The sequence below is a fragment of the Meles meles genome, chromosome 3, assembly GCF_922984935.1.
Source record: "Meles meles chromosome 3, mMelMel3.1 paternal haplotype, whole genome shotgun sequence".
NCBI lineage: Eukaryota > Metazoa > Chordata > Mammalia > Carnivora > Mustelidae > Meles > Meles meles.
This window is the reverse complement of record NC_060068.1, coordinates 99,956,482-100,095,747: the sequence shown is the minus strand read 5'-3', so window position 1 is coordinate 100,095,747 and position 139,266 is coordinate 99,956,482. Positions and strand designations below refer to the sequence as shown.

The 139,266-nt window shown below is 40.4% G+C and overlaps 2 protein-coding genes across 5 annotated transcripts; one reads left to right on the top strand and one right to left on the bottom strand.

Annotated features, from left to right (window-relative positions):
- The first annotated feature begins 68,722 nt into the window (after positions 1 to 68,722).
- TCERG1 (transcription elongation regulator 1) lies at positions 68,723 to 133,549 on the top strand. 4 transcript variants are annotated; one of them, XR_006817695.1, is made up of 23 exons: positions 68,723 to 68,839; positions 75,457 to 75,682; positions 78,347 to 78,499; positions 79,401 to 79,842; positions 84,151 to 84,393; positions 89,229 to 89,291; positions 90,444 to 90,644; positions 91,359 to 91,471; positions 92,229 to 92,317; positions 100,456 to 100,616; positions 102,417 to 102,473; positions 102,841 to 102,907; positions 105,400 to 105,535; positions 106,352 to 106,441; positions 115,714 to 115,832; positions 119,962 to 120,112; positions 124,454 to 124,618; positions 124,938 to 125,120; positions 127,334 to 127,513; positions 128,278 to 128,361; positions 129,682 to 129,782; positions 130,592 to 130,685; positions 130,973 to 131,112. XR_006817695.1 is itself a non-coding variant. In XM_045999425.1 (22 exons), the coding sequence occupies exons 1-22, from the start codon at positions 68,781 to 68,783 to the stop codon at positions 131,172 to 131,174; spliced, it is 3,201 nt and encodes a 1,066-aa protein (XP_045855381.1). In that variant the 5' UTR covers positions 68,723 to 68,780; the 3' UTR covers positions 131,175 to 133,549. The 4 variants fall into 4 exon arrangements, 3 of the variants coding, with proteins under 3 accessions (XP_045855381.1, XP_045855379.1, XP_045855380.1); XM_045999425.1 differs by lacking the exon at positions 130,592 to 130,685 and having other exon boundaries at positions 84,235 to 84,393; positions 130,973 to 133,549; XM_045999423.1 differs by lacking the exon at positions 130,592 to 130,685 and having other exon boundaries at positions 130,973 to 133,549.
- A 1,485-nt stretch (positions 133,550 to 135,034) lies between these two features.
- On the bottom strand, positions 135,035 to 136,291 carry GPR151 (G protein-coupled receptor 151). Its single transcript, XM_045999035.1, has one exon. It carries the CDS (start codon positions 136,289 to 136,291, stop codon positions 135,035 to 135,037), a length of 1,257 nt encoding a protein of 418 aa, XP_045854991.1.
- Between the last annotated feature and the right edge of the window lie 2,975 nt (positions 136,292 to 139,266).

Sequence of the window (139,266 nt, the reverse complement as noted above, 5' to 3'; positions counted from 1 at the left end):
ATCTTGCTCGAGTGCATCTACTCTATGAAACCTCTCTCACATCTAGAACCCTAGCTGCAAGGGAGTCTGGAAATGACCTATTAACTTTCCAGCCTCTTAAAAGCTTAAGGGTACCGCAAAGAAGATGGAGATTGACGTTGAGTACTGACTTACCAAATCCAAGCCAAAAAATAATTGTAGTAATGATGTTATGGAGTTATTTATGGGCATTAAATAAGGCAATAAAATGATTTTAAGGCTATGTAACAAAAAAGTAGGCAATCAAAAAATTAATGATTTCCAACACTGCTACTATAATAGGATTCATTGCTACATCTTTTAAAAAGACCCAAAGGGAATCATTGTTTCTTCAGATGCCAGGCTGAATTTCCTGGGAGGATGGGAGAATTCTCCACCACATTGGCTCCTTCCCAGTGACCTGAGGTCATAGCACAGGTGTCTACAGAAGCCCTCCTTGCCCATCTGTCAGTGCTTCAGGGTAACTTCCCAGACCATTCCTCCTGTTTCCCATTCAATAGCCCCCCGGCCCCCCCACCTTCCAGATTCTACAGTTCCCATCCTGCTCCTTCAGGCCAAATTTCAAGTCCTTTGATTGCCCATCTCATGGTGAGACCTGAATAGAATAATTTGCTTGGCTTGGTCTCAGTTTCATCTCTGACTAATACTGTACCCACTTCACACTCAGCCCAGGCTTAGAACCTTGTACTAAGGATGGAGCCTAAGACCGCACACTTGTCAGAAGCTGGAAGACAAGATAAAGATAAGCCAGAATTCCAAGATAAAGCTCCAACCAGACAGCTTGTTCTTTTTTTTTTTTTTAAAGAGTTTATTTATTTGTTTGACAGAGAAATCACAAGTAGGCAGAGAGGCAGGCAGAGAGAGAGGAGGAAGCAGGCTCCCTGCTGAGCAGAGAGCCCGAATCGGGGCTCCATCCCAGGACCCTGAGATCATGACCTGAGCCCAAGGCAGAGGCTTTAACCCACTGAGCCACCCAGGCACCCCCAAACAGGTTGTTCTAAGGCAAATACAGAGAGAAAATTTATCTTCAGTGTCTTCCAACCCACATTTTGTTGTTGCCAGGTATTTCCTACTTAAATATTGAACACCCGTTGCTCTTTTACTTGGGATCATAACAGACATTCTCTACAAACCTTGCTTGTTCTACATCTCATTTTTTTCAGTGTCTTGTAAAACAACTAGCTAGCTCAGGGATTCTCAAGCTTGTTCGGGCCTCCGCTCAGCTCACATGAATCTGAATCTTAGGGGCTCTGGGTGAGGTCTTGGCAGCTGTAGTTTTTAAAGGTCTCCAGAAACAGCAGCTATACTGTGCAGCCAGGGTTGAGAACCATAGCATTGTCTAACTTGAGTCGCTATGTCAGTGGGTACAAATGTCTTAATATATCATCCCAAATAGGGCAGTCCTATTTTTCTTTAATTATGACTGTTCACAGGCAATGCCATAACTCAAAAAGAAAATTCATAGCTGCATCTTTGGGCCCCGTGGCAGGATAAAGTGATAGTTAAAGTTTTGGGGTCAGGACACCATTTTAATAGCCCTCAGGCTGTACCAGTCAAGCAGGTGACCTTTCCACCCATGCATAAAACCAGTTGTAGCAGTTTAATATTTCATTCTTGATAAAAAAAATTTTATTCTATGAAATGGAATTATATTTTATCTCTGTTCTTCTGTGCAATCTTGGGCAAACTACTTAACCTCTCTGAATATCCATTTCTTCCTTTAGTCAATAGGGATAATAGTAGTACTCACCTGAGAGAATTGTTCTGTGACTGTCATATGTGGTTGATGACACGTGTAAAGTACCTGGTACATTAGAGGTGAAAAATAAATTCTGCTGTTACTATCATTGAATTATCTTTTATTCATTGGTGTAGTGTTTATAAGCTGTTTGAAAAGTAGGTGATGGCAGCAGGTAAATAAATTGGACATGCTCAGGTCTGTGACCAGTGGAAGGAATTAAAATGTGCCTCTCCCTTGGAGTACTACTTAGCATGGAATAACCTTAATGGAAATTTCCAATAAGGATGGTTAAGTTTAGTGTTACCTGCCTGGCTTGTTTCTCTACATTGAACTCCTGCTTGTAAGCTGCAGGGCCATTGAAATAGGTAACATTTGCTTCACAACTTTTCATCTGAAAAGGATTGCCAGAGTTTGTTATAGGAATAAGGCCACCATAGATGCAGGGAGAGAAGAGGTAATGGAAAATCCAATCCAAAATGTTCTAAATACCATATGTTCACAATCTCATGAACAACAATCTTGGAAATTTGCAAATGATTCACATGCAACCATACAAAAATGCCAAAGTAGTCTATAGTGTGTCGTCTCATCAATTTAATGAGCCTTAATGAACGCTTAACATGAGCCAGGCACTGAGCCAATGCTATGAAGAAGATAAGCAAGACATAGACCCAGCCTGTCAAGAGGTCAGAAAACCCTGGGGAGACTGACAAATAGAGATCACTATTAAATAGTACTATTGAAAGTAATGGCTTTAGGACTATTTGGTAAAATTGAATAAATAAAGAGATATGAAGTTGAAAGTATAAGATACAAAGTGGCAAATAGAGTATAATTCTCTTATTGTTAAAATATGCCCAAAAAAGGACTAAGAAGCAATACAGTATATATAAAAATGACAGCTATAATTTTTTTCCATTTTATTTGAAATAATATACAAGAATATAGTGTGCAAAATTTAGGGGCAACATCATGAAGAAGTATAATGAACTGAAATCAATTTTACAGCTGTGATTCCTAACCAGAAACACCACTTGGTAAGTAACATGAAAAGCCATGATTGTAGCTCAGAGCAAAAGCGTGTGCGCTCTCACCTCGGACAGCTGGAGGGAAAGTAAAGTGCACGTGTATTCATTCTTTTTGCACAACACCCAGTGCTCCATGCAAAACGTGCCCTCCCCATTACCCACCACCTGTTCCCCCAACCTCCCACCCCTGACCCTTCAAAACCCTCAGGTTGCCCCAACCTCCCACCCCTGACCCTTCAAAACCCTCAGGTTGTTTTTCAGAGTCCATAGTCTCTTATGGTTCGCCTCCCCTCCCCAATGTCCATAGCCCGCTCCCCCTCTCCCAATCCCACCTCCCTCCAGCAACCCCCAGTTTGTTTTGTGAGATTAAGAGTCATTTATGGTTTGTCTCCCTCCCAATCCCATCTTGTTTCATTTATTCTTCTCCTATCCCCCTACCCCCCCATGTTGCTTCTCCATGTCCTCATATCAGGGAGATCATATGATAGTTGTCTTTCTCCGATTGACTTATTTCACTAAGCATGATACGCTCTAGTTCCATCCACGTCGTCGCAAATGGCAAGATTTCATTTCTTTTGATGACTGCATAGTATTCCATTGTGTATATATACCACATCTTCTTTATCCATTCATCTGTTGATGGACATCTAGGTTCTTTCCATAGTTTGGCTATTGTAGACATTGCTGCTATAAACATTCGGGTACACGTGCCCCTTCGGATCACTATGTTTGTATCTTTAGGGTAAATACCCAGTAGTGCAATTGCTGGGTCATAGGGTAGTTCTATTTTCAACATTTTGAGGAACCTCCATGCTGTTTTCCAGAGTGGTCCAATGGAAAAAAGACAGCCTCTTCAATAAATGGTGCTGGGAAAATTGGACAGCCACATGCAGAAAAATGAAATTGGACCACTTCCTTACACCACACATGAAAATAGACTCCAAATGGATGAAGGACCTCAATGTGAGAAAGGAATCCATCAAAATCCTTGAGGAGAATGCAGGCAGCAACCTCTTCGACCTCAGCCGTAGCAACATCTTCCTAGGAACAACGGCAAAGGCAAGGGAAGCAAGGGCAAAAATGAACTATTGGGATTTCATCAAGATCAAAAGCTTTTGCACAGCAAAGGAAACAGTTAACAAAACCAAAAGACAACTGACAGAATGGGAGAAGATATTTGCAAACGACACATCAGATAAAGGGCTAGTATCCAAAATCTATAAGGAACTTAGCAAACTCAACACCCAAAGAACAAACAATCCAATCAAGAAATGGGCAGAGGACATGAACAGACATTTCTGCAAAGAAGACATCCAGATGGCCAACAGACACATGAAAAAGTGCTCCACGTCACTCGGCATCAGGGAAATACAAATCAAAACCACAATGAGATATCACCTCACACCAGTCAGAATGGCTAAAATTAACAAGTCAGGAAATGACAGATGCTGGAGAGGATGTGGAGAAAGGGGAACCCTCCTCCACTGTTGGTGGGAATGACAGCTATAATTTTATGAAGATGGGGTATTATGGCTAGATTTTTCCCCCTTCTGTTCTCATTTTTTAAAATTTTTTGAAGAAATTTAAAAAATATTTATTTATCTGAGAAAGAGAGAACACACCTGCACTCATGAGCAGGGAATGGGCAGAGAGAGAGAGAGAATGAGGGAGAGAGAGAATCTCAAACAGGTTCCCTGCTGAGCATGGAGCCCAATGCAGGGCTTGAGCTCACAACCCTGAGATCAGGACTCGAGCTGAAATCAAGAGTCAGACACTTAACCAACTGAGCCACCCAGATGCCCCTCTGTTTTTTTTTGATACATTATTTTCTTAATGAAAAATTTAAACATAAAACACCTTAAAATCGGGGCGCCTGGGTGGCTCAGTGAGTTAAAGCCTCTGCCTTCAGCTCAGGTCATGATCCCAGGGTCCTGGGATAGAGCCCCGTGTCGGGCTCTCTGCTCAGCAGGGAGCCTGTTTCCTCCACTCTCTCTGCCTGCCTCTCTGCCTACTTGTGATCTCTGTCAAATAAATAAATAAAATCTTTCAAACAAATAAACAAACAAACAAAAAAACGCCTTAAAATGTATCCTGAAGTACAACAGGAATGACCCATCTTTAATCTCTTTGCTATCTCGAGCTCCAGTATCTGTCTCAGTTCAGGCTTCCTGAAAGCAACAACCGAGACTTGAGCTTGGGTGCAGGTTTTTTCTTTGGGAGGAGACCCTAGGAAGGCCGGCTGAAAGAATGAGGAAGATGAGATGCTGGGAAGAAAAGCTGATGCACCTGGGGTGCCCTTTTGAGCTGCTCACCACCGAGTGACTGGAGCACAGCCTCACTGGGCAGCCTCTGCAGAACCACGTGATCTGTGTCTCTGCTGAGCTGTCCCTCTGAAAGATGGGAGGCCAGTTGGCCCCTTAGCCACTGGCTCCTATCCCCAGTAATTGAGGATTGCTCTTGGAAGTGTGGACTCTCCCCAGCATCCCAGCTGGGCTGTGCCTGGGTTAAGTGGCTGTCCTCAGCCTTGGAGAAGGTCTGGAGGCAGAATAGCAGAGAGATGGCACAGGGGTCGCTAGACGCTGCTTGTGAGCGTGGAGCGATCCAGCACTGCATTGATAGCAGGCGTGCAGAAGTCACGGGCTGGGCACGCAAGGCCGCTAAAGTTTTCAAACATGTCTCAACTTCCAGGCTCCCTCCCCGCTTCCGTTCAGAGTGTACCAACAACTCAGAAACCTGGAAGGCAGGTCTCTCACAATTGGAAACAACATGGAATTAGGAATTGAGGACAAATGCAGTGAGTATAAGTTCTTACAGATCTCAAGAGGTTGGAATGACAGATCACATTCAAAGACGGAATTTAAATAATGAGAAATGAAAGTTAAAAATGTATACATTGCTCCAAACAAACAAATGCAAAGGCAAAAGACTGGAAACCGTGACTTAACCAGAGAAAATTTCATGCGATAGAATACACTTGGGTTTGAGTTAACTCTAAACCTGAAATATGAACCAATGGAAATTTTATTCCATCTTGCACTGCAACGTGTGCACTGATAAAAGGCCCACGTACTCTGAACTAGCCAGGGGTGCGGGGCTAGGTGGTGGGCACCCCCTCCAAGTGGTGGAACGTGGTGGAACGTGGGTGCAGGAGAATCACCAGGGCTGGCCCCAGTGGGGAGGAGGCAGAAATCATGTACTTTGGGCTAGAGCGACAGAGGGTGTTTAGCCAAGAAGGAGGCAGGGGATAGGGGGAACATGAGTGCTTACTTCAAATGTCTCAAAGGCTCCTGAGGGGAAGCAGTGGGAGGCGGTGTGGCATGTGGTGGAGAGAAGATGGTATAGAGAGGGTCAGACACACCTGCCTTGGTTGGACTCCCCTTCTGATGTTAACTTGCTGCATAGGCTCAGTCAGATTATCTGTGAAATGAAAATGCTAATGATCCTTACATCACATGGTTGTGTGTATAGCAAATGAGATGTGTACGTCAGTTGCTTAACACGGTACCTACCCATACATAAGAGCTCAAATTATGATGATAATTAGAAAGTTACAGAAAAGAGGAATTAAATTTGGTCTCTGTGGCTGCAAATTACTGAGCTAAGGCCACTAGTTCAGTACTAGTTTGATCCTAGTCTGGGTCAGATATCTGTTACCATCAGAATGCCCCCCAAATTGTAGAGGCTGCCTTTGGAATCGTGAGGTCCCTGACCCGGGGTGTGTATAGTCAGCCAGATGGTTTCTGACCAAACCCTTGGAGGAGATTCAAGAGCTTTGTAAGTCCTCCACGTCTGGGGTCTTCACTGGGCCTTTGCTGGTCCCTGTGTGGGGCTGGGAGTCACCAGTGGTGAGGGTTTCCATGGAAACCACGAGGGGCTCAGAATTCTGTGTCTGTGCACTGCATCCCAGAGGAAAGAGACAAGCAGTGAAGCAGTATCCCCAGTAATAGTGTGCACTTTTTAAAACTGTCTAATTAAATATTAACCCCAGAGACAGAGCATTAACGGGTCTCTTATGTAAACTTTGTGCATCTCATAACCATCCGGGAAAGGGGCTTAGGTAGAGCACTCCAACGAAATTAAATCTATACGCCTGTCTCCTTCCTCCCTGCCCTCACTGACAAATGGCACAGAGGGCTGCCCTGGGGCCACCGCCCTCTCATTAAGGCCCTTCCTCGGCTACTGGCCAGGGAGGATGGGGCAGGGCCCAGGGCCGAACCTGGACACCATCTTTGACCCTTTCCTCCTTACCTCCTACTGTTTCTTTGGTCTCTGGAATCCCCAAGTATTGGATTCTCAGGAGTGGGTACAGACAAGAGGCAGAAGAAGTAGTGGGGTGCTTTAGAGAGAACAGAGGTGGGTGGGAGGCAGGAGCATGTAGTGAAGCCGCTGGGGCTCAGAGGCACGGGTTTGTGCCTTTAGTTCTGTGATCTTGGGTAAATCCATTGATCTCTCTGGCTCTGGGGGGGGGGGGGGGGGGAAATAAGGATTTGTACTATAGCTCACGGACCTCTCCAGCAACCATTTTTGTGTAGCACCTGTGTGTGATGCTGTGAGAGAAGAGGCCCAGTTCCTGCCTGGGAGGAGTTCACCGTGGAGCCCAGAGGGTCTTCGCCTGGGGCCCGTGTGTCCCTTCAAGGTCAAGGAGCAGAGTACCTAAAAAACCCTTGCCTTTGCACTTAACTTTGTGAGGCTGTGTATGTGCGTGAGTGGAGTGAGTCCTTTGCTTTCACCAAGTTCATACAGGGATCCGTGGTCCTCCCGCCAACCAAGAATCCCTCCCTGCCTCTTGCATCTCCTCCCCAACCTCAGACACTTGTATGCCCTTTGTCCTGTTTGCCATATCTGCATTTCACCTGTGCACAATTTTTCTCTAAAATAAAACTGGATGTAAGAGGATACATGCTTCAGCAACAGTCTCCATGAAGTGTGAGTGTGGGTTTGAGGAGCGAGATTCTCTCTAGCATATCTCTCTACTTACCTATCTACTTAAACAACAACAACCCAAAAAACCCAAAAATAAACCCAAAGCCATTAAATAAAAAGTTCTCCCTCGCATACCACCCCACATACTCTCCACTACCACGCTACACATCTCCCCTGTGGTGTCTCTGGGAAAACACTGGTCCAGTGGTCCTCCCCCCCACCCCCCCACCCCCACAAAACCCTTCCAGCTGTCATTCCTTAGGAGCCTGCCACCCTCCTTCCCTCACCTGCTCTGCAGCCTCTTCCATACCCAGTCAAGGGGCAGACACGAAGGCCCCTCTCCACATTGTCTGCCTTTGTGATCAGAGATGGTCCGAGGCTGCTGCCAACCCCCGGAGATATCCCCAGACCCAGGTGGCTGTGGGGGGACGCCGAGCTTCCCGCCCCCCCACCCAACCCGGAGTGTTCCCTCTCCGCAGCCCAGACGAGCGCGCCGCTGGCCTTGCGGGCCCCCTGGCTGACTTTGCGGTGAGTGACAGGGGCTGGCGGCGGGCTGGCAGTGAGTGGAAGCGGTCCTGACACCCGAGCTGTGTGCGGCGCGCTAATTACACTGATGTGGGGTCTGGGCCGCGCGGTCCTTCGCTCAGAGGAAGGATGCGATGCAGGCGCGGGGAGCGAGCGGCACTACAGAGGAAACGGGGGACCATCAGCACCTAGGCGCATCCATAATTTATAAAATGCCAGCAGCAACAAAGGCAAAGAGGGACCAGAACCAGGAGAACAGAATAGCATAAAGCTTTTTAATGGTCTTTTTCTATTAATGTCAGATGGGCGACCGTTTTTCAAGTGGGTGGAAGGGTTCCAAGGCCCCCACAGTTCAGTCACAAAAGCTAAATGCTGCCATTTACCCCTCCTTTCCCGGCTTTATGGAGGAGCTGAGCTGTCCTCCAGCCAAGTGTGCTGTTTGAGGTTCAAGTGGGCATCTCATCCTTCCCGAGAAGCCGCCTCTCTTTTGAAGGAGTTTCCTGCAGAAGAATGAAAGCCTCTCCGTTCTCGTTTCGTGGGCAGGCAGTTCAGACTCTGTGACTTTTGTCCAGGGCCTGGCAGTGCAGAGTTCAAGAGCACGGGCTCCGGAGTTGGGACTCAGCCGCCGTGAGATCCTGGACACCTACTTACTACTTGCTTGGTGTCTCTGTTTCTTCCCTTGTAAAACAGAGATGATAATCTTATCTCCCTCTTGAGATTATTAAGATATTCAGGAATAACGGACATAAATTTACCCAACAGAGTGTGTGGTTGTTGGTCAGCACAGAGTCTTTAACCCTTTCCGGATGCCTCCAAATTCCGCCTTCACGGTCCGCTCTTGGGGTTCCTCAGAAGTGGCCCTTATGCTGCGGTTACCTGAAATGTACAGGTGAGCACTACAAACACGTTTTTTGTGGTGTACTGTTAAGTATCTGGGAACGACTTTATGTTTTTGAGATCTGTCCGTGTTGCTTCATGCCAGGCTGGCTCACTTATGAGCTGCCCTGCAGAATCCCATAGCCGATTTTCCCAATCTTCTGTAGCTATTCAAAATATATGATAATTAGGCCTTTCTAATTCGCTGTTTTGTATGGCCCTACTCTGTCTGAACTTGCCTCCACTCTTCCTTTTTTTTGTTTTAAGTTTTTTATCTTAATTCCACTAGTTAACATACAGTGTAATGCTAGTTTCAGGTGTATCATATAGTGATTCAACACTTCCGTGCCCCAGGTGCTCATCACAAGTGCCCTCTTTAGTCCCCACCACCTATTTCCCCATCCCTCCAGCAGCCCTCCCCTCTGAGAACCATCAATTTGTTCTCCCCTCCACTCTTTTTTTAAAATTCTTTTCTTTTAAAAGATTTTTATTTATTTGATAGACAGAGATCACAAGTAGGCAGAAAGGCAGGCAGAGAGAGATAGGGGGAAGCAGGCTCCCTGCCGAGCAGAGAGCCCAATGCGGGGCTCGATCCCAGGACCCTGAGACCAGACCTGAGCTGAAGGTAGAGGCTTTAACCCACTGAGCCACCCAGGTGCCCCTCTTTTATGGACTTTTCAATCAAATTTCTAGTAAGGAGCCCACACCACACCCCCAGAAGTATCTTTCTCACTGGATCAACATGTCTTTGGCATGGTAAGTTAAAAAAAAATTCTTGACCAAAACTTTCTTCCTGCACACATTCTGTAGGAAAGTTTTCTCTTAATAGTCTCCCCTTGAACCCAGGGGCACCTTGGAATCAGGGTGTCTTTTAAGCCTACTATATCTTCCTTATAAGCAACATAAATCATTGAGTACCAAAACTGGAAAAACAGTCTTACACATTAAGCAGGGAAAAGGAAAGTACTCTCAGTTATATTGAATATTAGCTAATCACAAAAGAGCTGTACCAATGTTTTAAGATCAAAGGAAATTCAAGGGCTCGATGTGTGGCATTAGCCTCAAGAACAAAAATTACCATAGGAAAGAGCTAAAAAAGATAAAGCAAAACAAAAATCAGAAAGCAACCATCTAGGGTGACAAGAAGAAGAGAAATTGATGTCAAAGCAGATATCTGCTAACCGGGCATCACTGATACCTAGTTTGGATGCCAAGATGGCTCATTCCCATGTATACTAGTTTCCCAGACCTGCTATAATGAACTACCAGACAATGGGTGTTTTGAACAACAGAAATTCATTGTCTCCCAGTTCCAGAGGTTAGAAGTCCTACATCAAGGTGCCAGCAGGGTTGATTCCTCCTGAAGCCTGGGAGGGAGAATGTGTTTTAGGCCCCTCTCCTAGATTCTGGTGATTTCCTGGCAATCTGTGGTGTTCCTTGGCTTGGACACACATCACTCCCATCTCTGCCTTCAGGTATTCTTCTTGTGTCTATGTCTCTGTGTGCAGACTTTCCCTTGTAGTGAGAACACAGTCATCTTAACCTGATCATCTGCAAAGCTCTTACTTCCATATAAGGTCACATTCACAGGATTAAGGGCTTAGCACTTCAGCATCTTTCTGGAGGACACAAATCAACCCATAACAGTGTCAACTGTGTTCTTTCTATACTTTCCCACAATACGCAAACCAGTTTTGCCCATTCAGTGTGTTAAAGACTGCATGGGCCCTGCAGTCAAGGAGTTTACAATCCATGTAAACAACACTGACACAGCCAGACCATATACAAGTGTGCCTCGAATCCCAAAAAGAAGACTTTGAGAGCGATTTGGCAAAATCAGTTGAGGTTGAAGGAGTGCCTGTCCTACAATCTAGCCAGTTCATGTCTAGAGTCGCTAGCAGACATGCACAGCACGTTCACTGCATCATCATTTATGTTAACAAACCCAGGGAACAGCCTAAAACTCCAGCAATAGGAGAATGGATAGATCTATTATAGGTTCTGGACAGCAGATTAAATAAATGCACCACAGCAACCTGTAGCAACACAGGTAAATTTTAAAAAGACAGCACTGAGGATCCTTTTATAGAAAAACTACCTTCTAAATTTAGTTCAGTGATTACTTCAGGGGGCCTGAAAGGAAAGGGGATGTAAGGTGAGCTCAAAGGTCATAGCCAGTGTAATATTCAGGTCGGGCACAAGTCTGTTAAAATAGTACAATTTACTGATTTGTGTGGTAGATCCTTGGTTTTACTATATTATTCTCTGTGCTTTTCTCTGTGATCAAAGTTTTTAAAAAAGATTTATTTGTTCATTTTAGAGAGAGAGGGGGCAGGTGCAGTAGGGAGAGTCCCAAGCAGACTCTGTACTGAGTGCTGAGCCCGACTTGGGGCTTGATCTCGTGACGCTGAGATCACGACCTGAGCCAAAACCAGGAGTTGGTGGTTCAACTGACTGCACCACCTAGACACCTCTGAAATATTTAATAATAAATTTAAGTTGCTCTCTAGAAAGCATTTTAGAGATCTAGATTTTTTAAAGTTTTTATTCTCAAAAATATTCTTTACATATTTAGACAATAACTTGTACATAAATGTTCACAGCAGCTTTATTTGTAATAGTCAAAAAGTGAAATCAACCCAAAGGTCCATCAACTAACAAATGAATAAACAAATTATATTATACCCATACAATGGAATATTATTCAGTCATAAAAAGGAACGAAGTACTGATACATGCTTCAGCATGGATAAACCTTGAAAATACTTTGCTAAGTGAAAGAAGCTGGACACGAAAGGTCGTATATTGTCTGATTTCATTATATAAAATGTCTAGAGTAGACAAATCTCTATACAGAAAGTAGGTTGGTGACTGCCGAGAGCTGGAGGGAGTGAAGTGTAGGGAATGACTACTAATAGGTATGGGGTTTCTTTTGGAGGTGAGGTCTGAATGGTCTGAATTTGGATAGTGGTAATTACCGCACAATTTGGCAAATGTGCTAAAAACCAGTGAAGAGTACACTTTGAAGGGGTGGATTTTATGGTGTGTGAATTACATCCCAATCTAAAAAAAGATACACACTTATGAGCAGGGTCCCTTTAATTGATGGTCCTTTTAGTACTTTGAAGAACTGAGTACAAGAAAAGGCATTTGTATGCATAGATAACATCAGAATATTAGGGATGGTTATCTATGAGAAGTGGGACTAGGTTTTTGTTTGTTTGTTTTTTTGTTTTGTTTTTTGTTTTTTTAAGTAGGCTCCATGCCAGTGTGGAGCTCAACGCAGGGCTTGAACTCACAACCCTGAGATCATGACCTGAGCTGAGACCAAGAGTCGGATGCTTAACCTACTGAGCCACCCAGGCACCTTCAAGGTCATTTTTTGTGCATATGTTTTTCTTTATTTTTATTCTACATTTTTCAAATTTTCTACAACAAACATTTTCTAATTTTGCAGTAGAAAATTTCTAAAAAAGAATTGTTTTCAAGTGGGGTTTAACAGAAATTTAAAGAAGAGCTCAAAGTAATAATAACTGCTACAATTTATTGGGTTTTTACTTTGTGCCAAACACCATGTGTTGCCTTGCATTACTCACTGAGAGAAGGACAGACTCCATTGTAACAGTTATAAAAAATGGAATTTGAAAACATTAAGTTTGAATCCAAACTCAGGCTGGTTTCTTCACAAGCCAAGAACACTGAACTGCCACATTGCCGTACTTCTAAAGACTAAAGCTTAGCTGGAAATGAAGCCATTCTGAACTCATTTGCCAGTGGGAAAAATGGTTATTAATCAGTCTAACAACAATAAAACAGAACAAATTCCCAAGTCATTTACATGTATCTTTCCAAAAAACACATCTGTTTTGCAAAATAAGACTCTTATTCAGGGGGCTGCCTGGGTGGCTCAGTCATTAAGGGTCTCCCTTCAGTTCAGGTCATGATCCCAGGGTCCTGGGATCAAGCCCCGCATTGGGCTCCCTGCTCAGTGGGAAGACTGCTTCTTCCTGCCTCTCTGCCTACTTGTGCTTTCTCTCTGTTGAGTAAATAAATAAAATCTTAAAACAAACAAACAAACAACCTTTTATTCAGGAAGAGTCACATTTCCCTATAACCTTTTTGGTCAGCAACTATTTCTCCATGATTGTGTTAAAAAGAAAAAGATCTTGACTTTTTTTTCATACATGATAAAGTGGTGCCGGGATGCATGAAGGAAAATTGTAGCCTGGGATAAGGATGAAGGGTGTGAGGTTACTTAATGTAAAGGCATCAGGATTCTCAGCCTGCTACATGTGCCCAGCACAAAGGAAAGTGGGTATTTGATAGCTCTCCAGTTCCTGTCTGGGGACTCAGCCAAATGGAATCATCCAGACTCAAAACATACTTCGGGGTCTGAATTTTCTATTTGAGCTGTTGCCACTAATCAAATGGGCAGGTGTAGAACTCAGATGCCCCATCCATCAATGTCATAGGCTGAATTTTGGGATTTGAAACTCTATTGGAGGAAGAAGGAAGATTGGCCAATGGCAACGCATGGTCTATTGTAGTGCACGAAGCTTTGTCTATATGGTTAAGCCTACGAAGGGGAAAGAGAAAGAGCCAGATAGAAATCATAGCCAAAGAAGGAATGTTGCTGGTGGGGAAAGCTACACTGTAGTGAATCTCAGGTTGAATTATTCAGGGCTCAACTATAGGTCTTGCATACAGCTAGGCACTCCAGGGGGCCTGGAATGCATACATACATACATACATACATACATACATACATACATACATACATATAGTAAATGTCCAGTTTTCCTTGGGGTTGGGCATCCATTCTCCCATGGGACTGTCAGTCAAGTATTCTTCCTCCTCCTGGCCAAAAGTGGGCCACACTGCACACTGGAAGTGCTACCCTTGAGAGATAGTTGTTCTTCTTTTTTTTTAAATTAACATATAATGTGTTATTAGCCCCAGGGGTGCAGGTCTGTGAATCGTCAGGCTTATACACTTCCCAGCACTCTCCATAGCACATACCCTCCCCAATGTCCATAACCCAACCACCTCTCCCTACCCCCCAGCAACACTCAGTTGAGAGATAGTTCTTATCACTTCCTGCTACATAGACATACCAAGCTGCTTTGGTTTCTGTCCTTCTTGGTTCTTTAGCTTTGTGTATTTATATGGGCTCCTCCATAGCCTTCTGATAAAACCTCCCCATTTTTTTTCTTAAGTTAACCGTCAGTTTCTTTCACCTAGCTGATGACTCCCTGCTGTTTAAATTTCCCATTTCATGATGTTTCCATGACTGAAGAGAAATTTGAAGAATTTGGAGGGCATTGTGAGGATAGTCCTAAGAATGATTAGCAGGTGATGGATATGTGGGGCCTTCTTAAAGAAGTACAGTTCTGTTCCAAGAAAGGAATGTGAGCTGAGTTAGTTGTCTTTGACTGAGTCTGTGCTTTTAAACAAGATGACACCTCGGACCAGTGTGTCTTTTGAGATAATTCATGTGAAGATTTGCACCCGTTGCTCCATTTTATTTTTTTGCATGTAGACATAACAAAGTTTTGCAAAGAATTGTCTCTGTTTGTCATCTACAGTTCTTCATTTCCTACTCAATTCACTTTTCCATTCCCTGCAGTCTGGGATCATGGCTGCCAGAGTCAAATCCTCTGGGCCTTTTTCCGATCTTATTTTACACTGCCTCTTAGCCGTGTTGGACACTGTTGGCCACTCCTTCCTTCTTTTTTTTTTTTTTTAAGATTTTATTTATTTATTTGACAGAGAGAGATCACAAGCAGGCAGAGAGGCAGGCAGAGAGAGAGGAGGAAGCGGGCTCCCTGCTGAACAGAGAGCCCGATGCGGGGCTCGATCCCAGGACCCTAGGATCATGACCTGAGCCGAAGGCAGAGGCTTTAACCCACTGAGCCACCCAGGCACCCCTTCTTCCTTCTTAAAGTACTTTCTTGCTATGGCTTCTGTGACTCCCCATTCTTCTCTCTTACTTCTCTGGCTGATTATTCTCCGCTTCTTTCGGAGACCCTTCCCGGGCCCGTTCCTTAAACGTGCTTGTCTTCAGGGGTTTGAATTAGGTGTTCATTTCTTCATGTTCCACAGAGGTGATTGTTATTTTATCTACTCCCATGGCTTCAATTACTGTCTGTTGGCAGATGATTCTTAAAAGTGCATCTCTCTCTCTCTCTTTCAGCACTCCCTCAGTGCCAGATCCTTCTATATAACATCCCTCAAGAATATTCTTCTGGCTATGTCATGGGCACGTCAAACCCAGCACTTCCAAAACTGATTTATTCCCTTGTGTGCCATAATTCAGCAAATGGCAACACCACCCACCCAGTGTTCAAATCAGAACCTGGAGTATCTTCCGTGATTCTTCCCTTTCATTGATTCTCCAAAGCCAATAAATCACCAGGACCTATTAGCTCAAACAACTAAAACATCTCTTAAATCCATCCATTTCTCTCCCATTCCATTGTCATGTCTCTAGTCTAGTCCACCATCATTTCTCACTCTTTGACTACCATAGTCTTCTGGATAGCTATGTTATCCTGAAGCCCTTTACCCATACCAGGCAGCCAGAACCAACCTTTGGAAGTACAAATTGATGATCTCTCTCCTCTGTTTAAAACCCATCAATGCTGGGGCGCCTGGGTGGCTCAGTGTGTTAAGCCTCTGCCTTCAGCTCAGGTCATGATTCCAGGATCCTGGGTTCCAGTCCCGCATCGGGCACTCTGCTTGGCAGGGAGCCTGCTTCCTCCTCTCTCTCTGTCTGCCTCTCTGCCTGCTTGTGATCTCTGTCTGTCAAATAAATAAATAAAATCTTTAAAAAAAATAAAATAAATAAAAATAAAACCCATCAATGCTTCCACTTCCCTTAGGATAGTGCCCCAATTCTTGGTACAAATGGTTAGCCCTTTCTTATAGTCTCTTGTCAGCCTCTCCAACTTTATTTGTTGTCTCCTGCCTCCGTATGCTCCTGGCACAGTGAACTTCCTGCATTCTGTTCCTTCTCTCCATCAGCCTCCGTACATGTTCGCATTGCCTGGAATACTTTTTATCTCTCCTACTTTCACTTGACACCCGTGCAACTTCCACATCTCTTCTTCTTGAAAGGCTTCCATGAGCTTCTTCTCTCCTCCTTCTTCCCATTGACTGGATTAGTGCCTCTAACTCGGTGCTATATGTTCATGTAAGTCTCTGTTTCTCTTCCATCATATCCCCTATTACAACGTATTGAAATCACCTGTTTTTAGCCCGTGACTGTGTCTTTGAGAGATAAAATACCATGGTTTCCCACCATTCTACAGCCAGCATCTACTTCTTAGTCAGTACTCATTAGACATTTCTTGAATGAATGAATGAAGTAATAACATAAAAGAGAATAAGAAAAGTGGGCAAATCATTCTTTATTATTACCAAGAATGCAAGAAGAGAAATATTTAAATGGGAGCAAGGAGGGTCTAATTAAGCTATTTGGGAAATATTTCTGTAAGCTTGAGTTAGTAAACATTAGTGTTGCTTCCTCTGTGGGAAAGGTGACATCTCCTTGGGAGATAGAAAATAGAAAATTTTCTCACCTGCTAAGAAAAGCAGGCAGAAAAAGGGATTCGATGGTGTCTCTAGACATTCAAGTTCATTAAAAAAGCTTGCCAAATTTGGAATCTGGCTGACTCAACAAAGTATTACAGGATTATACCTACATTACAAAAACATATTATTAAAAGGTGAATAGCTTAAATTCTGAGAGGAATTATTGTAATTACTCCTTTTCATATATCCTCAACTCCCTTACTCTTCTTCCACTACAACATACTCGGTGAAAACCATAGTTTTGGTTCCTTCTAATGCCAACCTACTCTGAGCCCATATCCATGTAGCAGAATGTGCTAGTGAAAACCCCATAACCACGCTTTAAAGTCTCACTTCCAAAGGGTGACTTTGAAACTCAAGTGGCCCCCAGGCAACCACATTGCTTGTCTTTGGTCCATTCATCCTCTTATAACCTAGACAATTCATTCACACCTGTCCTCTCCAAGTCTCTAATACCCCCTCTACAACCCCCCATTTTCAACTGGTAAGTCCGTAGGAAAACTGAAGTCATCTGCAACCAAACTTAAACCTTCCACCTCTTTCACCCAACTCATGTACTTTCCTTTTGTTTTCATAGGTGAACTTTATACCCTCTTACCTAAAGCCAACACCTTTGCTTCTGGACTAAATCCTTTCTTGTCTCACTTACTTCAAGATATGACTCCAGCAAATTTGTCCTGTCTCCTTACAAAATCAGTTTTTGCTCTCTGTAACAGATTGTTCCCATCTTACAAAAATCTTCTCTTGACCCCTTTCCCCTCACCAGCTACTAAGGCCCCCTTTCTTTGCTTCCCTTTTCATCAAAACTTCTCAAGGGTTGTCTGTGCTTCCTGTCTTCAATTCCTTTTCTCTCAGGTTCTCTAGAACCCTAGAACCCAGTTCAGTCAAGCTCTACACTGATTGCTCTGTCATATTTGTCAGTGACCGCCACTTGGCTAAGTTCTGTGGTTACTAAGCAGTCCTCAGCATCTTTTTTTTTTTTAAAGATTTTATTTATTTATTTGACAAACAGAGATCACAAGTAGGCAGAGAGTCAGGCAGAGAGAGAGGGGGAAGCAGGCTCCCTGCTGAGCAGAGAGCCCGATGCCGACCCGATCCCAGGACCCTGAGATCATTGAGATCATGACCGGAGCTGAAGGCAGAGGCTTTAACCCGCTGAGCCACCCAGGTGCCCAGCAGTTCTCAGCATCATAAAACCCGCTGGTGGTGTTTGACCAGTTGATTGCTCCCTTCTCTTTGATACACTTCTCCACTTTGCTTTCAGGATGGCACATTCTCTTGTTTTTCTCCTATACATTGGCTAATCCTTCACAGTGCCCTTTGCAGATTTCTCCTTTCCTCTCTGAGCTCTTCATTGCAGTGCCTTGGGCCTTTTCTCCATCGACATGCACTCTCCTGGTGATCGCATCAAAGCCAACCCAGTTCTGTGATGCACAGGGGTACATTTCCAGGCTTCATCTCTCTCCTGAGCTTCTATAAGACTTCTATGCCCAGCTGCTGATTGACATCCCCACTCAGATGTCAGATAGACACCTGAAACTTAATCTGTGCAAGGCTGAACTCCTGACCTTCCTCCCTAAATCTGCTCTAGCAGCTTTCCCCATCCCAGTATATTGTAATTACATCCTTCCAGTTGCTCAGGCCAAAAACCTCAGAGCCATTCTTCAGTTTAATTCATCAGCAAATCCGGTTCGCTCTTCCCTCAGAATCTATCTGCCCACTTCTCACTGCTTCCGCGGCTACCGCCCTAATCCAGGCTGTCATTGTGCCTTACAACAGCCTCCTGACAAATGGGTGTCCCTAGGTGGTATAAAAGGGACAAAAAGGTGGGACAAAAGGGTGTCCACCCTCTCCCCTCAGTCATCCACTCCAACCAAACTGCTAGTATAAGTCAGCTCACGTCACATTTGTGCTCAAAACTGTTCCCTCGGGGTAAATATCAGTGTTCATAGTGGCCCACAGGGCCCTGCATGATCTAGATTCCTGCTGCCTCCCTGACCTCATCCTCTACTACTGTTCCATGGCTCACTGTTCCATAGTAAGGCAAACATGCCAGGCCACTCCGAATTAGGGTCTTTGCTGTAACTAATCCCTCTGCTTGGAATGCTTTTTCCATGATTATTTGTTTGCCTGTCTTCCTCCCCTCCCTGAAATTTACTCAAATTCCACCCATTCACCTTCTGACCATCCTATACAAGACTTCTCTACGCATTGTTCTTGATTCTCCTTACCTCTCTCAACTTGGTCTTTTTTGCAACGGTATCAATAATTTTCTAACTTATTTATTATTTTTATACTCTATTTTCTAATTCCTTGTGGAATTTACATTCTAAAGGGCAAGGATCATTGTCTGGTTTGGGGATGTAACTTTCCCAAACCTCTGGAGCAGCGTTTCTCATCCTCAGCACTAAGACCTTTGAGCTGCAGAACTTTGGGATGCGGGCTGTTCTGTGCTCTGTAGGATGCTTAGCAGGATCCGTGGCCTCCACCCACTAGCTGTCAGTAGTAGCGCCTTGTTGTGAAAACCAAAAATGTCCCCAGCCATTGCCAAATATCCCCTGGGGGGCAATCTAGTCCCCAGCAGAGAACCACCGTTCTAGAAGAATGCCTGCCACTCTTAATGATTAGTTTTTGAAAGAAAGGAAGAAAAGGTGAGGAATTTTAGGTCCGTCTATTTCTCCTGGATTCTCCTAGCATTTATAGTTCACCATAGGCATCACCAGGACGTGCTTTCACCCTAGAGCAGGAAAAGCTAAATCTTGGGCACGTGAAGGACTCCATGGCTGACACTATTATTGTTTTTGTGCAAGATGGCATGTGGCGGAGAAAGGTATAAAGTTAAGGGTAGTAAAATAAAATGACGTATCAGAACAAAGACACACTGAGAGGCTTGGTGCCGAGGAAAGTACTGCCTGTGAGAGTTGTGTGGATATTCTCAGTGGGATATCTAGATCTTGGGACACTTAGCACTTTCCCACACTGCTTCCGTTTCCTTTTTACAGCCATCTTTATTTCTCAGTATACCTAGGAACCAGTTTCAACAGCTGGTTCTCTCTAAAATACTAGTAATAAAGAAAATATTAATAATAAAAATAATGTTTGCTGAGCACTTACGTGCCAGGCCTAATATGCTATCATTTAATTCATGACAACCTTGGGAGGCAGGTCCTATTGTTAGCCCCCATTCTCCATATGAAGAAACTGAGGCTCAGAGAGGTTAAGTAATTTGTCCAGTGAGACACAGCTGGGATTGAGAATGAGCTGAAACGATATAGTAAGTATAGTAATTTAAGTATATTACAAGTATATTACACATAACATGACTTAGAAATAATAGGGATAGTAAGATAGTATGATCACAGACCCATGCAAAAGTCAGTCTCCTTAGTTGAGAGCTATCAATTTTTTCCCCATAGTCAGAAAATATAGAATACACCAAATCATAAATAAAGACAACAATAATTAGACTTTTTGCTGATTCTTTGATTTGAGTATTGTTTTCTATTTTCTTTTTTTAATATTTTATTTATTTGACAGAGAGAAATCACAACTAGGCAGAGAGGCAGGCAGAGAGAGAGGAGGAAGCTGGCTCCCTGCGGAGTAGAGAGCCCGACGTGGGGCTCGATCCCAGGACCCTGGGATCATGACCTGAGCCGAAGGCAGAGGCTTTAACCCACTGAGCCACCCAGATGCCCGTTTTCTATTTTCAAAGGAAGACTACTCTGTAGGAAGGAATGAGGCCTTCAGTTCTGTTCAGTGAAAACACTTTGTGGGCTTTAGCATAATTTCATAGAGAAGGAAAGACTGGCCTTACCAACGAGTACTTTTGCTCATAGATGGGTCCCAAGAACCAAGATGCCTTTGAGTCTGTCATTCTGTTTCTGATGGCGAAAGGCAAATCAGGTACATGATACAAAATTTTAAAGGGTGGGGGGAGTAGATCTAGAGTGAAAAGTAAGTTTCCATCCCTCTCTAGTCTCCCCGTTCCTCTTTCTAGAGGTACCTCCGCTCTTGAGTTCTCTGAGTGCTTGCACTCAGTTCTCTGCTTAAAATGGCACCGAGGTTGATTTAAGTCTCCATCCGTAGAGGATTTTCTTGTTTCCAGAGCACAGCACCCTGCACTTCTCTTCTGATCTCTCAGCAAACAGCCCAACTGTGGGAAAAAATCTACTGATCGGCTCCACGCGAGTCCCCTTCACGGCATTCCGCCGGGGCCCTGAGACAGTGAACAAAGTCTGGCATTTGCCCCACAAGTCATTGCTCCTTCTCCACTTTCTTGGAAAAATCATTAAATGTCTCACAGGTATTTAGTCCTGAAAACCAAATAAAGTGGAGAAGCACGTGCCAAGATTGGCTTTTAAAAAGTAGTGAGCCTTGAATTTCCCTTCATAGGCACGTTTCTCCCCTCCTCTGCTGGGCTCAGATGCCAGCTGTAGGTTGCCATGGTCCGAAGAAGGACCTGTGGGTCTCCCTTGGCAGATGCTGCCACTGTTTTAGCCTGAGGGCCCTGCAGGCAGCCCCTGGCAACATTTTTAATTCAACATCAAACTTCAACTTGAAATTTGAAAAAGAGGGGGAAAATGACAAGATGTCAATGTCTCAGAACCTAGCAAGTAGGGCTTGTAAATGTACCAATCCGGATTGCTTTGAGCAAGGGGGAAGTTTTTTCACTTTCTCGTTTTTTGTGAAAGTGACTCTACCGCATGAAAGGGGCCCTCAGGGACGCTGAAGGAGCTCAAAGGGATGTTATGTCTCCAGAAGAGACCTCCAGAGAGCCTTCTAAACAAAGGCAGGTGGACAACTGTCCAGTTCTGTTCAGTGCAAAGCTCAGTGACAGAAAGGCAGTTTGTGAAACTATGTATCTAAAAGATGCTATCTTTGGAAAAAAGGATGTGTGTGAATGCACAGGAAAAATTTGGAAGGCTATACCCCTAAAATTCATAGTTGTAAGATTATATCATATTAAAATGTTTCCTTTATGTCTTTCTCTGTTGTCTGACTTTCTTTTTGCAAAGACCCTATAATTTGATAAACCGAAAAATGTTATTTAAGTAGAATTCAAAAATTTTTAAAAGGTAGCACAGCTGGGTTCCTGTCCCCTCAGAGCCTCAATTCTTAGAATTGAAATTAACAAGTCCTCAAATGCCTGGGCAGCTGGGCTGATTGCTCAAATGCCCAGCTGTCTGAGGCTCAGGGGCGAGCTCACTTAGCAGCATGCTGGGCACATCGTGAGGGAGAGCTCAGTAACCGTAGCTTCCCTCTGAATAGAGCTGCACAGTTCACCAGTGATCTCACAGCATGTGAGATCTCACAGCAACTTGGGCAGGTATACGGAGCAGCCACAGTTTTTTTTTTGTTTGTTTGTTTTGTTTTTTTCTCGATTTGCATGTAACGATACTGAGACTCAGAGAGCTTAGGAGGTAGGTGGTGGCCTTGGACTGAAAGCTCGTCTTCAGACCTGAAATCCACCACACCTAACGCCCCATACTTTAAGATACGTGTGCATTTGGGAACCATCTTGTGAAAACCTGAACATGCCCTGCTCATTTGGTGAAAAAGAAACTTTCCTCCAGGACTAGGACCAGAAGTGTAAACTCGGGGATCATTTGGGGTGAAGGATTCTGAAGGTCATGCCTTATCGACCCCTGTTAGATGCACTCTGGGGGAAAAGTTGACGTTCACCGAACTGTGCTGTCCTGTTGGACCTCCAGGGAGGATTCCGCAGGATTCTAAGGGACTGAAATTTTGGCATCGGCCAGCTGTCTCTTGTTCTGGGTATGGCTATGGCACTGAGTGTGTGTATGGCACTGCCTGATACACTGTGACTTTTTTTTTTTTTTTTTTTTTTGAGGAACAAAAGAATGAATGAACTCAGATCAGCTCTAGGGGAGCTTTAGGGAACAACCTTCTTCCCTTTGCCCATGCTGAGTCTGGTTGTCTGCAAGGCTCACCTCTTGTCCCCTCTTCCTCTCTGCTCCTCATCTCCCACCAGACTGACATCCTGCCTGCTGGTTCAAACTTCGGCTCAGAAATCAGTGGGGTGGAAAGTAGAACTGAGGGAAGTGTGTGTGTGTGTGTGTGTGTGTGTGTGTGTGTGTGTAAAAGCTATGTTAAGAAGAGGCATGAGTAGCAAAATTGAAGCTGTAAAAAAAAAAAATGTCTCTTTGCTCCCTCATCTCCCAGAAAAGGAGCACAATTTCCTCTCAACTCTAGCTGCTCTGAGTACTAACTATAAAAATAAAAAAGTGAGAAATGGAGCTGGTTGTTGTCGTTTCAAATACAAATGGGTGTGTACATTCAGCCTTTATGATAACTCCCACCTCCCGGGCTCTGGGTTTATTGGCTTTGACTTATTGATGGCGCATCCTGGGGCCTCAAGTCCTCCTTCCCACAGAGCAAAGACACTATCAGCAACCGCTTTCTTCTCTCGACCCATGAATAATAATGTGGAGGATGATGCCGGTGTTATTATTATCATTTGGTATTTAGCCAACGTCTTTCCCCGAAGTACTTAAAGCACTTTATAGGCATTGCCTTATTATTCCTCACAATACCTCCCTGGAGAGAGAGCGAGAAGAGAGATTTGATTTCCATTTCACTGAGAGAAGCTGAGACCCAGAGCAAGGAGAGGGCTGCTCCAAGGTCACCTGGAGGAACCGGGCTGAGGTCAGAAGAAGAACCAAGGGCTTGTAATGGCTGTTTAAGGGCGCCTTCCCACCCACCCCAAGGGAGAATGAGTCATTAGCTCATTCACTGAGTTGTAAGTGTAATGAGACATTAAAAGGAAACTTTTGGCTAAGGCAAATTCTAAAGTGAGGCGCTGGAACCAGATACAAACAATTTCAAAGTAGGTGCTTGAGAAACTCCCCACTTACCTCAAGGGGATACGAACACCATTAGTTGAGGATTAGAGGATTCTTTTTTTTTTTTTTTTACTTTATTTATTTATTTGACAGAGAGAGATCACAAGTAGGCAGAGAGGCAGGCAGAGGGGTAGAGGGGGAAGCAGGCTTCCTGCCAAACAGAGAGCCAGATGCGGGGCTTGATCCCAGGACCCTGAGATCATGACCTGAACTGAAGGCAGAGGCTTAACCCACTGAGCCACCCAGGCACCCCAGATTAGAGGATTTTTGAAGAGGATTTCTTCACCCCAAGGGGAGGGCTGGGGCTACACTTGATCTGAGCACGAGGAAAAAGACTATGAGGAGACCACTCAAAAAGTTTAAAATGAGTTCTTTGCTGCTTCTGATGTATAGTGGATGGGTAGGAGCCATATCCAAGAAATCTAAAAGCCTGAGGTTGGCTGAAGTGGCCTCTGGTGCTGAATGGAGGGCTGAAACGTGGGAAGTAATCTCTCTCCCAGAATGCAGTGGAGTGTGTGAGTGTTTCGTGATCGGATATAGACCACATTTGAAAGAGCCTCAGTGTGGGACCATCTTGGACTTTTGGCCAAGAGGACCAGCAAAATAAGCAACGAGAGCTTGGTGCAGGAAGTGGAATCCAGGATACCCAGGGCTATGGAGGGAGCTATAAGCAATCAATCAGAATAGGAATACATTCATTCACGTCAAGGAAACCGAAGGAGCAGCCTACATTGATGGTCTCTGAAGAACACATGAAAGTCCCTCAAGAGAGTCAGCCTTACGCTTCTGCCAAGTCTAACATTAGCACTGTAGAGTGCGGACGTTACTTCTGTTACCTCTTCTTCCTCAGCCTGCTGGGCCCTGCAGGAGCTGGGGTGGGGAGTGGAGAATGAGAGGTACTTACAGAAGTCTATCACATCCTATTCCCCAGCTCCAGGACAAGGGGGCAGCAACACTTAACTTTAAGTCATATTAGACACATTTATTAAAACACGAGGGCTGGCCATTTTAATTACCAACTTGGGGCACAGTGTTGTTTCTTTTTTCAGATTTTATATATTTATTTATTTATTTGTCAGAGAGAGAAAGAGAGAGAGAGAGAGCACAAGCAGGCAGAGTGGCAGGCAGAGGCAGAGGGGGAAGCAGGCTCCCTGCTGAGCAAGGAGCCGGATGCAAGATTCCATCCCAGGACCTTGGGGTCATGACTGGAGTCGAAGGCAGTGTGGCTTAACTGACTGAGCCACCCAAGTGTCCCGGGGCACTCTTTTAGAAATTAAAGTGGCCAAAGCTACTGAGGAGTAAACAGAAGTCATGAGACCTGCCTCAAGTTTCATACAGCGAAGAGGCTCTTTTGTGCCTCTTCAATGGGCAGTGCCCCTCCTAGCCACGGCGGCACACGCTTTGCACAGGCTATAAGCAGTCTGCAGCCAGTCCAAATCGAGTCCGTTTGAACTCAGCACAGTGGCTCGGGACCCTGCTAGCATTTAAGAGGTAGCTCTGGACTGGCTGATGATACTTACGAGTAAGAGTGGGCTACGGAGCCCACACAGTACATCTGTAACTTACTGGCTGTGTGACCTTAGGCAAATGACCTACTCTCCCTGAGCTTGGTTTCTTCATCGGTGAAATAGATGGATAATGCCTTCCTGGGAGGGCATCTGGGGGATTGAGTCAGTCTCCTATCACTCTGTGTGTCTTCAAAAATGATCTCTTGTATGAATCACTAACTCAAATGCTGTCTTGTCTTGTGCTTTATTCACACACTTGTGCCTTATCTTTCCTATCAGATCAGAGACTCCAACGGTGTGGGTCTGCTCTCATGTTCCATACAAGTGTTAGGCAGACAGTGTCGAGGGGACACTAGGGGCTGATTACCGTTGTCTTTGCCATGGAAGAGTGCACCATCTGGAAGCCCTCCCATGGATGAAGAGAGGTGTACAGTCAGGGAAGTGTGTTTCAGGGAAGAGAAGTAATACAGGTGCTCGATTAAGTTGTTGCATGATAGAAAATATATGTTAGGAGCCGGTCGATATCCTAAGTGCCTTACATACAATCTCTGGGTCCTCGCACACCCCTATGCAGTAGACTTCATTGTTGCATCCCTTTTTAAAATGCTTTGTTTGATTTTGTCTTTTTGTGGCTGGAGGAAATTGAGGCTTAGACAAGTGAAGTAACTCTTGCAAGGTCACGTGACTATTATGGAAATGATGGTATTGAAATGCATTAACCAGTACCTGGCCTACAGAGTTGACTTTTACATATTCCTATTTCTCATCTCCCTTACCCACGATTCCAGTGCGAACCTAGTGTGACATTAATTGCTTACCCGTCTTTTCTTATCTATTCTTTTGCAAGCATTTTGAGTGCAGAGATGGTGTCCTCCTCATCTTTGTGTCTTTCCAGGGCCTTCCTCAGAGCATGTACTCAATAGATACTTGTTAGGTAGGTAGTCTGTCGGCCTGGTCTACACCCTAACAATGTATCACACCTGTTCCCTTCCCTCCACTGCCTACAACTCCTATTCAGGCTGCTAACACTGGCCTGGAGAACTGCATACTGGCTTCTGGTTTCTGAGGGTCTCTGTCTCTATCCTTGGCCCCTTGGATTTCTATACTGCAACTGCTGTGATCTTTTTATACCACTTATAACAGGAATAATAATGTGAAAATATGAAACCAAGGTATCATTCTTTTCCCCATGGAGAGCAGTCTCCAAGAACTAATCTGTTACTGCAGCCTCTGGTAAGAGTGACTGGTGATGTCAATTCTGGAGGAAAGAAAAAGTGAGGCAGGAAATCCACACTGGAGGAATTAGGGGGCAGAGAGGGAAAAACATGTGAGCTCGATCTCCCCTGTTAGGTAGCTTGATGGGACATTTTCATCCGTGGCTTCCAGATTCTGATTTGGACCCTGGGAGGGCCCTTACTTTGCAGGGTTCCATCCAGGGAGACTGCCACATCAGAGTAAACTGATGCCATGGCATGCAAAGAGCTAAATCACAAAAAATCTAGCATTGGTCCCTTACAGCATGGAAGGTGTCCAGAAGCTTCCATGGACGCTGTGGAGGGATGTGGCAGAGATGTTGGAAAGGTGACTGACCTCGGAAAAGCTGACCCCCAAATCCAGGGATGAAGGGGAGTCAAGGGTAGGCTGTGGTCTGCGGTATGAGCAAGATCAAGGCTGGGGTGTTAAGAGGATGGAGAACATAACTAGGGATAAAATAGGAATGCTCAGCATTTATGGCCTTCTGCAGCAGGGCAGTCCTATGAGGAGAGCAAGCACTGTGCTACAGGGGCTAGAAAAGACTTTGAGACCCACAGAAGGACCCACGTTAGGTCCAAGGCCCTCCCCCGCCATCACGAGGATCCGTGTGTAAGTTCATGGCCCAGAGACCCTCTTCGGAAGGAAGAGGACAAATGCATTCTGGCATTTTCTGAGCATGGGATACAAATATTGAAAAGTCAGCTTTTTACTGGAGTTAAGAGAAGTTTAAAGTTGGATCCATGAGAGGAAGTAAAGAGACTATTTTTTCCTTGCACATCTGAAGACAGCTGAGTTAGGTTTCCAACTGCAAATAAGTCACTTCTGGTCCTCTTCCTATGGCCTACAAGATGGGGCATCATCTGGATCAAGTCGCACTCCCCCAGGTCCTCTCCGGCCTTGGGTCAGGTCTTAGAGCATGCGGACCTCCTTCCTGTGGACGTGCATCGCTGCCTGCCCTCCCTGGAGCCCCCTTGGCCCCTTGTTCTCACTACTGGGCCCTCCTCCAACTTCAGGGCTCAGCTTACAAGTCATCTACTCAGAGAAGCCTTCTTGACTACCTAACCCAAAAGGGGTCTCTCCCTGCCTTGTCTGTTATCCTCTCTCCCGCTACTCTATTTCCTTCAGAGCAGTGATCTTAGTTTGGAATTCTTTTGTGTATTTATTCATTTGCTTGTCCACTGCCTGTCTCCTTACGGAGACTATAAGCTCCCTGAGGACTGGTTCACTGATAAGTATCTGTTGGAGGGAGGGAGAAGGAGGGAAGGGCGAGGGGGGAAGAGGTAGAGGAGAGGAGGAAGGGTAGTCGGGAAGGAAGGAGGGGAGGAAGAAAGGAAACTAGAAAGGGAAGAGGGAAGGAGGGAGGAGGGAAGAAAGAAGGAGGGAGGAGGAAGGGGAGAGGGAGCCCAGGTATCTCCAGTGTGAATGGAACTGCTCAGTCATCCTCACATCATTAGAAAGGAATTCTTGAGCCCTGGAGCCGCTGCTGGTGGTACCCAGCCTGGGGCCCTTTACCGGCCCTGCACACACCACCCCAGCTGCGGCACTGTTGGTGGCTACTGTCCCACATATCTGGACTTGTCGCCAAAGGGCTGTTTTTGGTTGCAGAGAGCCTCTTGGTGGGGCACGCCTGGAAGTTCATACCCATCCCAAGGGCAGGTGTGGCATTTGGCTGACTGATGCGGGGACTGTCACAGCCCAGCCCCTTTACCTGGGCAGGACCACCTGTGAGATACAGCTTATCCTGCAGTGCTCCTGGAGGTGGGGGAATGGGGTGGGGGGTGAGTGGGGCTGGGGGTATGGGGGATGGGATCAGGTCTAGGCTAGACTTTTCCCAAGTCCCATCTTTGTCCAGCACTTCCTCCCTGCCCCACTTCTCTCTTCCCCTTGTCCCTCCACGACAGGTTTCTTCTGAAAGTGGCCCCTCAAGAAGTCAATTGCATAAGAATCCCCATCTCGGCCTCTGCGTCTAGACCCCCTGATCTGAGTGGACTCTCTTCGGGGACGCCGCTGGGCACGGGAGCTGGAGGAGGAGTGCGGAGCCGGGGCCACAGCAGAGCCACCTTCCTCCTCCCCATCCTGCCCAGCCCGACCCAGCCATGCAGATGCCACGGCTGTGCCACTCAGAACGCCATCAATTATTGAAGAAGCTCGAAAGGAGGGGATGGAAACGAAGATGAAAGATTCCAGCGGAAGACAGACAGGTCCCACGGCTTGGGAAGAACCTCGGCTATCATGTCTGGGAAAAAAGCATTTTAGTTTCCTGCCGTGGGAAACCTCCAAATGCTTTGGAGGCTAAAGAAGCAGTTCTGACAGAGACAGAAGCGGGCGGGCGGGGCTGACGGGTCTTTTCATCTCCAGCTTTTTGCTCATTGAGAGGCAGGCGCTGTAAATCTGATCCGAGGCCGGAGATGGTAGCAGCCCCCCTCCTTCTCTCCCCTCTTGTTTTTTTTTTTGAAGGGGTGGGACACCACTCAGGCCCCTGGAAGGTGGCAGCCTCAGAAGGGGAGGGATCTGGCCAGAGGGAGGGAAGACTTGGTCCTCAGAAAGGATGGAGAGGCTCCTGTGTGGCACTGTGAGAGGTCCCTGCCTTCTGGCAGGCACTTGCAAGGGAAGGCAGAAGGAGAGCAAATTCAGGTCAGCATGAAAATCAAAGCGGGAGCCCTTTTAAAGGGATATTCAAATGAAGTGTTTTCCTCTGAAGCAACTCTCCCTGTCCCTCTTTCCGAGGCCCCAAATGTCCAACAGCAACTACAAATATTTATTAAGAACTTGGATTGATGTAGACACCAAACTAGCATCGAAATAAATCCCCGCCCCAAACTGAGACAGGCTCAGCGGTGGGTTCAGACCGGCCGGGGGCAGACAGGTATGCTGGGGACGTGGTCCTTGTACCACACGTGCAGGTGGAAGTCCACATTTATGATTCGGCCTTGATCGGGATGCTGGGGAGCCTGCAAGCCGTCATCAGGAAGCTCTGTCTGCGCTCCTCCCCACTGTCTCTGCAGGATTGAGAATGGTGGCTGGGAGCTGGAAGAGGCTCAGGTGTGTGAGGAGCCAGAGAACCAGTGGGCAGGAGAAGTGTGCCAGCTTCTCGGATAATCCAGGTCCTTTTCTCATAAACAGGGTTTTTAAGGCAAGACATCTTGAACTTTTGGAGCTGCAGTTTCCCCAGCTCTAATGTGAAAAGAAAATGGGATCCTGCTCCCCAGGTTGTTCCGAGGAGTGGACAAGCTGTGACAGACAGGGCACAGTGAAGAGCATGGAGGAAGCTCGAGCAGATGGCCGTTAGTGTCGTTCTGGAGACTTGTATATTTCTTGCAAACAGTAAAATGAACAATAAAATTGGGATTTCATAGGTGTAAAAACTGAATTGCAAGGAGATCTGTGAATACATAAAATAAAATGAAACAGGGCAGTGAAATCCCAGTCACCCTGGCCAATCATTGGAAAAACTGCCAGAAAGAAATAAGGCCGTTCTTAGTTGTCAAGAAACCTAAAATAGCAGTTTTGAAATCAAGGAGGCAGTAACGTGTTACAAAATCCAGGGTGTCTATTCGCATCAATTTCAAAAGATTCAAAATTAAATGATCATAAAGAGTTCTGTGAGAAATACCACGAAGGGAAGAAAGCGAGTTGTCTAATTATGCATTGTGTGAATTACTCCTAACTCGAATCCAAATTTAATATAAATGCATTCACTTATAATAGGAACCTAATGATGATTTAAAAGCATCCTATTCGGCTTTGATTTTAAAGTGAAATACTTTTTCCCTTGCACAGATTTGATGTGATATGTCTAGGAAAGCCTGTGCCTATTCATAGCCTGTGTATGAAGTCCTTGTCCACTATCCATATAATAAACACTTCTCACCCAAGTGGAAGGATCCATCTTGTTTCTTTGGGAAAGAAAATTGTTACAGTGTAGTTGAAAGTGGCAAAGCCAACAGTCCCTTCAATAAAAGTTGCAACATCCAGAGGGGCTGCCATTCTAATAAATTGTTTGTTTAACTGGTTTGGGATGATGAGGCTGACAAGCCAACATGAAGCTTAAAAAGGAAATCTGCCAAGGTGGCCGATATGCCTGGGGCTCCGGCTGCCTCCGGTGCCTCCATCAGGCACAGTGAAACTCTCCAAAGCCCTACATGCTCCGCCGGAAGCAAAGACACCATGGGCTGACCGGTGGCAGTCAGGAGTCCCGCTTCACCCTTCCAACCGCAGGCGGTCCCGATCCTGGGGCCCAGGGAGTTCCTCTCCGCTTAGTGCTGCATCTGGCTGCCCCACCTCTCAGAGGACCGCCAGGCAGAGACATCTCAAGTGAGAATTTGGGATCTTGAGCAAATGTGCCCATGCACAGGTGCACCTCATTTTACTCACTCGCTGGGGTTCTCAAAATAACATGGGGGAAAACAAGGTTTGTCTGCACGGACTACCTCTTTTCATGTACAATAATATAAAATAATCTTACAGCAAATTCTGTTGTAAAATAGGGAATGATTTTGGAAAGCTCTTGTATAATTATGGGTTGGGAGGAGCCTGGCGGGCACATACTGAGTGGGTTGACAATAGAGTGCATGGCCTTCGGGGTGGGGTGGGGGTGGCGACCGTCCACATGTAAGTTTGGGTTCTACTGCGGCATTGACTAAGGCTGTTCACCCGAGCTAAGCCCCTTAAGAAAGGAAACTTTGTCGCTAAAATAGAGATTCTATCTGCCCTAGAAAGCAACTGGATGATGACACAGGCACGGTGGCGCAGGAAGCCCTCGCTCAGCATTAGCATTCCATAGAGCTGATGCTCCTTGAGTGGGAGACATGCCCTGCAAGACTGGGCTGAGTCACGGTTGTGACTAGTACAGGACAGAGGAGGGAGAACCTCTGAACGGATTTCACCGTTCCTCTCCTGCTCCGCAGCCTTTGCGTGCACCTCTATGAAAGCTCTCATCCCACTCTCCTCTGGTTGTTCACATGTCTGTCCGCCTCTCTACACGGAAGGTCTTTTAGTAGATGTACCCTGGCCCAGCCCACTGCCTGGCATGCACTGACTGTGGAACTTAATTAATTCAACTGCAATTAAAAATACCCCCGAATGTGGCTTTGGGTAGCAAGATGAGAGGAAAGAAAACCCTGTAAGTTAGAATGCTTTTATTTGTAAGCACAGAAAACCCAGTCTAACCTGGCTTAAAAACAGCGAGCTAGAAAGGGCAGGAATGGGGTTGGTTCGAACGATGCAGAGAGGAAATGATTTCTCTTCTTCTCTTGGCCCCGCTTTCCCAGCTTGGCCCCGTTTCAAACAGGCTGTTTGCCTCCAGCTAGCAAAATGGCTGCATAGCTCCAGACCTAAAGCTTTCCCAGTTTCTAATCCAGCAGGAAAAAAAAAAAAATCAAGAGTTTTTGTCCTAGCAAAACGCTCGTTGCAACTTTAATGTGGTCGTGTGTTCATCTCTGAGACTATCTTGATGCAAAGAGTTAGTTGGCTCAGACGTGAGCCGTGAGCCATATGCTCCTCCTTGAGCTGTATGCTCCTCCCTGAGTGGCAGGAGAGAATAATTTCCCTTTAACCATGAATTGAGACTGGAGTGTTCTCAAGGTTGATCTTTGTTTTGAAATGTATCTGGAGGGCGCCTGGGTGGCTCAGTCAGTTAAGTGTCTACCTTTGGCTCAGAGTCCTGGCATCGAGTTCTGCCTCAAGTTCCCTGTTCAACGGGGAGCCTGCTTCTCCCTCTCCTCCACACTCCTGCTCTCTCTCACTCTGTCTTGCAAATAAATAAATAAAATCTTAAAAAAAATAAAGTGTACCCGGAGTTGGTTATTCTGATGAGGCCAGGCCAACACAGCAAGAGAGGATGGCTACTGAAAAGATAGTTTGTTACCCACAGTTCCCAAGAGGAGGGGGCCAGCCACACCAAGGGGAGCCACATGGAGGAAATGCCTTGGAGCAGAGGCAAGAGTAAAGAAAAGAAATCGGGCCAAAGCCTTGGTTGTGGTTTTCATGTGAAGGAATGGGCAGGAAAGGGTCAAGAGCTGGCCAGGTTTGGGACTGGGTAGTTGGAATAATGGAATTATTTTGGTGGGCTCTGGGCTACAGGGGTGGTCCCTAGCTATCTCATACCTGGCCTTAGGGTAACATAGGGCAGGGAGATGGTGTCCACTGAAGAAGCCTGGTAAAAAGAGGTCGAGGGGGTATATGGATTCGTCTGCATATTAAAGGGGTGCTCACAGGCAAGTTGTTCATTAATTCTAGGAATTAGCTACCCCTGGGAGGGGCAGTCCCTTGCTGGGTCTGCAAGGTCCCAAGATGGCAAAGCAACATAAAATACAGAAAATTAAAACATGATTAATGTCCCGCTGGGTGGCAAAAAGCCATAGATATCTACTGCGAAGACCGAAGTGTCACATAGGGATGTTATCTCATCCATGCACTCACCAGGTACTGAGTGTTCGGGACGTGCCCCACACTGAACGAGGTGCAAGGGACATAGAAGTGAAAGAAATAGGCCTGGTCCCTGCCCTCCTGATTCGAGCCACAGAGCAAGTCATCAGAATTCCTAAGAATGCTTAGTTCAGTCCTACTGGTGACTATCCCACATCATACAGGATCCAGTATCTCATTTTTAAAGGCTCTAATCCACTTACTTCTTTTAGGCTATAGTGACATGTTTAGCCTGGAAATGTATTCTGGGCCTCCGGAGAAAAGATTCGATTCCCATAAATAAAAATGCTCTCAATCCTCCATGATGTATAGCATTTTAGAGATTACAGAATGCTTTATTCTTGAGATATCCCTGATGGCGATGATTATTATCATCTCATTTTACAGCTGGGAAAGCTGAGGTTTTAAGAAGAGTTGGCATGATTGACCTGAGGATTTAGAGTCCACAAACAGCCAGGCCAGGGCTCAAAACCAAGTCTGGTTCTCTTTCTCCTTCACTGGTACTTTCCGAACTGTGGGACCCCTACTAGTGTCACACAGAGTATCCATGAATACATGACCTTGTGTAGTGAGGAGTTTATTTCCATTCCAGTTCTCCTTCAATGCTTGTACTTGTGCCAAGGGCCAAGTCTTATATCTGTGCTAACTTATCCTTAACACCTTTCACATGCTAGTCAATCTCTCTCTTTTTTCATTGCTTTCTCTCTTTTGAAACCAAGAAGGTATAGGACTCAATGTCAGAATCTTTGGCAGGTCAATTAATTAGATCTAGAATCTAATAACATCATTTCACTTTATTGAAGACAAATGATATTGGTGTTAACGTTCGTGAAGTTTCTTTATCCAAAAATTTATTTTTCAAGCTAAAAAAGTATTGATTTAAAACAAATGCTAAATAAGTAACAACATAGGTGGTTTGTGGAGATGTGGAAGCTATGAAAATGATACCCAAATTAATGCCACATAGACCAAGCGAGGAGGAAGAGACTCCTGGAAGGAAGAGAGGGTTCCTCGCCCTTCTCTCTTGTCCAGGGAGGAAGAGGACTGGGTCAGACCCCACTCTGTGTAGCAGACATGGTCACCAGGTTCTCAAGCCAGGGTCCACAGACTGATGCAAGTCCAAAAGGCTGTCTCCAGATCCTCGGTGAGAAGAAAAATAAGGACCATGTGAGTATCAGTGCAAGAATGCCATTTGCTCAGTTCTAGGGAAGAATGCACTTTATCCTGGAATTCCTTCCTCCTCCTCCTTTTTTTTTTTGGTTCAAGAGCCTGGGTGTTGAATGCTCATTCTTTAGCGATTACTTGATGATAGTAAATGGCCATTGTTTATCGTTAATATCTTAATTTGGCCAAACAAAAAGGTGGCAATTTTATTTTAACAACTCCTTCGACTCTTTTCTACATATCGCTGAACCTCTGCTCTGGGAGACTTCAATTGCAGGAAACAGCGTGCTTTCTGTTGTTAGAGGAAAAAGATGTTGATGGACCCAGCATAATAACTGTGCTTGACAGTAATGCAGAACAGCCAGCCATAACTCCTTGCTAGGCCCAGCTGTATCACTGAAGAGATCCTTCTTTCTTTCCAGTGTCACTAAATAAAGATGGGAGATTAGCGAAACACGATAGCTGTTGAATTAAAGAGGAAAAAAGTTCAGGTTTCAAGGAGGCTGTTACAAAGACAAACAAATGTAAAAACCAACTGACCCCCAAACTCCTGGACCAATTCGTAGCTCTCAGTGACCTCACAGACCATCCCGCTTTGAGAGAGGTGAGCTGACAGCCCCGTGAAAGAGCCAGCCCCACCCCTCTCACACTCTGATCTTGGAAGCGTCCACTGGCATTACAGACTCACTCTTTGACATGGCAATTCCTTTTCCACTCATTTGCCTGCGAAAACATCATCACTGGGTACAAATAATTAATTAGAAGGATGTTCAGCAAAACCAGCCCTTCCATAGCAGAAAGCAGGATACAACTTAAATAGCCAACCCCAACAAGTTGGGTGGGTTAATCATGGTACATTCATACACTAGATTATTGTATAAATATATAAAAGCATGCCATAGAAAAGCACTCAATGTCCTGCAAAGATGTTGAGAATCTATTGTTAAACGAGAAAAGTGGAACAGTGACAGGGTTTCAAACACTGGTTACAGTATCATTTGTTTCATTTAAAAGACGGGCACAAGACTTTTGGATGGTGAAGCTTTGGGTGAGTTCTCTTTTCTTCTTATGATGTCAAGGTATTCTGTAAAGACGGTGACAGTGAAGATATACCACTTTCACTTTAAGAAAAAAACAGTGATTTCTTTAAGTGGGGCTTCATGTCACTTGGTTAAAATGGGTCAGCCACGGTCAGTGCAGGCTTAAAGTTGTGTGTTTGTGGGTTTGCATTCGGCGGTGCTGACGTGCTTCCCCGAGAATTGAAGGGAGACACTAAACCTCTCTGCAAACTCTTTGTAGATTCCCATCTGTGACTTGATAAATATTTGATGCAGTGGCCAGTCAACATCCCTACATTAGTGAAACTTCTGCCCAGGAGCAACTGCACAGCTCTCAGCAATGAGATCGGAGTAAGTTAAAAAGAGTGTATTCATTAGCCACTACAAAGGGTTTGGTTTTTTTTAGCTGGCAATTTTGCAGGCTGGATTATTGGCTTGGCTGTCTGCTGCGTGATGACCAAAAACCGTACTATTAGAAGGAGAAGCTTGCTTCTTCTGTGAACGATACTCTCTTTCCTTCGTGTTCACAGGAGGCAGATGCAGCCTGAATCACCCCTCTCTTTCCCTAGTTAAACAGCTATTTTCCATAGTTAAAGAGCTATGAATGGCTAAAGCGAGTTTACGATCTGCCCAGTAACCTTGATGCCCAAAACCTGGAATCTGGTCCCCCTTTCTCATGTAGTTTTGTGTAACAGGATGGGCTCTTTATTCTCTCTTCACCTCGGTGGTTACAACTGATAATTAAAAAGTTAGCACTTTTGTTCCCAGATATCCAGCTGACCAGCAGAATGGATAAACAGAATGCAGCAGGCAGAGAAGGGACCCGAAACTCCCGGAAACGGATCCCAGCTCCAGGGCCTTTCAGAAGGACCTGGGCAAACTTCTGCTCATTCTTCAAACCTCTTGGAACCTCTTCCAAGAAGACTGCTGGGTTCCATCTCCGCTGTTCCGGGCTTGGTGGCCTTCCTCTGAGCTTCCAGAGCTTCCGTGCTTCTCTTGTGAGAGCTGTGTTATAGTTACCTGGTTGTTCATATCTTTCCTAGGAAACTGAGTTTCAAGAAGACTGCCCTGTTCATCACTGCCTCGCATAGTATCTGGCCCTTTAAAAGGAGCTGAGTAAGTGTTTACTGATTTGGGTATGTTTTTCTTGAAATTGGATGCTGTAGAAGACTTAGAAAATTACAGGATCATAGCATATCAAATTTGAAAGTTTCCTTCATTCATTGTTCAATGCCTTACCCGCTAGAGCTTTCCAAGCAAGCAGGCTGGACAACTGTAAGGGCAGGGAGTTCACTTTTCCCTCAAAGCTGCCAGAGGTAGACTAGGAGGATGATTAAAGTAAAAGACAGACAGGACAGGTCCTGAACTAAACTGGGAAGGAGTTAATCTAGCTTCCCCTTTTTGCAGGGTGATGAGCTCACCTAACAGTCAAGTAAACCCTACTGAGGTAGCCACTGATAGCAGCTGAGGGTTCTGCCTTTCAAACTGGAGGAGCAGACAGAATGCCGGAGTCCTTGAGCTCTAAGACAAATGTAGAATCCCTTCTAAAGCCTCATTTTTACTTGACGATCTGGAAGAAGAACATTATACATGCACACACATACACAGAGTGGAGAAAAATCTATGTATGATTGTAAGGAGACAGCACAAGAAATTGATCAGAAATTGATCAGATCTTTTGGGCTGAACCCAAAGAGTTAAGAATTCCCTCTTGGTCTGATGGGCTATTTTGGTGGAAAAAGTACGAGAAATACTACTGGATTTACCTGCTATCATCTTAGGCCCCCTGGAAATATTTCTAGTTTCACTGGTTTCTTTTGTAGACTGGGAAGTCTTTGAAACAAAAAGCCATCAGTGCCTAATGATGGCCTTTCAGGGGGAGAGAGAGAGAGAGAGAGAGAGAGATTTCCCAGGAGAGGCCCTGCATTCCCTGGTGTTCCATCAGCCCTTAGCAGCCAGTCCCCGTCAGGGTGGGCACAGTGACTGTGCACTTGACTCAGCTTTGACAGCAACTGGGCAAGCAACTGTACTTCTCCAAGCCTCAGTTTACAGCCCTAGCTGTAAAGTGAAATTGGAACGTCTATCTCATGGAGGTGTTGTGAGCCATCCTGTAAGCGGTAACCAGCTCAGTGCCTAGCTCATAATAAGCACTTAATAAATACTAGTTATTATTGGCATTAATTATAAAATTAATAAGTGCCCACTCATATCCACCCCTGAAATTTGTGGACCTGGTGCAAGCATATAAATGGGGAAGTATCTAAATCTTTAAAGTTATAAATAAGCTAACAAAGTTAAATATAATAAAATATGTTCTATCCCTCTACTTTTATAACACAATTGAATACAGCTCTTTTTTGTCCTTTTTTTTAAACAAAAATTATTTTATTGTGGTAAGAACACTGAACCTGAGATCTACAAAATATTTTTGTATGACTGAAAATCAGCAACCTTGAAAGCTGACCAATCTTTACTTTTTTACACCTATCTGGGAGTTCTGCTGTCTGCCTGATGTTTGAATGCATTGTAATAAACACATGCATAATCCATACATTACTATGACTTATAACCTAAATTCAATTTTTTCACATCTTTTATTTCAGCTAAATTACTAATTACATTGTTATAAAGGATTTTTACATTACTTGCGATCTAACAGTGGTAATGCCAAATTAGTCGCCAGTTCTTAAATCATTGCATTCTCATGTTTTACTTAATTTAAATATTGAGGAGAGTTGCTGCTAGGCCAATAACAACTGAAGTTATCAATAAAGTTATTGCAGTAACATTTACATTCAGAATTCAACAATGGATTTTACATACAAAGTTCAAATAGTGTGATGGGGTCTCACGATAAATTACCACCATCAAAAATGGCATAGAATACGCTGACTTCATCATGTAAGTCACTGTGACTTCTACTACAATTTGCAACTTCTCTAAAAGCAGTTTTTAGATCTAGAAAATATTTAAGTTCTTTTTTCCAAAAAATTTAAGGTTGGAATATAAGGAGAACCAAAAAAAAAAAAAAAAAATGGCACTGTGTGCTGTGATTTATTCAAATCTTTCTTGAATTGACATGATATGTTGATTTAGAATAACCTTGAAAATAGTCTCACTAGAAATTAGTTGGGGATTATTTGTATCTGAATATTCTCTTTTATAGTGCTACAAATATTTTTGTTGACTTGTTCTGCCTTTTTTTTTTTTAAAGATTTATTTATTTATTTATTTGACAGACAGAGATCACAAGTAGGAAGAGAGGCAGGCAGAGAGAGAGGAGGAAGCAGGCTCCCTGCTGAGCAGAGAGCCCGATGTGGGGGCTCAATCCCAGGACCCTGAGATCATGACCTGAGCCGAAGGCAGAGGCTTTAACCCACTGAGCCACCCAGGGGCCCCTTGTTCTGATTTTCTAATATTTTATAGGAATGTCAAATTTATTATATGTTTCATATACAGTTTATTTCAATTTGGAGAAATGATTTTCTCTAAATTAAAAACAAATGAGTCTTAGGCAAAATAGCCAAAGTCCCATCCGTGCATGTGTTGGAGTTTCTGCAAGCTTTGGCTAACATTACTACCAGTAGGAATAGTTCACACCTGGGAACTGTTTGGATAGTGCAAAATCAAAAACCACTATTTTTTTTAACTTAAGGATCATTTTTTATTTCTTGTACAATTATAATCCATCTTGTTGTCATGTATAAATTAAATCTTACTGCTTTAATTGGTGTTTCATCAGTATTGCCTTTGCATGTCCAAAGTGGTTGTAATGGCAGATCTGACATGGTTTTCATCATGGTGACTCCTCTTTGGGCAGATACAGAAAATATCTATGCCATCATGAATTGTTCAAAGATGCCATCACTTATTGGTACAGCTGAGAACTTGTTTCTTTTTTTTTCTTTTTCTTTTTTTTTTTTTTTTTAATCTATTTGACAGACAGATCACAAGTAGGCAGAGAGGCAGGCAGAGAGAGAGGGAAGAAGCAGGCTCCCCACCGAGCAGAGAGCCCAATGGGGGTGTGTAAACCTGGCGATTCACAGACCTGTACCCCGGGGATAAAAATACATTATATGTTTATAAAAAAAATAAGAAATAAATTTAAAAATAAATAAATAAATAAAATTAAAATAATATAATCTGCCCTAATATAAGCTAAAGTAGTTATTTTTAGAATTGTATGTGTAATTTTTGTACTCACTTTTAATGTTATTTTGCATTCTCTTCCTTTTATGTAATTTTCAAGAGTTTAGATTTTATCTAACGTACTTGATTATTCTGGCATCAAATTTTGAAGTTTTTTCTTTTCTACTAAACTAGAAACTTTCCATTGTTTCCTGCGACTATTGTGCTGCTGTTGTCACACAAGGTTGGTTAAATACACAACAGCTATTCTTTTTTTTTAAATATTTTATTCATTCATTTGACAGACAGAGATCATAAGTAGGCAGAGAAGCAGGCAGAGAGAAGGAAGCAGGCTCCCCACCGAGCATAGTCCGATGTGGGGCTTGATCCCAGGACCCTGAGATCATGACCTGAGCCAAAGGCAGAGGCTTAACCCACTGAGCCACCCAGGCACCCCACAATACATCTATTCTGAGTAATATCACAACAATATTTTATACCCCTGTTTACTGGTTGACGAGTTTCCTTGTTGATTACTCTTGTTTAGTTACTGTCATTTTAGACTTTTTTACAGTTCTTGTATTTGCATAGGCAGCTTTTTGTGTTGTTTTTTTTTTATGTATTTTTGGTTGTAGGTAATAGTGTGTGTTCTTTTAATTGAGAACCTAAATATTTCCATTCACAAATACTTTCCTTGGCCAGAGCTGCTTGTGAGGACTGGCTGGGAAATGTGTAGTAAAGCTAACAAATACTTTGTCTTTCAACTTAAAATATAACAAAGATTCTGTAGTTTCTCCATTTGAAAAAATATTTTATTATAATATGAAATACTACATTTCCCCTCATCTTTATCCAATGGAAAATTATTAACGAATCATTTGAATCAACTTATGTTGTTCTGGAAACATTCTCATGATTTAAAAAGTTCATGACAGACTTTTTGTAGGGTCACTTTCCCATAAATGATAAAGATTCAAAGTTTTTATTTGTCTCATCCAATTTCCCAAATTTCTTTGTTAATTTCTTTATTATTGTCTAATAGGCAGGCCAGAATTGCGTTTATTTCTTCTAAGTTGTGAATTTTATAGAAAAAAAATTATCTTTTTCATTGTCATCTTTTGATCAGAAAAAAAGACTTTTAGTAAAGAGCAATAAAGACACAGTTGTTTCGTCTGACCTGTTTGGATTATGATTTGCTAAGAGTACTTTTTTTGCTTATTTTGTTGTTTTGCTCAGTCCGTAAGTCTTCGTTCAGTAAACAGTTGTTAATGTTTGTAAATTGTATGTGGGTCATGCTTAGCAAAAATCTGTTTACTTTCACTCTCTGCAATTTTAAAAACATTGACTTTTTACAAAAAACAAAAACTTTTCAGCCCCTTCTCTTCTGAGCTCCACTTTCATTATGTGTGGTTGTATCCCAGTGCCAGCTTGTTCTTATTCTCTGTGATCTATAGGATTAAGAGATTAAATGTAATCATAATCAAAATATTCCAAGTTCGCCTGTACTTCATCAAAAATATAATTAAAGTAAATGTTAAAATACTGAAAAATTTAATTATTTTTCCTGTATGGTCTCAAAAATAATTAAAGAGCAAAAAAATAATTAATGAAGAGTAAAATCTGAAAAAAATTATTCAAGTAAAGCTTAGTTACTTGTTTTAGAATTTAATTATCTCTTGGGGTGCCTGGGTGGCTCAGTTGGTTAAGCCTCTGACTCCTGATTTCAGCTCACGTCATGATCTCGGGGTTGTGAGATTGAGCTCCTTCTGGGGGTGGAAGGTGGTGGTGGGGGGTGGTCTGCGCTCAGCGGGAAGTCTGCTTGAGATTTTCTCCCTCTGCCCCTTCCTGGCTCTCTCTTTCTCTCTCAGAAATAAATAAATCTTTAAAAATGTTTACTTATATCTTATAAAATATATATATTTTTAAATTTTATTTATTTATTTGACAGAGAGAGAGAAAGTGAGAGCGAGCATGAGAAGGAGAAAGTCAGAGGGAGAAGTAAACCTCTTGCTGAGCAGGGAGCCCGATGCGGGACTCAGTCCTGGGACTCCAGGATCATGACCTGAGCTGAAGGCATTTGCTCAACCAACTGAGCCACCCAGGCGCCCTTATAAAATATTTTTATTAATATAAAATTGTATGCAATTCCTGTGTGCATGACCATCAGTTGCTAATGCAAAAAATTGGGATTATGCTTCATGCTTCAAGCTTGCCGTATCTAGACTCTGCATAAAAAAGAATTAGGAATGGTATTATTTAATATTGCAAACTGTTCTTTGCTGCTGTATGTAGCGACTGCAAAGACTGCAGTAATGTATGAGTACTTCTAGGTCTGTAAACCGGAACTTAAAGAAAGCAAGAAAATACCTGCTAAGCACTCCTGGGAAAAGATACTTTATTATGCAAGAATCTATAACATTGATGATATGCTAGAAGAAGGATTTGACAAGCTAATTAATTTGTCTCTTCTCTTACCTAAGTGCTTCCACAGCTCAAGTTTTCCTCACACTCCTATGCAGTGTCCTTCCAGGATGCTGGCAGAACAATGCATGCTTCCTCACGACATTGGAGAAAGTCACCAGTTGTTTTTAGAACAGAGGGCAAGAGATGCAGAGAAACATGTCCTGTGGCCTGCGTGGTGGAAGTCCCCGTGTGGACTCTAGTGTGGCTGCTCTGTGTCAGCAGTGAGTACATGATCCCTTAGGGTCTTGAATATATTTACGTTTGCATTGTGTGCCTGTGACTTTCACACTCTTACCCATGAGGTCTGAGGTTGGAGCTTCTCTTGACGAGGCCTAAGGGCTGTCCTGAGCTCAGTAAAATACTCAACACGACTTATATGTACAACCCACATATATAAAACAGACGTAGCTTTCCCCAAGCAGTACCTGAATAAACTACCAGGTAAACAATTTGGTGTTTAATTTTCTAGGCATCTTGGGGTGCCTGGGTGGGTTAAGTGGGTTAAGCCTCTGCCTTTGGCTCAGGTCATGATCTTAGGGTCCTGGGATCGAGTCCCACATTGGGCTCTCTGCTCAGCAGGGAGCCTGCTTCCTCCTCTCTTTCTCTCTGCCTGCCTTTCTGCCTACTTGTGATCTCTCTGTCCGTCAAATAAATAAATAAAATTAAAAAAAAATTTCTAGGCATCTTTTATACTAATCTACACAGATATATCTTTTTTTTTTAATTTTTTTTTCATTTTATTTATTTTTTTCTATTTTTTTTTTTTTTATATTTTATTGATTTGACAGACAGAAATCACAAGTAGGCAGAGAGGCAAGCAGAGAGAGAGGAGGAAGCAGGCTCCCTGCGGAGCAGAGAGCCCGATGTGGGGCTCGATCCCAGGACCCTGAGACCATGACCCGAGCCGAAGGCAGAGGCTTTAACCCACCGAGCCACCCAGGCGCCCCCAGATATATCTATTTTTTACATAAAATAAAAAATACATATATACAAAAATACATATATACACAAATGAGATCATAATATAAAAGCTTTAGTAAGCTTCTTTTCCTACTTAACAATATATTATGCACTGCTTTCCATGTTGTTACATAAAACTCGCCATCGACTTTATCTGATTAATAACTACATGATACATACTAATTGGTTTTTTTGCTAATTACTTCTTTAATGGTTTTTACCCCAATTTTTAAAAAGGTTTTACTTATTTATTTCAGAGCGAGTGAGTACACACACAAGCAGGGAGAGGAGCAGAGGCAGAGGGCAACGGAGACTGCCCACTGAGCAGGAAGTCCGATGCAGGCCTTGATCCCAGGACTCCAGGGTCATGACCTGAGTCAAAGGCAGATGCCTTAACCCACTGAGCTACCCAGGTGCCCCTGGTTTTTACCCCAGTTTTTACCATTATAAAAATCATACAGCAAATACCCTTGTGTGGGTGATTTGGTTTTCATTTTAAAAATAATAACCTTTTTCCTTTGGAATAATTTTATACTTACAGAAACATTGCAAAGACAGTGCAGGAAATTACTGTAGTCCCTTCAGCTAACTTCCCTGAATGGTAACATCTTCCATAACCAGCATCCATTAGTCAAAACTAAGAAATTAATGTTAATTCAGTATTACTGGATAAATTACAGATTTCATCAAATTTTCCACCAACACCTCCTTTTTTTATTATTGTGGTAAGAACACATAACTTGAGATCGACCCTCTTTTTAAAAAATATTTTATTTATCTATTTGACAGAGAGAGACACAGCAAGAAGGAACACAAGCAGGGAGAGTGAGAGAGGGGAAGCAGGCTTCCTGCCAAGCAGGGAGCCCGATGCGGGGCTTCATCCCAGGACCCTGGAATCGTGACTTGAGCTGAAGGCAGACTCTTTTTTGAAAAAAATTATTTTTATTAACATATAATGTATTATTTGCCCAGGGGTACAAGTCTGTGAATCATTAGGCTTACACAATTCACAGCACTCACCATACATAGCACATACACTCTCCAATGTCCATCACCCAGCCACCCTCTCCCTACTGAAGCCAGACTCTTAACGACTGAACCACCCAGGCGCCCAAAGAGATCTGCCTTCTTAACAACTCTTCAAATACATAGTTAAGTATTCTCAACTCTAAGCACAATGTCGTACAGCACATCTAGAACTTTTTCATCCTGCATGACTGAGACATTATCCCTGTTGAACGGCACCTCCCTCAGGTTCCCCTCCCTCCAGCCCCTGGCACACTCACTGTTCTGGTTTTTACTACTTTTAAACTTATGACTGCATTTGGTCAGTTACAGCTAATTTATGAATGTTAGAAACAGGCTGTAGGGAGCCCCTGCTCCTGTTTTTCATCTTCAGGCTTTCCTGCAGACTTTTCTGGGCAACAAGGTTCCAGATGAATATTTCATACTAATGTGTCTTGTTCAGGATCCAAGAAAGTCTGACAAATTAATGTGTTAACATTTACTGTCCAGAAATGGCAGAAGAATTAGAAATCTATATTAATTAGGAATGGCAAAGGGAAACTCAAGTATGTATATAATGTATATTTAAATATTTTATTTTCATACATTGTAAGGAGAGATATCTGTATGTCCATCTTAATTATAAGCAGCATATACATGCTATTATTTCCACACTTTGTTGGGAGCTAGAAAGTGGCAGATACAAAATCAAATTCCAGGGGCGCCTGGGTGGCTCAGTGGGTTGAGGCCTCTGCCTTCGGCTCAGGTCATGATCCCAGGGTCCTGGGATCGAGCCCCGCATCGGGCTCTCTGCTCCACGGGGAGCCTGCTTCCTCCTCTCTCTCTGCCTGCCTCTCTGCCTAGTTGTGATTTCTCTCTGTCAAATTAATAAAATATTAAAAAAAAAATCAAATCCCAGGTGTGGCTGACACCAATGCTAGCGGTCCTGCCATCGTGCCATGCCTTCTAGTAGGGATTAGAATTTGCTGGTGGTCATGGCGCCTCAAAGAGCTTTTAATTCTTTTTAAAATAAGAAATAATTTTTATACACAGCAAACCAATCACCGTTTGGATCACACATTTAGGGAATTGAGAGAGATTGATGAGAGAAATGGGAATTTTACATCTCTGTGTTGACTAACTTATTTAAATGATGAGAATGGGTTCATGGAGTACCTGTCAAATTTTTAAAATTAATGAAAGATAGTCCTGTACATAGGTGCCGGATACTAATACTCAGTACAGCCGTGTTTGAAAGCAGCTTGGAAGTTGTTTATCAAGTTAAATGTCCAGTTATCATATGACCTAGTGATTGCATTCTTACTTACCCACTAAAAAGGAAAGTATATGCCCACAAAAAAATCTGTACACGAATGTTTATAACCGCCCCATTCATAATCACTGAAACTGGAAACAATCCATTTGTCCATCTACAGGTGACTAGATAAACAAGCTTTGGTACATCCTTACAAGAGAAGAGAACTCAGCAATAATTATGAAGCAACAAACTATTGATTTGTGTAACAACATAGCTGAATTACAAGAGCGTTGTGCTAAGTGAAAGAAGTCTGGGGGCGCCTGGGTGGCTCAGTCAGTTAAGCATCTGCCTTTGGCTCCAGTCATAATCACAGGGTCCTGGGATCCAGTCCCACATTGGGCTCCCTGCTCAGCAGGGAGTCTGCTTCTCCCTCTCGGTCTGCCTGTTGCTCCCCATGCTTGTGCTCTCTCTCTCTCTCTGCCAAATAAATAAATAAATAAATAACAAAAAAAATAAAGATGTCTGACACAGTAGGTTACATCTATGATTCTGTTTATACCACGTGCATTAAAAGGGATAACTATAGGGACAGACATCAGATCAGTGGTTTGCTGGGGTTGAGAGGAGGGAGCTGTTTATGTAGTAGCACAAAAGGATCTTTTTGGAGTGATACAAATATTTTTACTTGATTGTGTTGGTGGTTACACAATTGTGTGTGCATTCATCAGAACCCATTTAATTTTATACCAAAAAGGTTTAATTACAGATTAAATTATAAATTATAGTTTATATTATAATTATATGTAATATAGTATAGAATATGTAATACTATGTATAATACATAGTATATACTATAGTGTATATTTAAAATTATATACTATAATTTATAATTGTTATATACAATAGTGTATACTATAAATGATAATTACTATATATAGTTATATATCTTTATATGGTTATAACTATAATTTATAGTTTGTATTTTTTTAAAGGTTTTATTAATTTATTTGACAGACAGATCACAAGTAGGCAGAGAGGCAGGCAGAGAGAGAGGAGGAAGCAGGCTCCCCACTGAGCAGAGAGCCTGATGTGGGGCTCGATCCCAGGACCCTGGGATCATTACCTGAGCTGAAGGCAGAGGCTCCAACCCACTGAGCCACCCAGGGGCCCCCATAGTTTGTATTTTATATGTAGTTGTATGGTTTGTATATAATTGTAGTTTTATCTTAATGTAACATCCTTTATGTTATAAATTACAGATCAATAAATAAAAGTTAATAAACAGAAAAAGCTCCAGCCATGGAGCACTCCTTGGCTGGCAGATGGTGCCTTAGTGAACCTCATGGATGTCTCAGGATAGGCAGAACAAAGATGTGCCTAGTAATGGTCCCAGGCAGGAAGAAGGGAATCTATCTGCCTAGCTCCGTCCTTTTTACTGTTTCCCACTGGTCATGTTGCCCCAAGGAGAGTTAATTCTCTTATGCCTTAAGTTACCTCATGCAATCCTTTTAGCAGCCATTTGGGAAGCTAGATTAAACACACCCTGCTTTTTTTTTAAAGAGTTTATTTAGGGGAGCCTGGGTGGCTCAGTACATTAAAGCCTCTGCCTTCAGCTCAGGTCATGATCCCAGGGTCCTGGGATGGAGCCCCACATTGGGCTCTATGCTCAGCAGGGAGCCTGCTTCCTTCTCTCTCTCTGTCTGCCTCTCTGCTTCTTAAGAAAAAAAAAAAAAAAAAAAAAGAGTTTATTTATTTAAGGAGAGGGGAGGGGCAGAGGGAGAAGAAGCAGATTCACCCTGAGCTTAGAGCCCTACCAGGGGCTCCATCTCACAGCACTGACACCAGGACCTGAGCCAAAATCAAGAGTTGGGTACTTAACCAACTGACCTACCCAGATGTCCCAGGGCACTATGCTCTTACAGTCTAAGTCCAGAGGTGGCAAGAGAAGCAAGAAACACAGAGCACCTAGCTGTTCGGTTTGGCTGCACAGAGGCAGTGGGGAAGAGAGTTTTTGACTCTCCCAGTAATGAATCATCAACCCGAGGTGCCAGATACCTCTGGGCTTAAGAGGAGTAAGGTAATTACAAGCAGAAGGTTCCTGAAGTTAATGGCACCAAGAGAATAGGAAAAGGCACAAGATTGCAATTCAAAGCTCAAAATTATTTGTTGAATAAATGAATGAAACAATAAATCAATGGAAATGATGGGAAGATGGTAGCAGGGGCAGTAAGGCTTGAAATCTTTCAAAATCCCCTTAAAAAGAAAAAAAAGATAAACTCTAATGGCAAAACCCAAGGCCTGATGTCAACATCTCACAATATCTGGTTAACACAGTATCTTTATGAACCACAAAATAAAAGCAGGTGAAGGAAAACTACTAAAAACTAAGGGCACGGTGTCTATCCATGTTGCAGGGGAAGCTGACGGGCCTGAGAACAGGACTCTAAGACAGACAACAGGACTCCATGAAATGCAGAGTGAAGCAATTTGAGAACAACTGGAATGGGGAGGAGTTTTGCACATTTCAACAAAGCTGTGGCTGTGTGGGGACCAAGATAAGATCTAAAGGAGCTGGTATAGTCTTGGCTCTGTGAACTTCCAAAATTACCATGCTCTTTTCAGGAGAAAGTCTCACACCAAGGGTAGCATTCTGAGGGTGGAATCCAAGTGGAAAGGAAAGGGTAGAAGAAAAGAGAAGGAAAGTGTGAATGAAAGAGCAGAGGAACCACATCTCAGAAAGCAAAAGGCCATTAAAAAATAATTCTTTGTGCGGATGCCCTAAGAGGAGGACCTAGAGCACTGAAGCCAGAAGGGTTGTTCTGACTCACCCCTTTTTCATAAAGAAAAACCGAATTTATATAAAAAGAAACAATAGAATTAGACCGTGCTCAAATCCAACGTGAAGCTGGATGTTTTAACTTTTTACATATTACAATTTTGGGGGTAAATTTTTTTTATATTTACATTACAATTTTTATATTTTACAATATATACATACATAAAATCCTTGAATGGTATACCCTAAACTTAAACCATGTTATAGGTCAATTGTATCTCAAACTGGGAAAAAAATCCAACACTAAGTTATCCTAGAAAAAAAGACAAAAGGCATAACATTCCAATAATGAAAACATACCAGAAAGACATGTTTATAAAATAGCTGAGAAATATAACGTTTTATTTCAAGATGAGCTTAAAAACTAGTAAAACATTAAATAAGAAAGGACTATCATCCAAATTAGAAAATCTCAGAAATGAGGCCAGAGAACTCAGAATTAGTGTTAATTATTTGAAAAATGGAGACTAAAATGGAACCTGAAGGTGAATAAATACAGGAGATAGTGACTTAAAATAAATTCAAGATGAAAGGAGTGAATCTCAACAAGTCCAAGAGATTTAAGAGAAAGTGGTGAATATAGAAGGTGAGCAAAGAATATCAACATACATACCCATAGGTTGAATGATCTATTAGACCTATAAAGAAGAAAATAAAAAATAATGGCAACTTAAAAAGTAATTTAAATTAGAAGAAGGTAAGATTTAAGAAAACTTCCCTGAGAAATAGGGATTTGATACTAGAACTTAGGAAATTAATCCTGAATAATCATCGTCAAAATATATTCTAAAAGACATCTGGAGTTTACAAAAAATAAAATAAAAAATAAAAACATGGGATGCCTGGGTGGCTCAGTGGGTTAAGCCTCTGCCTTCAGCTCAGGTCATGGTCTCAGGGTCCTGGGATCGAGCCCTACATCGGGCTCTCTGCTCAGCGAGGAGCCTGCTTCCTCCTCTCTCTCTCTGCCTACTTGTGATCTCTCTCTCTCTCTCTGTCAAATAAATAAAAAAATCTTTTAAAAAAATTAAAAAAAAAATTTGGGCATTTAGTCAAAATACCAAGTGACTTAAGTGACTGTCTTTGTACTTTATTCCAGGATAAATAGAGCAACATATTGAAAATATTCAAAGAAGGGAAACCATAAGGCAAAGATTTTATATCTAGCCAACATGTTAAAAGTTATGAACATGAGAGAACCAGAGAATATAGCTCCCATGTGCCCTCTGTGAGAAATTTACTAAGGAAAGGTTTTTTAGATGACCAAAAGGGAAAGACATTGACTAAAGGACCAATGATGAGCATAAATATGTAATTTCCCATAAAACTATGACAGTTATAAGAAACATACACGCCCAGTCCACTTGAAAAACAGAATGTACTTGATTATTTTATAGTTAATGATGTGGGTAAAAGGATATTCATTCAAATGAGAAGCTGGTAAATTGGGATGAGAGGAAAGAAATCATTAACTACTTTAAATATTGTTGGGGAACCAATAGATACTAACAAAAATAAGATGGTGTGTGTGTGTGGTGGCGGGGGGAACAACAGTTATTTTAGCTTTAATACGAAACTAGCCATTAAAGGTGTACCTGGGTGGCTCAGTTGGTTGAAGTGTCCAACTTTTTTTTTTTTAAGATTTTATTTATTTGACAGAGAGAGACACAGTGAGAGAGGGAACACAAGCAGGGGGAGTGGGAGAGGGAGAAGAAGGCTTCCCCCGTGAGGAGGGAGCCCAATGTGGGGCTCCCTATGGGGACCCTGGGATCAGGACCCGAGCCAAAGGCAGATGCTTAATGACTGAGCCACCCAGGTGCCCCAAAGCATCCAACTCTCAATCTCAGCTCAGGTCTTGATCTCCAGCTTGTGAGTTCAGGCCCCACGTTGGGCTCCAGGCTGAGTTTGGAGTCTATTTAAAAACATGAACACCAATAAGAAAACTGATCGTTAAAATAAAGCAAATACAAATATATTTGAGAAGGCAGATAAAACAGACCACACAAAGAAAAATTAGTGCTATGAAAGACTTGCATGTATATGGTGTAGAACAATAGGAAGTGAGAAGAATGCAGCGCAAAGGAGTGTATAGCACCATCTGAATAAAAAAGAAGGCAAAACAAAGATGCATGTATGTATATGCATGCATTGCTTATTTTTGCAAATAAGAAAAGACAAACCAGAAACTAATAAATTTTATTATGTATAGGAATTGAAGAAAATATCTCTGAGTTACCTTTTCATATGATTTTGACTTTCAAATTATGGTGTGTTTTACATATTAAAAAAATCATATTAGCATTCCCTTTAGCAGCACATACACTAACAGTGGGTGATACGGAGAAGAAGAATAGCAGAGCCCTTGTATAAACATGATATGTAACTTCTTGAGGTGTTCCATATTTTCATGGTGGATGTTAATTAAACTTATTGTGGCAATCATTTTGCAATATATACTTTTACCAAATCATTTTGTTGTTCATCTGAAACTAACCCAATGTTAGTTATATTTCAATAGAATTGGAAAAAATTAAAATACTAAAGTTAAAAAAAATAAAGATAATAAAAAGCCCACTACCACAAAGAAAAAAAAAAAGAAATCAACATGGAGAGGAAAACATTAATTTGAAGAGAAACAAATGAATTTACTTCAAGGTTTAAAGGCTTTTAGACACACCATTACCTTTAGTGGGCTATATTCTAAGGATAAATCTTGCACTTTATTAGTAAGTCTGTTGTGTTCTAGGCATAGTAATTCTCATACTATTCAGTGTATTGTAGGGAGTGGTAAATGAGCAAATATACTGATGATGGTGAAAATCAGGGTTTTCAATGTAGGTGAAAGGAGATAAAAATATGGACTGAAGCAGAGGTGCCTGGGTGGCTCAGTCAGTTGAACGTCTGCATCTTGATTCAGTTCAGGTCATGATCTCAGGGTCCTGGAGCTTAATGCCAGGCTCCCTGCACAGCGGGGAATCTGGTTCTCCGTTTCCCTCTTTGCTTTCCTTTTCTCTCTCATTTTTTCTCTCTCTCAAATGAATACATAAAAAATCTTAAAAAAAATATGGACTAAGGGAAAAGAGGAAGAATCCTGTAGTGTTGGATTGAAGTTGGGGGATTGAGATAAATTAATGATTTAAAATAAAATACAGGAACACCTGGGTGGCTCAGTCAGTTAAATGTCTGCCTTCAGTTCAGGTCATGATCCCAGGGTCCTGGGATTGAGCCCTTCATCTGGCTCCCTGCTCAGTGGGGAGTCTGCTTCTTCCTCTCTCTCTGCAGCTTCCCCTGCTTGTACCCTCTCTCTTGCTCTTTCTCTCCATCAAGTAAATAAATAAAATATTTTTTAAAACTACACTTCCTGGCTCTGTCCTCTGAAAAGACCTAGAAAGAGTGAAACCCCACTTGCCATGAGGACTCATCGTTTGGTTGTTGGTTTCTAAGAACTGTTTCTCACTAAAAAGAATGAGGTCTGATTCTAGGTCTCAGCCAAGGGAAGTATAAGATGAGCTTGGGACTTCCTTTGCTAGAAGAGCAAAGAAGCGCTCAAAACCAGATAGGTATGTGTCAACAGGACACAGAAACCAATTCAAAAGGGCTCCCACTTTGAAGAGGGCAGATTTGGGACAAACTGAAAATAAAAAGGAAAGTGAGTGGTAATGAATATTCTGAGTTCATCAAGATACTCCAGAAAATTACAAAAGTGTGTTTGAGGGAAGAGAAAAATCTTTTTCTTAAACAGTGGAGCACCAGCTATTAAATGCAAGAAAAAAATGATAGAATTTTTTAAAATTGTGATTTTTGCAATCCCTAACTACCAGTTGACTCAGGCGATAAGGCAAGCCTTATTAATGACTGTTAACACAATGGTTAAAAGTTTTGAGGGCACGAGATAGTCTCATATTCTCGAAGTACAATCCCTCAGGTTACTGATTAATCATAAAGGAGAAAGAGATGCCTTTATGATGCAGAGTTCTACCAGACAGCACCTCCATCAACGGATTAAACTTAGTGTGACCAATGAAAGAACACAATGGCATCATGTGCCTTTTGTTACCATGTCCTGAGAAGGACCCAGCCTCACCTCTGTAGAGCTTTTGCTAAAGGTCTTTAACTGGATATAATTCTGAAGAAACAGCCAGACAATCCAAATTGTGGACATTCTATAAAAGCACTGGCCTGGGGCAACTGGGCAGGCACAGTCGGTTAAGCATCAGACTCCTGGTTTTGGCTCAGGTCAGGAACTTGGGGTTGTGAGTTTGAGCCCCACGTCAGGCTCTGTGCTGAGCAGGGAATCCACTTAAGACTCTCTCTCTCCCTCTCTGTCTGTCCCTCCCCACCACACTCTCTCTCAAATAAACAAATAAATAAAATAAAACAAAGTAAAGTAAAATAAAATAAAGTGGGCCTGAAAGTCAATGACAGGAAAGAGAAAAAAAAAAAGAAAAAAAAAAAAAGAAAAGAAAATGCCAGGAGAATTGTTTTGGAATAAAGGAGAGACAATAGGATGACTTTAAAACAACACATAATTCTTGATGAATCCTGGATAAGAACGAAAATAAAAACAAAATCCCCACAAAGCTCCAAAGGATACTTACTGGTTATTTAGAAGAAGGTTCTTGTTCCTTAGGAGTTATATCCTGAAGTACTTTGGGGTGAGGCTTCATAAAGTCTCTAAATACCTTTGAAATGATTCGGTTACAAAATGCCCTTATATAAGGGAATATGTACAACGTACAGCTAAATGTTAACAACTGATGAGCAGAGGTGAAGCATATTTAAGCATTCATTGCATTATTTACTCAACTTTTTTGTAGGTTTTTACATTTTCATAATAAGAGGTTGGGGTGGGGGACAACCACATGGACCGGAGGTAGGTGTATGACCCAAGGCAATAAATCTGCAGGGGACCCGAGTGACATGGCCTGAAAAGATGAGCTGTACTGTATCTGCTGGGATCCTTTGGGCTTCAAGTAACAGGATACCCAAGTCAAAGTAGCTAAAACTGTAAGGATATCTAATTATCTCATGTAACAAGAAGTCTAAAGGTAAATGGCTCCAGGGTTGGTTAATTCGTCAGCTCAAGGATGTTCTAGCCCTCCGTCAGTTCCTCTCTAGCTCTCTTGGCTTTGCTTCATGGTTGCAAAATGGCTGCCACAGCTTCAGGTATCACGTCCTCACATGACATGTCCAAAGCCGGCAGGAAGGGCACGGGCTGGCTCTTCCAAAGACTTTGTCCTCTGAGATCAAGGATAAAATGCTTTCCCCTGAGCCTCCCCACTCTTCCTGAAGATTCCTCTTACCTCTCTTTGCCCTTCCAAACCAATTTAGTTTGCCACTTGGGGTTGTTCACCCAAACGAAACTGACTGGGAGGGCTGGTTGTTGGATGGGTGGCCAAACCACGTGTGCCACATGAGCCAGTCAGATTCACTTGGTCAGAACCCGAGTCAAGAAACCTGGCCTGGGTTTGCTGTCAGCACTCACGCTGCTGGTGAATGGACAACCAGAAGCTGAGTCGGGGCCATGGCATGCCAGGCTGTGTACAAACCGGGGTTAGGACAAGAGAAAGCTCTAAGGAGAGGGTTAGGAAGCCATTTGGTAAGGAAAGGGGAATATAGCCACTTGTGCGAGGATGGTGGGGCTGCCGAGAGGGCTAGAAACTGCCTAGATCGTTTGTTTCCCAGTTGTGATTTCAGTTCCATGCCACAGACAATATACCACCAGCTAGGACTCATTTGCCAGCAACAGAACAAACAAACAAACAAACAAACAAACAAGAAACTGCCCTAGGAGGAGAGAGCAATTAGTTATAATGGTACGGGAATATCTTAACCCAAGGCAGGAAGTTTGGCCTGCCTGGAAAACGCTAGAACTAGATGACTTCTTTCTGCCTCTTCCTCTGTGCTCCTCTGGAGTTATTTCATTCTTATCTCTGCAGTAGGATACCACTGCTTGCTGGCCTGATGGTAGCCTACATTCTTCCACACCTTCTAAATTTGTGGTCACGTTTTGAACCCAGGTGGTAGTCAGTCCCTAGGTCCTAGTTTCAAATTCCCAGAGGAGAGAAGCTGAGAGGCCTAAGTTGGGTCAGATGACCAACATACTAAGTCTATAGGCTTCAGGTCACAGAAGCCAGGCATGGGACAGGGAGGAGGGACAGTGCTAGGAGAAAGGGGTCATTGACCCAGGCTGGAAAGATATCCCCAAAGTTATCCATCATGATCTTTAAGATCGTGGGGCCACCTGGGTGGCTCAGTGGGTTAAAGCCTGTGCCTTCGGCTCAGGTCATGATCTCAGGGTCCTGGGATTGAGGCCTGCATCAGGCTATCTGCTCAGCAGGGAGCCTGCTTCCTCCTCTCTCTCTCTCTCTGCCTCCCTCTCTTCCTACTTGTGATCTCTGTCTGTCAAATAAATAAAAATTAAAAAAACAAAACCAAACCAAACCATGGTTTCAAGCTTTGGGTGGAAATTGCCCCCCTCCAGCTGTGGACTCACAGCTTAGGGGCTCCCTGCTACCTGGATCTCGTGGGCAGAGGCCAGGAAAGTTGCAAAACATCCTAGGGTGCTCCCACAACAAAGAACTATCTAGTCCAAAATGTCAGTATTGTTAAGATTGAGAACCCCTGCCTCCCTGTGGAATCTAGTAACTGTTCTTTCAATCCAATGCAATATCTGTCCCTACAGAGAATAGACCCATGCCTGTAAGTCCTAGGGACTTATTTGTGGGGCAGAAAGTGAATGAAAACACTGTTCTAAGAGTGTGTGGCAGCTGATTCTACTGCTGGTTACCTGGGCTCAGGGGGGCACTCTTGGTGTAGGAGCCCACAAAGGCAGGAGACCATGAGGTCCTTGCCCTGGGTGGGAGGGTTTGTCCAAAAAAAAAGGAGATAGAAGAAGCGGAAAAATACAAGCTGAAGACAGAAGTATAAACACACACACTTTGCTCGTACATATGCTCCAAGCACAAACAGCAGCTGCCCAGCCGGTCCCGGCTCCTCCCCACACACCATAAGGGAGAGCTGCAAATCCTCCAGTCCCAGACAGCTGCCAGCTATGGTCGCAGTGTCTTTTTTCTTTTTTTCTTTTTCCACACACTAACCTGTCAGGCAGAAAGGGACAGGCTCCAGGCCACTGGGTCTCTTCTTGGCTTAGGCAGTTTAACATCTGCTTTCCTTTCCTGAGGAAAGGAAAAGCCTGAAAACTTAAAAAAAAAATAAAAAATAAAATAAAAATTCTATAAATGGTACAGAGCAGGGAAGGCTTCAAGAAAAAGGAGAAGAGTTTTTAAGGCTGGACTCTTTCCTGAAATTCCTGATAAAATCATGTCTATCATTTGGCAAAGGAAGTAAGTTTTCTGGAGCGTCACCCCCCCTCCATTCCCGGCCCCCCACCAGGGGCGCAGAGACGGCTGCAGGTGGATAACTCAGGGTCTTTGCTGCCCTCTACTGATAGTAATGAGGACTAGCGGGGGTTCAGAGGAGAGCGGTTTTTCAGTAGAGCGCTTCGTCCCTTCATTTAATTTTTCAACACATATTTACTGAGCTTATGCTCTGTGCAGATGCTGGACTGGGCATTAAACACACTCGTGAGAAACACACACTAGGTCCTTGTTCTCGTGGGATGTGCATTCTAGCAAAGGTGACAGACTGTAAGTCAATAAGTAAGGAAAAATCGAAGGTTGTTCAAACTGCTCTGAAAGTAATGAACAGGGTAATGGGGGGGAGTGGACAATTCAAGATTGGGGGAGTCAGGAGGTGACCCGTGAGCTGAAAATGGAAGAGTTGGACAAAGCCACAAGGCTGAGAACAGGACCCAAGTCTTTCCAGGGAGATCAAGAGGTGGGTGTAAACTCGGGGAGCAAGAAAACAGCTGGGGGGGGGGATGCTTCTGAACCCAGTGGGGAATAGGGAGCTAGGGGAGGGAAGGCCGGGTCATGAGGAGACCCTGCAGTCTGCAAAGGAACTTGGATTTTATTCTAAATAAATCTCAGTGGGGGAAGCTATTGAAGTTTGCTATTTTTGTTTTTAAAAGAGTATTCTTTTGTTTAGTTTTGTTTCATTGAAAGTAGGCTTCATCCCCAGCGTGGAGCCCAGCACAGGGCTTGAGCTCATGACCTTGCGATCAAGACCTGAGCTGAAATCAAGAGTTGGACGCTTAACTAACTGAGCTACCCGGGAGCCCCTTAAAGATTATTCTTTTTGATGCAACATACTTCCTATAGGATATCAATAAAGATGTTTCCAGAAGTACCGAAAAGTTCACAAAGGTGCATACATGATATACAGAAGTGCATAATAAGTAAGCACACTTTGTCTCCTGTGCAGGGCTGGGGACAAGACGGGGACAGGGGGCGGGGCGGGGGCGGTGGGGGAAGGCTGTGAGGGAAGCAGGCTGGCCAGAGTGATGCCATGGAGATGAACAGAAACAGATGGACCCGAGGTGCCTTGGGGAGTTCCACCTGCAGGACTTGCGAAGGGGCCGCAGGGGGAAGAGGGCGAGTTACAAAGTTACGAGGACAAAAAAGTCAGCTCTGACATGAGGCTGGAGGGAAGTGGCATTTGCAGCCTCTGCCCCTTGCTCCCTGTGGGATAGCAGGTGAGGGCTATTCTCTGTGCGCTTTGCTCTCTTTCCTGCGGCTCAGTCCGGGTGAGTATCCCTGACAGGTCTCAGGGAGGCATTGCTCATAAAAGCCGCTGTAAAGCCTTTTGCTAATATGAAGCCTTCCATAAATGTCAGAGGATGAGAATTACAGCCCCGCAGCCTCATAAAAGAGAGTGTGTCGTGGCTTGAGGAAGCCACAGCGACTGCGAGGGCACCGAGCTGTCTTTGCAAGCTGTATTTTCATTTCGGGGAAGATGGGACCGGAGGAAGTGGAGTGCTGGCTGAGTGCTGGCAGAGGGGCTCCCGGCCTCTCTGGAAAGGCCGAGTTATCAAACCTGGCAGCGAAGCGTCCCTGCCCCTGGCCCGGGGCATCCTCAAGGTGAAGAACATACTCTTGACTTGTTCTTACTTTTAACTCCTCAGTCTGAATGCAGAGTTAATCTTCCCCGCAGTTCTTTGTAACTGTTCTTCGTGACTCAGCCAGGAGGAGTCAGGGTCTTAAGGGAATCTGGCCTTAGGCAGCCTCTAATTCTGGGGAATAAACAACATACTGTTTCCCACCTTCTCTTGTCCTTGACCCACCTGTCAGCTAATTAGTACATGTTACCCAGGTGTTTTTCCTGCCCTGAGCCTCTCCCCTGCTTGCCATCTGCCTGACATCTCTTTGATGTACCCCATATGTCTAATAGCTGCGACCCCGGTGCCCTTTATTTCTCCCCTTTTATTTCTCTCTCTCTACTATGCGTTCAACATACGGCTCGACGTCCCCGGGATCATGTGATAAGCGTGGCATTGTGCTGAGGTCCTGGAAACTGACTGAGGGGCCTGGAAATAGGATCCGAAGCCCTGTTCAGAAGAGTTACTCATCCAGCTGACTGCCAGCTGGGTGAGTGACTTTGGGGAGCACAGACGCACTGAAAAAGGCAAATCAAAATAACAGTGGCTAACCTCTACCTCGAGGCCCAACTGTGCTGGGGCATCTGCCCAAGGGCATTATCTCAGGGGGGCCTCAGAATAACCCGAGGAGGTGAGTATAATTGCTATTTTCATTTCATGTGAGGAAGCAGAGGTCTGGGGGGTGGTGACTACTGCAGGGTGAGAGCTGGTGAGGGGAGGATCCCTTTCTCAATGTAAGTCGGCCCAATCTTGAACCCCGTGCACTTCTTCATCTCTGACCCATCAGTTGGGATGACGTGAGGCTCCTAATGGCATGGGGGATATTCTCCACGCTGCTCCAGCTCTGAAGCCATGATGCCCCCCCCCCTTTCTTAGAGATTTATTTATTTATTTGGGGGTGGGGCAGAGGGAGCGGGAGAGAGAGATTCCAGTAGACTCCCTGTAGACATGAAGCAAGAGGCGGGGCTCGGTTCTCACAACCTTGAGCAGACCTGAGCAGAAATCAAGAGGTAGACACTCAACTGACTGAGCCACCCTGGTGTCCCATGCTGCCTTTGTTTTTTTATTCCCTAACTTTTCTTCTACATGTCTGCATGTGTATGCACACACACACACACACACACACACACACACCCTTGATCTATATGCCCATCCCAACTCTTGGACCCTAGTGCATTTTGACATTGAATCAAAATTATACCGACATTATTACATGTTTGTTGAGAAAGCTCTTTCAGGAGCAAACACCAATAGCCCCAATAACTTCCAATAAACTCCAACAAATAATAAACCCTCCCCAAACACCAAGAAACTTATGGATCAATTTTCTGTATCATAAAATACTTTTATGATTTTTGCTATGCTTTTTAATTTACTAAGGTAATGATAATAAATAATGATAGCAAAGTAATCATTCTCTTTCTGACAGAATTAAGTGTTCATTTAAATTGCAGCACGAAGGGGCACCTGGGTGGCTCAGTGGGTTGAGCCTCTGCCTTCGGCCCAGGTCATGATCTCAGGGTCCTGGTACTGAGCCCTGCATCGGGCTCTCTGCTCAGCGGGGAGCCTGCTTCCCCCTCTCTCTGCCTGCCTCTCTGCCTACTTGTGATCTCTGTCTGTCAAATAAATAAATAAAACCTTTTAAAAAATAAATAAATTGTAGAGTGAATATTTGAATCATCCTGCAGGTTTTTTTTTTTTTAAAGATGTTATTTATTTGACAGAGAGAGGGAGAGCACAAGCAAGAGGAGTGGGAGAGGGAAAAGCAGGCCTCCCACTGAGCAGGGAGCCAGATGCGGAGCTCGATCCCAGGACCCTGGGATCATGACCCAAGCCAAAGGCAGACGCCTAACAACTGAGCCACCCAGGCACCCCTCATCCTGTAGTTTTGCCTGCATCAAGTCTTATCAATTTTTATATTGTTTTTGTGAGGGTTAGTCAGTGACTATTATTTCTGCCACATCCAACTTTCCTGAGACAAATTTTGCAAATAGGCATTTGAAGATTTGATCATCAGCCAATCTTTTCAAAAAGATCTATCTATCTATCTATCATCTATCTATGCTAGCAGGGGGTGGTGAGGGAGAGGAAGAGAAGCAGACTCTCTGCTGAGCATGGAGCCTAGCATGGGGCTGGATCCCAGGACCCAGAGAGCACGACCTGAGCCGAAACCAAAGATCAGATGCTTAACCGAGTGAGCCACCCAGGTGCCCTGGTCTTCAGTCAATATTTAGTCAGCAATCATATCTTACCGCATGCAGTCATAGCCATTTTAGTTTTAATTTGTATTGGTTATTTTTACCAGAAATATCCATTACAGATTGGATACCAGACTAATAGTTTGTATTTATTTCTTAGTTCCCCCTGAGAAAGTTGAGAGCATTTAATGCAACAGAGAGAGCTAAGTAAAACAGAGAGGAAGTTCCAGACATGGGGAGATAAATAGAACAAGCAAGGATCAAGCAAAAAGAATAAAATTATATTTATAGTAATGGTAATAGCTACTGTTGATGGAGCACTTACTATTGCCCTGTTCTAAATATTTTTTTAAAGATTTTATTTATTTGACAGAGAGAGAGAGAGATCACAAGTAGGCATAGAGGGGGGCAGAGAGAGAGGGGGGAAGCAGGCTCTCCGCTCAGCAGAGAGCCCGATGCGGGGCTTGATCCCAGGACCCTGAGATCATGACCTGAGCCGAAGGCAGAGGCTTAACCCACTGAGCCACCTAGGCGCCCCTGTTCTAAATATTTTAAATGGGCTTACATTTATTTAACCCTCACAATAACTCTTTGCAGAGATACAATTATTATTATTATACTTATATAATTAATTAGGATATAATTAATATTTCTATTATCTATCTATAATTATTATTTCTATTTTAACATGGGGAAGCTTTGGCACAAAGACTGGATATCAGTTATCCCCACATGCACAGCTGGTAGAGGTAGAGGGCCCATGCAGGATGGGCCTTCTCTTGTGACAGAGAAGCTCCAGTGTTCATTGTACACTGACTGTTTACTTCTCAATATTGCTGCATCAAAATGGCCCCTGGAACAAAATGGTGACCTGAGTCAAAAGGTCCTTCCATCCCATGCTTTTCTGCAACCTGAAATGCCCTCCCATATCTTCTGTGCCTAATGCAATCATAGGCTTCCTATAGAGGAGCTGGTCTGACCTGGAGGAGGACGGTCCCACAGGGCTGGGACTTCCCAGAACCTGAGCTAATCCTTGCTGGAGATCTTATCAACTATTTTGCAATTTTTGCTTCTTAGTCTTTCTCCTTAGACCACAAACTCCTTAAGGGCAGGAGTTGGGTTGCATTATATCTGTTTCCTAATGTCCTAATTTTGGACTGGTACAGATTAGAAAGACTATGAAATTTCTTGAGTGAATGAATATGTCATTTCACTAATAATGAATTCCACTAATGGTGATTTGCTTTATTATTTACTTTTTAGTGCTATTACTTTGGTCTGAAGTTCTTCTGCATAAAGGGGCCTGTGACCTGTCATGGCAGTTCTGGAAATTTCCTAATTAAAAGCTCATGAAGTTTAGATGTTGTGGCGCAAATGACTGGACTGGGGGAAATTGTTTAATTTCCACTGTTTCCTATTTTGTTCTAAAAATCCTACAATATCTGGAAATAACAGATTTCATTAGCAAGGGAATTTGAATATAATAGAGTAAATCAAAGTCTAAAACCAGAACAAGTCCATTTAGAATACATATTACATATTTCAGTTATATATATATATATATATATATATACATATGTGTGTGTATGTGTATATATATAAAAATCTATAATGTTGGAGAAGTTATCCCTATGTATTATTCAGGCTGCCCAACTCAGAAATTCTAACATTGCCTAAAACTCCCCACTTGTCCCACACTGCAATCCAAAACCTAGTTTTGTTGATTCTATCTTTTTGAGGGGGAAGGGGCAAAGGAGGGTGGAGAGAGAGAGAATCCCAAGCAGGCTCCATGCTCAGCCTGGAGCCGGACACAGGGCTCAATCTCACGACCCTGAGATCATGACCTGAGTCATGATCTCATGATCAAGAGTTGGATGCTTGACTAACTGAGCCACCCAGGCACCCAGATTCTATCTTTTAAATGGTTCTGACCCTGCCCCCTCCCCTCTTATCCCTCTCATGTCATTGTTTTAGCTCAAAGTCTCATCATGATGAATAACAAAAGCTTTCTACTGTTTCCCTAACTTCAGTCTTGCTCTGTTTTAACTCCTTATTCTCGCTGTAGTCCAACTGATTATTTTCAAGAAGTACGTCTGATCCTGGCACTCTCCTGCACATTGGTCCTTTCATCCTGTAGCTCCTAGAATTACTTCCAAAACACTAATGCATCCTTTCCTAGTTCTTTTGTTGCCTCAGTTTCTGCGTCCACAGTGGAGTCTCCCTCCAAACATAATCCTTCCCTTCTGGTTTCTTCCTGAGTTCCAAGCAGTGTGGCGTAGATATTCAGAGTAAATGCAGATGTGTGGAATTGCCTGAGTGGCCCACTTACACCGCAGGCATTTGAGCAATTCGGTTCAACTTTCTTTTTTCTTTTTTTTTTTTTAAGAAATTTTTTAAAGATTTTTTTTTTAAATTTATTTGACAGAGAGAGATCGCAAGTAGGCAGAGAGGCAGGCAGAGAGAGAGAGGAGGAAGCGGGCTCCCCACCAAGGAGAGAGCCTGATGCGGGGCTCGATCCCAGGACCCTGAGATTGTGATCTGAGCTGAAGGAAGAGGCTTAACCCTCTGAGCCACCCAGGCGCCCTGATGACTTATACACTTTTGAAGAGTATGGATCAGGTATTTTGTAGAATGTCCCTCAATTCGTGTTTGTTTAATGTTTCCTTGGGTCTAGTGTTACAGATTTCAGGGAAGAGCCCTTCTTCTTCTTCTTTTTTTTTTTTTTTAATTTGAGAGAGAGAGAGAGGATGAAAGAGAGCATAAGAGGGGAGAAGGTCAGAGGGAGAAGCAGATTCCTGGCAGAACCGGGAGCTCAATGCAGGACTCAATCCCAGGACTCCAGGATCATGATCTGAGCCGAAGGCAGTGGCTTAACCAACTGAGCCACCCAGGAACCACGGGGAAGAGCCCTTCTTAACACATGGTATCACAGATGCATAGGGTCACTGAAGATATTAACCCAGAACACTTGGTTGAAATGGTGTGTGCTAGATTTCTCCACTGTAAGTGTAAATGCTGTTAGGTAGAGTCACTAACATCGACCAGCGCTCAAAGAGAGGGACATTGAACTCCATCTTTTGGAGGGAGGAGTATCAAAGAATTAATTGGTGTATCTTAAAACCACCATACTATTTTATAATTTTGGGATTTTTTAAAAAAAAAAAGGCAAGCAGATCAATTTTGTTGTGTATCAGTTTAAACACTTTTATGTAGTTTCCTATATTTTAATGTTTCAAAAGCTTAGAATATTTTCTTTGTTTTTTTTTTTGAGATTTTATTTATTTGACAGAGAGAGATCGCAAGTAGGCAGAGAGGCAGGCAGAGAGAGAGGAGGAAGCAGGCTCCCCACTGAGCAGAGAGCCCAACGCGGGGCTCCATCCCAGAACCCTGGGATCATGACCTGAGCAGAAGGCAGAGGCTTTAACCCACTGAGCCACCCAGGCACCCTAGAAGGGCATTTTAAAAAGAGATGTGTTCTTTTCTATTCTACTCTATAGGAAACAAACAGAAAGGAAGTCATTTTTATCATTAACATCATTGGTTGATTCAGTCAACTGACAATAAATGATTGATAAGCACGTATTGTATGGAGCACTGGGTGTGTTGCATAAACGATGAATCTTGGAACACTGAAAAAATAAAATAATATAAATACAATAAATGATCCTAGGACCCTGGGATCATGACCTGAGCCGAAGGCAGAGGCTTTAACCCACTGAGCCACCCAGGTGCCCCAAATATTTTCTTTGTTAATGGAAAATTTCAAGTATTAAAAAGTAGAGAGGATAGTATCATGAACTCTCATGTACCTATGACCCAGCTTCAACATATCTCAAGGTGCAGTCAAACTTGTTTCATCAGTAACCTTCTCCCCTGCTTTGCAGCTCCCTACTCTTGTTTATTTGAACCTAATCCCAGGTATTATGTTATTTAATCTGAAAGTCTTTATTAGGTATTAGAATGTTTTTTGGTGTTAACTAGAAATGATGATCAATTCATTAATTTGCTCATTCTCATTCAAGAGAAATGAATCAGAAGAAAGCATGAATTCATTCCCTCCTCTCTGGGGGTCTAGATTCAATTGCACACGGAAGTTACTATTGAGCCACCTTTGTTACTTAACTTCTCTTTAGCCCAGTTTCTTGGTATGTAAAAGGGGATAGTCATGATACCTTACTCAAAAGATCCTTGTGAAGAACAAATGGATAATTTATGGAAATTCAAGCATCAGAAATGATTATTGATTTTAGTTAATTGAAATGGACTCAGTCTGCTGAAAACCTGCAAGTCCATGCTGATACTTAAAGAAAGGAGTCAGGAAAAAAACAAAAACTAATTTGTCTCTAGCTGAGATGGCTACCAAACCACCTTTTTATTTTGAGAGCTGATAAATAAAGGCGAAGCATTAAGCATTTATCTCCCTTTAAAATAGAAACTATATTTTGGGGTAACTAAATAGCCACTATTATTCAGGGAAACCTCTAATTTACAGAATTGTTAGCTAGTAAATGTAGAAGGTAACATATAATTAGAAACTCATTATTTTGCCACCCCCTAAGGAGAATATTGATTCAGGAAAAGACAAAACCATTAAACCATTTAAGGGAATGATTGATAGCTGGGGTGACCATTCATTCAATTTTGCCAGAAATAGTCCTGGTTTCTGACTCTAGTCCAGATGCACTGTTCACAGGGCAGATAGTATTCTGATTACAATGGAGGGACAGACCTGTCATCACTGTAACCCACGTCAGTCTCAGCATCATCAAGGGTGGGATCATCATGGACACATGTATTTCTTGGTGTATTATAACTGAAATAAACAGCACAACTTCTCGAGTACTCTTCATCAAAACGCTCAATTTCTGTCTAACCAAGTCTTCAGATCTAATTTCCAGCTTACAGAAATACCACGGTGAGAGGGAGTGATCAAACAGTTCCGGAAGCTGGGACCGGCCTGGTATCTTCAGCAAGTCAGTGTTCTGACCAAAGAAACTCTTCTAGGTAAAAAGTGACTTAAGCAACATAGCACTAGAGGCATTGCATGGTTCTGAATTGGATTGTAATTTGGACCAATCAGCTGAAAATGACATCTTAGACACAACTGGAGGAAATGTGAATATGGACCAGGCAGTACCATTAATTTTGTTAGGTGTAAAAATGTTCTTTTTGGTACGTAGAAAACAGCTTTTTTTGATTGAAGAAAGCCATAGTGATGTATTGTGGAATGTTGTGGAATGTTAGGATGTCCATCATTTACAGTACTCCAGCACTAACAACACAAGAGTTGACAGGAAAAGAAGTAAGACAAGATAGGTCAAACATGTCATATGCATAATGCTCGTGTTAAGATACGTAGTAACAAGTGGTTGGGATGTCAAGAGACGCGAAGGGTGAATAGGGCAAATCACCAAGATGGGCATAGCAGGAGGTCAGATTTGCACTCTGAAGAATGCTTTCTGGAAGAAGAGGTGTGGAAACTGGGACCTGAAAAAGAGTGTGGCAGGTACAATGGCCCCAGGGTTCCCTGCCTACTAGTGTTCTACTCTTGGGTCATCTCCTCTTGAGAATGAGCTGGATTGGCCAACTGTCCTGCTTCTAATGAATAGGATAGGAGTAGCAGTGATGAAATTTCACGGCCAACGTTAGGCTACAAAAAAATCTGTGGCTTCTGTTTTGGGTATTCTCTCTTTCTGCCTCCCCCCCCCCTTCTCTCCATTTGTCTTTTTCTCTCCCTTTCTTTTTCGCTTTCTTAGATTGCTTGTACTAGGAGAAGAAAACTTCCACGTTGTCATCAGCCCCACGGAGAGAACCATGGGTGTGTCCTCCGTTGTTAACAATGTACAAGGAAGTGATACTTGTCAACAACCAGATGAGAGTACTCAAAAGCAGATCCTTGAACTTCGGGTGCGTCTTCTCCCTTGGCTGACAGCCTGACTGCCGCCACACACTGGATTTCTGCAGCCAGAGGCTGCACCTGGATTCCTGACCCGTGAAAACTGTGACGTAATAAATTTTGTTGCCTTGAGCTGTTAAATTGTGGGGCAATTTGTTATACAGAAACAGATAACTAATACAGGTAAGAAAGAGTTACCTGGTTGAAAAAAGGCAGAGGTGAGCCACTATGATTATTTTCTGCTCTGACCCTTACGTTGATTTAGTAAGATGTTTACTATTCTTAGACTAATATTGTTCTAGCTCTTGGCTGCAAGCTCAAAGTCTTCACCTGTATGGGTGCAAAAAGCTGAAAACTATCTTGATTTGAACCATTTCGGTAAAGCGTTAGCTAGGAAAATGTCCCAGAGCAACTCACGGAAGCCTGTTGGTGGCTGCCTAGGCCATGGAGAATGGTTACTTATAAAAATGTCACTGCAACTCTTTCTTTTCCAAACAAAGAAGCTGAAGCTATGGAAGTCAAGGAATTTGCCCAAGATTACACAGCCAGAAGTGAGTAGAGCCGGGATGAGAACCTTGATCTCATTTACTCCAAAAGCTGTTAGTAACTGCTATCCACGTGCCCCCCACTTAGGTAGTCAGCAAATGTGTCTCCATTTCTGAGTTCTCTTTCAGTGTTTCAAGAACCAATATTTCTGGTAAGGAATGATACAGCTGCACAGTACAGTAGACAGCACTAGCCTTATATGGGAATGAATACTCTACTAGAACTTGGGGATTCAGTGAAGAAAAGAGTCCTTTCAAAGAATTTCAGTCTGGAGGAGAGAGGAAGAAATGATATATTAGCTCTGCTATCTTTCTTCTTTGGGTGAGATGCGTGATTTTGCAGTCCGCAATTGGCTTTGGTGTGACACACATCTGTGTTCGAATCCTTGCTTCACCTCTTATCAGCTGTGTCAATGTCACTCTGAGCCATTTCCGTAATCTCCGTGAGCCTCAGTTTCTCTGTATGTAAAATGGTGACGATAGGTCTGCCATGCAGGGCTGTTGAGGGGAATTAAAGATGGTGTATGCAAAGTACCTATCATAGGTTTAAGATGGGTGCTCCAAATGGTAGTTATTAGAAAGAAAAGCCTGATTCTGTACTGGAACCACTTTTAATTATCATATTAAAAAAAGGTTTTATTTATTTGACAGAGAGACACACAGTGAGAGAGGGAGCACAAAAAGGGGGAGTAGGAGAGGGGGAAGCAGTCTTCTCACCGAGCAAGGAGCCTGATGCAGGACTTGATCCCTGGACCTGGGATCATGACCTGAGCCAAAGGCGGATGCTTAATGACTGAGCCACCCAGGCACCCCTGGAACAACTTTTAAAGAGTTACTTCTGAAGAGTGACTTCATAGCTAAAGCTTAAAGCCCTGATGATATTAATTAGTCTTAAACAAACACTGTCTCTTTACTTCCCTTTGATACAGTAAGATTTAGGGTCTATAATCCAGCTGCTGCCAATTGCTTAAGGGTGGTATTTGTTTTTTCTGTTCTGTGTAGCTATGCACATTTTCAATATCCTGAGTTATCAAGCTTTGACTATAGGAAAGTGCATTTGGTCTCTTGAAAAATGCATTGAGTCCCTTTAATTATTTTTTTTTCATGTTGATTCAGTAAAATGGTTCACTGTAAATGCGGCTCAGATCAGATATTTGCAGTATGATTTGTGTAACTATTGAGTGCAGAATGACTGAATGTCAAGCTCACGTTCATGTGAATAAGCTGTAGCAATGAGACAATGAAATGATTATATGTGAATAATCATGTACATGTGATACACATACATCTGTACGTATGCCTGCTCTAAATAACTAAAAAGAAGAGAATCCAATGACATAAATATCTTAATTTCTATATATGGACAAATAATAAAACTCTCAAATGATGAAACTTTCATTACAAGTGCAAAGAGCTTCTTCCGTTCATTCAAGATGATGGTTTGTTTTCACTCGTTATACAGGCCAGTGATTCGCTTTCTCTAAGGTAATTATTTTGAGGTGTTTTGTTGTTCCCCTAGCAGTGGGGATTAGTTCATCCTCAGCCATCTATACCAGTATTTTTCTCAGAAGAGTTTGCTGGGATTTGGGGATGCAGGCTGATGTTGGAAAAGGGATCTGCCCTCTCACTCTGACACTGTGGTTTGGCCACACATGTATGGCAATTTTAACCATTCTTTCCTTCACCAGTCGATCACCTCAGAACTGAGGTGGGGCTGGGGCTTTTCTAGGGACATTTTGCACTGCTCATCCTTTTCACTGAATACACATCTTGTCCAGTCCTCTCATTTCGTAGACAGACAAAGGCATACAGCACAAAATGACTGTGGTTTTACCCCTGCACTTATTTGGCACTGAGAGTCAGCTATCTGCAAGTTTATGATATATTTTGAAAAATCGATTACACTGATTACATTTTATCCTATTGATTTGAATATTTTACTGAGGTTTCAATATGGCAGGTATTGCATTATAATTAACATTGAATAAACATCACCATTTAAAAGTGTACAGTTCACACATTTTAGGATGTTACCAAATTGTGCAGTCATCATCACTATAATTCCAGAGCATATTCATCATCCAAAAACGAATCCCATACCAATTAGCAGTCACTCCCATCACCCCCTGGAAATCCCTAATTCACTTTCTGTCTGTATTTGATTTGTTTATTCCAGGCAGTTAATATAAATGGAATCATACAAGATGTAGCCTTTTCTGTGTTTTTTTTTTTCTTCACTTAACGAAATGTTTTCAAGTCTCTTCTATGTTGTAGCATGTATCAGTACTTCCTTTTAATGACCGATATTCCTGTGTATAGATTAGATGTAGCACTTTTTTATCCATTCATTGCTTGATTGGACATTTGGGTGAATTTACTCTTTGGCTATTATGGATAATGTTGCTATAAACACTTTGCCCAAGTTTTTGTGGTGGGAGTATGTTTTCAAATTTCTTGGATGTGATGCTTAAGAATGGTGGGTTTAAGGGCACACTCTACCGTTTACTAGTTCTGTGAAGTTACTTAACTTCTCTGTACCTCAGTTTCATCTATAGACTGTGGCTATTCATAGTACTCACCTCTCGTGTTTGTGAGCCTTCAGAGAGCTGATACATGTCAAGTACTAAGGACTGTCCCTGGTACGTGTGGTTAGGTGTGAGCAAAATTTATCTATTATTTTAATATTTTGAGTTCCTTAATGATACATAGGGTTCATCCTCATTATTCCTATGATATCTAAGTTTAAAGGTTTATTTTTGATTTTTCCCCGTTAATAAAAAAGAGAAATAAACAGAATTCCTTCAGGGTATCAGGGTGTGCTGATTTCAGACAAGTGTATTTTGAAATTGAAAGACGGATGTTTTGAGCAGAGGTTTGCCACCTCCAACTTGTCTTAATACAGAAACTTACAACATTCATCAGCCGGCGATACAATTTAGGGGGTACTTTTGTACTTAGTAACCTATTATTAATAACGCGGCTATAATAGCTTGGTCGTTTAAGACTCTCAATTCTGAAAAGCCGGGAGATAGCTTATTTCCACAGCCACTCTGTGATTGGCTTAGGCGCGACCCAGGTTGATTTTTTGATTTTTTGATTGGCTCTCGCATGGAAAGGGGCTCAGCCTGAGCCAGTATTGCCAAATGTGTGGTCAACATGGCTCCCCAATTGGCTTTCCTGGAAGCCGGCAGACACGTGGCTACCGCAGCCCGGAGTACGTGGGAGGACCTAGTTTTGCTGACCGCAAGAGGGCGCCGGCGTTCCCTCGTTGCTCAAGTCTCATTTCCCATAAAGCCTCCGAGTGACCAATCAACTGGCTGTCTCGATACCGCTTTCAAAGTCGGCGGGCCCTTTCACCAATCGTAAGGCAGGTGCCACCCCCAGCCTGAGGATTGATGGAAAGCTTCGCCAATCATCTCATAGATCTCTGCGACCTCCGCCTCGCTCCCACGGGATTGACGATCCGTCCGGCCAATAGGGTACGCTCAGTCGGCGGGTGGATGAACGCGGCCCTCTGTAATGGCGGAGCGTGGCGGGGACGGGGGGGACGGTGAGCGATTCAACCCGGGGGAGCTCAGGTAAGGGGCTCTGCCCCCCATATATTTCAGCACAGTGGAGTCCCAGGGTCTAGGCTTGTGGCGCGGAGATCCGCGGTGGGGGCTGGGCGGAGGAGCCGCGGCGGCTCGGGGCCAGGACCGCATGGGGTTGGCCAAGGGGGAAGGGGAAGGTGGCTTGAATGAGAGAGCCGGACCGGGGCTGAGCCGCGGCCTCCTACGCCTTGTCCGGGCACTCCCTGCGGTTTTCACGGGTCCCCGGCGCCCCTCGCGGCCTGCGGCCGGGGTCTGGCGTTCCCGCCTTGGGGCCCCGCCTCAGCCGCGTGCCGCCTCCGCCTCGGCCCCCCTCAGCCTTCTTCTCGGCCTCGCACTGCCGCGGGCCTGGTTTTCCTCCTCGACCCCGTACACTCCGCACTGAACTGAACTCCCGGGGACCTCTCGCCACTTCTGCCCAGCCTTCCCCACGCCCTCCGCGGTCTCCGCGTCCGCCCTGTGCCTTCATCCCCACATCGCTTGCTTTTCTGAACTTCCTGTGTGTTTCCGTTCTTTCTCTCCTCCTCGTATTCGTCCTGCCGCATTTGGGAATAACAGCAGTAGCAGTGGCCGTTTGTTAACGTGCTTCGGTGTGCCTTTGGAGTAGTTGCTATTGTCATTTCGCAGGCCCCTCCTCGGTTAAGTTACTTGCCCATCTTCCAGGTGAGGAAACTGAACCCCGTGGAGGTTGAGGAAGTGGGACAAGGTCGTATTGGTGGAATTGTGGCTCCAGGAAGTGGCTTGAACCCAGGTGGTCAGGCTCCCGAGCCTGCAGTCTGGATCGCTGTTCCATTCTCTCCTTATGCCATTGCCCTAAAGAGTGCAGTGACCTTTCTTCCTCTGGTATCTCAGTGCCTATGGAATTTGTAATTAAGATTTGGTACAGCAAGAGTGTCTCGAGAAAAATTCTTCAGTCAGTGATTTTTGAGGACGAGAGGTACAGAACTTTATGTATGTTCGGTACATTTTCGCCCCCCTGCGTGGGAAAGATGTCATTTCAGACGTTCAGCTTTCATTCTGAATTGTGCCATTGTCAGCATTTGAAAATGAAAAAGAACACTGTAGGTTATGAGGACGCTTTGGTATCGTCTGGAGCTCAAGATGAAATTGTATAAAGAAGTGGGTATTGTTACTCAAGTTTTCAGGAAGAATGTCTTTTAAATTCTGAATTGTCACACACAAAAATCCTTATTTGATAGGAATAAAATCTTGTTTTCTTTCAGAGATGAATTTCAAATCCTTTAAACCCCTATGTACACTTTAGTAATGAGTGATGAAAGTGTATTGTCAGGGTGGTTCGATATTAGTGATAGAAAGTTTATTTCTGATTGTGATCTCAAGAGAATAGTTACTTCAGTTAGTCATATTGGGAACAGTACTTGCATTTTAGAGTTTTACAATAAGTAGACTTTTCAGACTTTTTTTTTTTTTTTTGACAGAGATCACAAGTAGGCAGAGGGGCAGGCGGGGGTGGGGGGGGGAGCAGGCTCCCTACTGAGCAGAGAGCCCTACGAGGGGCTCCATCCCAGAACCCTGAGATCAGGACCTGAGCAGAAGGCAGAGGCTTTAACCCACTGAGCCACCCAGGGGCCCCTAGACTTTATTAATAGTAGCTAGACATTGTTGCAAAACTGATTTGAATAGGGTTTTTAATTAGGTGTTCTGTTGCACATATTTTATACCTTGGCCTCTTGGGTTGGAAGTTGCTTCCAGAGCGTATTGTAAAACTATTTCATTTAAATAAAATAATTTATTTTAGCATCTCAGGGTTTAAGAGGAAATTACCTGTTTATGCGGCTTCTTTGGTAGAAATTGAGGCTTAGTTTTTGTATTAGTGTCCTTTATATATATCATGGTGTGTCTGTCACAGTCCCTGGCAAATGAGGTGTTCAATGGATATATGGTAAATAAATGAATACAGGAGATTTAGAGATGATTTCTTTTCTGGACCTATATTTAGTGTGTCCTTCGTAACCGTCATTGACCTCTGTACCTGCTGGCAGTAGAGCCTTGAACCAGACCAGAAACCTTTGTCCTCAAGGAGCTTCCATGCTAATTAAGATTGATCTAAATTCTGAATTAAACTAACCTCATCAAATAAATGACCAGCCTGCAAATGTGAAGAGACTTATGCAGGGTCCTTGAGTAATTGGCAGGGTCTAGGTCTCCTCACAATCTTACCACTTAATTTGACTCCCATCAGCAGCATCTCTTTATTTTTGCCCCTTCTATTAAAGTAATGGCAGCGTTGTCTTCACCACTGGGGACATTGCATGTCTGGATAAAATAGTAGGGTAGTACATGTGTTCTTGTAAAAAAAAAAAAAAAAATTATTTTTCTATTCATATAAGGAGACTTCTCTTTTTCCAAAAAGGTTGGAAGTGGTAGGGATGTAAATAACCCACAATAGACAGAATTTATTCAGAGGTCCAAATGCCATCCATCCCTTAATGGTTGAGGACCCATTAAGAAAGCTTTTATAGAGTTGTATTTGTATAGATCATTTGTTTACTTACCTATTAGTGCTTAATGTTTTATGACAAGGTGCTTGCAATCTCAGTTTCCTCAATTGTAAAATGTGAATAAAAATACAGGGGTCCTACTATGGCCAGCTGCCTTAAAAAAATTACTTTTCTGTGCCATAGTTTTCTTCTTAAAAATGGTGCCAAACTTAACCTTATTGGGTTGTGGTGAGAATAAAATAGTGCCCATATTGTCCATATAACTTGCTTGGTATGTAAGAAGTATCCAATTTTCATTTCATAATAATATTATTAAAAGAGTAATGCTTTAACATTATCAACGCTGTAGTATACTAAGGGGAAATTATATACTATTGGGTAGAGATAATACAGAAGTAAGCAAGTGAGAAATTTTTTATCATATCATATCTTTATCATAATTGAAAACTCAAACTGAGCCAGAGAAGGGACTAGGAGAGGTTTGGGATGGGAAGAGTTTGAGGTAACATTTGAATGAGGCTGAATAACGAGGAGCCAGTTATGTAAACATTTTGGGAAAAGCGTGCCACGCAGAGGCTTCACGGTAGTGAGCTTTTGAAATACTTGATCAAAAAAGTGGACTGGAGTCTATAGAGAGGTCAAGTTATAGAGGGGTCAGGTTATAGGGAATCTGTTAGTAGTAATTATAGTAATAGAGCTGACGCGATAGTATAGCTAACATTCTAATATTAATGCCATTTAACACTTACTGATCTTACTATACTGATGTTAGAACCACAATAATAGCTAATACAGAGGGCTTAAGTGCTAGGTGCTGTTCCAGGTGCTTTATTGGCTCATTTATTCCTCCTGATGGAATGAAATAATGGCATAGAGAGCTCAGCATGAGTGCCATACAGATCTGACATCAGAAGGTGGCAACTTTAGGCTGTTTGTGGAGGAAGTTCTGTAATTTTGTCACCATTTTTAGTGGCAGAGTTGATAGCTAAGCTGTCTAGTCAAATTGACAGTGAATTGTCTTTTCAGGTAGAGCAATGTGCTAGGTTTTGTGGGGGAATGAAAGTAATGATAAAGTAGTTTAGTGTGTAGCAGATACTATCCTAAACGTTTCACAGGCATTAACTCATCGAACAGAGTTAGGAGGTAGGTTTTACTTCTCTTCCCCTGCTAATTTACATCTGAGTATATTCAGGCTCAGAAATTATGTAACTAGCCTCACAACAAAAGGCAGAGCCCTGATTTGACTTTTCTGTGGTTCTAGAGCTTAAATGCTTAACTTCAAGCTGTAACTGGGAAGTGAAATTCTAAAGAAAGAATTACTGTAAATTTTTCAAAAGGGGAGATGCAGACTCAAAGGAAATCAGAAGATTAAGGTACATTATTAACTCAGTGCTAAGGGTATTTTTTCCTTGGTGCTTAACTTTTTTTCTGCTCAAAAGTTAAGATTTTCTTCAGTAACAGTGGCTTCTGTCTTTGGGGAGTGCATATAATTTGAAGACTGATCATTCTGATAAGATCCTTACTTCTTTTTTTTTTTTTTAAAGATTTTATTTATTAATTTTGACAGAGAGAGATCACAAGTAGGCAGAGAGGCAGGCAGAGAGAGTGAGAGGGAAGCAGGCTCCCTTCAGTGCAGAGAGCCCGACGTGGGACTCGATCCCAGGACCCTGAGATCATGACCTGAGCCGAAGGCAGCGGCTTAAACCACTGAGCCACCCAGGCGCCCCAATCCTTACTTCTTTTTGTAGTCACCATTTTTACCTCATACTTTGTGAGCGCAGGATCATTTGCAAATTTGGTTAAATACACTTGGTATAGTAGTTCGTGGATGTGTTTATAATCCTAGTGTTCTCATGGAAGGCATCTTGGTTCTTAGAATTTTTTGTGACAGTTGAACTACAATGTGGAAAATTCAGAGAAAGTTCAAAAGATAATCTTAAGTGGAGGGTTAAAAATGTATAAAAGTTGGAAGAGCTTGGTGAGGAGAGTATAAAAAATGATTATTTTCAAGTATACATAAGGAATGTAACTATTAATCTTGGGAACAAAGAAACATAAATTTCAGATATAAAGTAGAAAGTTACAGTAGCTACTGGGAAGACTAAGGTGAATTATATTAAAAATAATTTTTATAATATTCTACATAACTTACTTGTAAAGTAACTTAGGTACAATATCACCTAGGTATTTATTGGTTGATTCCACACATACTGAGACCTACTGTGTGCAGACCTGCGTGCTGGGAGTATACAGGAGAACAGGACAGACAGAATTCCGGCTCTAAAGGCATTTATGTAGACAGCCTGGTGTAGTATTTAAGAGCCAGTTGTCTGTGTTCAAATCCTGGTTTTACTGCTGAACCACTGTGAGGTCTTGGGCAAGTGATAAACTTCCTGTGCCATAATGTCCTCATCTTAAAATGAGGTTGATCATACAGTTGACCCTTGAACAATATGGGGATTAGGGATGCTGACCCCCAAACCCCACGAGATTTGAAAGCTCAAATATAACTTTTGACTCCCCTTAATCTAAACTATTAATAGCCCGCTCTTGTCTGGAAGCCTTACCCATAACATAAGCAATTGATTAACACATGTTATATGTATTGTATACTGTATTCTTACAATAAAGTAAGCTAAAGAAAAGAAAATGTTAAGAAAATCCTAAGGAAGAGTACATGAATTAGTATTGTACGAAATTTATTGAAGAAAATTCACCCGTAAGTGGACCTGCGCAATTGAAACCTGTATTGTTCAGGGGTCCAGCTGTAGCATCTATCTCATAGGGTGAGTTAAAAAGAGCTTAGAGCGCTGCCCGACACATTGTAAGCAGAGATAATAATTTTTTTAAGAACACTTGTGAGAGGAGATAGATAATACCCTCTTAGGTGATACTACCTATCTGTTTAAGTGCCATGGAGAAAACAAACCAGGGTGTTCAGAGATTGAGGGATGGGGTGAGGTGCAATGTAGTGAAAGGCTTTTCTGTTAGTAAAAGAACAATTGTGATCTCTTAAGCTGCTACCCACCTCTCCTGTAAAAGCTTTGTGTTTGGAAGTAATTTCAAAAAGTTGCAGAAATGAAGGTTATACACCTAGTGTTATTATTTTGTCTCTTCTGCTTTATTATTTGCACACATGCATGCTCTCTGTTACTCTGAACCATCTGAGGGTAAGATCCATATACCATGGCCCTTTATCCCTAAATACTTAAGTGTCTCTTTTCTAAGAATGGAGATACTCTTACTTAACTACAACACAGTTATCACTTCATAAATTTACACTGGCACAGTACTTACTCTCCATATCCTAAGTGTTTTCCACTAATTAAAAATGTCCTGTATAGCATTTCATCTCTTTAGTACAGAATTCAGTCTGGAGTCAGTATTGTGTTGTCATCTCTTTAGCTTCCTTTAAAATCTAGAACATTTCCATAGCCTCCCTTCATCTTTTAGGTATAACATCGACATTTGTAAAGAATACACTCCAATTCCTCCCTTTTTTCTTTTAAGATTTATTTATTTTATTTTAGAGCACATGCTGAATTGGGGAGGGTAGAGGGAGAGAGAATCTGAAGTAGACTCTGTGTTGAGCTTGGACCCAGTCTCACGGCCCTGAAATCATGACCTGAGGCAAAATCAAATCAGACACTTAACTGACAGTGCCACCCAGGCACCCCTCCTTTCTCCCTTTTTAATGGACCATTCCTCAGTTTGTGTTTGTCTAGTATTTCCTCATTATTAGATTGAGGTTAACATTCTTGCTTGGAATAGGGGATATCATGTCCCTCTCAGTCATATAGTGTCCATTTATTCTTTTTAGATGATAGTAATCTTGATCACTTGGTCAGGGTGTTGCCCAGTTTCCTTAATATGTAGTTAGTAGTTCTTCATTCTATCCTGCAACTGTAGATAGGATGTGGGGAGACATTTTAAGACCATCCAAATACCATCCTCATCCAAATTTCCTCCTGGATTTGGTGACCATTGATCATTCTGACTGATGCACTTTTTAACATGTGTGTTAAATGATGACTTTCCAACTCCACTTGTTCTTAAGGGCCTTTTAAATTTGATTTTAATTAGAGATCAATAGCTACATTTTGTAATTTTGAGAAGGAAAAATTTATACATTGCTTTCCCACACAGGATGGCTCAACAGCAGGCCTTGAGATTCCGAGGCCCAGCTCCCCCACCAAATGCAGTGATGCGAGGCCCACCACCTCTGATGCGGCCTCCTCCACCTTTTGGTATGATGCGAGGCCCTCCACCACCACCTCGGCCCCCTTTTGGACGTCCTCCTTTTGATCCTAATATGCCGCCTATGCCTCCTCCAGGAGGGATTCCTCCACCTATGGGTCCTCCGCACCTCCAGGTAAAGAACGTAGAGATTGTTTTTTGTCAGTGTCAGTATCAATATTATGTATGAGTTGTGCTTAAAAACTAGTTCTTTGTTTCACTGCTTTTAGGAAAATGGGAGTTGAAGAGAACATTCAGATGTTAGCGCATTTAACAAAAAAACATGTTTCCAAAAGCAGTGGAAACATAATTAGGATAGAAATTCAGAATGGGAATTTAGATGGTGATAAAAAACCATACATATAAAACTAGGATTCAGCAAGGTATTTCTGACATGCCTTTATCTCTTGAGAATTTAGTAATCTGTCTTTATGGGTTATGAAATTTGAAGTCTTAATATATAGAGTGGGCGAAATTTATTTTCAGTTGTACATGTTGCCAATAAATGTAAATACACGTGTATGTGTTTCTGAGCAATTCTCCCCAGAAGTGATGCTTAGGATAGACTCTAGAAAGTGACAACAAAGACATTAGGTTTAGTACTTGGATTTTCTCTCCCTGAGGGGGAAAAAAGGGTTATCTTAAAATTAAAATTAAATAATTCCATTAGAAATGGAATTATTGTGGGATTTCTTTAAATAACTACTTTTCTGGTATTTTATTTTATTTGTTTATTTTTTGAAAGATTTTATTTATTTATTTGACAGAGATCACAAGCAGGCAGAGAGAGGAAGGGAAGCAGGCTCCCTGCTGAGCAGAGAGCCCGCTGTGGGGCTCCGTCCTGGGCCCCTGAGATCATGACCTGAGCTGAAGGCAGAGGCTTTAACCCACTGAGCCACTCAGGCACCCCATTTTTCTGGTATTTTAACCCGAGGCATAATATTTCTTTCTGGTTTATGTAGACCCAGTTGCTGTCTGAAATGGTGTCATGAAGGTATCAACTCTCAAATGTCTACTTTTGAGATTGTTTTCTTTTTGTTTGAGTATGTATCTGTTTTCACGTTTATCCAGCCTGCACATCTCTGAAACCAAATAAATACAGTGCTGTCATCTGCTCTCCATTAGCTTAGATAATCAAGAATGAACTTAACTAAAAATAGAAAAGGGTAATGAGGTAGTATTTAAGTGATGTTAACTCAGTTTAGATTGGGTTATATTTATGGAAGAGACAGAGTTTTAATATTTTGCTTAATGATTTTTTTTAAAGATTTTATTTATTGAGAGAGAGAGAATGAGAGAGAGAGAACATGAGAGGAAAGAGGTCAGTGGGAGAAGCAGACTCCCTGCAGAGCAGGGAGCCCAGTGTGGGACTTGATCCCAGGACTCCAGGATTGCGACCTGAGCTGAAGGCAGTCGCTTGACCAACTGAGCCACCCAGGAGCCCCTTGCTTAATGATTAATTGTCTTCCAAGTAATGGATAGTTCTCCCCTCCCTCCCAACAAAGTGTGAGGTGGTTTTGTTATTTCCTTGAAGATTAGAGTAAGAAATAGGTTTTTACCTACTGTCTCTGGTATAACTTGTAATAATAGGTGGATTTATTCTGATTTGTGCTTTAAGAGAGTTAAATCTACTTGTAGAATATTATAAAATGTAATGGACTGATGTGACCCTCTAATGGAAATAAATCAGATGGTGTAATGTGATACTTTCTAATGTTTTGACACTTTTCTTGGTCTTGATGGATAAGTGTGTGGTTTTACTTTAAGTCCAAATGATTTCCAGCTAATGGTGCATGAGACATATTTGGGGTAGTTATTTCATAGAACAAGGGTTTTTGTGCAATTGCTGGAAAGACTAAACTTGATCCAGAAAAACCTAGTATATGGGAAAGAAGGCAGTTTTAGGAAAAGGAAATGCAGTTTCATGATATTAGCGTAATGTCTCTTCCATTACATAGATTAAGGTGTTTTGGGTAATTGAATTTTAAGGTAACTTACAGATTTTAGAGGAACTGTTTTTAATTCATGTTCAGAATCTGTTTTTAAAATGTCAGGGCACATTTCAGCGTTAGTAAGTAAGATATAGCAGTTTCACTTAAATTGTTTGATTCGGGGTCTGTTTCAGCAACCTTTGAAGAATGTTAGTATGGGAATTATCAGAGATAGGATTAGATCAGTAATGGCTCCAGGAAATTTGTTTAAAAATTGTACTATATCCCATTTAAATTCTTTCCACTAAAGTAAAATGGACAACTATTTTACTGTGTCCTTTAACTTGATGTTTGTGTGTTTGAGCTGCATTATTAGTATTACTTGAAAAAGAATGGAAATGATGAATATTTTCCTACCTTATAGTTCTTAATAGGAAAAGAGAATAAAGGGTTAGGTATAACCAGTCTTTCTTTTTCAGTTATTGCTGTAATGTTTCTTTTACGGTTGGTTCCTGTCGTCGGTGAGGTATGAAGGCATTGTTGTGCTTGGTGTTCAGCAAGATATATAAATAAATCAGTTTTTTCCTTTTGAAAATAACCCAGTACTCAATGTATGAAACAGTGTTATTAAAGTATAAGAAAAAAGAAAGATTGATTCATCCATGATGCCATAACAGAGAGGACCCCTGTTAGTGGTTTGATCTATTCCTTTCTAGTCTGTTTTAGTAGTCATTTTTGTTAAAGAGAAACCTGGCTTATTCAACATAGATGAATATATTTGAATGGGCTAAAACCAGTTTTTCTTACAGTACTTTAAGGGGAAAAAAAGATTAATGCAAGTGACCATTATTGTTCTTATTAATTGACAGAGACCACCTTTTATGCCTCCACCCATGGGAACCATGCCTCCTCCTCCGGGTATGATGTTTCCACCAGGAATGCCTCCTGTGACTGCTCCTGGTACTCCAGCACTGCCTCCTACTGAAGAGATATGGGTTGAAAATAAAACTCCAGATGGAAAGGTAAATTGTAAAATGTATTTAGGTTGTTACCTCATTGCTGACAAGAGAGTAAAAGTTAATAAGAGTTCTGGCAAATGGAGATAAGTGACAGTATCCTTGCCAATGAAAATGAGTCTCAGACAGGCACCGAATAGGGTAGAACTCCACGAAAGGCTCGCTGGATTGGATTTCTGCACAGACATAAGGTTGCCTGGAGTGCTTACGTACCTGTTTACCTGTGATTCCAGAAGCTTGTATTTTAAATGGTGTCATAAGGTTTGGTTTTCACTAGGAGGACTCAAAAAATTCAGCATATAGTAGTACTCAGAGCTAAGAGTAATTACAGTGAAAGGACCCAAAGCAAAACCAGCAAAGAAAAAATGGTGTATGGGGCAAAGACTGGAGAAAGCCAAGCATAAGCTTCCAGGAGTCCCCTCAGGGGAATCACACTGAACATGTTTAATTCTTCCAGCATGGAATTGTGAAAATATGTGTGAAGTGTTTTCTGCCAGGGAAGCTTGCCTGAGCCAAGGAGTTGAGGGATTCCAGGAAATGGTGGAAACCCTTTTAAAATTCAGGTGTCCAAATGCCAGTCACGGGCCAACTTTGCAAGCAAGACTTTCTGAGGAGAGCAATCTGAGGCTTTCTAAGTTACCTTTGTGCACAAGATATAACCTTGGTTTTCATTTTTATGTTAAAAGTACAGTGCGCTCATTAGAAAATTAGGGGAAGGGGAGAAAGGAGGGAAAAACTACCTCTAGTATCAGTATACCAACAGCCAATTTCCGTGTACTTTTCTAAGTTTTGTTTTTTGTTTTTGTTTTTTTTCAAATACCTTCTAAGACAGGATATAGTTGCGTTAGTGTTTTTTTAATGATAGTTGACAGATTTTGGGATACCAATGATTTTGCTTCCTCTGCAGGTTTATTATTATAATGCTCGGACACGTGAATCTGCATGGACCAAACCAGATGGAGTTAAGGTTATTCAGCAGTCAGAACTGACACCTATGCTTGCAGCCCAGGCTCAGGTTCAGGCCCAGGCCCAGGCCCAGGCCCAGGCCCAGGCCCAGGCCCAGGCCCAGGCCCAGGCGCAGGCTCAGGCGCAGGCACAAGCACAAGCGCAAGCGCAGGCCCAGGCCCAGGCCCAGGCGCAGGCCCAGGCTCAGGCACAAGCACAGGCTCAGGCGCAGGCCCAGGCGCAGGCCCAGGTGCAGGCGCAAGTACAAGCACAAGCAGTAGGAGCTTCCACCCCTACAACCAGTAGCCCAGCACCTGCAGTGTCCACTTCAACATCATCATCCACCCCATCCTCTACCACTTCTACCACAACAACTGCCTCTTCGGTTTCGCAGACAGTATCAAGTGAGTACCAGCCAGCATGTATTTTCATTTAGGGGCTAGAGAAATGGACAAGTAGGGACTGCATTGCCAAATGATCCTAGTGTTTGAGGTGTTATCCTTGATGTTATTTAAATTCATTTTTGACACTAAGACTTATGGGTTAAAAAAAGAACAGGAATTTAAATTAGTAGAAGAAATTATTTGTCCTCTTGGCATTCATGAAGCTAAACTGCAAAGTGCAGAGGTAGCTGTTCATCTTGGCCAGCAGTAATGCTGGGTGCTGTGGGGTTTGTAAAATAAGTGTAAGTCATTGTTCCTGCCTTATAGAACTTCCCAGTTTTTCTCATTGAGGCAAGAATAATGTGTGTGCAGTAATTAGGAAAGCAGTGTGCCCAATTATACAGTGAAAATAGAAGATGTAGGAATTTAAGAAAAGGGAGAGGAGTAAATGGGTGAACAGACTTTGTGGGTATTGAGATAAATCATGAAGGATGTGTGGTAGGATTTGAGTAAGTTTCAAAGTAAAGAGATCTTTCAGGTATGGGGAACAACATAAAGGTCAGGAGATGAGGATCAGTGCAATTTATGGGCTTGTTAAGAAAGTCTTCTGAGGTGGGGTGGTTGATAATGGTTGACATATTTATTCAGAATGAGACCAGGTTACAGAGAGTTTTAAGAACCAGTGAAATGGGTGAGGCAGGTTAGGTTCCAGGGGTCCAGTATCAGTACAGTGTTCTGGAACATTTTTCTGGTGTTCTTTTTTTTTGGGTGGGGGGTTGTTGAAATCAGGGAAAGTTACTAGGAAATTTTTAGTAATCTCATTTAGAGGTAGGTAGGTCCTAGAATGGGATATAGGGAGATGAATGAGGAGCAGAGATAGAAGCAGTCAGAATCGTAAGAGAATTTTCATGTATAACGCCACAGAGGCCCCGGGGTTAGACCTTTCCTAAAAAGGTGAGAGGGGATTAATAGCAGATTTTAGGAATGAGGAAAGAATTACTAATTTGCTTAAAAGATTGCCATTAATATTAACACAAGTTCTGGGAGGTTTTTGGTTTTGTATTTATGGTACTACTTAATCTTTTAGGTGAGCCCCAAAATATTTAAATAATGATTTTATTGATTTGCTTACTTGTTTTGATACTGATATGAAGATACATAGTTAACCCTATAGGTGATTAGAAGTTGGATTGTTTTGCTACCTGGATAATAGAATTTAAAAAGTCCCTTAGCTTCAGGGACTTGGGAATTTTTAATGTCTTTTATCCTATTAAAAATATGTGAGAGAGATTAATCATAGTAGATTCAAATTGGCTTGATAACCAGAAGTAACTGAAGAAGTAAGGTACACCTAATACAGAGACAGTTTTTTTGTTTGTTTGTTTGTTTGTTTGTTTTTTCAGAGACAGTTTTTTTAACGGCTGTACTTGATACACTATAGACAGGTTGGGGGAAAATGCACTTAGTAGGAAGATGTAAGTAATGCTTTACATCTTCATTAGCTAAGGTGAATTCTGATATGGAAGTATTACTGACCGTTACTAGCTGGCTGAAGGGCTTTCCCTTCTCACAGGCTGGTGTTTCTAAAAATTTATGTGGTAAGGCAGGAAACTGCCAGTTTTTTTGGGGTACCTCTCGTGGTAATGACAGAAGGAGATTAACAAAAGCATTGCAGTTCTGTGTGGAGGCTCTGTTTGCTTCTGCTTTTCTTCTCTTCCTTCTTAGGAAGGAGAAGTAGTCGTACTTTGTTTTAAAGAAAGTTGGTGGCAGAATACTTTAACCGTCCTATATGTATTCCATTTCTGTATCAGAGTGGTCTGTCTGTAGGCCCATAGCTGTCTTGCTGCTATGAACTATTCTATTCAGAACTCTGGTTTGCCATTTTCCCACTGCTGTTCACTGATTGGGAGGCCCTTATTCTAAGAACAGAATACCAGAAACGTGTTCTTTTTACTGCCCTTAAACATCACTTTTGATGTTCTTTCTGAGTATTCCTGATGTCTGTTTTTATTTCACTTGGTTCAGTATCCTGAAGTGTTGTCATACTACAGTCTTAGTATTTCTCCATCTGTTGTAATCGCTTGTCTTTTTAAATTAAGATCTGAGGCTGGATTAGGAGTGTATTTGAGGCCTAGCCTTTCACTAGATATTTCAGCAAAAGGTGTTAGTAGGAGTTAGTGACCATTAAGTTCTAGCTCCCATTCTCCCAGTTTCCCATTGAATTCTTTCATTGCCTTTATGTCTTTCCTCTCATGACTCATGGCCACTAATCAGATTTAGAAAATCCTGTGTCAGCAGGAGGAGTGGGTTGAGTGAATAACTTTGCCATCTCCGTTGGTGTTCCTTTCCACTTGAAATTTGATGCTTTGTAACTCCTGTTCTTTTCCTGAGTATAGTACTTGTTGTCATACTTCTGATCATATCTAAATATTATTACCATAACATTTAAAAAAGTGTGTTGTATGAACTGCGGTATAGTCCTATGGTAAATGGAAATACAAATTAAGAAATTTATATTTTAGCCCCAGTTGAGCATAAACTCATTTTATCCTGTGCAAGTTCGTGAAAAATGCTGATGAAATCCTCCTCAGGGACATTGGGAAGAATAACTAGACGTATTTTCAGCCATTACAGTATATTACGGATGCTAAGTGGTATATTTATGGGACTGGGCAAATGTTGCATGTAATTTGTATTTTTCACACTGTTATAAAATTATATTAATATGATACTGTACCCTAAGGCTAGGTCTATGCTAGACCAACAATTCATTCCTGGGCCCCTGAAGATACTTGTTTGGCCCTGCTGTCTATTTAGCCAAGGTGAGTCCCGCATTAACAAGTATGAAATTGCTCACATCTTCCCAGCCTAAGTGAGTTTTTCATTATTAGGAGCTGAAAAACGATACAAATTTTGTCAGGTGGATTATTGGGTGGCTTGTATTCAACAGCGTGCTTTCCCTTAGAATAAAATTGGCATGAAGATTGGGGATGCACTGTTTTATTTCATTTAATTCGATAAATTCATTCTTAGTCCAGTACAGGTAATTGAAGTTTTTCTTTACATCAAGAAAAAATGAAGTATTTGTTACCAGTGAGTTACCAAAATGAATTTTGTTTTGGAACTAAATGGGTTATAAGTAAATAACAAAAATGTTTTATAATACTTGAGAACTGAAACTTTTTAAAAAGTAAAAAATACAAAGTTTATTTTTTTGGGTCTCAATTTGATTTTAAATGTGATAACTAGAGAAGATAACTATTTGGTACTTAAAATAATGTATTAGAATCAAATTATCCCGAATTTCATATTCTCCTGGTCTCACACTGGAAACATGAGTTTTTATTATTTTTTCTTTTTTTACCTTTTTATTTTGAAATAATTATAGAGAAACCCAACTTGTTTTTTCCCTCCATTTGTTCATACTCAAGTCATCAGTTATTGCATATCTTTTTTTCACTTCTCCCTTGCTGGGATGGTTCCAGATAGGTTGACATTGATTTTTCCACCTCTGTTCTTCCTTTTCTTCCCATTCATCTGCCAGATTAATTCATCAGATGACCACTGCTTAATTCTCTTCCATACAGAAACCTTCATTTTGCATCCCCAGACCTGTTTTATGCTCACGAAATCACACGAATAACACATGAATGCATGTTTAAAAAATAGACTCTAATGAAGGCTATGTAGCAAAATGTGAAAGGCATACACCGATGTAATTAGTCCGTGCATTTTGGTGTGCATTCTCCTAGGTCAGTTTTCTGCATTTACCTTAGTTCTTCCCTTTCTCTACCCAGCAAAGTATAGACTCCCTATTCTTCTGTCAGAGCCTTCTACTTTATGCCTCTGGCCTGCCTTTCCAGTCATAACTCTCTGGTTCTTTTGATAAGCCTAGTGTTTTACTAGTTGACTGCCTGCTTTGTATTTTCTAAACAATTCCTTGTTGTTATTTCCTCTTTGCTTTACTCACTTTTCCCACCACTTACTTATTTTCTCCTTCTACTTCATCATTGTCCTTGTTGAAATCATAGTCTTTCAAGGCCTGTCATCAGTATAAAATTTTCTTTACCCTCTCACGGTTAGAAATGGTCTTTGCGTCTTGATTCATACCCCTATACATTTTTGCCATTTCACTTTGTATTTTAGTTATTTTTTGTATTTCATTTAACCGACTATTTTCAAGCTTCTGAAAGACAGAGACCTTGTTAGAAATTTCTTGCAGTGCATGGAATGGGCTCTTAAATACTTACCAAATGAGTGAATGATGAATGAATATGGCGACCTGGTTTATGAAGGAGTGATACATATTTTTGTTTTATCTTTCATCAGCACCCACAACACAAGATCAGACCCCAAGTTCTGCTGTTTCAGTTGCCACGCCTACAGTTAGTGTTTCAACTCCTGCTCCTACAGCCACACCTGTGCAAACTGTTCCCCAGCCGCATCCCCAGACGTTACCTCCTGCTGTTCCTCATTCAGTACCTCAGCCAGCAGCAGCAATACCTGCCTTTCCACCAGTAATGGTACCTCCGTTTCGTGTTCCCCTTCCTGGCATGCCAATTCCACTTCCAGGTAAACCAATAGATTCTAATAGCCCTTTCTAGCTATGTTTTCATATTGTCAGTTAGTTTGTTCTCATGTGTCTGTTGCATTTGAAATTTGCCTTGAATCTGACCAGTTTGAAATGTTTCTGAAAGATTCATGGCTAGCTGCAGTATTTTCTCTTCAGTTTTGGTAAATGTCCTTTTTTTGTTGTTGTTTACATGTCTAAAAATTAGAGCCACATTTGAAACTACACTCATTTTTGGATAATGGCCTCAGTGAATTAAAAATGATCATCTTTTCATGTAACTGTGTTCAAATGCAATATCTTTAAAGGATTGAGTCTGTGAAGTTGAGAACTTACTAAGTCATTAGTAGCAAATACAAATTGAGTGATTTTATATATTGTGCCCTGTTCTAAGCACCTTACATGTAATAACTCAGTTTAATTTTTGCAACCATTGTATGAGGTAGGTACACAGACAGGTTAAATTACTTACCCATGGTCACAAAGCTAATAAGTGATGGCGTTGGGATAGGAGCTGAGCATCCAGACCTGAATACCATGCTATTAGTAACTATGCTATACTGGGAAGAAAATGCAAATCACCTAACTGTAAGAATTCATCTAAAGCAAAACCAGAGCTTTACCTTGTGAGATGAAGTGAAATATAACCTGCACCATTTAAACATTTAAATAGTTACAGTGAGGTTGTGGCATAGAATCCGTCCTGTAGGGATTAACCAGTGGTAGTGTCAGGCATCCTAATTTGAATGCATTTGCTGTTGGCAAACACGTTTAACCCTTAATCCATGGTCTCTTCTCCTAGTATTACAGTTTGAAGCTTTTATACCTTAGCTCAAGTTCACAGGGCTAGTTTGTAGTAAGGATGGATAGAACTAGGCCTTTTGTCCCCAGTTTCATATTCCTCCTGCTATCTATTATTGCTGTGTTATTGTACTCTTTTTTGTAAGAATAGGATTGTAGTACAGCTGTTTCTTAGATTTGTATATATTTTAATTATCGCTATTGTTCTAATTGTTTTTGTCCTTGTGACTGCTTGGAAAAGAAGCATTCACTTAGGTATTGCACCTTAGCAAGAAAGAAACCAGAAATTTGAAGAATTAGTAGGGTTTTTTTCCCTAAGGAAAACCTTTTGCACATTGTTGATGTAGTGTTAGATAATTAAATGCCCAATATGTGATGTTTAAGAAACTCAAATCATTTAAAAGTAGGAGGAAAATGAAAAATGTTTCCTCATACTAGGGATTACCCTTTTTCTAAATTAAATTTTAAGACAAGCTGCTGGATAATTGCCTCTAGATATACTTTTGGTAGAAAACCAGGTGATACATGGAGACTAGGTTGACACTGGTCACAAGCTCTCACAGTCTTGCTCTGCTTTGGGGCCAAGGACAGTATTCAGACCATGTACTGGATTTTGAATCACCTGAAGGATCTAGGGTTGTGAATTCTGTGGAGAAGATTGAGGTGTAGCATAGTACTGTTACCAAAGTATTTGAGAGGTTTTGTAAAAGGACTTTTATTTTGCTTTGGAAGTTCTTAATAGGGACCGGTAGGTGAACGGTACAGAGTAGCAAAGTTCATTTCTATAGACTGCTGAATTTTGTCACAGTCGCTTTACTTTACTTATCGCTCTGTTTTGATACGGTCTTTTCTGACCCTCACCCCATCTGTAAGTTTTAAAACAGGTGGTGATGACCATTTGTCTAAGCGAGGTGGTACCTATGAAGTTTAGCAATAAAAGGCATTTAATAAATGACAGTCACTAATGTCATTTTGTAGGTCATTTGGAAGAGAGCTTGAGTTAGATAATCTATAAAATTTTATTCAGGATGCCAAAATTCCTTAAAGAGAGAGTTAATGTTTTATAGAAAATAATAATATTTGTTTGTATGGTAAGGCATCTTTGATAGTACAAATTGATTTTCTCATTTTCCCTTTTTTAAAAATTTTTAAAATTTTTTAACATTTTAATTTTTTATTTGTTTCTCATATTTTTATAAACATATAATGTATTTTTATCCCCAGGAGTACAGGTCTGTGAATCACCAGGTTTACACACTTCACAGCACTCACGATAGCACATACCCTCCCCAATGTCCATAACCCCCCTCCCCCTCTCCCAACCCCACCTCCCCCCAGCAACCCCCAGTTTGTTTTGTGAGATTAAGAGTCACTTATGGTTTGTCTCCCTCCCAATCCCATCTTGTTTCATTTATTCTTCTCCTATCCCTAACCCCCCATGTTGCATCTCCACTTCCTCATATCAGGGAGATCATATGATAGTTGTCTTTCTCTGATTGACTTATTTCACTAAGCATGATACCCTCTAGTTCCATCCACATTGTCGCATCTTATTTTCTCTTTTAATTCAGTTTTCCAAGGTGCTTTAGTGGGGCAGGGGGTTAGAAATAATGGCTTGTTTTTCTCCTCCCCAGATCTTTTATGTACAGTGGGATTGATCTCTTTTTGTTTCTTTTCATCAGTTTGGCAGTAAGGTAAACAGGAAAGATTTGGTTGTGATTCATCCTGGAGCTTTAAGTTCTCTCTGTAAGAGCAGTGTATGGCTCTAATGAGGATAATTAAGGAAGGACTAATCAAATAAGATGAGTGAAAGGAGTGGAAGAGTTTATAGGTACAATACAGAAATTAGAGTTGGAATTGGGAATAGTAAATTGGATTGGAATTATAGGATTTCTAAGGCTATAAAATTTTACTTTGAATTTTAAGAAACTTGTTGGCATCAGAATTATTCAGAATGCTAAATGGAATTTTCTAATTTCCTAGTAGAACATAATTTGAGAATAAAGTTACAGGAAAATTGAACAGATGCTCCCTTTAGATTTTTTTTTTTTTAAATTTTAAATGTATTTATGTGAGAGACAGAACAAGAGCCAGCACAAGCAGAGGGAAGGGCAGAGGGAGAGGCAGATAGAAAATCCTCAAGCAGACTCCCTGCTGAGTATGGTGCCCCACACGTGGGTTGATCTCAAGACCCAGTGATAATGACCTGAGCCAAAATTGAGAGTTGGTTGCTTAACCTGCTGAGGTACCCAGGTGCCCCAGATGCTCCCTTTAAATAGAAGATTAAAAATTTAGATGTGTGGTGGTTTTGTGAGTCTTATGTATGTAATCAGCCTCAACGAAGACCTTACGTTTATCTTTTTAGCATGAGAAGAAACACGTATGAGCTTTCAGTATGGTCTCTTTGTTGTCAGTCAATAGGAGCTCTGTGTTGGCGCAGTTCATTGGCCCAGTTCATATTTAACAATGGTACTTGGGCCTAAACATGAATAGATTTGATTTTCTTCTGTTTAAGTTGAATAGTTCAAATTACCTTTTGCGGGGAGTGGTTTTGGAGAACATTGAGGAAAAAGTTCATGTATTCTGAATTTCTAGGGCTAACTTCTGAGGTTCAGTAGTCCTGCAGATGGCAGTATTTATATTAGTTTAAACCTCATGGCATGGTGTAACTTCTTTAACCAAATGAATTTTTCCATTGCTTTCTTTTAACATTAGGGAAAACAGAAGCATACATATGACTTAACTCAGCATGCTTTATTGATCCAGTGCTTTTGTTTTAGTTCCAGAGGTAATAGAAAGTTTAGCTTTAATATTCTTTACTTAAAATAGTAAATAAGAAATAAAAGGCATTTTTTCAAAAATTGGCCGTATTTTTGTGTGTGTGTGCGTGAACTTAGGTACATTATTTACAAAGCCAGGGGTTTAATTTCCGTTTTTAACTCCAAGAGAAATTTCTTTTCCTATACTTTAGTGGGGAATATGAATATGATTTTAAATTATCATTGTTACCCAGCTAGGTTTTAGTTTTTTCAGCCAAAACAGAAATTAAAACTTAATTCCCCAACCCCTTTTCTTCCTGCCTTCAGCCTTTTCCTTTAAAAAATTTTTTCCAATTCACACTTAATTTTGGATTTCTTCAATTAATCAGTCTTAGTTTTCCAGCTTTTCCTTTCATTCCCTTTTTATCACCATTGTAATGCATCATGATGAGTCTTCATTCTTCTAAGAACTGTACGTAATTTCCATTCTTTGATACAAGTGCTGCTTCTTTAGTTGGCTTAAATAATAGAGGTTTCTGAGCAATCAGCCCATGTAGTCATTAGTGCTACTACAGGGGCTGTATTTTTCTTCATATGTTAGCCTGCTTCCACACTGTTTTAAGCCTGTGACATTCCTTAGAGCAGGTCCTAAACATGGATATTTTGTCATTAGTTGAGTGCTACCCTTCTTTTCATCTCTGCCCTTTTATTTAAAATATTATTTGCATTGGAATATTTGAATCCATCCCATACCTTACTTTCTTCCTTTCTCTCGTACCCCTCTTTGTCCTATTTTATTCTTTTTCTCCTTCTGCATGGTTATGCCCCATGCCTCAGCTTCTGCATGTAGTTCCCACTTAGCAGCAGCACAGAGAAAGTGTCTTGTCAGTGTCATGCTGCATCTGCCTTTCACTGGTATCTAAGCAACAGCAGCATGGGTTTGATGTCCTGTGGGAAAATGTCCCACATGAGAACTTGTTATATATATGTAATGAAGGGGCTTCCCTCATTGAATTTAAACTCTGGAGTCTCCTTCAAATATTATCAGAGCTGGTTTGATAAAAAGGTAATTGATGCTATAATTTAGAATTAGTTATCAGTGGATTTGGCACCACTTCCCACAAAATGTCAAACAAAAAGAAATTCTACTCCATTCCTGGTCTTATTCAATGGGAATAGCATTCTAAATTGTAGTGGTAAATTACTTCCCTGAATCCCAGTGGTAGCCGACATACCATGGCAGCTTTCCAACGTATGCTTGCTTATCCATTTTACAGGTGTAGCAATGATGCAAATAGTCAGCTGCCCGTATGTAAAGACAGTCGCTACCACCAAGACCGGTAATTTTTAAAACCATCTTAGTTTGTTTTGTCTGTAAGTTGGCATGGTAGTGAATGTTGTTGTTTATCCTTTTATTTATTTATTTTTGCCCAAGTGAGTGGATTTTTTTATATTTTTCTTTTTAATGAGCAGTATAAATGCAGTTGTCATATTTGGCCAACACTTAATTTTCCCAATTGCCTGTAGCATTAGCTTCTTTGGTTCACAAAAAACAAATAAGGTCAGATCACTTTATATCTTAATTTTTGTAATAAGTGTAAACAACTTCATTCTCATATTCATTACATTTAATTTTATTTTTGATGTGTTTTTAAGTTAAATATAAAAAAATCATTTCCATGTGTAAAGTGATGTGATTATGCTTGCATGCTAGTGGGTATATGTGTGTGAATATTTGTGTGCATAGTATAACTTCACATTTGAAACTTACTGAAGATAGCTACCCAAAACTTAAATTCTGAAATAAGATATGGGTTTTTTTTTTCCAATTTGGATTCATATGTCCTTAATTATTTCTATAATGTCAGCTTATGTAGCTGTCTTATAAAAAATAATTATCTTGGCTTATCTTTTAAAAAATTAGAAGAAATTGACTTTTTTTTTTTTAAGGAAAAGACTAAACTGACAAAGAGTTAATAGGGACATCTGACTTAATCACTTAGTATATTAAAGTGGATTTGATAATGAACTCAGTCATTTACTTGAAAACTGAGAATTATATTCATACCCTTTTAGGTACCTTAGAACTAAAAAATAATTTTGCTTCAGAAATATGCTCACTAATGTCTGTTGTCTTGATTTCATTAGAATTTGAGAAATTCTTTATAAAAATATATTTCTCTTCACACATACAGAATGTGTCATGATTTTTATAATTGTTAGGACTTCATCATTACTTCAGTCCAGATTTTTGGCTGTTCTTAAGGTACTTCATGGGTTGAATTTCTGAATCTAATTGAATTTAGATCTTAGAACTAAACCAGAGAAATAGTGTTAAGTAATTAAATCACATTTTATATGATTTGTTGTTTTGTTCCAACTGGCTCATTCATTTATTAATATTTAATAGAAATATGTAGCTCATATTTTAAAGTTTCATTTTGCTTTACAATTTGATACTTGGACCTAACTTTGTATTATTCTTCTTTTAGGTGTGTTGCCAGGCATGGCCCCTCCTATCGTACCTATGATACATCCCCAGGTTGCTATTGCAGCTTCCCCTGCTACCTTAGCTGGAGCGACGGCAGTTTCTGAGTGGACTGAGTATAAAACAGCGGATGGAAAGACCTATTACTATAATAATAGAACTTTAGAATCAACCTGGGAAAAACCCCAAGAGCTAAAGGAAAAAGGTATAGTTTTAACGACTTGTTGAGGCATAGTGAAAGCTATGATAGTATAATAGAATGCTTTTTGAAATTCTGAGTTAACTTCTTTTTTAACACACTTGAAGGAATTACTCATCCTGTAGTTGGATTATTTATTTCTACTAAATTGATAAATATGTATATATTTAAAAAGCCAGTTCCACTTACATGTTTGTCCTTGGTTTTTCCCTCTGGAGGAATTAAATTTATACATCTTTACACATACATATATACTGTTAGGAATTGTGTAATTATTCTCCTGTGTAATTACTGAGACTGACATGACAGTACTCTCAGGAAGAGATGTCTGTGTTGCGTGTGTTCTAAAGAAAGAAATGCAGGCCCTTGGAGTCTTAGATGGAGAAAACTCATAGTTTTCTGTGTCACAAGTTCCTGTTTCCAAGTATTTTAGTATCTTGTCCCTTTGAGCAAAACGAATCATTGCTACAAAGAGTAATGAGAGAGACTTGAAAGACTGTGTCCCTCTACAGGCAGTGGTTCTTTTCTAGTGAAAGTGTTCTGATGGTGGAGCAAGTATTTAACTTGACTAGTACGTTACATTGAAATTGATGATAGAACATTTTATTTTTGTGGTTAATAACTTCTAGTTAACGGAATATCTTAATTACTTAGTCTCTGGAAGTTCTTGGAAAATTACACCAAAAACCATTGAGTGCCATTGTCTTAACTTTATAATAGAAAAATTAGAGGAGAAGATTAAAGAGCCAATTAAAGAACCTTCTGAAGAACCTCTGCCAATGGAGACGGAGGAGGAGGACCCTAAAGAAGAGCCAATGAAGGAGATAAAGGAGGTAAAGGGCAGTGGCCTGCTAACCTGGGAGCCAGCAGTAATTGTTGGGTACAATTGACTTGTGATTGAAAACCCATTTGATACAGTTGTAGATAATTGGTACAGTCTGATTTCTGAAATTTTAGAGTTCTTTGAAGTTTGTAATTCAGTTTTTCCTTTGAAAGTTTCATTACTTACTTCTTACAGTAAACCAAGGCCCCTGGAAAGAAAGGGCCTTGGACCAGGGCATTGATCCAATCCTAGCCTTCTGATTTATAGACTGGCACATGGTAAAATTTATATTTGGGGAATGTTTTATTTTATCTGTCTTCTCCTCACATGGGATGATCTCTACACAGCACTAAAAGAGCTCTCCTTTTTGGAAGCTTCCTTTATTCAGTGAGGGACTAATGGTAGGCATGTCTTATTAGTTCGGAAGTTAGCAGGAGAAAGAAATAGTCTTAAATGAAGAAGTCTCATCTAATTTTCTATCCTAAGTTCTGCATTTCTGTTCTAAGCAGATGGTTAGTGAGTCTGTAAGTTAGGATCATCTGCTGTTACTGGGGTCTGCTGTTGTAAAATTCGGCTCTGTCTAGGGAGCAAGGATTTAGAACTTTCTTAGAAATTCCTACTCAGGATCCTCACTATGCTAGTAACAGACCCTATCTTGGTTGCACTTTGAGGTATTCATAGTATAACGTGGATTTGTGTAAGACTCAGGTATGGTTTTGTGATACCTGAAATACCTAATTAAATGGGAGTAACATCATTTCCTGTAGGAGCCCAAAGAGGAGGAGATGACTGAAGAAGAAAAGGCTGCCCAGAAGGCAAAGCCAGTAGCTACTACCCCTATTCCTGGTACTCCATGGTATGTACTTGGCTCAATAAGTAAATGACTTAATTTGTTCTTGTTTGCTTAGTTATTGCCATGGTTTATCATGTAGAAAGAAAAGGTGCTTTTAAAAAATACATAGCAGGTAGACTTTTTTATCTAAAGAGTATTTTGGTTGTTAGTTCTTGTATTTTGGGTGTTCAGACCTAAAACCTAATTGCTGCATTGTCTTTCTCCTTTCATGGTACTGTCCATTAATGTTTATTGTACATAATTATAGACTTGAACTGCTGTGAGGTCCTGAATCTCCTTTTTAGTGTTTAAGATTTTTAAAAATTAATTTTGTACATATGCCACATACATGATTATATTTTTAGAACTGTGTAAAATTGTTTATTTAAGTGTACTTTTTCTTCTTTGGTTTGGTTTTCCTTTTTTCTTTATCCCTGTGTCAGTGCTCTCTCCTCTTCCTGCTCCAGCCTGTTTAATCCATATATAGTTCACACATTGCAGGGAGTTCTCCCTTATGTCTTGTAATCCCCTCCATTGTGTTTTCATTGCTTTTTCTTTTCTGTTTTTATTATTTAAAAAAATAAATACGTTTGTTATGTGGAGACTCACAGCCTGAGTGTTGTTCCATTCCTGTGGTACTGTTTCAGTCTTCTATTCCTGAATTTCCTGCAGAGCCCTGATCAGGTTCACGTGTGACCTTTTTGGCAAGACTAGTTCACAAGTAGATGTTTGGCAGTGTCTGAAGACATTTTTGGTTGTCATAACTTGGAAGGGATTGATAGCTTATAGCATCTAGTTGTTAGAGGGCAGAGATGCTCCTAAACATCCTACCAGGTATAGGAGAGCTCCCTACAGGAATTAGTTATTTGGCCCATAATGTCAGTAGTGCTGAGGTTTTCACAATAATGAGTTGGTTTGAATATTACAAATTCATGGATTTAAATACATTTTCTTTGCTTCTATCGTTATAGTTATTATCCTTACTAAAGTTCAGTTGTTGTATATTGGGCTGGGTGAAGCCTCTTAAAGTTGACCCTGAGGTTTTGTGTTGCAACCCTGTCTTTGATACCTTCCTTGTTTTCTACTCTGACAAAGATGTTCCTGGCTTTCTCATGTGTTTCCTGTCTTGGATATAGATTCGTCCATTTTGCTTTTTGTGGGATGTGGCATTTATAGGATCTAGGGATAGTTTTACTACTGAATAAGTCATTATCTTTAAGCCTCTTTGGTAGGAACAGATTGAGGATGCACACATTTAAAGATACATCATGAGTTCGTATCATTACTTGCAGTTCAGATTTACTATGAGGTTTTTACTGAACCTCATCATCTATTTTAATTCAACATCCCCTTTCCTGCTGAAAATCCTTTTGCTGAATGATGGCAACGTAATTACTCATTTGCTTATCTCACACACAAGTCACAGAATTGTAGTACCAACACTATCACTAACAGTGTGATACTGAAGACATTTTTTTTTTTTTTTTAAAGATTTTATTTATTTATTTGACGGAGAGAGAGATCACAAGGAGGCAGAGAGGCAGGCAGAGAGAGAGGAGGAAGCAGGCTCCCTGTGGAGCAGAGAGCCTGATGCGGGGCTCGATCCCAGGACCCTGAGATCATGACCTGAGCCGAAGGCAGCGGCTTAATCCACTGAGCCACCCAGGCGCCCCCTGAAGACATTTTTTAACCTTTATTATCCTCCTTGCTCCCCATGTTACTTTTATGTTCAGGGTATGTCACTCCAGGCTGACTATAGTTAAATTACTGTGTTTTAAAGGCATTTAGAGTAAGTCTTCTGTATATTTCATTCCACCAACTTGATACATAGCCTCATTTTAAAAAATAGTTAAGCAAAATATTTACCTGGATCCAAAATTGAAGTTATAGAAAGAGTCTATTTAAAGAACATGTTCCTAGGTTGTGGTTCCTGAATTTGAGTATTGTACATGAAAAGCTGATAACCACCTCCAAACCCCACTAGTCTGAAGCTTCATGGACCCTCATCAGTTTTCAGATTTGAGCCTATCCCCAGATGAGTGGAATTTTCTTTTGGCATTTGTTTAATTATTGCTTCTCTTTATCTGTTTGTTTTTTCCTTTTCTGAAACATTTGTTACTTGCATGTCAAGTCTCTTTTTTTTTAATTGCCCTCTAAACCTCTTTTTCTGTATACTTCATAGCTGTAGTTTTTGTGTCCTGCTTTCAGTTATTTTTTCATTGATCTGATATTATTAGAAAAGAATAATGAATCCATAAAAACACAATATGAAAAAATTATTTGGAGGAAAAAATTAATCCCACTTGTCCCAAGCCTCATTAATGAAAGTTTGGTTACATATGCCTTCTGGACCCTTTGTTTTGTGTACTTGTGCGTAGAGTTGTATGTGTGGTGTGCATGCATCTTAGAGTGTCTTAAAAACTGTATTCCTCAGTGGTTTTTACTAAAAATGTCTCAGAAATTTTGCTATTTTTGTACATATAAATCTGTTTGTGATGGATAGCATGGTTTTCTGTAAATGCATAGTTTTTCTATAAATGGATGATGAGATGAGGTTGTCAACCCCCCCTCCCTGGCATTAACAGAAGTTGCTGTTTAGGACATCCTTGTACATATTTCTTTGTGAATATGTGCAAGTATTTCTGTTGGATTGATTCAAGTGAATCAATTGAATCAGGTGATACTGTTACTTAATATTTCAGTAGATACTTCTAGGTTGACCTCAGAAAGGTTTTGACAGGGTGCTGAACTATGCCAGTTAATATTCCAAGCAGTGGCCTCAGAGTACCAGTTTTCTCTCCCTCTTGCCAGTGTGGCATAGTCTATTTAAATCTTTGGTAACCTGTTGAAAAAAAGATTCCTGTTACATGTTTTCAGAATGCTGGTATAATTTAATACATCATGTTCATTGGGGCTGTGGATTGCTTCCTTCACAGTTTTCCTCATCTTTTTTATGGTTTTGTCTTTCTCTTAATGATAGGAGAAACTTTTTTAGATTTTTTTTTTTTTTTTTATTCATTTGAGAGCGAGATAGAGAGCTTGGGGTGGTGGGGAGAGGGTGGGGAGAGGCAGACAGAGGGAGAGGGATGAGTAGATTCCTCTTGAGCGTGGAGCCTGTTGGAGGGCTTGATCCCACAACCCTGATGAGCTGAGGTTAGATGCTTAACCTGCCAAGCCACCCAGGTGCCCCAGAAGACTTTTATGCATGCTTTTAACCCCTTTGATTTTTACACACGTTACACTTTCTCCCTACCTATTCATTTTTGTTTTTATGTCCTGTCATACATAAATTTTGTATTTTTTATGGGATCAAATATATTGATCTTTTATTTATATCTTCTAGGTTTAGGTATTTCTTAGGGGCTGTCCCTCATCCCCCATGCAACTATATGTTCCTAGTGCTTTTACAGTCCATCTGAATACATGTAAGATAACTGCTTGTTTAAATTATTTTCCTAGTTCTGGTCAGTGAAAATGTATTGTCAGTAGAACTTTAATTCTTTTCTAAAATGGGTAAATGCTAACTTTAAGCAAAACATTACTCAGAAGGCACCTGGCTGGCTCATCCGGTGGAGCATACAACTCTAGATCTCGGGATTATAAGTTTCAGCCCCATGTTTGGTGTAGAGATTACTTAGAAAAAAGAAGAAAGAAGACCCAACAAATTTCTTAGTTAAGCGGCTATGCCACTTCATTTGGATAATCAGATTTTTATTAATCTTTCTTCATATCTTCAAATTTCTTTTTTTTTTTTTTTTAAGATTTTATTTATTTATTTGAGAGAGAGACAGTGAGAGCATGAGAGGGGAGAAGGTCAGAGGGAGAAGCAGACTCCGCTTGAAGCTGGGAGCCCAATGTGGGACTCGATCCCGAGACTCCAGGATCACGACCTGAGCCGAAGGCAGTTCCTTAACCAACTGAGCCACCCAGGCGCCCCAAATTTCTTGAAGTAACTGTTTCTTTACAGTTAAGAAGCTAAATGCAAAACATGAAGCTTCATGTTTTCCGTACCAATATTGGGATTTTTTTTCCCCTGGCATATCACAGCATTCGTTTGACTCTTTAAAGAGAGATCAAAATTAGAAGCATTTTTTATTCCTTAGATCAGTAAACTTTAGTTTCTGGTCTAAGAGAGCTTTTAATGTTTTGACAAAAGTTTTTAGAGATTATGGACTGGGATGCCTGCTGGCTTAACCAGTTAAGCATCTGCCTTCGGCTCAGGTCATGATCCCGGGATCTTGGGATTGAGTCTTATATTGAGCAGGGAGCCTGCTTCTCCCTCTGCTTATGCTCTCTCTGACAAATAAAATCTTTAAAAAAAATGGTTATGGACTAATTATATTTTTTCCCATTGCTTACTGAGATTGCATCCTATAGCTTTAGCTTGCAGTTAGTTTTATGGTGTCTTGCAGCGTGCCCAGTGAGAGATGCTTGTATTTGCTGTGCTTTCTTTGCATGTACTCTTTATTGGGTTTTAACTTAGGAAAAGTGATCTTTCAAGTTTTGCTCGCTTTTGCATACACTGAGAGTGGCACAGGGCCACTAATTAATTAGCTCTTTTGTTTCTGTAGGTTTTTGTTTTTGTTTCCAGAGGTTTTTGCTCCAGTATTTTATTATGAAAAAGTTGAAACCTATAGAAACATCGGAAGAATGTTTCTAGAACTGTGAGCGCCATATATTGACTTAGCTTCTGCAAGTAACGTTTTATTCTATTTGCATTATTATTTATTTATCATCTCCCAGTGCATTTTTTTTTGATAGGTTAAAAGTTGCAGATATTAGTACACTTCATCCCTAAACATTTTATCATGAGTACATGCATATTATTAACACAGGGCAGTTTTTTTTTTTAAATTTTATTTATTTATTAGAGCTTGAGAGAGGTTGAGCAGAGGGAATGGGACAAACAGTCTCTGCTTAGCATGGAGCCCGATGTAGGGCTCAATCCATGATGCATGAAATCATGAGACTGAACTGAAATCAGGAGTGAGATGCTCAGTGGACTGAGCCACCTAGGTGCCACAGCACAGGGCAGTTTTTTGGTACAAGAATTCTTTGTCCGTGATTTTTGTGTTCTGAAATGTTCTGACAGTGTCTCACTCCACATTTATTGTTAGTACTGATGAAGTACATTAGCACACTTTGGTGTTTTTAAGCCAGCATGAATTAGTAAAATAGCATCTCAAAAGTTACTGCTATCAATAATTAACAGTGTTTAGAAACTGGCATAGAAAATTAAGGGTTTTTTTTTCCCACGTAAAGTTAAACATCTATCAAGATGGCTTAAGTATCCCAGGATTGTTCCTTTTTTAGATTTTTGTAAGATTTTAGTTTTAGTCTCTACTAGAAATAAAACTCACAACGTCAAGATCAAGAGTCACATGCTCTCCCGACTGAGCCAACTCTGTGCCCCTCAGGATTATTCTGATGGGGGCGCCTGGGTGGCTCAGTGGGTTAAGCTGCTGCCTTCGGCTCAGGTCATGATCTCAGGGTCCTGGGATCGAGTCCCACATCTCTCTGCTTGGCAGGGAGCCTGCTTCCCTCTCTCTCTCTCTGCCTGCCTCTCTGCCTACTTGTGATATCTCTCTCTCTCGCTGTCAAATAAATAAATAAATAAATAAATCTTTAAAAAAAAAAAGGATTATTCTGATGGAACGTGGTATATACATGTTTCCCCCCACACCTGCTTTTATTTATTTATGTTTTTAAAGATTTACTTTTTTGAGAGTGAGAGAGAGTGCATATGCATGGACATGAGCATGAGCAACAGGGGCAGTGGGAGAGGGAGAGTCCCAAGCAGACTCTGTGCTGAGCACAGAGCTGGACATGGGGCTTGATCTCAATATCCTGAGGTCACGACCTGAGCTGAAACCAAGAGTTGGACACTTAACTGGCTGTGCCACGCAGGGCCCTCTCACTTCCTTTTAAAATTAACTGTAAAGAGAGGTGAAAAGTAGAAGTGTTTTGTTTTTCTTAGGATCACTGAGCCTTGGTTTTTTTGTTGGTTTCCATGACAAATGCGTCTAGTCCCATTTCCACAAACGATTTGGATTTAATAGTACATTATACATTTTCTCACTTTTTAAAAAAGATTTTCTTTTCAAGTAATATCTACAACCAGCATGGGGCTCAAACCTAGAAACCCGAGATCAAGAGTTGCATGCTTTTCTGATTGAGTCAGCCAGGAGGCCCCATTTTCTTATTTTTGTGTGTGTGTGTGTGTTACTTAAATAAAATTGAAGTACGGGGAGCTGAAATATTTAAAGTTCATTTCCACAATCAAAATAATTATTTCCAATAACCCTGAAAGTTTTCTTGTGTTCCTTTGTTATCCCTCCCTCTTCTAATCCCATCCCTAAGGAGCCTTCTGCTTTTATTATTTAAGATTACTTTGTATTTTCTAGAATGTTACGTCAAGAATCATATATACATTTTTTGTCTAGCTGTTTCTTAAAAATACAAGTGTGTTGAGATGATTCACATCCCATACAGTTCACTCATTTGAAGTGTACAGCTTCATGATTTTTGTATTCACACAGTTGTGCAGCCATTACCGTATTCAATTTTAGAACATTTCATTCCCATCCCCCCTCCCCACCCCTCCACCCCCGGATGTAATGGATGTCGTTTTACTTTGTTCTTGTCTCTATGGTTTCTGGTAAGAAACCCATGGTCCAATGTTTTCCTGTTTGTGGTGTGACATATTTTAGAAACTGGCATAGAAAATTCAGGGTAGGTTTTTCCCCAAGTAAAGTTAAACATCTACATAAGTGACATTTATGTAAGGCATTTTGCTGTAGTCCCTTAGGTTTCCCGAAAGCCTATTGATTCTTTTTTTCCCTCTATTCTTTAGGCGGGATAATTACTGATGTACTTCGTAGTTCACTGATCATTCCCTGTCTTCTCTATTCCGTTCTTGAGCCAGTCCAAAGAATTACTTTCAGTTTATTTTTCTTTTTCTAATTTTTAAATTTTAATGTATGATATTGTTTCAGGTGTACAGTACAGTGATACAGCACTTCATACATTACCGGTGCTCATGACGTGTCCTTAATCCCGATCCCCCTACCCACCTTCCCTCCGGTAACCATCACTTTGCTCTCTGTAGTTAAAAGAGTCTGTTTCTTGGCTTGTCTCTTTTTCCCCCACTTTGCTTCAGTTGTGTGTTTTTCATCTCTAAAGTTTGTGGTTTTGTTTTTTTACAGTTTCTGTTTCTCTAATGAGAACAGTGTTTTCATTTGTTTCAGGTTTTTTTCCTTCATCTCATGAACTCTAGTTATAATTGCTGCTTTAAAGTCTTTGATTATCTCAAAATAGAGGTTTTGTCTGATCTTTTCAATATCTAGATCAGCTTGGCTTGGCAGCTGTTGATGAACTTAGAATTATCTGCCACAAATACCTGGTTTCTGTTGGGAGTTTTCACTGGCTGTACTGCACTGCTGTGCTACTGTGTGACTGGGGGCACTTAGGGTAGAGGTGTGAGGGAGGAAAAATGGGAAATTTAATACCCTCATAGTTGCTGCTGTAAATATTGACTCTCTTCCATACTTATATTTATTTTTTAAAAACTGTACACAGTCCTTAACATTGTTGTTTTTTTCTATCTTGTTTGAATTTCTTGTAATGAACAGGAACAGTGAGCTCTAGTGGGCTCTGGTGTCATAGTGCAATCAGTATTTCTTATTTTTATACCAGATATAATAAGATATTAAAGACTTCATGGCAGGTTGCATTTGAGTATGTAAAATTCTGATTTGGTGAGAAATACTAAGAAGTATTACATAATAGGTATGGTGCTGTGGTCTATTCTTTAGTTTAGAACTGTTTAATAGCATTCTTATCTGTTGCCATTGAATCCATCCTTTGTAATAGGTTAAAATGTAACACTCAGATTGAGCCAACTACACCAAGTTCTTGAGCATTCTAACCACTGATTATGAATTTGCTTTTCTTGGTTTTCTCAGTTAAAATGTTGAACTGCTGTTCTAACCTTAGCCACTCAGCTCTCTCCTCTAGAAATTGTATTCGGCTCTGTAACTATTAAGTACGAAGGTGTCCTCACCACCCCTCCACCTCTCCTTTAGGCAGGATGACAGTAAAAACGACTTACTTATTAAATATGTTCCATAACAGAAGAAACTGATATTTGAATTAATTTGTAGGTGTGTTGTTTGGACTGGTGATGAGCGGGTCTTCTTTTATAATCCTACCACCCGTCTTTCTATGTGGGACCGACCTGATGATCTGATTGGAAGAGCAGATGTTGATAAAATTATTCAGGAGCCTCCTCATAAAAAAGGAATGGAAGAAGTGAAGAAACTAAGTAAGTTTTAAATTAGGAATTTATCCTCTAATTTTGTCATTCTTTTAATACTTTTACAGAAAATACGAGGCCATTTAGGAAAACTTGCTGTTTCCAAGGAATATAAGAAATTTGAGAAATGGGAAATAGACCACTATCCTAGTTTGAGTTTGGTAGTAGAGATATTAAAAATTAGAGAGTTTGGACAGTTAGTTTTTTGTAAAATATTTATATGTATTTTTTTAACTCATTGTCCTTAATCAAGATTTTTAGTCCCAAGTTATGTTGGTTCTGCTTCAGGTTTTCTCTGTGCGTACTAATAATACTAAAACACTCTTCAGTGAGCCTCTTAACACTTTTTATAACTAGGAACAAATTTTTTGAAATAATCAGAACTCTACAGAGTATTTTAAAAGATTGTTTACTATTTTTGTGAAATATAAAATTTTGTAAAATTATAAAAGCTTACTCTTAAAGTTTTATTTATGTTAGAGACAGTGTGTGCAGTGTGTGGGGGATGATGGTGGGAGGGGCAAAGAGAGAGAGAGGAATCCTAAGCATACTCCCCAATGAGCGCAGAGCCCAACACAGGGCTCTATTGTGTGACTTGAACTGAAATCAAGAATTGGATGCTTAACTGACTATGCCACCTAGTTGCCCCCAAAGCTTACTCTTTTCAAGTAAATGAAATTTAGGGAATAAAAGCCTTATTCCTGACAATATAGTGACAAACCTTATTAAGAGATTATCTTTTAAGGTAACTTGCGTTAAGATACCATTTCAATAGATATAATGAACATAGATATTTTTACATAATTTTTATTGCATATTTTATATTGGTAATTTGCCCTCATATTGACATGATTATGTTTTTATAGAATCCCTTATGTGCTGTAGAAGCATGAATGAATCACCTGATTCTTCCAATGAAATCAGTCCAAATATATGTCATTTATAATAATTGAGAAACCTTTATAGGTTATATATGTATGGTGCTACATTTTTTGCTTACAAGTCATTTCCAAATCATTGGAACTTTGTCTGCTTAGTGGTAAAGTACCACTTTTTCCCTTTAGCAGTGTCTGTTTTATAGCTGTAATACTCAGGATACTTTATAATCTTAGTGTTGAATTATGCCAAGGAGATACGAGATTTGCTTTTGTTTTTATGACTCTTTTCAAATATTCAGTACAATTATTTGATAAATGCATGCATGTCTCATGAATAAACATTTCAAAGTGATTTAGAAATTTATTTATTTATTTATTTTTAAAGATTTTATTTATTTATTCGATAGAGATCACAAGTAGGCAGAGAGGCAGGCAGAGAGAGAGAGAGAAGGAAGCAGGCTTTCTGCTGTGCAGAGAGCCCGGCATGGGGCTCGATCCCAGGACCCTGAGATCATGACCTGAGCTGAAGGCAGAGGCTTTAACCCACTGAGCCACCCAAGCGCCCCTCAAAGTGATTTAGAAGTTTAAAGGGAAGATTAATTTAGGAAGTATTAGGAAGTATAAACAGGAATTGTTTAATGTTTTATAAAGGAGAGAGGATTATGGGATGGGTATTTTATGTTTTATTTATTTGACAGAGATCACAAGTAGGCAGAGAGGCAGAGAGCACGTGGGGGAAGCAGGCTCCCCACTGAGCAGAGAGCCCAACACGGGGCTTGATCCCTGACCCTGAGATCATGACCTGAGCTAAAGGCAGAGGCTTAACCCACTGAGCCACCCAGGTGCCCCTAAACAGTAACTTTTTAAAAGAAAATATTGTGTAATATGTGCATGTAACTATTCATAATAATATTTGGTATGTTTTTGCCAGGACATCCAACTCCCACAATGCTGTCCATCCAAAAATGGCAATTTTCTATGAGTGCAAGTGAGTAAACTATAGATTCTAACTACTGTGTTTTTTGTTTTGTTTTGTTTTGAAGATTTTATTTTTTTATTTGGGGGAGAGAGAGACAGGGACAAAGATAGCATGAGTGGGGAGGAGAGGGAGAAGGAGGCTCCCTGCTGACCAGCGAGCCCATTGTGGGGGTCCATCCCAGGACTCTAGGATGGTGACCTGAGCTGAAGGCAGACACTTAACTGACTGAGCCACCCAGGCGCTCCTGTAGCTACATTTTAATACTACTAAAGCAAGTGTACTGGTAGTGGCTAAAAGATGGATTCAGACTTAAATGTTTTAATTCTTACTTGGTAAATTTTATTCTGACAAGGTTTAATTAAATTTGATCTTATAGTTAAAGAAGAACAAGAATTAATGGAAGAACTTAATGAAGATGAACCTATTAAAGCCAAAAAACGGAAGTAAGTAATAATTATAGTTCATGTAATTCAGGTAGATAATACCTATTTTAAAAGTTGATTAGCTCCCAGTCAGTTTGTGGTTGGGACAGGTAATGTGTATGTTAGGAGACAGAAGTCATGATTGCTCTCTAAAGCCTGGTATTAGAAAACTTTGCTTTAGAATGAAGACATGGTGTCCCTTCTATTGCTAGATGTGCAGAATACATGATTACTAAAATTATGTATTATAAAGCCAAGTAACATTTTGGGAATTAGATGATAAATTATTTTCAGACATTCATTAAGCCTGAATTTTATTAAAAAATGAATTTCCTCCTTTATGTAGACCCCAACGGACACCATTCCAGAAATTTCATAAATACACGCAGACTTCTCTTTTTATGTACTTGTCACTTACCTAGTTCTTGAGTCTGTGTCATTACTACCTGGTGGAGGGAACCTGTGAGCTTAGAAAATGCTTTGGGAGAAAGAGATTGCCATAAGCAGGAGCGTTAGGTTGGCCAATGCTTTATAGTTGGGTAAAATATGAATGTTTCTAATTGTGGGGGATGGAAGGCTGGGGTAGAGGGTATCTGTGTCTGGGTGGGGGAGGAATGGGACCATTATTTAGCAGCAAAAAGGAAAGTTTGAAAACATTATTAGGAACTGGATGAACCGTAGTCCTTATCTAAAAAGGACAGATTGAATGTAGCCACGTTATGGCAAAGAAATCACTAAGACAACCCCCTGGAAGGGTGGTTCTTTTTTAAAAAATTGTTAGGAGCTTCGTTAAAGAAGTTAAGATATTAAAGAGAGTCACTCATAATCAACCAAAGTAACATAGCTGTTTTCATTTTTTGTAGTTGACTTTTTTAGTTCTTGACCAAATATGTAGATATTTTTATTAGTTTTAATCAACCGATTTTGTGTTTTTTTAAAAAAATGTAGAATAAGACATTTGTTTTCTTAATTATAAATGACTGTATTCATTCTGTTTATATAACCATAATTTTGGATGTTCCTACAATGTTAAACTTTTAGTTGTTTTTAATTGTTTGTTCTTATAGACAACTCTGTAAGGTTTTTAACTGCTTTTATCAGGAGAATGTCAAAGAAGTCCTTTATGTGGATTGCCCGAGCTTCTCTATTTAGGTACAAAGTTAAAAGCCTATTTTTCCTGGCTTAGTTTTTCTTTATTTCTTTTATTGAGATAGATAGTGATAGTTTGTATTGTGACATTTCCATTTAGTGTAATTCTATAAAGGTTATTTGTTTTCATTAGTTACATTTCTTGGATGTCTTTTAACTCTTTATTTAAATAGTTCTTAAATAAATTATTATAAGAGGGTATATTGTTTGGCAAATTACTTTTACCTGTTTGTTTTGTGCATATCTTAGGTCACAGACTATCTCGCTAAGTTCCTGCAGGTCATGGACTATGTCTTCTATTTCTTTTGATTTATTCCCTAAGTTGCTAATTACCTCTCACTTAACATGTATTTGTGGGTTAGCCTTAGTTCCATTTAACTCTGCGGGGCTACCTTCACTTCCCTGTATAGCATGCTTTTGAAATTGATGATGTTTTGTTTTCCTGATTCCCGTAAGTTTGTTTAGGCAATATGAACCAATTTTATTTTTATACCTAGCAGATCATATTTAAGAAGGAAGATCTGCTAAAATATACCTGAATATTACTAACTTACTTACTGTTATGGATTATTCACATGAACTGGCCTTCTTCGTAGTGTAGATGTTTGAGAGGTGACTCGATTTCATGTTTACAGTCTCACTTGAGTGAGAGCAACAGCAACAGGGTTGTCCTTAGCCCTGAGGTGCACTTTTGGAGGAGAAAGAAGTAGTTTAGTCATTGGTGAACAGTTCTAATTCCATCTAACTACTCCTGGGCCTATGTTGCTCTCTGGGACCTGTCCTTCAACTTAAATCTCAACTTACCACCCAGAAAGTGAGTAAAAAAGATGTCAGGTAGGTAAGGTATATATATATATCTCCAATATCCACTTGGCCAAGTTTACAGATATTTTCATAATAAATATTTGAGATTACTAAGACTTAAACCAATTTTTATTAGACTAAGATATTTTATACATCTATAATATAAAACATTTTGGAAAATATTATTTTTCCTGTATCATTTCAAGAACTAAAAATTATATTTTGTGTTGTTTGTTTCTAACCACATAACATTTTAGTTCAATGTTAGTTTTTTGTTTTTGTTTTTGAAAGTAAGGTAGTTCATTCTGTATATCAGGGAGTGAGACAGCACAACAATATAGCCATTGTAACATCATTAGAAGCTCATTGTAACTTTATTATTATCATTACAATGAAAGTTGCTTATCCCTTAAGAGTTCATTTGAAACCCTCAATATAATTTTTTTGCCAAAAATATGCTGCTCAGTAGTGAGTCTTGAATATTCCATTGTTGTAAAGATTTTAGTAAGATTCCTTATTAATATTTTGTCAGTTGATGCCTTATATTTTATTTTTTATAGGAGAGACGATAATAAAGACATTGATTCAGAGAAAGAAGCTGCGATGGAAGCTGAAATTAAAGCTGCCCGAGAAAGGGCCATTGTCCCTCTGGAGGCCCGAATGAAGCAGTTCAAGGACATGCTGCTAGAGAGAGGGGTCAGAAAACAATCTTTGGGGGAGATATTTCTGTTTTGTATAAGTAATATAAATATGTCTTGCTAAAAGGTCAAATCTAAGGTTAGTGCTCATGTTGTGGGGGGGGGATAAGGGAAGTCTGTCAAATGACTGTACTCTCTCAAACAGCCTTTTTCTTGGCTCATCCTATCATGTTTAACTAAATGCCATTTTATTGTCCTTTTAAATACAAATAACATTTAACATTTATTGGGTCGTTACATTTTGGTGAGTAATGTGAGTATTAACAGAGTATTAACATTACAGAATGGCGGACTACGTGGGATAGGTAAGGTATATATGATTCTTTAATACTTCCAGAATGGTTTTTGGTTAAAGGAGAACTGCTATTTTATGATATTATTAATAAAGTTAATTGAGAGGGGGTTTCAGCCTTTTGGTTATATTCACATATCCATTTTAATAAGTATAATTGTTCAATTTAAAATCACAACATTGTTCACAAGATTGGAGCAAGCATAGGAAATCAAAATGCATATCTTCAAGGCTTTTTCTGATGTACTGATTTTTAAAATGTCACACAGTAGTGGTTATTTTAATGACTAATTAAGTGTGTGTTACTTCTGTATAGTATAGAAATGTTCAGAGCCAATTAGTGTGGACATTTGCTGTTGCTAGCCTCCCACTGCTTGTCATTTATTAGTGATGGAAACTTCAGTATGGTTTTTATTATGTCTCCTTTTTAAGCAGATGTCCTGTAGATTTCAAGGAAAATTATATGACCTTTATGTTTTTAGAGCCAACTTAATTATGAGGCAATACATTTTTATTTTAAAGGTGTCTGCTTTTTCAACATGGGAGAAGGAGTTGCACAAGATAGTTTTTGATCCTCGGTACTTACTTCTCAATCCTAAAGAGAGAAAACAGGTAAAAGGAAAATAACATTATTTAAGAAGTGTATATCCCTTAGTAGCATTATTTTAAAATGTAAGGAATAAAATACCATCCTTTTTTCCCCCTGTAACAATGTGCTTTTTTTTTTTTTAAGATTTTATTTATTTATTTGACAGAGATCACAAGTAGGCAGAGAGGCAGGCAGAGGTCGGGGGGTGAAGAAGGCTCCCGGCCGAGCAGAGAGCCCGATGTGGGGCTTGATTCCAGGACCCTGAGATCATGACCTGAGCTGAAGGCAGAGGCGTTTACCCACTGAGCCACCCAGGCACCCCCAGAGTGCTTTAAAAACATAGTCTTATATCTTAGAACACGGTTATCATTTATACGGACATTTCTGCCTCAGAAATAGACTTGGTTAGTTTTGCCTTTATTGTGGATGTCACTGATGCTTTATGCACATTTTCTCTTTATGACTCATATACATTGAGGTTATATCTAAAATTTTCAAAATGCATTTCATTGTGCTCATTAGTTTACTTTTTCCTGGGCAAATGATGTAGATTTAGAGTAGAAAAGAAAAGTGCCAAAGAATTGAAAGGAAAAAGAAACACCTACAGTCATTCCCAACAGATGGGACCAGGATTGTGTACTGGTGTTACAACTTTCCTGTTAGTGCCAATATCTATGTGTGAGTGTGTGTGTGTCTGTATTGTAGATAGGCAACACTCAAAAGACATGTTTATGTTTCATTTGCACATCCTACATTTAAGTGGCATCTGTTAGATGTCTTTTTGTTATACACTAAAAGAATTGATGGACACTTGAGAGTCTCTGCTGAACTAGAGTTAACATGGATTAGAGTTGCCTGTTTATTGGGTTTCCGTTGATTCCCATGATGACTCAATGATACATATCTCACAATGATTGCTTCTTCCTCTAAAGCATTGCACACTTGCAACTTACATAGTTTCTGAATTACCTGGACCACCCTGACACTGATATCTTTAGAATGGTGAGTATGTTGAACCACTTGCTATAGGGCTATTGAACTACAGGATTTCATTTGGTAGTCTGTCCTTTATACTGACAATTTAGCAGTTGGAATAATTCTCTACACTGTTTCTGCTATCATGCATGTAGATCTCATCACAAACTTATGAAGAGAGGACATTTACAGTGTGCCAGACATGTATTTTAGTATGTGTAATAGAAAAGCATGACTTTCAGATATATTTGCATCTGCATTTCAGGCATAGTAGGATTTTTTGTTTTTGTTTTTTTTTATTTTTTTAAGATTTTATTTATTTATTTATTTGACATCGAGAGAGAGAGATCACAAGTAGGCAGAGAGGCAGGCAGAGAGAGAGAGGGGGAAGTAGGCTCCCTGCCGAGCAGAGAGCCTGATGTGGGACTTGATCCCAGAACCCCTGAGATCATGACCTGAGCCGAAGGCAGCGGCTTAACCCACTGAGCCACCCAGGCACCCCTGTTTTTGTTTTTTTTAAAGATTTTATTTATTTGACAGACAGAGATTACAAGTAGGCAGAGAGGCAGGCAGAGAGACGAAGGGAAGCAGGCTTCCTGCCGAGCAGACAGCCCGATGCGGGGCTCGATCCCAGGACCCTGGGATCATGACCTGAGCTGAAGGCAGAGGCTTTAACCCACTGAGCCACCCAGGCGTCCCTGTTTTTGTTTGTTTTAAACTGTGTGTGATGCTCTCATTCTCACGTGGGTTAATGGCCCTATCAAAAAGTACAAATCAGCCTTGATTCTTTACTTCTTACCCTTGCACATTTTAAGTCTGTCAGTAAAATCTACCTCTAAAAGCTTGTAAATACAACTTCTTATTCACCATTTCCCCCGCTGCCACTGTATTTCAAGGCATTGTGACCATTTCTCAGCATCTGTGTAGCCTCTGACTGCTCTCTTTGCTTCCTTCCATTCTTGCTTTTTTTGTAGACAGGTTCTTTTTCCACCCAGCAGCCACACTAATTTTAAAGTTTAACTGACAGATTAAGGCATTGTTACTATTCCTTTGCTTAAAAAATGTCCAGTGCTTTACATTTCATTTAGGATAAAATTGAAATTCTTTATCATGGCTTATAAGATTCTGCTTACACTCTTTAACTACATACTTCTTGAAGCTCTTTTCTTAGATCCATTCATTTTGGCCACACTTCCTTTGTTACTCCTTGAACAAGTTAGGCACATTCTGGTACTTCCTCTTTTCTCTGCCTGGAATATTTCCCTCAGATATCTGTATATGCTCTATCATTTTATTCAGGTGCTTGTGCAAGTGCCTTTGGATCAGTGTGTCTCTTTGCCTTCTTTCCTTTATAGTACTCCTAGCTCTGATTATCTAAAATTAGCTTATATTCTGTCTCCTACTGTAGAATATAAATTCTGAGTGCTGGAATTTTGTTTTGTTCATTGCTATATGTGTAATGCCTGGAACAGTGCTTAACCTGCATATCTCTGGAGGTTTACTTAAAAATTTTTTTGACTTTTTCTTCATTATGAGTGTTAAAGTTTCTTAATGAGTTAAATTACAAGTATATATTGAGAGCTAAAGTTCTGTCCCAATTTAGGAGGCATTTTGTAAGGTGATGGTGTTACCTCCTGTTAAGAATAATAGTTAAAAAGAGGAAAACTGTCAAGCATTATTTTATTTAAATAAAAACTGTACTTAATTTGAGTAGAATTCTTAATAACTGGAGTGTAAGAAATGAAAGGGTAAGCTGACGTTTGGCAGTAATCCATGTACTTTTTCAGTACTTAGTTTTATTTTTTTCATAAGAGTATAAAATCGAGAAATTAATTGTTAGTTACATATTTGCACTTTGTAACTTCATTTCTGAAATTTGTGTTTTGATTTTTTTTTTTTAAGATTTTATTTATTTATTTGACAGAGATCACAAGCAGGCAGAGAGGCAGGCAGAGAGAGAGGAGGAAGCAGGCTCCCCACCAAGCAGAGAGCCCGATGCGGGGCTCGATCCCAGGACCCTGAGATCATGACCTGAGCCGAAGGCAGAGGCTTTAACCCACTGAGCCACCCAGGCGCCCCTGTGTTTTGATTTTTTAAAAATTAAGAATTTCGTTGATCGTCTCATAATCCAGAAGTACATCTCTTTCACTTCTGTCCTTTTCTAGTTATCTGTAGTTTTATGTATATCTTATCCCATTATAAAATAAGTACTTTATATAATTGTAACCATACATTTTAACTTGAGATTTTCCTTATATAATCTTTTTTTTTTATAAAAGATCACTTGAGTCAGATATTTTGTTATATTTGTTTTTTGTTCTGACAAGTTTTAAAGTGAATAACATTTTTCAACAAAATCAGACCATGTCCATGCAGGATTTTAGTCTCTAATGTAGAGACTAGTTATGCTAACACTTTAAAATTGTCTATTACCTTATTTCAAAAACAAACATTTTAATGTAGTATGTGGTATTGAGAGCTTTTTGAGATTGATAATGTTATAATATGGTAAGACATTATTACCAGGATAGTTACTGACTGTCAACTGGCTGTCTTGGCCACTGTTTACTGAGTCAGTATCAAATTATAAATTGAATTAAATTGAAGTGAGAATTGGGGCGCCTGGGTGGCTCAGTGGTTGAATCCTCTGCCTTCGGCTCAGGTCATGATCCCTGGGTCCTGGGATTGAGCCCCACATCGGGCTTTCTGCTCAGCGGGGAGCCTGCTTCCTTCTCTCTCTCTCTGCCTGGGGGGAAAAAAAAAATTGAAGTGAGAATCAAATAATGGAGGTCTGTTGAAAAGGAAAAACTATTCCTCTACAGATTGAATACTTGGACATCAAAAATGTGTGGGTATTTTTCCACATTGGTCAGTTCTCTGACAGTAGCTGGCTGACCTACCATTAAATTGAATTCTGACATTGTCTGTATGGAGTTAGGATCCGATCCCACAAATTAAGGGCTCAGTCCCGCAAGACCTGCCCTTTCCTCGAATGCCAGTCGCCAGTAGTAGGTTCCCATGTTCTGCACCCTTTTGTTGAGTTTGGCTACAAATCAGGGATTCCCATAGTACCCTCCTCAGGTTTAATAATTTACTATAGTGGCTCATAGAACTTTGGAAAATACTTAGGTTAGGGGTTTATAAGAAAGGATATGATAAAGGATACAGTTGAACAGCAGATGATGTAGGTAGGGTGAGATCTGGAAGTGTCCTAGGTTCTGGAGCTTCTCTCTACAGAGTTGGGAGTGTGCCATTCTCCTGGGACATGGAAGTGTTCACCAAGCCAATAGCTCTCTGAATCCCTTTGGTTACGATTTTTATGGAGGCAGCATGACATAGGCATGATTGATTAAGTCATTGATCATTGGTGATTAGATTCAATCGTAGCCCTTGAAAGTTCCAAAGCTCTAATGACATGGTTGGTTCCAGTAGTGATTCTCTGCCATCCTGTGGTTATCTGGAAGCTTTCCAGAAATCACTTCACTCATGCTAGTTTAGGTATAGGTGAAAGGGCCTTGTTAGGAATAACAAAATTGTTCTTTTCACCTTTATCTATATCAAAGCTACAAGGCAAGAGCCAGGTAACAGTAGGGTGTCTCTGTCACTCTTATCATTTAGGATATTATAAGAGTTTTAGGAACTCTGGCCAAGAGCCAGGATGAAGACCAAATACATATTTTTTCTTCTTCTTTTTTTCATTTTTATTTAAATTCCAGTTAGCATACAGTGTAATGTTAGTTTCTGGTACACAATCTAGTGATTCAGCACTTCCTTACAGTATCTGGTGCTTATTCCAACAAGTGCCTTCCTTAATCCCCATCACCCATTTCACCTGCTCCCTCCCACCTCCCCTCTGGTAATCAGCTTGTTCTCTATAGTTAAGAGCCTGTTTCTTGGTTTGTCTCTCACTCTTTCTTCCCTTGGCTCATTTGTTTTGTTTCTTAAATTCCTCATATGAGTAAAATCATATGGTATTTGTCTTTCTCTTAACTGCCTTATTTTGCTTAGCGTAATACTCTACTCCATCTGTGTTGTTACAAATGGCAATATTTCATTCTTTATCATATATATATATAGATTTTCTTACAACACAATATCACACTCATACTTTTCACAAATTTATATTTGAAGAAAAATATACATACGGAAAAGTCTGAAAATCCTGTTTCACAAAGTGTGCATAAACAGTAATGCAAGACAGCTAAATCCTAGAGGTTTGTGTAGTATAGTGCTTGTAGCTAGTAGTATGGTATTGGATGCTTAACATTTTGCTAATATAAGATAAATCTTACGTTAAGTTTCTTAATATCACATTCAAAATAAGAATAAATTAAAAGGGCTGGAGGAATGTTCTGGAGGTGATGGATATGTTTTTGGCATAGACTGGTGGTGTCCTAGATGTATATTTATCTCCAAACTTACCAAATTGTATACATTAAATGTGTATAGTTTTTTGAATGTCTATCATACTTCAATAAAGTGGTGTAAAAAATGCAAAGAAATGGACTATAACCACCACCAAGAAGCTGCTTTGGCTTAGACAGTATAGCCCTTTAATTTGGATGGTTTTGATTATGCCTATAAAATTCAACTAGGAGTTGTCTTTAAAAACTTATTAACTTTCATGTTGTTAATTACAACATTTTATTCACAAGTTGATGTTGTAGGAAACTAAGCGCTTAAAATAGGAACATAAAGCTCAAGTGTATTGAGGCATGACACAAATAATTAGGAGACACTTGGAAGCATAACAGAACTCCTAATTTTCTTTGAGAACTTAATCTCAGCTCGTGATTCCTAACCTTGGTGTGGGATATCCCAGAGGAGGGGATGTGAAGTCTTCTTGAGCTTCTGAAAAGAAAGTTAACATAACTTGGGTTTTATTTCTGATTTACCACTTTTACAAATAAGAAAGTATATACCAAGCGGGTACTTGGGCGGCTCTCTTGACTGGGGCCCTCCCCTCATCGTCTCAGTGGGAAGTCCACTTCCCCTCCCCTCTCTCCCTTCCTGGTACACTCTCTCTGAAATGGGTAAATTTAAAAAAAAAAAGAGAGAGAGAGAGAAAGAACGTATGTACCAAGGAAGGAGAAAGGGGTTGAAAAGAGCCCTCTTTCCCATTTCTGTCACCATGCAGATGCTTTCAGGATTTATTGTAGTGCTATATTTAGAGGGTACTGAAAATGACCTACATGCTTAGAAAGAGACTGGTGAGATAATTGTAGGCATTTCTATACAGCTGTTAAAGATTAGTAGATATATATGGCCTGACCTGGAAAGAAGTTTTTTTGTTTTTTTTTTTTAAAGATTATTTACTTATTTATTTGACAGACAGAGATCACAAGTAGGCAGAGAGAGAGGGAGGAAGGAAGCAGGCTCCCCGCTGAGCAGAAAGCCCGCCTCAGGGCTCCATCCCAGAACCCTGGGATCATGACCTTAGCCGAAGGCAGAGGCTTTAACCCACTGAGCCACCCAGGCGCCCCTGGAAAGAAGTATTTTAAAGAAAAATTTTTTGTTTGACTTTTTCTGAAGATGTGCATGCACACATTTAAAGAGTGAAATAGTTCTGTAAGATACACTACAAAAAATAGTAGACTGCTGTCCCAGTTTTATCTTTCTGAAGACATTTCTTCCGGAGCCTTCTGACTTGATTCATTCTGGACTGGTTGTCCTCTATACCTGATGTATTGTTGTCACTTTTTAAGGATGACCATCCTGGGATTTACCTCATTTTTCTTTTTGGTGGTTGAGGGGAGTTTATGAAGGGGGGGTCCATCTGTTGGCTCCATCATAAGTCTTTTCTTCTTTCTTGGTTTACTCCCTTTTGACACATTTCTTCCCTGTAATAGCTTCTTGGGGAGAACATGCATCGGAAATAAATTTCTGAAGCCTGGCATGTTTGAAAACACCTTTGTTGTATATCCTTAATTTGGAATTGTTTGACTGGTTAATATACTTGAAATTGGTAATCTTTTTCAGGATTTTGAAGACGTTGTTCTTTTCCTCGTTTTCATTGTTGTTTTTGAAGCCATATTTACTTGTTCCTTTCTTTATGGACATGTTTATTTTTCCTTCGTAGGCATGTAGAATCTGCCTTAGTGTACAGAGTTCTGAAATCTCATGGTGATTATGTGCCTTGGTGGGAGGGGCCCATTGTGCTGGGTCCTTGGTGGCCCTTCTAGTATCTGAACTTGTCTTTCAGTTCTGGGAGATTTTCTTGTATTGCTTTTTTGATTTGTTTCCACCTGTTTATTTTTTTCTTTATGGGATGGAGAATTTGCCCTTGTGGGCTTGTCCTTAAAGTGTCTCTTCTCTTTTCTATTTCTGCCTTTAAAAAAAAAAACAAAAAACCAACCATTTTGGGTGACTTTCTTGTCTTTGTAGTCTAATCTTTTAATTTTTTTCATTTCTTCTGTCATCCTTTAATTTCTAGGATTTCTTTTTTTTCTTGTTTTATGGTTGTAGTATCTTAATTTTATGACATTGTCGAAGCTTTTTTTTAAGTTTTCATATTCCTGCATAGTTTCTCTTTTCTATTTTGGTTTCTATTTTTCATGCTGCTGGAGAGTTTCTTTAGATGTCTTTAAAGAGACGCTGACTTCTCATGATTAGGAATGAAGGACTAAAATGCTCTCTGGGCACTCTGAGCATCTCAGTGGGCTCCCACGACTTGCCTTTACTGTAAAGCCTTGCTTCTCAATCAGGGGCAGTTTTGCCCCAGGAAACACATTCGGTTGTCACAACTGAGGGGATGCTACTGGTATCTGGGGGTCATGGATACTGCTAAACATTATCTGGCCCAAGTGCCATAAGTGTGGAGGTTGAAAAACCCTGCTGTAGAGTGATTATAGCGAGTTTGTTGAGGATCTCCTGGTGGAGGTAATTTTTAGGCTGTTCAGATTCTTGATACGGTCCCTTAGTGTCCTGATGAGAGAACACAGTCCTTTCTGCTTTTGTCCTGGGAGAACTGTGTCTTACTGTTCGGTATGTAACTGGTTAATTCGCTGTTTTCTCTGACTGGTATGCCTCATTTCTAATTCATATTGTGTTTCCCTCCTCTCTTCCCAACCCAGGCAGAAATCCTGCTTTCCTTTTAGAGGCAAGAATCAGCAAAATTTTAACATAAAGGGTCGGATAATAAATATTACAGCTTTCGGGACCATCTGGTCTCTGTCACTATAGTATAATCTGCAGCTCTAGTGTAGGAGGACCCATAGATAGATGCAAATGAGTGAATATGACTCTTCAGATAAAGCTTTAGTTATGGACCCTAAAATATGGATTTCATTTAATTGTCCTGTGTCATGAAATGTCATGAAATTTTCTAGTATGTTTTTTCCTAACCATTTAAAAATGTTAAAACTTTTTTGGGCTGTGCAAAAACAGGCAGCAGGCCAGATTTGGCCAGCAGATTGTGAATTGCCATCCGTTATTCTGGAGACTTAATCACTTGCCTTTAACTGAGGTTCAGGAGTGGCAGTCCCCTGCGGTATGTGAAGTTGGCAAGGGGGATCTACTGATGGACTCATTCTTAAACAGCCTTATTGTAGCTATACTCCATCCTCACTTCTTTGGATATCTGGTGCTGTCACTTGTGGCGCTGTTTGAGTATTCTCTAATAAGAAAAAAAGAATTGGTTTCTTTGTTTTCTTGACTGTTGAGTTAGGGTCTACTTTATCATGCCTGCCAAGTCCTTTAGTACTTACCCACTTTTCACCATTGAGAGTTGCTTTTTCTCTTTTTCCCTTTGGCCTGTTCTTGTTGGTTTGTGATTTAAAAACAACAACAATAACAACAAACCTTTACTGGCATTTTATTGGCACTTGAAGAAAACAGGAAATAGGTGTGCATGTTCAGTCTACTATCTTGTCTGTACATTATTAAGTGGGAAAATATTCTAGGATAGATGTAAAGCATTACATTTTGTTGAAAATAGTTATGCCTTAAAGAGAACCACAGAAATAAATTTAAATTCTCTGTTCCAAAAGCTTGATGTTTTTTCCTAGAGAGATTTGGAAAGACTGTAATTTCTTTTATACATTTTATATTGCCTGAAATTTTTTTAGTGAACATGTATTTAATTTGTAATCAGGGAAAATGAAAATTATTGGGGCTTTTAACTTTGTTCTGGAAATCGAAACAGATGGCTTCTGAGACTTGCTGTAGATAATTTGCATATAATTGAGATACCTGTAGTTTATTTTTCTGTTACATTTTGGACAAAGATATTGACTTAGTATTTTCTTACAGATTCCGTGTTTGGTAATTAAATTATTTATATGAAAGACTAACTTGTCAAATTGGTTTATTTTTGTGATAGGTATTTGATCAGTATGTAAAGACGAGGGCAGAAGAAGAACGCAGGGAAAAGAAAAACAAAATAATGCAAGCCAAGGAAGATTTCAAAAAAATGATGGAAGAAGCAAAATTTAATCCAAGGTATATGGTTCATTACTGTAACATTTCAAAATATTTATGTGCTTTCTCCTAAGATCAGCTAAGAGAATATGTATCTTTTGGATAATTGGATTGTTTGGTTAGTGGTGGCCACATTTCTGGTCTTCATTCTTAATATATTTCCTTTAGAGGAATCTCTTGTGCCCTTGAGAGGCATTGGTTTTCAGAAAGGGTACCTTGTTTTAAAAGCTTCCCCGTGGGAATAAATTTCCTTCTCTAGAAACTGGTAAATGATTAAAAAAAAAAAATCTGTCTCCATCTTAAAGTTTTATACATAATAACTTGCAGTGCAGGAACATTATTTTGACTGAAGTGGTGAAGGACCTGTCTGTCTAGAGTATGTTTTTTTTCTGACATTTTTAATTGATTGTTAATGGGTATTGAGTATGCATAATAGGCTGAAGAAGATGAGATATTTTAAACTTATGTGACTAGTGTCACAACAGTAATGGCGTTCATCTCATGGATATTTTATGTGCACTTAAAGATACATGTACACACTTACATGCATGATTAATGTACTCATCTCATACCTATTTTGCAGAGAAGGAAAGTAAGACAGTAAATTAGGTAACTTGCCCAAGTGAATTTGGGATTTCAATAGGATTCTGGTGTTAACACAGAATAATCGAGGCAAGGGAGAATTACTTTCTTATTTATTTAGAGCTGTGGTGTTATTATGCTGCTGTGAGCACCTCATATGGAGAATTTCCAAAACTATGGGATAAAATCAAGGAGTGTCTGGGTTAAATGGTAGTTTTTATAAAAATTCATCTTGTTTAAACAGTTACTTTTGTCATTGGAGATAAGAGTGATTTTGTTTGAGAAAGTGTATTTGGTATTACGATTTTGTATTTGAAGCATGAAGAGAAACCTGTGGCATTAATAGCATTTCAGACAATAAAGCTAACAGAGTATTTGTGGCTATGAAGAATGTAATGTTTGTTAGGGGGTAATTGAGTTTCAGACTCTCCGAGGGGTCTTGGGCCTTTCTGTTTGGTTAATCAGAAGGGTGAGTTCATGGGTCAGGTACTTGGTGACTGGGTTATAAAGACATTTTGGGAGGCTGTTGAGGAAATTTGAACATGGTTTGTTATTACGTATTAGAGAATTTACAGTTTTTTGGGGATATTGTGGTTGTGGTTGGGGAGGGAAAAGGGTTTACTCTGAGGGAGATACGTGCCGAAATATTTATAGATGAAGTCTCATGATGTCTGCATGTCTGCAGCTTGTTTTCAAGTGATTCAGCAAAATGTATCTATTAAAACCATTATGAATCTGGCAATAACTGAGACTCTGAAGAGATTTCCGTTTTGTGGATTTGACAAAATCAAAATCCTGTTGGTGTTCTTTTGGGGCTGATAGAATTGTTAGAGTGATCTCTACTTTGCAGGTTACTTCAAAAAAATAAAGCCATGAGGCACCTAACTGGAAGTATTGGCACTGGGGACATTGTGCTGTATTGTTATATTAATACATTCAACACTAGCATAGAGGTAAGGACTAGTTTTAGGGAGTGGCAGAAAATGAAGAGGAAAAACTTAAAATGGAGAAGATAGTGTCCATTAACTTAAGTTCACTTTGTAATGGAAAATGATGTAGTAGAGTTTGTAGATAAAAAGCCTCGGGAGTTTATTCTGAGGGAAAGAATGACAGAATGACTGGGGAGAATTACCTTAGTGCCCATTCCCAGTCTTTTTTCTATTTTGATGGAAATCTTAAGGCATTCTTCCTAGGCTCAACTCCTGGTCACTCTACTCTTACTGGTCTCCTACTAGTATTATCCACCCTCAACTCTCCCTGAGAAAAAAGGGCAACATGTCTGTTACCAAGCAGTGCTTTTGGGAGTTAAGAGATGAGTCATATAAAAATCTATCTGAATCTACTGTTAAAACTTCATCTTGGTCTTTTCTGGTGAAAAATAATTATTATTTTCCTTACTTTATTAGAAGTAGAAGAAATACCTGCAGAGTAATTCTCACTTTCATAAGTTGATTTTTACATTAAAAAAAAAGTTTATTCTTTAATCATAGTAGTAATTGCTCTTCTTTCTTAAAATTATAATGCAAGGTGCTTAATTAATCATTAAAAGAAAACATTTGGTGGACTACATGTAATCCCTTTTCTGGGACATGTAATTTTTACTTTAAAATTTTATTGAAGTTAGATGTCCATTATTCAGACCAGGTTGGCAATAGATCCTGTTGTTGAAAATGTTACATTAATGAAATTAGGTATTCTGAGTAACGAGAGTTGAATGTAAAAGAGTTTTAGAATCTAGGTTTGGTTGCCAAAGCATAAAGTAAAAATAGCAAATGTTAGCTGTGAGTGGTACTCCTAGTTTTCACTTGATGTTTTAAATTGTAAATTCTGAAGTTAACCAGTTTTTTCATTATTAATGAAAGTTGTAGTAGAACCTTTAACACCTAAGAAGATGTGAGTTGAAATAGATAGTTCTTAAAAGGAGAAAGTAAGATTTTTCCTCTCTTAAAAACATGCTAAATGTAGGAGTATTTATTATAAGAGCAAATTATTATTATGTAAGTTGAAAGCTTCAAATATTGAGGTATATCCAAATGTGAGGAAAATTTTTTTTTTCTGTGCCGAGCCTCATTAGCCCTCATAGGCCTCATCTTTTAATATAGCCTGCTTGGCAGCTCTGTGTTCTTTTTGTATCTCTGTACATTGATATTTTCATTAAATCTGGAAAATTTTTGATCAGCATTTTTTCCCCTCTGATTCATTCTTTTCTCTTTTGGAAAAGGAGAAAATTACACCTCTTTTAATAGGTTCTAATTACACCTATTTTAAAGTGTTTGGTATTATCTCACATGTTCCTGAGACTATTCCCCTCCTCCCCCTGAATTTTTTTCTGTGTTCTCTTTTGAGCAGGTAACTTAGTGATCTAACTTGGAGTCACTGGATCTTTATTCTTTGTCTCATCTTTTGTTAATAAGCCCATCCATTGAATTTTTCCTTTCAGTTAGCTTTAGGTTCTTTTTTTTCTATTTTCTGTATCTTTGCTGAAACTTCCCTTTTTTGTTCATTCATTAAGACCTTGTTTTTAGTTCCTTGAACCTAATTTTCTTTAATCCTTTCAGTATATTATAATAATTTCAAAGGATTTGTCTCTGCATAGAACAATATCTGGGCATTTGGGTTTAATTTCTGTTGATGAAAATTATTTTTGGAATGGATTATGCATTTGTATATTTAGTGTTTTCTGATTTAATGTTGGAAATTCTGGGTTTTTGTTTTCACAGGCAATTCACTTTATTATAGGCTGATATGTTAATTTAGTTTTGATTTAAGGCTTTCTTAGTGTGGCTCTCAGAAAGTGGAGGGTGTTTTTCAGCAGTCTAGCTTTGTCTCCCTTTTGCATCTTTTGTGGACTTTATTGTCCTAATGCTGTTCTTTTTTCTGCTATCAGTTTCTAAGGTAATTTTTGCTCTTAACCATGTAGCACTTTGCTGGGGGTGGGCGCGGTCTTTCCCTACTGTTGCGGTCCAGTCTTGGCCATACACTCGTGGGGAATTGCTTTTTGGTATACTTATGGGGTACTCTCTTCCTATAGCTTTTTCCTCTGCCAATTTAGCACCCAAACTAGACCACTGTACTCTGTTTGGAGTAGTTTCTTGGAAAATTGTTCTGAGGCAGAGGGTAGTGGGGCTTTCCTCAGTCTTTGTACTCTACCTGCTGTCCACTGTTTTGCAATCAGTTGCTTCATATATTTTATCCTATTCGATAGTTGTTTCTGGAAGGAGAGCTAATTCAGTAAAGTTACTCCTCCACAGCTAGAAGCAAGACTGATCCTCCTTTTAGTGTGGAAATAGATTAGCTCTGAAGTCTCTTGAAGCATATACATTTTTTGCTCTCTGATGTGTTATTCCCCAGTGTCACTGCTGATAGTATACAAAGTGCTAACCACATTTTCACCCTTTAGCCCTTTTTTTACCCCTGTCTGTAGCTCATTATTCCCTATTTGGGCAGATATTGGAGCTCCATGACTCTTTGGTACATACTCTTGCTGGAAAAATGGTATCTTCTGCTATACCTTTCTGCAAGCAGAAATAGCTCTACCAAAGTTAGCACACTTGCCATTTTGTTACAGAGCTACTTTTAGCGAATTTGCAGCCAAGCATGCTAAAGATTCAAGATTCAAAGCGATTGAAAAGATGAAAGATCGAGAAGCCTTGTTTAATGAATTTGTGGCAGCTGCAAGAAAGAAAGAGAAAGAAGATTCGAAGACCAGAGGTGAGAAGGTAAGATGGTTTTAGTTGTGGTGGTGTGATTGATGGGAGTGTGAATAGGAGAGGACTAATGTGGGGCTGTGTTGCTAATCTTGTCATGGGCATAAATTGCAGGACTCACATTTACTGTTTAGCTTTATAAGGTAAGTTTTATAGTTATTTTTTTGTGGTGTGAATTGCCCTTTACTTTCCTGATCTTTATTTTTTAAAAGATTTTATTTATTTATTTGAGAGAGATAGCTAGAGAGAGTACAACTCAGGGGAGGGGAAGAGGGAGAAGCAGGCCCCCCACTGAGCAGGGAGCCCCATGTGGGGCTTGATCCCAGGTATTGGGATCATGACCTGAGCCAAGGCAGACACTTAACCAAGTGAGCCACTCAGGTGCCCCATGATTTATATTTTACTAACTTCACTAAACTACCTAGATTTGCTTTATATTTTATTTTGCATTTACATTTTATTAATACTGAGATGCCCAATAAACCCAGGACTGACTGTTAGGTCTGTTTATTCACTGGTGCCTACTAAGATTTCAAGGTTATTAATAAGTGGTAACCTTTAAATTTCAAAAAGCTTTTTTATCTTTTTTGCCTTCTAAAAGATAGCATTTTAGTGACTTTCTAATCTTTTAGCAAACATATCTTACATATAAATTATTGCTTATCAGAAATAAAGGTCAGCTATTAAAGATTAATGAATTCCAAATGTCATTTGATAGCAGCGTCAGGAATGGAGAGGAGCCCACCACCGGAGAAGCAGACTGGTGGAGATGGCACCAGTGGTGCGTGAACCATCAAAACATGCAGCCACTCTCCTTAGTGTCCCTGTGTGCTTTGTGAATGGAGAGAAAGAACCTCTGAAGCCTAATCATTTTTGACATTTAAAGTGGCCTGTTATTCCAGAAAGTTAAAACATCACAAATTTTGTTAAGAAATGTTGTTAGGGAAGTAATACCTCTCTTACTGAGAAGAAGCCTCTTTCAGTGTAAATAGCAGTAGTATTGAGTGACATGACTTTTTGTCAGAAATACCTGAAATTTCCTGATTACATGCTTATTGGGCTTCAGAGTAGATCCTTTCAGAATTATTTATTGGGCTTCAGTGTAGATCCTTTCAGAATTATATAACTGTCCACTTTTTTTTTTTTTCCAAATGATTATGCTTCTCAGGAAATGTACAAAATTGAGTGTTGAATTAGTCATGTTAATGAATTGTTTGCTACTTTGGACTTTTAGTAATAAAACCTATTTGATTAAAGAAAAACAAGTAAATAAGTGATTGCTACTGTGTGATTTATACAAATTGAATGTTTTTCTCTTTGCATTTGTAACTAATGTTCTTTTTCTAAACACTTTTTTTGTAACTATTTTGTGTATTCTGTTTTATAACAAGTGGATAGACTTTACAGTTTTGTGCTGTGCGGCCTGTCAATCAGTTCAGTCTGACAGCTGTCAATCACTGATACGCAAAGTATTGTGGGATTCCCTAGTGAGGAAAGAATTGGTATCTCTGTGTGGTGACTTTAGCCTCCCACAGTTCCGGTACTTTATATTTTTTTAGTCTTTTTCCTTATGAAGTGATGAGAGTTGTGCCCAGAATGTGTTAACTGAAGTAAATTAAATAGACATTACATCTAAATAAACCTAATACATACAGCTTTATTTTCTTTTGATTGTAAAATTAATTCTCTGTAGGTTTGGTTTTGTATTATTCCTTAATTTTTTTTTAAAAAGGCTAGAAATTACTAAAGTGAAAACTTTCTTAACCAGTTTAAAGAATGCAGAATTACTAACCAGGCCATGAAACAGAAATCTTTAAAGTAAGGGTTTAAATATAGTTTATTTTATATTTACATTCTGAGAAGTAGCTGGTTAATGAAGTTTCTTCATGACTTTTGCTGTGCATTTATTTTTATGGAGTATATTGTCTATACCTTTTTTTAATCACATTTTCTAAAAATCACATAATTGGATGGTGATTAGTGCTAGTAGCATGTGCTGGTATATTGGAGTTTCTTTATTCTTGTGATTCTCTAGCTGCTATTTGTAGCATTGAGGTAATGCAATTAATAGCTGAATAGTAAGGGTTTAAAGGTAATTAATTACTTGCTGAGTCAAAAACCTCTGAAGGACATTGACTTTTGGTGAAGTTGCTTTTTTTCCCCTTTCATTAGACATTTTTAAGCTAAAGGGTAAAATCATTTTCATACAGCTTTACTGGTAATTTTCAGTTTTATAAAAAAAAAAAAAGTCCCTAAAATTCTGCTTATTTTAATGGGCTGTTTTGTAGCTACCCTCAAGTTTTTTTTTATTTTATTAAAATTTTTAAATTATAACCAATTTTTATAAAATTATGGTTTAATATACTTTTTAGAACAGCACATTTGAAGTTGCATATAATGGAATTAATCCTCTCATAAAGTTGGCATTTTTCTCCCTACCCTCCCTTAAATTTCATTTTGAACAAGTTAAATATTTTTGTTACAGTACATTAGGCTAGGGAGACTGTTTTTTCCTATTAAACTGAACAGCTTAGATGGTAAGGTACTTCCATTTGGAGAGAGAAGAAAATTGGGGATATAAGGCTTTGAATTGCTGCTAGTGTAACTTATATATAATTTTTTTGACATTTATGCAGTTGTTAAGTAATTCCCATACAAATAGCAGCTTTGGTAAACCATGTAATTAGCCTGTGACGGTAGTATCCACAGTGAAAGGAAGTTTAACTTTATTTAAAGTTCACTGTGTTTATACATCACACATTTTTAAAAACCTGTATGATAATCCTTACTTCATAGGTTTCATGTCTAATATGTGAAAATTGTCCTAAGTCAATTTAAATTCCTATGGCTTGGAAAGATTCCTGTTTGATACAGCTTGCATGCTTTATTTCACATAAATTTCGTCAATTTTGCTTTGTGGCTATATGCATCTAAGAATTGGGTGTTCATCATGTCAGATACAGAGTACCCAAGATGAACAGAATTGTTAAATCACTGTATCAAGTAGTTTCTTTTTCACTGTCTGGAAATACTGGGTTTATGAGTATTTCTTACTATTCCAAACAAAGGCAAGAGTTAAGTTCAGTAGTAAAGAAATCCAGAGCTGGTTAGCTCTTGTTTTTTTAAAAAAAAATCTCTAATAGGGAAACTTGCTTGTAAACTTATAGCTGTTTTCCAGAAAGGACCTCATCTGCCCTTTTAATCCTCTCATAGGGGAAGTGAGGGTTGGAATACGTACAAAGAATGATTCCATTCCTAATTTCTCATTCCCTTGATCAGGTGGGAAGCCAGGATGTTTAATCCCTATGGGGAGGAGAGGTTCTTGACATGGTCAGAATCCTCTGTTGAATTACTGCTACCTCATGAGTCTCCCCTGGTAGGAGTACAGGATAATTTTAAATGAGACTAAATTTTTAAACAGGACCTCAAAGGTGCATAAAAATAAATGCCTCCTTTATCCCTTTCTTCCCTGTTTAAAAAAAATGAGAATTACAGTTTGGGAAAGGGATTCTAAGTTTTTTACATGTTGACACTAAAGGATTAATACCATTTCATACCCTTGGTATAATGTTGCTAACTTGGTCCTTGATTGGTTAAGAATGTTAATTCATTAAAACTTTTATTTTGAGTTCTTTAATGGTAAAGGCGTATATATTTAATGGCTAAAAAATACAAAAGATCTAAATAAAGTTTGCGTAATGATTATGGCCATAGAAATTCTGTATATATAAGGGTGTGAACATTGCTTTTTTAAACTAAATTACAAAAATTTGCCTTTTTTTTTATCTTTTTTAGACATTTGACAGTATACTTTCAATTTTCAAATGAATACGACTTATTTGTGCTCAACTCTTTCTAAATTCGCCTTTTGTAACAAAAAATGTTATTTGTCTACTTTTTAAAATAAGTCATTCTTATGTCTTGATATTAAAGTATAATTTAGTATCAGTTCATAAGCCTGAATCTTACCTAAAAATAAATGTGAATTCTTATTTTTAAAAAAATGGCAGTTCTGAAATGCAAAAGTTAGAAACAACCTAAGATTTTATTTTTCTGTATTTCAGTAATTTCACTGGAGAAAATGATTTATATTGAATTTGGTAGATTTTAAATGAGAGCTGTGTGTGTGTTGATTTTTATATTTTTCCTAAAATTTTATATTTTTCCTAAAAGAGTGATTCTGATAATCTTTTTTACTAAAAATTACTTCACTCTAAATACATGTATTTAAAAAGTTATTAGTATTCCCATCTTTAAGGTAAGTGAATACTTTTTTCTGGTTAAAATGTTTGCATATGAGGAATTTCTCATGGCATATTTCCCCCCTATCCCACTACATGTTTTGAAATACAGATTAAATCGGATTTCTTTGAACTGTTATCTAATCATCACCTGGACAGTCAATCTCGATGGAGCAAAGTGAAAGACAAAGTGGAAAGTGACCCACGTTACAAAGCAGTGGACAGTTCATCAATGAGAGAAGACCTTTTCAAACAGTATATTGAAAAAATAGCCAAGGTAACTGTTGTGTTTACTTGTACTGTAAGCATGGAATAATAAAATTCTTAATTGTATTATAAAGGTATTCACACCTGTTTGGGATTTGGAATTTTTCTTTTTGGTATGCTCCCCCCCCCCCCAAGATATTATTTATTTATTTGATGAGAGTGAGTGAGAGAGGGTTAGTATTCTTAATACAAGAATCTTTAGTAGTTGGTGTGGAAACAAGGTATAGTGTTTAGGAGTATCCTTGGTAAAAACCAGGTTTGAGATTTTTTATTTGGCAGCTAGTTACTCTGTGGAAACATATTTTGATACTGTAATTTTACTTTTACAGAATTTAGACTCCGAAAAAGAAAAAGAGCTTGAAAGGCAAGCCCGCATTGAGGCAAGCCTTCGAGAAAGAGAAAGAGAGGTCCAAAAGGCTCGTTCAGAACAAACAAAAGAAATAGACCGAGAGAGAGAGCAACACAAACGAGAAGAAGCTATCCAGAATTTCAAGGCTCTTTTGTCTGACATGGTATGTATTATTCTTGTTTTGCTCCCCCACCCCTTTATAGTACTGGATATTAGAGATCTATTATATTATGTTGTTAATGAAAATTTTCATATTTAAATTGACTCTGAGAGAGATAATTTGGTAAGTTGTTTTATAAAGTGTTTTAAAATTGAGTTTTTGCGGGCTCTCTGCTCCACAGGGAGCCTGCTTCCTCCTCTCTCTCTGCCTGCCTCTCTGCCTACTTGTGATCTCTCTCTCTGTCAAATAAATAAAATCTTAAAAAAAAAAAAAATAAATAAAATAAAATTGAATTTTTGGTATTAGCACCGTTAGAATAGGAAAACCCTAGTTATTTAACATTTTCAGAGATTAGATATTTTGTATATATAAAAATTTATGATCTTTTAGTCTCAAAGGTAAGTTCTTTATTCTTGATGGAAGTCATGTTACGTTATCACACACCGCATGCCATAGTAATAAAATATGCTGAACATAATTAAACCTTTTTCTTTGATGATTTAGGGCCACTGTGATGATGAATTATTGTACATGTAGACGGTGTGAGATCTAGAAAGAACTGGAGGTGTACTAACCCCAGGAGATACCCTGGAATTTTCTTGAAAAACCCTTCCGCATCACCCAGGGTTGTTGAGGTGTGTAGGGTGTTCTCTGTATAGTGAATGCCCAAGGCCGCTCTGCTGTTTTACTTGTTTTGTCCCTTCTCCCTGTCACCGTCTCTGTTTCTCTTCCCCTCTTCTCTTCTTTTCATTACTATTGTCACGTCTTCTGATTTCTTCCCTTTCTTCTGATGATCTGTTTTCACTTTTCTCTTTCTGTTCTCTGGACAGTTACAGTCATTCTGTGATTGTTCTCCCTGCTTTTACTTTCCCCAAATTCATCCTCTTTATTGCAGTTATAGAAATCTTCGTAAAAACCAAATGATTTTGTCACTGTCCCTGTGGCTTACAGAGAGATAAGCTTCTCTGTGCTTCTAATGGTCACCTACATTTAAAACTCCATCTTCTTAGCATAATATATCAGGCTATTCATTTCTTAACTCTCCAACCTTTTGTTATGTTACCCTCTTTGGTTTCCTCTCTTGCCCCCTAAGCTCCAGCGTTTCTGAACTTAACTCTGATGAACCATACTTATATATTAATGAATCCTCTCATTGCTCATGCCAGTCCCTCGACCTAGAATGCTTCCTGCTGCAGTAACAAATTCATTGTTTAAGATCACACTCAAATCTCTCTCTTGTGAGGTTGATCTTGACCCATCTAAGGCGGATTTGTTTTTCCTGTTTTCCTTTGCCACCTTGTGTTCAGCATACAACTCTGCAGCCCTTGCTACATGCTGTTGCGATTATTTGGTTATACCCCTCTTTTCCCTTAAAAAAAGTGAGTCCTTGGGGGTGCCTGGGTGGCTCAGTGGGTTAAAGCCTCTGCCTTCGGCTCAGGTCATGGTCTCGGGGTCTTGGGATTCTGCCTACTTGTGATCTCTGTCTATCAAATAAATAAATAAAATCTAAAAAAAAAAAAAAAAAAAAAAGTCCTTTGAAGGAAGGGATGGTGTCTCACTTGTTTTCCCAGTATCAGGCTCTGTGTTCAGCTGACACGGTTATCGATGCTTGATAAATGTTGGTTAAATAAAAGTTTTTGTATTTTTCTTCTTTCTTACCTGTCTTTCCAGCCTCCCATATTTCTTAGCATTGGCAGCAATGTGACTAGCAACAACCTGTGATGCCATTTGCAACTGTGACGCGTACCTTTCTGCTGGTTGTTGAGCCAGCTGGGTCCGCCATGTCTTCTCTTGTTAGCCATGTTAATTCTTCCTTACGTTCAGAAGTGTCACTTTCCTTATGTAGTTGATAAGTACACATTTGAGCTCAAGATTTGTTGAGTGGTTTTTTTCCCTGTGACCTCTCTAGTATATAGTAAGATATTTCCTGTTTTATTTGTATCCATTTCATGTACTAAAAGTTGGTAAGATGTTAAATAGAAATTCTTCTCTTCATCCTTCTCCACTTCTAAATCCATACTTGACAGCTTAGGTGAGCTTTCAGCGGAGGGCTTTCTGGCTTTAAAAAAGGAGATTTTCAGTGACTGCTTAACTAGGGTGGAATCATCAGAAGCTTTTATTACTAAATGTATCATTCCTAAACTAAAATAAGCCTTTTATTGTTGAAATATGAGAATATAGGTCTCTGGTGATACAATTTTTTGGTTCGTTTTTAGGTACGCTCTTCAGATGTGTCATGGTCTGATACTCGGAGGACTCTGCGCAAAGATCACCGTTGGGAATCTGGATCCTTGTTGGAAAGAGAGGAGAAAGAGAAGCTTTTTAATGAACACATTGAAGCACTTACCAAAAAGAAGAGGGAGCACTTTAGGCAACTTCTGGATGAAACTTCTGCAGTAAGTCCCTTGTTTTCCTTGTTTTAATCTAGATGGGCCTTCATCAATAATTCTAAAAGTAAAACATTGATGTGATTATTGGCGTCATGGTCTTTAGAGCCGTTACTGGAATTCATGAGTTTTGTGATACTTTCTTCTCTGACTTTATTTCTCCTTTTTTAAGTAAAATGTTCATGGCATACTTACTATATAGAAATTACTTCCTTCTGCAGTTTCCGTATTCGTACTTGCTCTTGTGGTAGTTCATAAGGTCCTAGCTGTGTGATCATTGATCCCTCCTGGTGAGTTTAATAGATTCCATCTTTTACCCCATTTTCAGTTTGGCACAAACTGAAGAAGCTATCCAGAATTTCAAGGCTCTTTTTTCTGACGTGGTTTATATTACTTTTGTTTTGCCCCCACCCCGACTCCTTTATAGGACTGGCAGTTTGTACCCTCTGTTGTTCAGGTTTTCTCCTGATTATCTGATCTCTTTTTGGTGATGGTTTCTGTAGAAGTTAATGGTGTTACCTGTGGAGACACAGGGTTTGCAGGTGATAGTCTTAAGGCCACATTGAAATAATGGCCATGAAAATAACTCTTGTGGCAAGCCAAAAAGAAATTGCATTAAAGCTGCTTCCCTGTCCTTAACTAGTCCCGTTACATTTGGGCATTACAAGAGATGCCAGGTCAGTGTGATACCATGTACTACATGTGCTGCCCATTCGGCCCTCTCAATAAAAGTGAATTGTATTGATGTGTTTTTATTCACTTGCCTTTCAAAGATTACCTTAACATCCACATGGAAAGAAGTTAAAAAAATCATTAAAGAAGATCCTCGGTGCATTAAGTTCTCCTCCAGTGACAGGGTAAGAGGGTTTTATCTGGGATTTACTACTGTCAGTTTATAAATATTAACTGGGTGCTTAATTAGTACCTCTAGTATCTTGACCAAAATGAAATTGATGGTTTTAGTTGAATAACTTTTAAGAGTATGAGAAATAAATCTGAAGTTTAAATTCCTATTTTTTGTCTTGCACAATACATAAACAGGAAAGCACAGTAGAAACTTGAAAATTTAATCCTTGGGGTCAGGCCTGTCTTCGGGGATGTTAGAGCTTCATTTAATGAAGCTCTAGTTTTTATTCATTATATAGACAGGTCCCGCTAGATAGATGCATTCACACTGGTACCAGGCCGTCAGAGCCCCTGAGCCCTCCTAACAGAATGCTGTAACACCACTTCTTGTTCCTCTGTGCTCCAGACACTGGAGTAGAGGAATGTCAGATGAGTGAAGTTTTAGAAACCAAGCTCTGTTCTGTTGCACTCTGCCTCCCGTGTGGGAAATGAAGTCAGTTGGGTTCTGAAATAGTGAATGAGACTAAGGGAGCCATAGCTGACTGCTGTCTTATGTTAGCCCTCTGCCTTTCATTTGTTCTCGATCCCCATCATTCTCCTTGCCTGGTTGGTTTCTCCAGGTCTAGAGTGCACAGCCCCATAGATTGACTTTAACAAGTTGGATTGTAGATGGTCTGGACCACAAACTACACATGACTGGGGAAGAGTGGTAGACTGATAGCTGACAGGTCCAGTTTCAGTTTCTAACTTTGCCGATTGTTCACAATTGACAATAAGGTCTTGTAAAATTTTATTTAATTGTATTTACTTTTTTGTCCATAGAGTTTATACCCATCATTCCTATTCCCTTAGTAGAAAAGCTAAATGTTCAGTATCACTTAGTAAAGTCATGACTGTTAGTTGGGGTTCCCCATAAGTCATACCTCATTATGGTCTTGGTGCTAGAAGAGAGAAATGTGGTCTATAGGAAAGGCACGTTTACCCCTTAATCTCTTTATTTTTTAGAGCGTCTACCGCTTGAGGTTGTTAGGAACATGAAGGGAAGTAGTCTCATCAAACCCTCAGCAGTGTTGCACCTAGCAAGCCCTCCAGTCTTAGCTACTGCTAATACAGCGTATGGGACCTTGTTCTTGGTTTCTTTCAGCCTTAAAAATGTACTTGTGCATTTTGCATTTTAGTGAATGTTACATGAACAAAAATGCACCTTAGTGCCTTTTCCTTTTGAATTATTTATAACGTGACTTAAAAATAACTGGTTTAATAAGTAATTGACTCTAATTTTGGAATTAGTGACTTTTTTTTTTCTTTCTAATTTTACTGTCTTTTTGCAGAAAAAACAAAGAGAATTTGAAGAATACATCAGAGACAAATACATCACAGCCAAAGCTGACTTCAGGACGCTTTTGAAAGAGACCAAATTTATAACCTATAGGTGTGTGCAATGAAATGTTTCATATCAGCAGTCATTGTCTTTACTAGTCCTTACTCTAATGGCCAAAGCATTCTTTGCATTCACACACATGTTGACATTATTAATTTTTAGGAATAAGAAGAAGCTAACTTTTTATCAAAGGCCAAATACAGCCCATATCTACGTTACCCTTTTTTTTTTTTTTTTTTAAAGAAAGGGCCCAGATGTCAATTCTTATTTTGTGTTACCCACCCATCCAGTTTTTTAGACACACTTTTGTTTTTACTTCACTGCTTTTTTAGGAGTACCCCTATTTAAGAATTGTATTCGTGAAGAGACTTTTAAAATAATCCTTCACTATCCATTATCTTTGCTTCCTTTGAAGACTATTCAGTGTTGTGGAACAGGTTGAAAGCTTGAAATCATCTTATTTAAGCTCAGCAAAAACATTTTTTTTTAGACGGTAGCAGTTTGCTAGATACTTTAAAAATCTTAAATGATAAAATCAGAGTTTTGAAACAAGATTTCTCTGTAACATGCCCAGTAGTTCCACATTCCCAACAGTTTTACCATCAGGAAAACAAGTTAACGTTGCTTAGCAGTCAGTGCACAGGAAACAGTTTTGTTTCATGCTCCAGCTTTTCTTCCTTTAAGAGAAAAATTGGAAACATCTTAATGAAGGGTATGTGCACGGGAGGATAGATAGTGCTGAGGGTGTGGTTTTTAGATATTTTGTCATTGGATTTTTTTGGTCAGGATCCTTAATGTTTTGCATCAGCTTGGGCTTTTAAATTAGATGTGAAGTAAGACTTCTTTCTACATTTTTATAGTTAATTTAGTGAAAGATGTGAAAGTGAAAGCTTGTGAGAGATGCTGGGATTGGCAGCCCCGCAGACTGAAGTCCTCTGTTCATCCACAGAACAGGTACAGCACGGGCAAGATTTACCTACCCACCCTCAGCCCTGATCTGGAGGGACCACCAGCAGGGGCGGGAGGGTAATTCAGCTTCTGAGGCCCTTTCACTCCTTGGAGTCTTTGCTGAGGCGACTTACAAAGGTGACCACTGCAGTGAAATTTTTCTTAAAAAAAAAAAAATAATAATAATAAATAAAATGGAAACACGATTAGGAACTAGATGGACATTTCCAGCTCATTTCTGAAAGACCTAGGAACAGCAGTCAGTAATTCTTGGACTTCTTTTCTTATTTCAGATCCAAAAAGCTAATCCAGGAATCTGATCAGCACCTGAAAGATGTAGAAAAAATCTTGCAGAACGACAAACGGTATCTAGTACTAGACTGTGTGCCCGAGGAGAGGCGTAAACTGATTGTGGCATATGTGGATGACCTGGACCGCCGGGGTCCACCCCCGCCTCCCACAGCGTCAGAGCCCACAAGACGATCAACAAAATAAGTCTCAGTACTCTTCCACAGGGGGATCTTCATTCAGAACGCTTGCATGAGCCAATTTTCAGGTTTTTACATGTATGTGCATTAGTCAAACTATTGCAGAACCATCTGACGAACAGAAGGAGAAGCATTCGTGAACCGTTTCTGAACAGAGAACACTTTGGAAATAATTTATGCTTTTCTTTGTGTGGCATGACTGACATACATACTCAAATATAGGCTGTCTCTAGTAAATCTAAAATCTCGAAGCTAAAAATCATCCTTTTATGAGGTGTGGAAGTCAGTGACTTTTGGTGACGTTCTTTCTAGCAGTGTTAAACATGCAAGACGTAAGAGCATTTGTGGTTTGAACTCCAAAATGCAAATACCACAGACTCCAAGAAAACCTAAGTTGGGGGTTGTTTTGTTTTGATTTTGTTTTTTAAAGCGGGTAAAAGAGAAAACACTGAAAATTGAATTCCTATCTTCCAGAGGCTAAGATTATTATAATGGACATACTTTTACCTTTGTCTCTAAAGAACACTTTAGTTTTGTTTGTTCACTTATGTGCTTTGATTATCCCCTCAGAATTAGAGGCCAAGTCTTGTTGTTTAGCCTAAGAGAAGATTTATTTAGTAATTTCTTCTCAGGTATGGAACCATGGTCATAACTAACATGTTGGCCAGAATAGGAATGCTGGTTAAACACATTTTATTTACCATTAAGTGATCTTTATCAATATTCTGGATTAGACAACAAATTATCTTTCTTGGGTGTTCCCTGTAAACTATACTCCTGTTTGAATGTTAAACTTTTGTTTCTAAAGTTAATTTTAAGATGTTTGAATGTTCAGTTTATGTATTTGAACTACAATAAACCAACCCTTTTTATATATGTGGATTGTATATGATTATTGTTAAAGAATTTATTAAAAAATTTCTTTTAAACCTGTTCTTAAAAGCAGTAGCAAATGTAATTTGGCACAAAGAAAGCTGACTTTACACCCTAAATACCACATAGTTTTTAAAGGCTTGAATATAATAAATTACTTGCCGTATAAAAGGGAAGGAATGTAAAGAACTATTTTGGTGCTCAGTCTCTTAGCAATATCTTATTGCTTCATAGCAAGAAGACCCAGATTTGTTTGTTTGTTGACTTGTTTTTGTCTTTTATATTACCATGTGGCCGATTGATGCCTTCTTGGCATCCTTTCGGTGTGTCCTGCACAGAGTACCATGGTACCCACCTTTGACCCCCACTTGCCCTTCCTAGCTATACCGCCCCAGTTTAAAGACTCCTCTGTCCCATTCCTTCATAGATTTCTCATTTCGAAGTACCACAGAAATATGTTAATTGGATAAATTTATTTTCCCTGTTCCCTCACGCCAGCTGTGACTGCAACAAAACATAAAATGAGGAAGAACCAATAGATCTGTATTTGTATGTCATGTGCACGCAGACACACATCACAAGCATACATGGACTCGTTCACATGTTACTTAGTACTTAAGTATATGAAGTGCCACAGAAATTACATATGTAGGAAACTGGAGTTACCTAAGGTCTTAACCTCTTCAACTGAAAAATTAACAAAATATTTTTCTCCCTTTTTTCGAAGGTCATTTTTGTAATTCTATTGAGTGGCTTTTAAGTTCTGTGCAGAACGAAACTACGGTGTTTACCAAAAGGAACACAACTATTATAGGAATATAACCCGCAAAGTGAACTTTGTAGAATGTTTTATTTTATTTTTCTGAATTCCAGATAGTATTGTTTGCCCATTCGCTACTTTCTGTTCCTCACAGGTGAAAAGTGTGAAAAAAAAAATGGTTTGGTGATACCTATTCTAATTTCCACTTCTGTTGTTAAATATTTGGGATTTGTTTGTTCATTTAAGGTGCAAATCAAACTTTACTATGCAGATTTCTTTAACAGATCAAGTCAGTACTGTGTAGGTTCTTAATGAAAAGGTCATTGTAATTACACTGTCTCAAAATGTCCATCCTGACTTGGCGCTTACCAGCAAACTCCTTAAAAATACTTGATTCAGTTTACCCAGAGACCTGTATCAGTGTTAAGGTCTGACTTCCCCATTAAGTTCCCATTGTGCCAAATGATGATTTTGAAAGGAGGATTCAAACAAAGACAGCTTTTAAGTCTCCCAAACTATCTGAAATAAAGCAATTGTTTTTATTTGTTTACAAGTTAGAATGTCAAACACTGGAAGCTTACATTGAACATTTACTATATATAATGGATAGTCTTTAATTCAAATAGCTCATCACAGACGATTCTAAAGGTACTCCCTTTGTATAACTATTGTCTCACAAAACAATATTTGGATATTTGCGTTAAATTGTACTTTGTGATCTTGTGAGCCTTAAAATAAAATTTGTAATGAACCAAGTGAAATGAAAACAGCCCTATCTTCTGTGTTGAAAAGTAAACCACAACCATTTGTAAAGACAAAAAACAAACCAAAAACCCCACAGACCGAACATTTTTTTAAACATAAAAGTTCTGTCCACAGCATATTTTTATATTTTAACTTCTCCATGGCTTCTCCAGGCAGTGTTTTTCCTGAGGGAACCCTTCAGTGCAAATGCCCCAGAGTTCCATTACAAAGTAATCAAGAATTGTGGATAAGTGTCCTTATATCTAATAGGGAAAGAAATGTATCATAATCATGTTTTATTGGGTATGCTTTACCTTGCCGCAAAATGAATAGTTACTGCCTTTTATCCAAACTACACCAGTAATATGTTTGGGAACACAGTTTCATAGTCTGCTTTTTTCTGTATTGCCCTTGTGCTGTTTGCTTTCTTAGACAAATTCTGTTTCGTATCCATGGAGTTTTTCTTTCCCTACTTTTTTTTTTCTTAAACATAAATCCTTTTCTTGTTACTCTTGATCATCTTTATAACAAAGACCCTTAGGTATTTTAAAACTTGGGCAAGGTTCAGCTTGAGTGTTCGGGAGATACTTAGTATCATTTAACAAGAAAGATGACCCTATTCCTTCTTCATACTTGGAGGTGCCTGCAGCAATTGCTACCTTTATCATTAACTATAGCTTCTATTTACCTTGACTGAAAGGAGGTATTGGGAGGAAGGGGTAACAGGGAAGAGACAGAAGGGCAGTAAAAAGTTCTTTCTCCATATTAGAATTTAGAATGTAAGCTAAGGTGCTAAAATCCTCAGACTTAGAAACTGAAGACAGAAGTAACTTTAGAAAGACGAGTGAAACAGATTATTGAGGATAAGCTGAAGTGTGAATTTACTTAAACTTAAAATCATGGTTTGAAATCAGTCCACACTAAAGTGGTGATCCTTAGTCTGTCAACTCCACTCATGGAAGTTCGATATGGATTAAGTACGTGAGGATCACTCCTTAACATTCATTAATGTGTTTAAAATCTCTTAAGTGGAAGTAGACTTTGAGCTTTGGTTATATGAGATAAAGTTTGGTAAGCAACATTAAGGCTAGCAGGTTCAGGAAGAAAGTAAAAGGAAAGGAGTTCAGCTTTTGGCAAAGATGGGCTCTGCTCCGGCCGGTGTAGGATGGTCCTAAGGAGCACCCAATAAAACCGCAGTTGTGGAAAAGGGACAAAATAGCTGGAATTTCTGGTTGTGTGTGCTGGAAACATCTTCACACGACACTCAGCTTAACTCCGGGTAGCCAAGGTACAGTTCTGAAACACAATCATTACCCCACCACGGTGTTCTACGTACCAAACTGCACGTTTCAAAAATGCATACTGTGAAGCATTTTTGTAATTCCTAACGTCAGTAATTTAACTCGGTTATATATGCTCAAGGCTGTGGTGTTGGCAAGCAGCAGTAAGTCAATACGATAATCACAATTTGTTTTGCTTTGAAACTTAACCTATTTGTCACAGTCTCCTGTCTCCTGATCTTCGTGTTCCCAGGGGACAGGGTCATTGTCTTGTACACAAGGGACTGTGTCCCTCTCATGCCAAAACTGCTCTACATCAGGGAGGATGGGCATCTGTGTCTTCTCACTTTTCTCTATGCCAGAGGAGGGAGAGCCAGTTTTCTCTTTCTCTGGTATGGATGTTGGGGACTCGGGAGCTGGAACATTGTCGGGAGGGGCCTCTGAGTTGCCAGCTGGTGTTTTCTGAGACTCTGAGGCAGTCGGTTGCTTTTTGGTTATCATCCATTTCCATAAGCCTTTCAAATCTTCCTTGAACTCCTCTGACATCACTAGAAAAATGAGAGGATTTGCTGAAGAGGTGGAAAACACGAGGACTTGAGACAGGGCTATAAAACCTTGTGGTGGGGCCGGGCCTCTGGCCTTCACGTGCCATACCCACAGCCAGGCTACCCATTCAGGGAGCCAGAGGACAGCGGAGGTGACCGCAATGCTCAGCAGCATCACCGTGAGTTGCTTGGAGCGCATCTGGTTTCTGAGATTTTGAGTCTTGGTTCCTCGTTTTCTACACTGGCCATAAGCTCTCCAGAAATAAAAACTGGCAAAGAGTGACGGAAGGCAAAATGCCAGGAGAGGGTAGAGCTTACCAAACATGGCCATGAACTCTTCGGCCACAGGCGGTACATCCATGAGGCACATTTCCACACCTTCGTGAAGCCTGGTGGTGCTGAAGAACCATTCAGGCAGGGGCAGCAGGCTAGCTGCAGCCCAGATGGCCACAAGCACTGACCAGATGGTGCAGTTGTGCATACTTACTTGCTTGGCTGGGTCGCTTGCATACATGAAGCACACTTTGGCCACTGCAACGGTCGTCAGGCTCTTGGCTGCCATGCATGTGTGGATGAACCAGTCCGAGGACTTGCAGACAAACCAGCCAAGGTCCCAAACACTTTTGAAGTATGCTGTAGCTCGGACAGGTGCCGAAAACAGCAGGAGGGAGAGGTCGGCCAGGCTGAGATTCAGAATCAGGGAGTGGATCATGGACGGCTTTCCTTTCCAAGCGCTGTGAAGCAGGACGCCGATCACACAAACGTTCCCCGTGAAGCCCACCAGGCACACTGCCACCAAGAGAGCTGGGACGATGGTCCTCAAGTCCTTTGAGTCAGAAGGCAGGTACCCTCCGGCAAAGTGGAGATGAGCAGACACGTTCATGGTGCTGGAGTTGGCGTCTGCAAAGGCAGCTGCCAGCATCACCTTTCCCACGCAGCTCGTCCTTACACAAGTTAACTTCTTTCTGTCTTCCTGCCTTGGCTCTTCTGCATAGGAAATAAATATGCTGTCATCACTGTCAGATGACGCCTCTGGACCCTCCCCTTGCTTGTTTCCTGAGAGCAGAATGTGGCAGAAGATTGACTGCTCGCCTCTGCTCTGTCGCCTGTGAGACACCACCACTGCCCTGAATGGCCGGCAGCGGGGGCGCTTGGATCCTGCTCATTAGCAGCCCTCAAGTCACATCGTCAGCCCCGTGGAGTTAAAACCCCACATACTCATAAATGATAAATGAGGACAACATACATAAGTGGGAGATGTTCCGGGGAGGAGGGTCCCGAGCCAGTCAGGCAATTATTTTCAACCAGCTGTTTCTAAAACCTTGACTGCCGCCTGTCATTCAGGAGCCACTGCCTCTGAGTGAGGGACTCTTAACATTTCAGCCTGCACCAGAATCCCCTGTGTTCCTGTTCTGGGGTGGGGGGGTCAGGAGCAAGGCCCAAGACGGTGCGTTTCCAACAAGGTCCCGGTGGATGCAGATGTTGCAGGTTGGGGGGACCCGCCCTGTTTTAAAGCAAGAACCAGTGCCGCTTTCCCCCCTGCACAGATGAGCCGCTGCCTCGACCCAGCCTCCCCACCAGCAGGCGCCTGGGATCAGACGTGCAGGAAAATGCAAACCGTAAAGGAGTCCTTCGTGAAAATCTCCCTACAGACGGCTTTAGTCTGTAGCTTAGCCCAGCGACTGTGAGCTTTTTCGAAGGGATTTTAGACTCTGAGTTAGACTATGTGAAATACGATTTCAACAGGCGAGGACGATGAAGACAACGGAGTGATGAATTAGGCGGCTCTGCAGGGAGAAAGCCGAGATGTACCGAGACAAGAGGAATAAAAGAGAAAAAAAGAATTCCTATGTGGAAGACCTTTAAGGCGTTTTTAAAGAAAGTTACATGAAAGTTCTTGGAAAAAAATTATTCTAGAACCAGTCTTGATGCTTTATGGTGGTTAGTGGAAAAAGATACTCGAGGAATCAGAGGAGCCAGAATTGTTCAGGGAAAGGGGTTGTGGGATTGCTTGTGAAGATGTGTCCTGCTCTGAGTGCAGCTGACCAGAAATGCTTAGTGTTGGGCACTGAGAAGGTGCTGTGCTTTCCAGTTCGTCTCTGGAAAGTAAAGGGATGCCACTCCAAAATTCCTCAAAGCCCCAACCTCACCTGATAAGAACGGATGGGATAAACAGCCACTGATGAGTGGGAAAGCTCTCGGTGGTGCTGGGCTTCTTTGCATCTGTCTGCCTTTCCTCTTCCTCTGGAAAGTCAGGGAACTTCGGAAACGGTAATGGGGACGAGGCCTTGTCCCAGCAATGTGCCGTAACCCTCCAGTTTGCACTACGGCTGTGGAAATAATAGGTGCACACCCCAAAAGCAGCATTTGTGCAGGTAAAGAGGCCAGGCCATCTTCTGGGGGGGCGGGAAGGGGGAGGTGGGGGCATGTAGAGAAACCTCTTGAGCACTACTTGGAGCAAATGGACATGGTGTAAATTAGAGATTACCTGGCGTACGTGGAGGACATCCACTAGGGACCAGAGACAGAGACTCAATGCCGTCATGACTTAAAGCTTAGGGCGCTCCGGGCTCCTGAAGACATATGACAGACAGCTAAATGAGTTCCAGAAGGCTTTTAAGTCTGATCTTTAAAAGACAACTAAGGAAACAAAGGCCCATCTTGTGGTCCTTTCCCCAATCTATTAAATGGACTCAGGGAAGGACTCCCCAGTGCTCCAGCTAGAGACCAAATGTTTGGCCTGAAGAATGGGAAGGCTGAGTTTTCCATAGTTTTTGCAGGTAATGCACTTGAACTTTATATTTTGAAAAAAATTGTAAACTTAGAGAAAAGAATGCAAGACGTTCTGCAATTCATATAAATTTCATCCAGATTCACCAGTTATGAACATTTAGGCACATTTGCTCTCTCGTATATGTGCCCATATGTGTATAGATATATTTATTTTCTGAACCCCCTGAGAACTAAAAATGAGTTTTGGGGTGTTTTTCCTGAATCAGCATTGACCATAGAATTCAAAATGAGACTACGGGCTTGTAACAAAAAGAAATTCTCCCATTTGGCAAGCCCCAAGACCAAGCATCAGTCAGACAGATCTTTTCATCTGTTGGCACTTCTGCCTCTAGGTACTGACAAGTGTGATCTGTAGCTTGTGTTCACTTTTTCTTCATTTTGACATCATTTCCATTTAAAGACTAAATGTAAGGTAACAAACCTAAAGGGAAAAAAACCCATATGCATGTTTCTTATTTGTAAGTTGATCTTTGTCGATAACATGTTTTTCTCTAATACAGGATTAAGTTGTATGCATAATGGACCCTTGTCATGTTTCCCTATTTTTATTTATTTTGGGGATTTACTTAGTATTTGAGCCCCTTTCCTGCTTGATAGAAGAGATCATGGGGAGAAATTATGTTGGCGAGGTGGACTGAGCAATACAATACAGTAATAAAATGGGGATGCCTGGTGGCTCAGTGGGTCAAGCCTCTGCTTTCGGCTCAGGTCATGATCTCAGGGTCCTGGGATTGAGCCCCACATCGGGCTCTCTGCTCAGCGGAGAGCCTGCTCCCCCCCACCCGTGTCTGCCTCTCTGCCTACTTGTGATCTCTTTCAAATAAATCAATGAAATCTTAAACAAAATACAATAATAAAATGGAGAGTTATTTGGGATGAAAAGCACGAGTAGCCTCCCCACTCCCAAAATGCTGGAAACAACCCAGATGCCCGCACTGGTGAACGGATAAAGAAATGGCTCCGTTCGTACAAGGGAATACTATGCAGCGGTGTAAAAGAATGACACATATTACAACATAGGGGAAACCTCAAAAATACTCTGCTAAGTCAAAGAAGCCAGACACAAGGACCACAAGTTGTGAAACTCCTTTTCTATGAAATGCC

What these genes read in the sequence shown, in the direction of transcription:
- TCERG1 (XM_045999423.1), top strand. Translation starts at nt 68,781, where the DNA reads ATGGCGGAGCGTGGCGGGGACGGGGGGGACGGTGAGCGATTCAACCCG. An exon ending in GGTTTCGCAGACAGTATCAA is followed by an intron (nt 79,843 to 84,150) that starts GTGAGTACCAGC and finishes ATCTTTCATCAG; the next exon opens with CACCCACAACACAAGATCAG. An exon ending in CGAAGACCAGAGGTGAGAAG is followed by an intron (nt 120,113 to 124,453) that starts GTAAGATGGTTT and finishes TTTGAAATACAG; the next exon opens with ATTAAATCGGATTTCTTTGA.
- GPR151 (XM_045999035.1), bottom strand. Translation starts at nt 136,291, where the DNA reads ATGCTGGCAGCTGCCTTTGCAGACGCCAACTCCAGCACCATGAACGTG.